General features: G+C 43.5%; 7 protein-coding genes across 16 annotated transcripts; 1 reads left to right on the forward strand and 6 right to left on the reverse strand.

Moving 5' to 3' along the window:
• Positions 1-22,354: 22,354 nt before the first annotated feature.
• Positions 22,355-61,653, reverse strand: arhgap5 (Rho GTPase activating protein 5). The gene is made up of 7 exons (XM_079528835.1): positions 61,387-61,653; positions 50,541-54,530; positions 48,982-49,135; positions 30,771-30,848; positions 28,978-29,109; positions 27,972-28,077; positions 22,355-27,361 (listed from the first exon to the last, which is right to left on the reverse strand). Exons 2-7 carry the CDS (start codon positions 54,297-54,299, stop codon positions 27,043-27,045), a joined length of 4,548 nt encoding a protein of 1,515 aa, XP_079384961.1. The 5' UTR covers positions 54,300-54,530; positions 61,387-61,653; the 3' UTR covers positions 22,355-27,042.
• A 23,512-nt stretch (positions 61,654-85,165) lies between these two features.
• Positions 85,166-92,450, reverse strand: LOC306941706 (iron-sulfur cluster transfer protein NUBPL-like). Of its 2 annotated transcripts, XM_079527319.1 has the most exons (11): positions 92,079-92,450; positions 90,984-91,128; positions 90,098-90,132; positions 89,792-89,882; positions 89,422-89,461; positions 89,029-89,119; positions 88,046-88,139; positions 87,846-87,931; positions 85,892-86,012; positions 85,671-85,753; positions 85,166-85,510 (listed from the first exon to the last, which is right to left on the reverse strand). In XM_079527319.1, the coding sequence occupies exons 1-11, from the start codon at positions 92,217-92,219 to the stop codon at positions 85,448-85,450; spliced, it is 990 nt and encodes a 329-aa protein (XP_079383445.1). In that variant the 5' UTR covers positions 92,220-92,450; the 3' UTR covers positions 85,166-85,447. The 2 variants fall into 2 exon arrangements, with proteins under 2 accessions (XP_079383445.1, XP_079383446.1); XM_079527320.1 differs by lacking the exon at positions 92,079-92,450 and having other exon boundaries at positions 91,036-91,128.
• Positions 92,451-98,487: 6,037 nt separating this feature from the next.
• dtd2 (D-aminoacyl-tRNA deacylase 2) lies at positions 98,488-101,417 on the forward strand. Of its 2 annotated transcripts, none has more exons than XM_079527305.1 (3): positions 98,488-98,837; positions 99,688-99,757; positions 100,861-101,417. In XM_079527305.1, exons 1-3 carry the CDS (start codon positions 98,721-98,723, stop codon positions 101,208-101,210), a joined length of 537 nt encoding a protein of 178 aa, XP_079383431.1. In that variant the 5' UTR covers positions 98,488-98,720; the 3' UTR covers positions 101,211-101,417. The 2 variants fall into 2 exon arrangements, with proteins under 2 accessions (XP_079383431.1, XP_079383432.1); XM_079527306.1 differs by having other exon boundaries at positions 98,488-98,795.
• A 477-nt stretch (positions 101,418-101,894) lies between these two features.
• Positions 101,895-117,577, reverse strand: LOC306941693 (uncharacterized protein). Of its 4 annotated transcripts, none has more exons than XM_079527297.1 (4): positions 117,252-117,577; positions 116,376-116,627; positions 106,655-106,903; positions 101,895-105,318 (listed from the first exon to the last, which is right to left on the reverse strand). In XM_079527297.1, exons 1-4 carry the CDS (start codon positions 117,436-117,438, stop codon positions 103,901-103,903), a joined length of 2,106 nt encoding a protein of 701 aa, XP_079383423.1. In that variant the 5' UTR covers positions 117,439-117,577; the 3' UTR covers positions 101,895-103,900. The 4 variants fall into 4 exon arrangements, with proteins under 4 accessions (XP_079383423.1, XP_079383425.1, XP_079383422.1 ...); XM_079527296.1 differs by lacking the exons at positions 101,895-105,318; positions 106,655-106,903 and adding exons at positions 109,470-112,052; positions 115,005-115,223; XM_079527299.1 differs by lacking the exons at positions 116,376-116,627; positions 117,252-117,577 and adding an exon at positions 107,878-108,221 and having other exon boundaries at positions 101,950-105,318.
• A 1,157-nt stretch (positions 117,578-118,734) lies between these two features.
• On the reverse strand, positions 118,735-124,539 carry LOC306941694 (uncharacterized protein). 3 transcript variants are annotated; one of them, XM_079527301.1, is made up of 3 exons: positions 124,214-124,539; positions 122,283-122,531; positions 118,735-121,147 (listed from the first exon to the last, which is right to left on the reverse strand). In XM_079527301.1, exons 1-3 carry the CDS (start codon positions 124,398-124,400, stop codon positions 119,682-119,684), a joined length of 1,902 nt encoding a protein of 633 aa, XP_079383427.1. In that variant the 5' UTR covers positions 124,401-124,539; the 3' UTR covers positions 118,735-119,681. The 3 variants fall into 3 exon arrangements, with proteins under 3 accessions (XP_079383427.1, XP_079383426.1, XP_079383428.1); XM_079527300.1 differs by having other exon boundaries at positions 122,277-122,531; XM_079527302.1 differs by lacking the exon at positions 118,735-121,147 and adding an exon at positions 121,815-121,846 and having other exon boundaries at positions 122,277-122,531.
• Positions 118,735-132,209, reverse strand: LOC306941695 (uncharacterized protein). Of its 2 annotated transcripts, XM_079527304.1 has the most exons (4): positions 131,860-132,209; positions 128,582-128,836; positions 126,009-127,255; positions 118,735-119,678 (listed from the first exon to the last, which is right to left on the reverse strand). In XM_079527304.1, exons 1-3 carry the CDS (start codon positions 132,053-132,055, stop codon positions 126,024-126,026), a joined length of 1,683 nt encoding a protein of 560 aa, XP_079383430.1. In that variant the 5' UTR covers positions 132,056-132,209; the 3' UTR covers positions 118,735-119,678; positions 126,009-126,023. The 2 variants fall into 2 exon arrangements, with proteins under 2 accessions (XP_079383430.1, XP_079383429.1); XM_079527303.1 differs by lacking the exon at positions 118,735-119,678 and having other exon boundaries at positions 125,692-127,255.
• Positions 132,210-133,812: 1,603 nt separating this feature from the next.
• LOC306942264 (uncharacterized protein) lies at positions 133,813-140,580 on the reverse strand. Of its 2 annotated transcripts, none has more exons than XM_079528069.1 (3): positions 140,439-140,580; positions 137,832-138,080; positions 133,813-135,327 (listed from the first exon to the last, which is right to left on the reverse strand). In XM_079528069.1, exons 1-3 carry the CDS (start codon positions 140,458-140,460, stop codon positions 134,069-134,071), a joined length of 1,530 nt encoding a protein of 509 aa, XP_079384195.1. In that variant the 5' UTR covers positions 140,461-140,580; the 3' UTR covers positions 133,813-134,068. The 2 variants fall into 2 exon arrangements, with proteins under 2 accessions (XP_079384195.1, XP_079384194.1); XM_079528068.1 differs by lacking the exon at positions 140,439-140,580 and adding an exon at positions 138,812-138,908.
• Positions 140,581-142,704: the final 2,124 nt, after the last annotated feature.

Raw genomic sequence — 142,704 nt, forward strand, 5'->3', positions numbered from 1 at the left:
CAACCTATCAAAATGGCCAGGGGTGAGGTGAGTTCTGGGAGTTAGGCCAAGCAGTGGCCTGACATTTGTTTTGGGATGTCTGGAGCCTTGTTTTAGGCCCTTTGAGGTGCTGTGGTACCATGAGGTGCATGCATTTTTGCTGACCAGTGAGGAGATCCTGTATACAGGAAGGAATCTTGGTCTTGTGTTGACCTTTTTGATCCCAGCCATTTTATCACAGGAAGGATTTGCCTCCAGGATGGAAGGAACATATAGGTAAGTAATTTCTCTTTTCTTGAGATAATATTGTCACCCACTGTTGGCCTTGTTGAGATTACTATTCGATCCAAATTAAGAGAATGGATTCCGTTTTTCCCATGTGTAGGCAGGCATGAAAGTTTGTTATCAGCGAGCCAGGTACCAGGTTCTAAAGTCAATAAATAGGGTACCCTTAAAGTAGGCCTAATATTGCTGTTTGTCTATTTATTGCGTTAGATATGTTCAACTAAATCCATGTGACTGCACTGCAGCCATTGAGGTGGAGTATTCGATCTGAACCAATATTGATAGTTGCTTTTTCAAGTGAGTTGTCAAGCAAGGCCACACTGTTTCTAGTATCGTTGAAAATTGTGAGAGCAGGGAGATTGATCTGAAATGATATTTGTCCCCTCTTTTGAAAATAGGAATTACTTCATGTTGTTAGGAAGATGCCGGTTTGTTCATTTAAAAAGATACATGTATAGATACAAAATAATAGATAAATATAGAACATTGGTATGATGTGAAATATATTGCATAGGCCTATACTATAATATTTTACTATGACATAAAATATAGGCTACTTAATTGACTGATATTATAGGCTAGATCAGTGGTTCACAAACCTTTTCATGTCAAGGACCCCCAAATTGTCACTAATTAGCCTGCGGGCCCCCATTTGAAAACATATGCCAGGGACCCCCATAAGAGAAGACTTTTACGGCTCTAGCAGAGATTCTCAACCCGTTTAAACTAAAGCCAAGGACCTAAAAGGATTTAATGGCATTTCTATCTCTGGGAGTCGGACCCCCAATTTATATTGTAAAATCAATGTTAATTTAACTCTGAGAGTGTACAAATGGAACCAAATGTCAATTTGGTTCCATTTGTCCACTCTCAGAGTTACAGACTCATATGGGTCTATTTGGTTCCAAACTATCATTTAGCTGGGGACTCCCTCAAGGACCCCTGGGGGTCCCCGGACCCCACTTTGGGAACCATACACTGGGCTACTAAATACAGAGGTTATATTTCTAGTGCTTGCTTTTTTATTTGTTTTGTAAATCCGAGTGATTTGTTTTATTGTGCTCCGTTTGACGTTATTGTGTTGTAGTGTTTATATTATTATATTGTTATATTATGTTGACAAAAAACAAAACAAAAAACTGAAGGTGGCGCTATCTGTCCATTGTATAGCCTACGCAAAACAAGAACCGCTCATTTAGCTACAGGGATTCGTTTACGCTCGCGCTTCCCGCTTCGTAGGCTATAGGCTCGTCACTCGTGCAATTTCGAAAGTCGATAAATCTGAGAATATTAAGGTGGGTATGTTGTTAAGTTCAGTGAGCCAGTGACCGATCATTGTGTATTAATGAATGATTTGAATTGATTTTAAATAGTAGGCCTATAAAGTGAAATCTGTCTGATTGAAAGTTTGATTGAAAAAGTTAGTTTAATGTTGAAACTGCTGATGCTACATAAGTTTTAGCTAGTTTCAATCAATCAGCATGCAGATTATGCTTAGCTTGTATATTGTCGTGTATTTAAAGTTGTTTTAAACACACAACAGCAAGAGTTCTACATTAAACTAAAACCCAAAGGAATGGAGTTTTTAAAAATAAACAAATACATCAGTCGTTCCATTTGTACACTCTGAGTGAAATCTTCTCTTATGGGGCTCCCTGGCATAATGGGGGTCCGCGGGCTAATGTTAGTGTCAACTTGGGGGTCCTTGACATGAAAAGGTTTGGGAACCACTGGGTTACATGAAATACAAATCAAAGGCAGGAATATTTGGGTGGGGTTGTAGCTACGCAGACTGATTGAATTGATTTTACATACAGGTAGACACACGAAACCTCTGCTATAGCATAGGTATACATGCAGGAAAAGAGAGATGCTGTCCTCTCTCTCTCTCCTGTCTCCACAGGACAATAGATATTCAATTAATCCCAACACCTATAAAGGATAGACGTTACTATAGAATGTAACTCTCCCTGCATGGGAACTCCTTACGTGTCACATTCTCATTGCAAACCTCAGAGATATTATATAGCAGACATATGGTTTTGGAACAGGACATAGCACATGGATTATGATGACACAACAGCTGCTAACAAATATGCTAATTTCTCATTTTTTCCATTCGTGAGATTGGAATAAGTATTTATTAACATTTTGCAGAATGGTTACATTTCAAATGAGACTGTGGACGACACACTGGTAAAGCATTATACTTGTTTACAACAGGGTCCACATTTTCAATTCATCAGAACATAGACGTACAAATAAACACTTCTATATAAACAGGAAATCATCATATACTGTATACAGTGAAAGTAAAAAAACATGTACAGTATGGAAAAAGGGGAGGGGGACTTTGACTTTATGAATACTAAATTAATAATATGTAAAGTAAATAAATAAAAATCACACCCATGTGAAGTGAGGGGCACTGGGGCACTAATATATTAAAGTCTAACTCATGTTGATTAGGTAATGTAATGGTGATGTAAAACAAACGGTGCCAACACAAACATTAAATGCAATAAAGAGACAATGACATAATGAGGGACAATATGACGTACATTTTCCCTTCATTGCCAATGGCGTTGAACTAAAGACAAACATTGAACTAAAGACAAACATTAAAAATATCAATAGCCTATGGCCTATGAAGAAAATGACACATTGAAGAAATTAGTAGTTGTTAAGGCAACACATAATTGTAATCGGACCTACACAATTACATTGTGATTGTTAATGTAATCCAAATATCCATGTAGATTCAATTGAATTGCAGTAGCAATGACATTCCACTTGCATTGTTTGAGTTGTATTGTTGGTATAAAGGCCTGTTCAGTGTTATTCGACAATACTAAATGTAGTAAATTTGTTCAATTTGTCTCCCCTTAGAAATAAACATGTCAGAAACGGTCTCAGATCCGACTCCTCTGCTTCCAGAGACAATTCAGGTAAGACAGTCTTTTAAATATTTATTCCCTTTTGAATGATATAATCATCGAACCATTGTAACCTTGATGTCCTATTTGGGCACTAGCCCTCCTATGTCCAGCTTTGAGGGTTTTTGTAAACACAAACATCCTAACACAAACATTGAAGGCCATTGACAATGAAAGGCCAGCTTTCAGTGTTTGTGTAAACACAAACATTGAATGCCATTGACAATGAATGGCCAGCTTTGAATGTTTGTGTTGAAAACATTGAAGACGAAGGTGCAGGCGCAAATTGTGATTGGCCGGAATGAGATGTACATACAGCAGGGCTACTCAAATTAAGATGGCTCAGGGGCCACTAAGAAAAATTCCATGGTCTGCAAGCTAAACATGTCAGTATTATTTTAAAACATGTACACATTTATTTTGTAACAGACTACACAACTAGGAAACAGAGTAAAAAGCCACATTCCCATCCATTTCCAAGGCCAAACCTCAATGAACAAAAACGTTGTGATCAATGATCCATCCATCCATCCATCCATCTTCAACCGCTTATCCGTAGTCGGGCTCCAGACATTCCTCTCCATCAGCGCGACGACTATGGGGGTGCCTGAAGCACCCCTGAACAAATTAGGAACACAAATTAGCACCCCTGAGCTTCCCTCCCCTATGACCTTTGTCACGTACAGTAGTCACACCTTTACTGACACAGGCATTCAAATGCTAATATGGTGGCTTTTGTTTTAACCTGCCAGGTAGAGTATAAAAGTTGCAGTACAGCCTTTCTTTATCGCTTTATACAATGAAGTACCCAACAGTTTGTTCCCCACTGCGGCGGGGCAGGGGCGGGGGGCACCCCTGACAGTTATAAGAAGTATTCGCTCCTGCTCTTCATAGCAACATTAGTAACTTCCTCCTGGGGGATCCCGAGCTAGGCGTTCCAAGGCCAGTGAGTCAATGTAATCCAGTGGTGTCATGCTCGTAGAACGCAGTACCACTCACTCGTGAACAAGACCCCGAGATAAACTCACCTGGGGTTAATGAAGTTACAAAATGAGGTTTCATTCACAAAATGTGAAGAGAACATACAGTATAATTGTAACCTGGGCACTAAGGCCCGGACACAGAACCACCAGACTATATTCTGCCACACAGAATGAATATATATATATATATATATATATATATATATATATATATATATATATATATATATATATATATGATATTTAATACATAATATATACACTTGAATACCCAACAGGTTTCCATGAAAAGAAGCAGAGACGTCTGTTTCCAGTACAAAAATGTAATAATTTATTTAGGCTCAAACAGAAATCACTTAAAACTACAAGGATTAGAAATAGAATTATTTATTTGAACAACCCATTTAAAATAGACTACAAAATGTATCAGAAACCAGGTTAAAATGTCAGTTATGCTAACTATTACCACAATACCAGTACGGGGAACCAGAGTGTAGAGTAGCGACACTTTGATCTCGCCGCAAAACGGGTGCCTAGGGACTATAGTTCCAAACATTGGGCCTCATGCGCCAACCAGTCTTAAGAAGTTCTTAAGAGGAAATTTGTTCTTAGACCCACTTAGGAAGTTTTTAAGAAGGTTTTGGGATCCCTCAATCTTTTCTTAGCTGTGATTTGTTCGTAGGTAAGAACAGAATCTACGCACACTGTGGAGCACTCTTAGGGTGCCTTTTTCGTTCTTAAGTGCAATCTGAAAACATAAAGGAAAAACAGCGCCATCTGCATGATGCTCAAAGTTTGGTCTGAGGACCTCAAGGGGTCCTTGAGGAAGTTCCAGGCAGTCCACAGCAAAATATGGAACATTTACCACTTTAATCCCATTTTATACTTTGAAAATAGCCAATCTACAAGCTCACAAACGCGTCCCATTACTGCCCATTTTGAGCTTGTAGATCGGCTATTTTCGAAACATTTTGATAAATCTTCAAAACATTTCCCTAGCAGAAAATATTTTCATATGGGGGTCTGCAGAATGCATGTCAATTTGGGGGTCCTTGACATGAAAATGTTTGAGAACCACTGGTTTAGAGTTCACAACCCAACCCAACGCACCATACCCACCACATAACCCCCACCCCATGCACCCACCATCATCCCCCCCCCCCCCCAAGTTGACTATTGTGAGATAAATAATGAAATACATTCATGATTATTGAAAATATTGAAATATTGAAATTTTCTGTTCACTTCAGTACCTCCACAGTATTATTGGAGTCTGGTGTTCCACCATATTTAGACTTTAGTTTAGGTATTCTTGACTTCACTCAACTTTATTTCTATGTGTGAGGTCCTGTGATTTCTGTGTGCTGCAATCACACACAGGTGTGACTGCAGGCAAGGCCATGGAGTCATGCAAAACCACACCCACCTGGGTGAACACAGGTAGAAAAGTGAATTCCCAATGCCTTATATGGGATTGGTGGGGCGGTTCCCTATGGTAATTAGGATGTTAATTAGGATATGTGGGGCGTCTACCTATGATTATTTGAATGAACTGGCACACCCCCTTTCAAGTTACGAGGATTTGGATTCATCATCATAAGAACATGCTTACGAACAATTCTGCCTACTTAAGAACGTTTCATGAATCTGACTGGACTTCTCTTAGGAATTCACTTAGGAAGAAATGTAAGAGGAAAAGTTAGGAACTTATTGGCGCATGAGGCCCATTGCTCCTATGGCTGGAACTACCCCATTGAGATAGAATGAGCACTTCCGCATTCCATTGTTACAATGGGAGCCAACGCTAGTGTCGCCACTCTCTTACTATATTACTCTGGGGGGGAACTAAAGGTGTCCTTGCTGACAGGGGGAAGGCAGGGAGTGAGGGGGTGAGGAGAGAGGTTTGCAAGTTACATACACACAAAACTGATTTCACAAGCCATGCACTATACTAGTTAAAACCCCAAGACAGCCTATACCACGACACCACGTGTCCCACCACCCGTACGGGACTACAAGTCTAGCCCACCCGCTACTGCTGGCACAGTCAGAGCCAAATATACTTTATATTCAAATTCAAAACCCATTATTTTGCATAAACGTCAATACAAAATGTTAAAGGCAGCCCTTTACCTCAGATTTAAGAATGCCACACTAGGCAATGAGAGGCCATGCCGTCATCAGCACTCGGTCCCTGGAGCATGCCACCAAACTAACTGGAGCTGGAAAAGCACCGCATGAGTTCATACGAGGCCATGGCATGGAGAGGCCACGCAGTCAGTAGGCCTACTCCTAGCTGGTCCATGGGAACCACAGGTGGGAGGAACAAATCAGCCTATCCCAGGGTGGGATTCCCACTGTCAGATGCCTGCAAGATAAGAAACACTCAGATTTTGCTCATAACTTTACAATTACAAAAACACATGGAGACATGCCGTCAATGACATTCTCTTGCACCTACAACCCCAACACACCACCAGGCAAACACAACAAGTCAGCCAGCTACTCTGATGGCTTCTCTTCTTCTTCTTCGTGGGGTTTTATGGCGGTTGGCATCCAAATAGTTGCATTACCGCCCCCTTCTGTTACTCTCACTTTTCTTACTTACAGTCTATCCCATAAACCAGTTTCTTTAATAAATCTGATCACCGTGCCTCTCCCCGTGTTATCCTCTGCTGCACCAATTAACTTATTAAAAGTGATTTCTTCAACTCCCACCCCCCTCAGCTCTTCCACCATACTCTCTCTCTCTTTCTCCACCGACTCCTCCTCCTGGCAGTGTTCACATAGACCTGTAGGGTGTTTGCCCATCACCTTCAATGTTTTATTTAACGCACTGTATCCCAACTTTAGCTGTGTTATTATTACTTCCTCTCTTCTACATCATTACTGTTCTTTCTACTTCCACCCACTTTACTTTGACTATTGTAATAATGCCTTCCTTTTCCTTCTCCATCCCATCTTTGCTGCCATTCTTCCATCACCTTCTTCCATATCACTGATTTAGCCTCTGCTTTACTTATATAAATCTCCACCTCTATTTCCTCATTTAGCAGTGCTTCCTTGGCTAACACATCCAAGTTTTCATTTCCCTCAATCCCCACATGCGCTGGTACCCACATGAATTGTATTTCCACTCCCTTTTGGATCAGGTTATATAGTGCACGTGAAGCACTCGATGCATTAAGTCTTCTCTGCACTTTGATCTGAATGACATCAAGCTTTTTAGTACCGAGCTCGAATCTGAGCACACCACCACCTTTTCTGGTCTTGCCTCCTCCACCCACTGTAAAGCCATTAGTATTGCATACATTTCTACTGTGTATACCCCCAGTTTATCTGGTGCCCGTCTATATATTGCACAGTTTAACCTAGGAACTACAAAGGCTGTCCCTGTTCTACCCGTCTCTGGATCTACTGATCCATCTGTGTAGATCTGTATATGATCATTATACTCTCTTTCCACATAATTGTTAAACACACCAACCAAATCTACTTCACCCCTTTCCCTCCTTGTAGCTTATAATATATACAAATCCACTTTTGGTGTCGCATACGCCCATGGTGCTACTTCAGGGATCACTACTGTTGGACTGTACTTGTCTACATTCACACCCATTGCTTGAGCTAGCTCATTCGCCACCCACCCAAAGCTACTATTCTGGGCCCTTCCATATTCCCAGCATGGCTGCAGAACTCCCTTCACTGGGTGAATATTCTCGTGCCCCTTAATGTGTGTCCAATCATTTGCCATAAGGTGTCTTCTCCTAATCTCTAATGGCATTTCCCTTGTCTCCACCTGCAACGCACATGTGGGAGATGTCCTGACAGCCCCACAGCATATTGGAAGTGCTTGTGCTTGAACTACAATAACCTTTCCTAAGTGTGTTTTGGCTGCTGACCCATAAGCAATGCATCCATAAACACTGATCGAATCAACCCAACATATAGACATAGAGTTTTAACTGACAGCCTATCAGCTCCCCACCTAGTCCCAGTGATACACCTCATCACATTTATTATTATTTTACACTTCCCAATGACCTTCTTAATATGCCCAGCCCATGTCAGTCTGGCATCATGTACCCCCAAAAAACGAAATTCTTCCACTCTTTCTAGATTGTCACAGTTGAATGGGGTGCAATTTTCTTCCTAGTAAAAAATACTGTTATTGTTTTCTCTATAGAGAATTTAAACCCCCACTTATGTCCCCACTGCTCTACTTCATTTATTTCATCTTGAACCTTTCTGACTAGATACGGTACATCCCTCCCTCTTTTCCACAGAGCCCCATCATCTGCATATAGCGATTTCCCTATACCAGGTCCTATTCTAGCAAATACCTCATTTATCATAATTATAAAAAGCAGTGGACTTATTACACTCCCTTGTGGAGTTCCGTTCTCTACTACATGCCGACTAGACATTTCTGAATGGCCTAACCTGAATGGCCCTCCAAAAAACAGAAAATCTTTAACCCAGTTAAACACTCTCCCTCCCACCCCAGCCTTATGTAACCTTATTAAAAGGCCTTCTTTCCACATCATATCGTATGCCTTCTCGACATCAAAAAACACCGCCACAACAGATTCCGTATTTCCCAATGCCTTCCTCACATCTGCCTCCAGGCACACAACAGGGTCCATAGTACCTCGCCCTTTTCTGAAACCACTTTGGTATTTTGCAATTAGGCCCTTGCTCTCAAGGTAATATGTTAGTCTCTCCGTTATCATTCGTTCCATGATTTTGCACATATGCGACGTAATTGCTATAGGACGGTAACTCGTAGGCTTTGTTGGGTCTTTACCTGGCTTTCCTATCGGTATGATCACTGCCTCTTTCCACCTTGCTGGCAACTTCCCCTCCTGCCATACTGCGTTATACAATTTCAGGAGTTTATTTGACCCAATATCCCCCAGTTGTTTCATCATACTGTAACATATTTGATCTTTCCCTGGTCATGTGTTTCCAGACTTTTCAATAGCTCTCTTCATCTCCTGCAACGTAAATGGGGCATCTAATATCTCCAGTGCTCTCCTTCCTTCCTAGTACCCCACTATACTCTCTCAGGGTCTGTTCCCTTCCTCTCTTTCCTTCCTCTGACAAGTTGTCCAAGCTGTGAACTTTCACAAACGCCTTCACCATCATTTCTGCCTTGTCTTTGTCAGCTACTGCCATCACATCATTTTCTTTCAAAACAGGATAACCCCACTACTCTGATGGCTGGGTGTGACTCCCTTTTTATGCCAGGTGTCTCAGCTGTCCTGAATATGGGTGATTGGAGTGTCACATGACTAGGAAAGCTCAACCCACTACAAAGGCCCAATCCCAATTGCCTCCCTCAAGCCCTGAGCCCTGAACCCTCATTGACTTTAGTGACGTCAGCTGCAAGGGCTCCAAATTGTTGTGAAAGAAATGTGACAGCACTTTGAAGATGAGTCCGACATTCACGACACTTTGCATCACTTTATAAAAACTGTCCTTATTCACAGTCAGTGCCTACCTACATGCTTGGCCTATTTATACATGTCTATCACGTCTATTTTAGTATTTAAGCTGATCGTTTTATTATTAGTTTCATAAATACACTTTCCTGTGTGATAGGGGTTGTAATATTCATAATAATATTCATTATAAATTACATTTCCATATTATTTTACTTTGCTCATTATTCATTTCTCATCGATGCTGACTTTGGCAAAGGGCACATAAAGGGGCGAGGCTGAGCCCTCACTGACTTAGCAATTTCAAATGGGACATCCCTCAAGCCCTCGCAGACTTCACATGAACGTGCAGCTAAATCAGTGAGGGCTCATTGAGTCAGCAAGGGAGTGGATTGGGATTGGGCCATAATGGGCCTCACTTATGATCCATTCCTTAACTCCATGGTCACTGAACTAAATACTGGACCCAATCATCAAAAGGCATACAATATTTCCAAGATATTCATACTAATATGGCTTCTTTTAGCGAGACAAATCAGGAGAAAATCTACTTTGTAATCGACCTTTCTTTATCCCAGCAACAAACTTTCGCGAGATTTGAGAGGAGTCAGGAAGCCTCTCTCTAACCATCTGCAATTTGACGGACAACACATAGGGGGCTCTGGCCCCATATTTAAGATGACAATATGTGATATATGAATATTATAACGTGGAATGAATGGACATATTAAAAGTGAAATAAAATGTGTGTTCCAATGCTTAATAATATATTTTTCCATAACTGTCTTAGGAGACCATTGCTTTGTGTACCATTTCGCCTGTAGTGGCTCCAATGGAAATGTCACCCATTTCACATTGCCCTGGTGGAGACCTGTGCACTTTATCTAGTTCCTGTCTGAGACCAGCAGTGCCGAGTCATCGGTGAATAGGAGCAAGTTGCAGTCACAAGCTGATGTCATGTCACTGTCATACGATAATATTATAAATGTCTCTTCTCTGTCACAGTTCATGCAGAGGCTGAATTACTTTGGTACTAACTATTTTGGCCCCACAATCAGTAAGGAAGGACACACACACACACACACACACACACACACACACACACACACACACACACACACACACACACACACACACACACACACACACACACACACACACACACACACACACACACACACACACACACACACACACACACACACACACACACACACACACACACACACACACACACACGACAGAATCGTAACACAGCTCAGACATAATAAATCCCTTCACAGTTCACATGAAATTAGATAATAGAAAACAAATCTTTTCTTCTGTATATCCCCAGCTCCTATGATCAGTGAGGATGTTCATGTTGTGGACCGTCTGGATGATGAGGTAGGCTACTGTAAGACAGCAACCTTATATGTCAAAAAATACATTTTGAATATATTGGATATCTCTGCTGTCAGGAAGAATCCACTTAACTCCAAAATGTTCATTTCTTTTTAGAAAATGAAAAATATATATTTATTTTCTTCAAGAAATGAAGAAAACCTTATATTTAAAAAGCAATACTGCCTGATCAAAGTTGGTGGTAGTAGATAGTTAACAGTATTATACTTTATACTTATATCTGTCCTGTCTGTCACAGGTCAACCTACCCGAAGAAGAGGTAAGAATAGTCATTTACTTATAGTACTTAAATGTTTTACTTAAGTAAATGTATCAATACTGCAATATATAAATACAGATAGTAAAAATCCAGAATTCAAAATGTACTTGAGTTAAAAGTACAATAATATACTTAAAGTACCAAAAATCATTATGCAGAATGTCTCATTTCAAGTTTTGAAAATAGCATATAAGCTCACAATGTGTCACATTACATGTTTTGTAATTACAATCAAAATCTACAAAGTAACTATAGTAACTAAAGTTTTCAAATAAATGTAGTAGAGTAAAAGTATAATATTTGCCTCTGAGATGTAGTGGAGTAGAAGTAAGAGTATACATTGGAAATACTCAAGTAATGTACAAATAACTCAAAAAAGTACAGTACTTAAGTAAATGTACTTAGTTACTTTCCAGCACTGGCTGTAACCATGAGGCACAGACTGAGACAGTGTAATTGTTTACACAATTTTAGTTGACAGAAAAAAAGAAAAGAAAAAAAAGTATCTTTGCACTGCTGACGTCACAACATACACAGCTTGCTTGGAATTGTAATTGCTTGATTTACAACATCGCTGTGTAGATAGACAGTATGAATGTTTTTTTTCTCTGTCACAACAGGTGGAGGAAGGGGAAATTCCCCTTTGGGACGCTCCCATTTATGTAAGGAAACATCTTTTACTTATTTTGCAGATCTACAAGCTCATAGCACTGCACCGAGTGCCGCGGTACGAGCTTGTAGATCTGCTATTTTTTTTTTTTAATCCCACGATTTTGTAACCCATTTTTCACCCCTGTGTCAATTATCTAATGTGATCCTGGGCTCTACACACCCTCCGCCAACCTAGTCCCCATATATGGGGGACATGGGGAGAGCAACGGACTTGAACTCATGCTTCCTTCATGCCTGAGTGTCCAAGTTGCTCCTTTACACCTGACAGGGGGAGTTTCCCTGGTTGGACGTAGCGCGTGGAAGGAACACGTTATTCCAACCAGTTCCTTTCCCCTTCATCAGGCGACCCGGCTGGCCAGGGGGAGGCAGTTTAGAGACCAGGATTACTGCATGTTTTTTGTGAGGGTACCTACCCTAGGGGACACGGGGAGAACATGCAAACTCCACACAGAAAGGCCCTTTCGCCAACCCCGCCTCGGTCTGCTATTTTTGAAAAATTGTGAAAGTTTTTAACTCATATCTTTGCTCCTGGGGGGGTCCCTGGAACAACATATTTTGATATGGGGGTCTGGTTGACATGAAAACATTTGAGGATCACTGGCATAGAAACATAAGGTTTTTCAGAAAACTGTTAGGATTTAGAAGACATTTGTAGAATCTGGTCTCAGGTCTTAATGTGTTATTCTTTGCCTCTAACATGGCCAATGATATAAATACAATGTAGCGTCCAGGATTACATTAGATAATTGACACTGGGTGTCAATTATATGGGTGAAGAAAAAAAAAGGGTTGCAAAATCGTGGGATAAAAGTTTAGAGGAAAAAAATGAATACAATGTAAACAGTGTTCTCTGTCACTGTTTCAGGAGAATGAATATTATGAGACGGGGATAAGTAAGTACACACACAAGTACACACACAACCAACAGTTCTGCAAGACACAATTTAAAGCCCGTCATGAAACAACATTAGATGAAAGAAAGCAAATCTCTTCCTTCTATACCCTGCAGCTACCCCTCCCAGGGCTCAGGCACCGGCTCAGGTACAGTAAAACTGCAACCGTAAACCTCAAAATTACTAAAGACAAAGGTGCGATTCATACTCCTATTTTAGAGCCGAGGGGGGGGGGGGGGGGGGGGTACCGTCCTAAAGTCGGCTCTTCGGTGCTACTGAAAATTTCTGAGTATGAATCGGCCCTTTTTTAATACTGCTGTTGTTCCTCTATCTATGCAGAGCTGCGAGTGTTTTTTTTAATGATTGTTTACATCATTGGAAAGGCTTTTCATGGCCATGTTGAGATTATAGTTTAAAATATTGAGATTGTGTCTCTTGAGCTGAATTTTAGAAAATGAAAAATATATATTTATTTTCTTCAGGAAATGAAGAAAACCTTATATTTAAAAAACAAAGCAATACTGCCTGATCAAAGTTGGTGGTAGTAGATAGTTAACAGTATTATACTTTATACTTATATCTGTCCTGTCTGTCACAGGTCAACCTACCCGAAGAAGAGGAGGTAAGAATAGTAATTTACTTATATTACTTAAATGTTTTACTTTGTAAATGTATGAATACAAGTAGTCATTATGCAGAATGTCTCATTTCAAGTTTTGAAAATAGCATAAGCTCACAATGTGTCACATTACATGTTTTGTAATTACAATCAAAATCTACAAAGTAACTATAGTAACTAAAGTTTTCAAATAAATGTAGTAGAGTAAAAGTATAATATTTGCCTCTGAGATGTAGTGGAGTAGAAGTAAGAGTATACATTGGAAATACTCAAGTAACGTACAAATAACTAAAAAGTACAGTACTTAAGTAAATGTACTTAGTTACTTTCCAGCACTGGCTGTAACCATGAGGCACAGACTGAGACAGTGTAATTGTTTACACTATTTTAGTTGAAAGAAAAGAAAAGAAAAAAAAGTATCTTTGCACTGCTGACGTCACAACATACACAGCTTGCTTGGAATTGTAATTGCTTGATTTACGCTCCACGACTACGGCACAGCATCGCTGTGTAGATAGACAGTATGAATGTTGTTTTTCTCTGTCACAACAGGTGGAGGAAGGGGCAATTCCACTTTGGGACGCTCCCATTTACGTAAGGAAACATCTTTTACTTATTTTGCGGATCTACAAGCTCATAGCACTGCACAGAGTGCCGCGGTACGAGCTTGTAGATCTGCTATTTTTGAAAAATTGTGAAATTGTCTCGGCCCCCCCTGGACTAATAATTTAAATGACTATAACATTTTTGTATTTTTGTATTCCTACATAAAATTCATCCATTTTTGTATTCCTAGACTCCTTGAGCTAAAAACGGCCATAGCCGTCATCACAAATGTTATGAGTGGCTATGGCCGAATTTAGGCCAAGGAGTGTTTTTCGCGCAAAACTAATGCTTGGAATGGATTAAGAATCATGAAAACCCCCTAGTTTGACACATCACATGCTACTTAAAGCAGTGGTTCCCAAACTTTTTTGTGTCAAGGACCCCCAAATCAACATGTATTTGGGGCGGCGGTGGCTCAGGGGTAGAGTGCCTGGATGGGAACCGCAAGGTTGCCAGTTCGAACCCGGGCTCCCCCAGAGTTACTGTCGAAGTGTCCTTGAGCAAGACACTGAACCCCTAATTGCTCCCGATGTGCTAGTTGGTACCTTGCATGGTTTCCGCTGCCATCGGTGTATGAATGTGTGTGTGAATGGGTGAATGTAATGCACAATCTATGTAAAGCGCCTTGGATAAAGGCGCTATATAAATGCACCATTTACCATTTATTTATTAGGCCACGGACCCCCCCCATTTGAAAACATATGCCAGTGACCCCGATAAGGGAGGATTTTTACAGCTCTAGCAGTGATTCCGAAACATATTAATTTCATGGACCCCCAGTTTCACACGCATTATGCTACGGACCCCTGATTTAATGGCATTCTCTGGTACCCCAATTTATATTGTAAAACCACTGTTAATTTAACTCTGAGAGTGTAGCCTACAAATGGAACCAAATGGACCCGTTACATGGCCCTAAACAATATAGGCTATAATTAAAAAAGGAAAAAAGTATCTGCCACTTGATTGACATCAAATACGACCTAATAAGCCCCTTCAGGTAAATCTTTTAAACTATTTTCAGCAATGGGATAATATATTTTGTGGGTGGGTAGATCTTGTTGAGCTGGTCATTTTGAAAGTATAGCTCTCAAGTCAAAAAAGTGCCTTAGGTGGTACCAATTTGTGAAAATATCAGTGTTGGCCCCTGCACTCTATCAGCTGTAACCATGATTGATTGAAAATTGTATACATTTTTGTAAACAGTGGGGGAGGGGGGGTTCAGAACAATGGAGTTCAGACAGTCTGTGTTTGTGTTTTATTCTTTGCCTCTGTGATGTAGGTGCCGCCACCCCACCACTACCGCCCTCCCTTTGAGTGGCACAGAGCGGAGGAGACAACTTCCTAAACATGCATTAATATTAGTATTATAGTGGCCAGTCGATTGTGACATTATTCGTATTGACTTTGGCATGTAATTCTGAGTGCTCACTGCTCATCCCAGTAGTTTTCCACCAGCACCGAGCTGAAACATTGGTTTCTCCTCTGTGTCCACAATTAATGTCTGGCATTGGCAGCTACGTGTGTGCGGCTATAGATTTTTTCATTTATAGTATATCTTTCCCGTTGGCTGGCACCTCACAAGGACCGGTGTGCTGTGCTCCTTTTGCTTGTAGATGCCATTCATACAACATGAGGAGTAGTGCCGCGGCCAAACCCTGACCCTCACAGCCCCCCTGCACCGGTAAGACAACTTCCTGCGGTGGCACGACTCTGTTCACGAACTATAGACTGTTTTATTCCGCTTTTACTTTACTTAGGCCAAATAATATGCGTTTCATTCCACAGTTATCTTTATGTTTTGCATTTGGAATCACACCGGTTTGTTTATACAATTCTTTGTTGACAGAAATAAATACATTTATTAAAAATGTATGTCTTTGCACTGCTGACATCACAGCATGTTATTTAGTGGATGTTCTCTGAATGTTGGAGCTAGACAGGTTTAATAACGGTGACTGTGAGCATTGGTCTGGGAATTGGGTTAAATATTCTGGAAGGTTTTGGAAAAGTTTTGGAAATGTATTGGTAAAAATGAACTGTGAACTGAAATGTGGGAGAGGGTTCCCACAGTCATGAAATTCTTGGTCATATCCCAGACCTATAGAAGTAGCAAGCTTGTAGCACAATTAAAGACTATTTCACATGAAACAAAACAGTTCCTGATAAGATTTTGCTTGTGACTTTTTAGATGTTCGAGGTGGAAGATTTATTTATGGAAGATTTATTTATGGAAGATTGAAGATTTATTTATTTTATTTATCTATTTATTGTTCTATATTGTTGTATATATGTTGTATATATATGAAAATAAAATTTGTTATTGTTGTTAAATATGTGTCTATGTATATTTACTCAGTTGACCTGGATGTTAAGCATGTTATCATTTTCTTGTTAGTTGTTATTCATATTTATCATTATATTGTTTGGTTCATGTAGCCTACTCCTGCGTTTAATTCTCACTGCTGCTGCTATGACACCTGGATGAAATATAAATTATCTTTCCACTGAGGTTGAGAAAGTATTGAGCGAGGGCTTGGAGCGCAATAGTAGGCTTGATATTTTCAGAATTTTAAGGAGAGCAAAAACAAACTTCATTTCTTACTAAATCATATTAAAGCAATCTATACTGATGTGCATGTGTTCATATACTGACACCAGTGACATGATATACTTACCATAAAGTATACGATACTGACCATTTATTAATTAAATAAGATTATTGGAGCACAAAGGGTGTATGTGACATTTATATATAAAACTGAAATGTATACATCATTTGAAAGGTCTATGAACTCTAGCAAAAATATATATATATATATATATATATATATATATTATTTTATTTTTTTGCTAGAGCTCATAGACCTTTCAAATGATGTATACTACTGTATATTTCAGTTTTATATATAAAAATTGTCACATACGCCCTTTGTGCTCCAAGATATTCTATGTGGTTCTTATCATGTCCTCAGACATCAAGGGCTTCATTGAATTCCCTGGCCTGTACACTTGCATTTTCAATAGCAAATAGATGTGAATAGGTTTGATTCCAGGTTGTAGGGAAATGCATCTGGGAGGATCTGGTAACTGGTTTTAAACAAGCATTGTTGAAAGACAAACATTAAAGCTGTATATAGGAGGGGCTAGCGCCCCTCAAAAATGTACCTCAGTTTCTATGCCAAACACCTACACAGTACACACAGTAGCTATGAATGACTATGGGACTCCACCTGCCCCAAAGTTTTATTTACCTGCCAGGGGCAGGTGGGCAACCCTTAGTGTCAACGCCTGGTGGACTATCAAACACTGGTCTGTTATAGCGCCACCATGGCCGCTTTTTGAAGCCGTTGAGGGTTGATTTCACCAAACACCTTCAAGCAACAGGTCTTTCAGATTTTTCAGACTCCATCCTGATTGGCTAAGATTGGCTATAGGGAGAGAGAGTACAAATGGAACCGTCCCCGAGGGTCCATTTGGTTCCATTTGTACACTCTGAGTTACAGACCCATGGTCCATTTGGTTCCTAATTATCATTTACCTGGGGACCCCCTGGAACTCTCTCAAGGACCCCATGGGGGTCCCCGGACCCCACTTTGGGAACCACTGCTGTAGGCCCTATAGGAGACTATTATTTTGTATCAGCTCCAGTGTGAGTGAGTGAACATGCAAACAATAATAACCATTATATTAACTAGGAACAAAATCGCTGCAAGCAGCGATAAGGCCGGACCAAGCAGGAAGGCAATAAGCAATAAGAATAATATGCACAATAAGCCAAAGAAACATGAAAGACTAAACTTGAGAAAAAGAAGACCATGAAATTGTGACAGGGTTGTTTTTTTTATAATGGGGGGCAGGGTTCTTGAAGACTCATACACTTGAGTTGGCGGTGCCCGAATTTGAACCCATGACCTTGTGTTCCAAAGGCAAGAGCTCTACCTACCGAGCTAACTGGACACAATTAGTTCTTCCATTGTTAACTGCAAAATCATTCAGTGTTTTTGTAGCAAGTTGCGCAAGGATAACTAATGATAAAGGTTGGTATAAAGATAAATGAATTGACTGCGTATGAACCAGAAAATGTACCAGATTCGGATGAGGAGCTTGAGTGAGTGAAAACCAATGAAATGAGTCGGAAACAGGGATTAAAGGTCAACTGAAAAATTATTATTAAACTTCACACAGAAAATAAACAGCTTTGAACATTCATGAAAAACAAATGGGCGGCCCCTTTAAGTTGGTGACTTGAAAAGTCCCAGTTCAGTTCCTATTCAGTTCTAAAGGGAAATCAGTCTCTTTCTCCAATTTGGATAACCAGATTACCACATTTGTGGGGGGAAGGGGGGTTCAGAGTTCCGGTTCGGCTTGCCAGGTGTACCATCCGGTACCAGAACCATCCATGGAAGGGAATCCTTTCAGGACACAAAAAACCTGACCGGAACAACTTGTGTGAAACGTTCTACACACAATCTATGGACCATTAACTGAAAGGTTGAAGAGAAGTTTGTACGTGAAAACATGATCGAACACACTGTAGAAATGGATAATGACATGCCCAAAATGAGGACACACATACTTGTTACCAAAACACTGAATGATGTTACTGTTTAAAATATAGAAACTGATTCTCTGTGTAGTCAGTAGAGCTCTTGCCTTTGGACCACAAGGTTGTGTTCAAATCCGGGTACAGACAACTCAGCACATGATTCTTATTTGTGCATATTGTTTTTATTGCATATTGTTTGGTTCATGGTACCTCTCCTGTGTTTTATTCTCACTGCTGCTGCTGCTGCTATGACACCTGGATTTGCTTCCCAGGATCAATAGATGTAACTGAGGTTGAGAAAACATTGAGGGCTTGGAGTGTAAAGGCCAAAGGATGTAGGCTAATTGATATTTTCTGAATTTTACAGGAGAGCAAAAACAAACTTTTCATTGATTGTAATTTATTTTAATCAAAAACAATAATTTAAGCAACCCAATTTAAGCAATCTATATACTTTTAAACAGTGGTGCAAAAAGCCTGCATCCTTAGACTCACTAAATTGAGAACGGACGAGAGAGAGAGAGAGAGAGAGAGAGATCCTACTCCTCCCCGATGTTTTTTTTTTTACTAACCTTTTTCTCAAATTGACCAGCAAACTGCCAAACTATTATCCACATAGTGTGTCCTTGGTCCAAATGTGCATATTGCCAGCAGCCAGAACCTATGTAAGATGACAAGGCCATCAAGACCATTCATTAATGACAGCTGTTTATTGGGGAAACTGTGCTTTTATACTGATGTGGTCATACTGACATGATAGGCTATATTACCATGATAAATATAATACTGACCATGCCTTTATTTTAAAAACAAAAAATATATATGACCCTTTACCCTATGCTAGAGCTCATAGAGACCTTTAAAATAATATATAAAATTCAGTTTTATATATCAAAAATAGCATATAATACGCCCCTTGTGCTCGGGTCATTCCTCATAGACATCAAGGGATTCATTGAATTTATTTTTCCTGTACACTTGCAGCCAGGGCATTTCCAATGATTCCCATTTGTAGGGAAATGCATCTGGGAGGATCTGGTGGGTTTTATTTTGTTGGGACTGGAGACCTCTGGTGTTTGCACTATAAACTGGTAGAAGCTTTTAAAGGTTCCGGTCCACCGGATCAACGCTGTGGTGGATAACGAGCACTTCATTTCAGAGTAGTGTAACCATAGAGTATATATATAATAGAGACTGAACTGGCGCGAAGCTCCGCCCCCCCAGCTATTCATGTCAGTGGAAGCATAGAGTATATATATAATAGAGACTGAACTGGCGCGAAGCTCCGCCCCCCCAGCTATTCATGTCAGTGGAAGTTGCTCAGTGGCGTTTTGAAGCACCCGGAAGACTGCCGGAAGTACCGTCTGAGAACGTCTACTTCCGCATTTGACCACCAAATTTTGGTGGTCAAATGCGGAAGTGCAACCGAGCGCTCAATGTTAAAGCCCAGCTGCACGGGGTTTCCCGGTCATGAATCCACGGGTCCGCCTGTAGTCCCTCCTCCTACCACTAGGGAGGAGAGCTTCAACGTTGGAAAGCCTGCCTGCCCCCTTGAGTGGAAGTTGCTCAGTGGCGTTTTGAAGCACCCGGAAGACTGCCGGAAGTCCCTCCCAGGACCTCAACTTTGAGGTCCTGAGTGACGTAGGGCAACCGAGCGCTCAACGTTAAAGCCCAGCTGCACGGGGTTTCCCGGTCATGAATCCACGGGTCCGCCTGTAGTCCCTCCTCCTACCACTAGGACCCAGAGCTTCAACGTTGGAAAGTCTGCCTGCCCCCTGATTTCCTCTCAAAATTGACTTGTTTATGTTAGTTTGAGACCACTAGATGGCGCCGCTTGCCTTCTAAACTTTGCGGGAGTGGACTATCAAAAGGGGTGTAGCTGTATAGGTTCAAGAATGTCCACGCATCATACAGATGTCTGATATTGGTTTTATTTGTCATTCAAATTTCAACTCCTCCAGTCACCAAGACACCGTGAAAACTATAATAAAGAAACAAAGACATTTGTTCAGGTTTTTGAGTCCATACACAAGGAAGCAGAGTCCTCTAGTAACTGAGTTGGACTCACATGTGTGGACTCTCACTAACTAGACGGTCTAGTTAGTGAGAGTCCACACATGTGAGTCCAACTTATCAACAAAGTCTGCAGTTCCACATTTACAGCAATATACAACACACCACAATAAAAAATAACACATAATAAAGAATATATGTACCGTGTGCGCCTTTGAACCATGTGCAGATGCACTATAATATTGTCTCTCTCTGACGTTCCCAAAACATACAACTTCTCTCCAGGAACTCAGTTCAACCTCTGACCCTTACTGACAGGTGACGTCATGTGAGTGACGTGACACTCTGATCATGTGACTCCCTTCCAAAGGGTGCATTTTTACCTTGGGATATAACCTTTTAACATATTTATTGCCATTTTAAAATTCCATTTATTCATAATGAAATCAACCTTTTTATCCAAGTATGATCATAAATGTTGACCAGGTCAGCACAGGAAAACCAGTGCCTTGTTAAGTCCTGTACAGCTAAAGGGTAGTTTCTCTATTGATTGTAGCACTGTTGGTCAAATGTTTTTTAGAGTGGCTATTTTGTTGGCTCCAAATAAACCTACAAACTCCATTGCTGCACCCAATTGAGACATAAGCTGTACGCAGGCGAAAGAACACGTCCACAGTTTGACGTTCATTTTGATTTACTGATCCATTAAAGTGCATTATACAAACAACTTCTTCCTTGGCATTGTTCTCTCTGGCAATGTGGCTCTTGCACTGGTAAAAAACAAAATCACACCCGTGTGAAGTGAGTGGTGCAACTCCGTGTGGGGGTCCCCGGGGGGTCCCTGGGGGTCACCGGAACATCCAGGCCACCAGGAACGTGACCAGGGGGCTGGCCCGGTTCTGGCGAGCCGCCCCGCGTCCGAAACGGACGAGAAATGACAGTTACTGTGTGGGGGTCCCCGGGGGTCCCTCGAACATCCAGACCCCCAGAAACGCGGCCAGGGGGCCAGGCCGTTTCCGGCAAGCTGCCCCGCATCCTAAACGGTCGAGAAATGACAGTTACCATGTGGGGGTCCCCGGGGGGTCCCCGGAACATCCAGTCCACGAGGTACGTGCCCAGGTGGCTGGCCCGGTTCCGGTCGAGAAATGACAGAGTTACCATGTGGGGGTCCCTGGAACATCTAGACCCCCAGGAATGCGGCAAGGGGGCTGGCCCGGTTCCGACGAGCCGCCCCGCGTCAGAAACGGTCGAGAAATGACAGTTACCAATCAAGCTATTTTCGTGCTTGGACAGACAGACCAAGGGACACACATAGTTGTGTAATGTGGTTGCACCACTCAAAAATCAATCAATTAGGCCTGGGGGAGGCGTGCAAGCCGTGCATACCCTTGCTGACAATAAATAATCCAATAAATGGATAAAGTAATCAAACTAATACCAAATAACAACAGTCATGATAATACTAATATACAAACAAAACAGTGAGAATGGCTTCTACATTTTCAGTAAATATTGTGAATATTTGTGAGTAAATATTTTAATGAAGGAATAGTAGATAGTGATACATCACTTGACACCAGGAGTTTAGGAATCCACTAGTTTGTAGACATTTTAATATGGGTCGCAAAAAACTCAGCATTAGTCTCAGAGTCAGGGTTTTGTAAAAGACAGTGACATTCCGATTTGACAAGAAGTAACAAACCCAAACACAGTAGTTTTGGAAAAAAAGAAACTTTATTTGGAAACATTATGGAGAAGAAAAAAGTTGAGTTTTTTTTTCCATTTCTCAAAATTTCATGTTTTTATTTACTATGATACAGAGAGGATGACGGAGCTCTGGAGGAACTAGTTTGTACACCGGTTTGAAACGAGCATGGATCTTATGAACAAAAGTATTAATAAAATAAAAAATATGATTGCTTTGTGGACAACTACAGAATAACTGGTTAATCTTTTATCTTAACTAGCAGCTGCTGAGTTTACCCCACACCCACCCACTTTGTCCACCCCACAACAAAGAGGGGGAGAAAGTCTTCAAGAACTATATTGGCATAATTCCAATTCCTCCATACGTTCCCTACTTCCCTTCCATGTGCCCCTGTCCTCAGAGTCTAGAACCGAGTGTCCTATAGAGGGGTGGACTGCTAGCTTCATTCCATTCATGATATCTACATATTTATCCCCTTTATAATGTGCTTATATAACACTGATGGTCAACAAATGAGCTGTCAGCTCCATTCTATTCCAGACATCTGACACCTAAAATGTGCCCGTGTCATTGTGTTGGAGAATGGGCTATTGGCTCCGTTCCATTCCAGATATTTGTCCCCTAGAATGAGCCCATGTCATCATAATCTAGGATAGGCTGTATGGGCTCCAATCATTCCAGAAACGCATCCCTTACAATGTGCCCTTGTCCTTATGCATGCACGTCTATAACATATAACCTAGAATGGACTATTGGCTCGGTTCCATTCCAAATATAAATCCCCCACAGTGCTCTTATCCACTCATCTTTTCTTGTTCACTTCTTTACACATACATGTGAAAGTTACCCTCTCTCACTCTCTCTCTCTCTCTCTCTCTCTCTCACACACACACACACGTACGCACGCACACACACAGTAACAAAGCAAGTTGGGTAATGGGTTTGAGAGCCCAGAACCACTAAGCACCCACAATTAAATAACTACTAGGGGTTAAACTCTCTCCAGACACATTTTACAAAGCTGTGATTTGTTCCCTGCAGGCCCTCTCGGGTTCCAATCACCTAGTCCTACATACACACACAGCATGCAAAGGGTTAATTTCCAACTGGTCATAAACACACGAAGGGCTACTAAATGAATGGATAAAAGCATCCACTTAATTGGGGGAAAAAGAGTGAACAAGGAGGCAGGAGACGAGACAAGTTTCTGAAATGGGACAGAGCCAGAGGATTAGATTTTTTTTTATCTCAACACCACCAACTCAAAATAACCATCACTTTGTGTTTGTCATTCCGTGGCTGAATTTACACAGGAACAAATGAAAAACTAACACCTTATTTTTAGCCCCATTTGACTCAGTCGTTACGCCAAAACTAAGTCTAACAGGGTTAGAAGAAGGGTGACACTTTATAATGGAATTATCCTTGTGTATTAATATGAATTTGAGGTATTTTTGCGCAATATATATTTTTCTTTTTTATTCTAATAATTAATTATTGTGTACACATTATACTTAATGTGTTGGTACTGTACACAACTAAGTAATATTTCCAGCCAGTACTTTTCCATTGGTTAATACAGATTGTAATGAAGAATAAAATAATTCATTTAAAATGTCAGTTTTTCAGTTCCAGTGTAAATCAGTTTCCCCTCATTCTCAAACATCCATCTACACAAAAACAGTTTTTCCATTCTCGAAAAGGCAATAGGGGGAATCGGACCCACCTTCCCTCTAACCTTCCTGTCTCTCCATCAGAACAGAAAGAAAACACCAACAGTGGGTTTTAGTTTACAATGTAAACTTTACATCATCATAACTGCTGCGGAATGGGATTAGAGCCTCTTGTGTTTTTAAACTGGATTACAGAGAAAGTTCAGTACCCCATGCTGGTTCATAATATCAGCTAAATCAGCCACTGATAATATATATACTGTATATATATATACTGTATATATACTTATACTTTCTTTCCTCTAATTAGGGAAACTATTAGACATATAATCCAACATACGATATTAAAGAGTTGGCATCTTGCATGACAGAAATGAAAAAAGAAAGAAAAGAAACCAATTACAAATCGATAAAAAACAGTTGAAAATCTTCATCACGCATTCCCTCAACCCAACAAACAATCAATGCAATGAAAATGACAGCGCTTGGCATTCAGCTCAGCATGTATTTAATGTGTTTTGAAGTCTTTTTTTTGTTTGTTTTTTTTACTCCGTAAATTTATTTCAGAAAAACAGACATGCAAAGTTTGTTCCAACAAACCCAATGGAACGACGACCGAAAAAACAAGAGGAACAAAGGAGAAGAGGATTCTTCTGGAAAACAGACAAACGAGTTGGCCCATCCATCAGACATCAAACGCTCCCCCCCAAAAAACAACTAACGAAGAAGAATAAGACAAAAGGAAACAGAACCGAGACCCAGAATGCTTTGCGACAGAGGTATTTCCTCTCGGATGTGCCATCATTGGGGGGCCGGGGTGGGAGTGGGGGAGGTGTTCATAGTGGGATCCTCCCTTCAGAGAAAAACATAGAACTAGAGAAATATTATCTTATTGGAGTTGGGAGTGCTGAGAGTCAAACAGGCAGGCTGAAAGAGGGGTGAGGTTTTTTTTATCCACCTGCTCCTACATCCAGTTTGCTTCTCACTGCTTGTTGCAAACCAACTTGTCTCTACTCTCTCTTTGTGAATCCCTTCCTCGTGTTCCTCTCCTCCGACAAACGGACAGTGTGAGGTGTTGGGAAGAGGTTGTAGTAGGACCACAGATCAATTCACACAGATACACAGACCTACGGACACACACACACACACACACACCGACACACACATCCCCGGTAAAAATCACACTTGTAAAAAAAAATGTTTTAAAGAGTCAGTTTTTGAGAAAAAGTATAACAAAAAAACAAACATAACATAAAAAAAAAATAATCTCAGTCAGTGGGACTTAAAAAAAATCTATTGTGCATGTGCTGTCCTTTTGGATCACAGTTCAAAGTTTGATGTGATGGGCAAAGGGAGCGGGGGATGGTTGCAGTTTATTTTTATTTTTTAAACAATAGCAAATCCACCAACGCAAAAATAACTTGTTTGTATAAATATATTTATTTCCTTATATTTTTGTAAGTCATCCTCCTGTGTACGTGCAACCGTTTTATGTGTCCAGATTGCTATTCTATTGTTAAGAGTCCACACTTCTCAGAGAAGTCCCTGGAAGGTGAACGAGAGGTTTGGGAAGAAACCTGGACACAATTGTATGCACTGATGTATGGAGAAAGTCAGGTCGGCTGATTGTTAAGAAAACCCACTCAGTCAGTCAAATAACCAGCCAGTCAGTTAATTAGTTAGTGATGACTGTGCTAATCAATCAGTAAGTCAACCACCCACCCACCCACGCAAATCAGCTAAAGCGAGCCTGATAGGACAGTCAGTGAACCAGTCTGTCATTTGACCCATCAGTTAACCAGTCAGCTAATTATGCAACCATCCAGTCAGTGAATCAATTTTTCCGTCAATCAGTCAGTCCGTTGTTGAATCAGTGGCCTTTGGGGGAGAACCAGGGACTGTTCTGGTCATCTTTACCCAGTTGAGATGCAGTCTCGGAGGACTCTACTTTTGAAAGCTTCTCATCTCCTGGATCTAGCCTGGCCTGGGATCTAGACCTTAAGCCTGGGTCTAGAGAGTATCTGGGGAAGCAAAGGGGCCTGAACTTGGCCAATCGGTGAACTTGGTGTTGAGGGAAAGGACATCTATGTGCTATGTTATTATGAGAGGTGAGGCGAGGAGAGGCAACTCTTTAGCCAGTGGGCCTTCCATGTATCCGAGCACAAGATGTCTAAATATCAGACCTGTCTTTACTCTGTGGTTCAAGGTCCAAAATCAAATGTGGCGTTACCTGAATCCGATTGGTTTGTACAGTGTCAGGCACAATCAATTCAATCTAGATAAAGTATGCGAGAGCCCAAATTTGATGTAGTTTAGGCTCCAATTCTTCTAATTTCTCACAATCCCAATGAGAAACGTTAGCATAATATAACATTGATAAAAGGTAAGATAAAAGTAATTCACTTATAGGCCCAACTAAGATACAAAATTTAACAGCCTACTAGCACAAATGCCGATGGCCCCGTTAAACAGACCATGATTGTTTTCAGATTTTCATCCTAGGCCAGGCAAGATCAAGTCATCCCAGATATAGTCATTAAATCCAGATAATGATCATAATTCCACATGGTGTTGTGTCCATATAAGGAAGTGGGTGTTGCATTCCAATTGGCTTCGATTGGTCAATCAAAAAACTAACCAACTCCACAGGCATTCTGTACTGGTAGGTCTCAATCTGGGATTTAATCTCACTCAACTGGCACATTTCACATGGATGAGATAATCCACGAGAGAGAGATAGAGAGAGAGAGAGGGGGGGGGGGTCTATTCTCCACCCAGTGTTGGCGGTAAGGGGCATGTAGTGGTTATTGAGAAAGAGAGAGAGAGAGACATCGTCCTGGACAGAGAACCATGCCTGTTCGATCCCAGCACCCAACAGGTCAATATGTGTGTCCATATCCCTGTAGCCATCCATTGAATGTCACCAAGCGGGGACTGTTGAATTCGTTAAGACGCAGGAGCTCCCTACACGTTACCCGTTAGCCATGTTAAATAACAGTGCCTCTGGCCTGTCTCTCTCCTATATGAGGGCGTCCGGCTGCAGGGTGTGCTGTATCTGCTGGGGCTGGAGGGGCGGCGGCAGCTGCAGGGGCAGCAGGGCCTCCACCATGTTGTGGCAGTGGGGGGGCGGCGTCCCCTCGCTGCTGGAGCTCTCCGCCATGTCGGCGCCGTAGAAGAAGTAGTCGCTCTGCAGGATGAAGGACTCGATGACGGCCTGGTTCAGCTTGGTGGTGGACAGGGTGTCCTTGTTCTCAAAGTCAGGACGCATCAGCGTGGGCCAGAAGCAGATGGAGAGGTTGTCCGCTGTCATCAGGGTCGTCTTGCTCTGCTGACTCACCCTGGAACGGCACAGATATAAAACCACGTTATCCGTTACAGAAGGGCACGGTCAAAGTGAGATAGACACAAGTTTGATAGGAATACAACCACTGCTGCCAAAGTGCCTTTCAGCAAGGCAGATAAACATCTACGCTGGACAAGAACTGCTACTCAAAGTGTCCAAGCAGAAGTAGGGGAAGTACGTTTATGCTTTGCAGATCTGTTCACATTCCCAGGGCATGAAAACTACATACAACGGACCTATTAGTCCTATAGTCTTGCTCAAGGACACTTTGACACTAACTCTGGGGGAGCCGGGTTCGAACTGGCAACCTTGCGGTTACCATCTGGCCACTCTAGCCCTGAGCCACTTTCTTCTGTAGCTTTTCCAGACTTTTCTCCTCATGAGAGTGTGCATGTGTGTGTTATCCCAGTCTCTGGTCTGCAGATGGACCCAATGACCTCTCTAATTTATGATATCATTGCAAACGATGTCATTGTGTCTCTCCCTTTCTTTCTTTCTCTCACTTTACTGTGCAGAAATGACAACATTTTGTGTGATATCCCTCTTGTACATCTCACGCGTGCGTGAGATGTAGCATGTGTAAGTGTGTGTGTGTTGTCTCTTACCTGTTGAGGTGTGCGATGATGTATTTGAAGACCAGGTAGTTGACAGGAGGAAACTTATTGACGATCTCCCTCAACACCTGCAGGCGCTCAATATGGTCCACGATTTCTGTTACACACACGCGCACACACAGGGAGAGAAAAATATATACATTTTACACGCTGTGCCTCTTGGGAAGGGAAATTATACACTCTGGAAGACAAAGGACAAGATTCTGCCAAAACTACTCCCACACTGTCATCTCACACACATACACATATAATATATGCAGACACAGAGAAATACACATGGCACAAACGCAAATTGCACACAGACAGAAATACATGCACAAACGCAAACACCAACCAAAGCCTGGAGGACAAAAAGCAACACTGATGTGTGTGTGTGTGTGTGTGTGTGTGTGTGTGTGTGTGTGTGTGTGTGTGTGTGTGTGTGTGTGTGTGTGTGTGTGTGTGTGTGTGCGCGCGCACGCATGCACACAAGAGACAAATGCGTAAATGCAGTAACACACAAACAGATAGAAATAAGCACACTTTATATGCACACTACACAGTAAAATCCTCAGTATTCATCTAACTGAGTGAGTGTATAAATCTAATGACATCGGGTTACATTCGTACATTCAGTTAAATGAATACTGTTTATATATACACGGGCTTGAGGCATAAACAAATACATTTATGATAGCACGCATATGCCTAACCCTAACCCTACATAGACACACACACATTGGGTCCATTTATATCCCATCAATCATCTTAACGAGGAGGCTCTAATGGACATAAAAGGTCATAGGTCACTAGTTCATGATCCGAGAAGAGAAATGGAGATCAGCATGGAGACGTTTAATAGCTGGGAATATATATATATATATATATGACCCAGTATAATTATCTGGTGTCTGGATGGGTGTGTACTAAATGCTCAGATCAGAGATTGATGCGTGTGTGTGGCTGTGTGCACAGGATGACTGCATCTGTTTGTTCATACGTGTGTGTGTGTACTTACTTGCGGCCTCAACCAGTTCAGGGTGGAGGTTGTAGGGTATGAGGGGGTCAGGCAGGTCAGCAAAGAAAGCTTTGAGAGCTCCAGCTACAGCGTTCACAGCTATGTCCATCACCACAAAGTCTACACCGTGATCTGCACGCACACACGCGCGCACACACACACACACACACACACACACACACACACACACACACACACACACACACACACACACACACACACACACACACACACACACACACACACACACACACACACACACACACACACACACACACACACACACACACACACACACACACACACACACACACACACACACACAAACACACACACACACAGGAAACCGTTAGTGATTCAAGTATCATTAGCATTGTACTTGGCTAGTACTGTATTGTAAACTGATTTGGTAATATTCTGGCATTTCTTCATTTCTGTGAGTGTGTGTGAGAATGTAAGTGTGAGTGAGAGACACAAAAACAGAGACAGGGGGGGGATTCTGGACCCCCTCCAAAACGCAATGATACAACTCAAGGGGATATCCTTTTCTCAATAAAGGTTCATATAAGGAGAGGGTGGTGGTGTATGGAGGAAAAGAGGAGAGAGTGAGGGGGCAGAGGATAAAAGCAGGAGAAGAGAGAGGAGGGCACAGGAGGAGAAAAGAGGAGCAGAGTTGTGATTCAGAACTGCTCCTCTGCTGTGGAAGTGAAGCTTATTGTCCTCGTTTTCCCGAGGGAAACACTGCAGCGATGCACCGACCTACATACTGATGGGATAAATACCGAAGATGATCATGAATCGCACAACTTGAGACCCTGACTGCTACAGTACTGTGCATTCACTATGCAGACAGTATATTATTAGAGGAAGACAGGAGGAAATTGGAGAGGGTCAAAATTGTGACTGCTTTGCTCCTGACATTTAATGTATGCGACCTCAAAATATAGCATGGAGCATTCGTGCAAGTGCAGATAATTCTTCTGGGGCGGACCGAAACAAGCCGTCGATTGAGCCAAAACGAGCGCTCCTCTTGGCCTGCGGCCCAGAAAAACAGACGTGCTTTGTGAACTGCGACAGTAGAGATCACCTGTCAGGACAGTCCGGAAAATGTGATGTTTGTCCCATGTCACGCATTAACAGAAAAATGTCCCGCATTTCGATGATCATGGTAACAAGAAGTTCCTTTTAACGCTGCAATTATCCCCTCTTAAAAAGGGGGGAAGAGAAATGCTGTTCTTGGGGAAATGTCATTGGTTTATGTTGCTGTAAAATGTCACTATTAAAAGAGAGAGAGCAATGTGTCATAAATCAATGCGTCGTCAGCCAGGTGTGGTGATGTTTGCAGGGCCAGCAAACCGGTCTGTACATGGACCGACATTATGATGAGTTTTGTGTTCTGTTGTCGCGGGTGAGAGAGAGAGAGCTCAGCGACAACACAGATTGTGAGATTCCCGTCACAACAAAGTGGATAGCACTGCGCAAGCACGCAATTACACCGAATGAATGCTTTAGTATCCTTCACTCCAGTCACCAACACTTTGTAGAGAGACTGTTTCCATTGACGGACTGATCAAAGGAACCGAATCTGAACAAGCCTCCTACAAGAGAAGAGAAGCACACCGAAGGCTGAGATGTCGCTGCTGCGCTAACTTTCCAGCACTTTCTTTCTGTGTGATCTCACATGTGTCAGCAGAGAACATTTTTTCAAGTATGTTGAAGTTGAGAAGTGAGAAGAGTTGATTGTTCACTACAATCGCTACCAGTGTGTGTGAGTGTGAGTGTGTGTGCGTTACCTTGATCAAACTGTTTCTGGATGTTGTCCTGGTCGGTTTTGTTTCCACTGACTCTGTACAGACCTTCTGTTGTCAGACCTATGGGCACATAAAAAACAAACCAGTCAATATGCATACATTACATTAGTCAATATGTTATGTCAAAGGGCCAAAAAATGGCCATTGTGGGAATTTGGTCACTAGCAGGTTAACCCATTCCTCCATTGATTTGTGACCATCTTGCAACAGAAAGGTCACCGGCTCCACCTCCATAACCAACAACCAATGCTGCATTCCCCTAAAACTGAGTGAATAGTTCATCCAGTTTGTGTTGATTTGCGGCGACATTGTACATATTTGGGCAGAATTGTCATCCCGCCTCTCGTTGCCAGGGTTATTGCATTGAAAATGCAATCGCAAATGTCAAGTCCAATATGGGTATCTGCACGGCCGGCACACACTTGAACACAGAACACAGAACTTGAACTTGAGAGAGAGAGAGCTGTACTGCAGCAGGTCCCTACACAACAATACCAAACAGCTGATCTAAGAACAGTGGTCACAGAAACGAGCATCTAATTAACACAGGGTGCTGTCCTCTGAGAGCATGTACGCGCACACACATACACACACACTGCAGTATGAGTGACCTTGCAGCAACACATGCTGCAGGATGCAGGTCTTTGTACGTGTGTGTGTGTGTGTGTGTGTGTGTGTGTGTGTGTGTGTGTGTGTGTGTGTGTGTGTGTGTGTGTGTGTGTATTCAGTGCAGGAAAAGTGAACTAGGCCACGTGCCAGAGGCATGCCATTTCAAACTCTCAAAAATTCAACATATGGATACATTATTATATTATGTACGTTTAATACGTCCACATATTTAAGTGTATGTGTGTGTACATGAGTGTAGGTATGTGTATGCATGTTCCAACGTGCATGTACAATACAATGTGTGTGTGTGTGTAGTGTACACACTACAGTATGCCTGTATGCAGCAGAACCCCACCCATAATACAGTGTACTCAGACACACTGCCTACCCAGCATTCCTAGCAGGTTGTGACGAGTCAGGACACGTCCTCCTGACACAGTGGGACAGAGAGACTCCTTACTGTAACTACAGGACACTTTCACACACATTTGTGTGTGTGTGTGTGTGTGTGTGTGTGTGTGTCCGTGCACGAATGAGAGAGAGAGTGAAGTCTATTTTAAACAGTGCAATGCAAAATTAGGCTTGAGATTGAAGAGGCGAGTGTGAGAGAGAGAGAGAGAGAGAGAGAGAGAGAGACTGTGTCTTTGCAAGTGTGTGGGAGGAGCATCTGTGCCCCAAAGGCTTTGCACATCAGTGAAAGGCAGTGTGGGTGTTTCTATGTGACAACACAGTCTGTTGGTGTTTATGCGTGAGTGTGTTTGTCTGTGAGGATTTATGTGTGTGTGTGTGTGTGTGTGTGTGTGTGTGTGTGTGTGTGTGTGTGTGTGTGCGTGTGTGTGCGCAGAGTGTGCGGGAGAGCAGGTGTGTGTTTGTCTGCGTTGTGATATAGCATCTGTGTATTTTAGCCGTTAAATCAACACACATTATCTCAGTCGAATGAAGAACCTGCTTCCAATGAAACACAGTGTGTGTGTGTGTGTGCGCGCACAAACTTGTTTGTCACCGACTTTGTCAGCAAAATGTGAGTTGACACAATCACAGTCTCACAGATACACAAACACGCATGCACTGACTCAACACACACTTAATCTGGCCTGAATGTGTTGTGTATGAGGTTGTTGCCGCATTTTATTCAAAACTGTCCGTTGTCTGCACACACACACAAACTTGTGCGCGGCGCGCCACACACACACACACACACACACACACACACACACACACACACACACACACACACACACACACACACACACACACACACACACACACACACACACACACACACACACACACACACACACACACACACACACACACACACACACACACACACACACACACACACACACACACACCCTGGCAGAAGGAAATAACAGTTGAGTTAATGTTTGCATGGTAGAATCCGATAAGACCTCCAACTGAGATATGATCTATATCCTGACTCACAATAACACACTCACACACTTTCCTCTTCGTGTCCATTTCTCTCTTTCTCCGTCCATCTGTCCATCTTAGTTAGTCTTGAGTTACCGTCTCTCCTTCTCTATGTTCTCTCCCTGTTTATCTTTAACTTTCTGTCATCATTCACTTTGTTTCTCTTTCCAGCTCTCTCTGTCACACACACACACGGAGCCACTGGCCCGTTGCCACGGTTATTTTATTGCCGTGACAACCATCTGCTGTGAGTAGGAACAGGAAGGAACCTTCAATAAATGAAAGTCAATCATTGGTCTAATTTTAATCTTTGTTTAACCACACACACACACACACACACACACACACACACACACACACACACACACACACACACACACACACACACACACACACACACACACACACACACACACACACACACACACACACACACACACACACACACACACACACACACACACACACACACACACACACACACACACACACACACACACACACACCATATTTTGTCATCAGAGTCAATGGTTAAAGACATCATTCTTCATTGAACATACTGTACACATTAACTCCCCCACTAAATTATATTTGAGAATATATGGAGAGAGATTATTTTGACATATCATATTGTAAGAAAAGAAAAAAACGAAAGATGCCATATCGCTGCTGACAATTCCTGGCCTGGGCTGTGTGTGAGTGGCTGAATGTAATACACATGCATAGTACACACGCTCACAGACAAACCCCTACTGTGAGCACTGGAAGTGTGTGTGTGTGTGCGCATGCATGCACCTGGAGGATATGCATATGATTGCGCACTACACTGCAGCCTTACACACACACACGTACAGTGATTGTGTCTGGCCAAGTCATCAGTTTGCGAGCTAGTGTGTTAATTTAACGACTGTCCTCCACTGCAACCCTGGGTCAATGGAATAAATCAATACAAACCTGTGTGTGGTAGGTGAATGCTGAAAAGTGTGTGTGTGTGTGCGTGCATGTAGTTACTTTAGCTGCCAGGACATTAAATCATGCTCACACAACACGCACGCGCACGCACACGCACACGCACACACACGCACACACACACACACACACACACACACACACACACGTTGGAGTAAAGCAGCATCTGCTTCCAATCAGGTCCACATCAACTAGGTATCCCACAATCCTTTGCTAAAGGTAGCACCAGAAACATTGTGAGCTTGTAGATCGGCCATTTTCAAAAAGCTAATGTCTACTCTCTACAGAATGGTTATAGTGGCTATAGTGATTTTGATGGGGACCCCTGAGGGCCGCTGAGCTAGACGGTTGGTACACTGTTGAAAAAAGCAGCATGAACAGAGAGCAGAGAGAGAGAGAGGAAACGGAAAAATAAGAAAGAAATTGCATTTAGACCCCCAAATTGACATAAATTAGCCTGCGGACCGCCATTTGAAAACAATATGCCAGGGACCCCCATAAGAGAAGATTTTTACGGCTCTAGCAGTGATTCTCAACCTGTTCAATTTCAAGGACTCCCAGTTTGACATGCATTATAGGCTACGGACCCCCATTGAATGGTATTTCCATCTCTGGGACCCCCAATTTATATTGTAAAATCAATGTTAATTTAACTCTTAGAGTGTACAACTGGAACCAAATGGACCCGTTAGGGTCCCTGGAACTGCCTCAGGGACCCCTGGGGGTCCGGACTGGACCCCACTTTGGGAATCACTGATTTAGACTGCACTAACATGCTAGAGGGTGGAGGGAGAGGGGACAGAGAATGAGAAGTGGAGATGAATTGGAGATCACACACACACACACACACACACACACACACACAGAAGAGGAGAAATGAGGAGAGAAGAATAGAAGGAGAATGATCAAAGGTCTAGCGGGAAAGAAGAGAAGAGAGGTGAGGAAAGGAGTTGGAGATGATGGTGAAGAGAGCAGAGGAGAGAAGTCTCTCTCTGCATGCATGGGTTCTAGTTTCTCCATAACCCAAACTTCACCTCAGAGGCGTATCTACAATAAGGCGAGGGCAGGCGGCCGCCTGTCCAAATCCATTTCTGGCCTGGCCAAAATCCATACAATGAGGGAAAAAAAGAGGACAAAAACAAGACATGAGAACTATTAAAATGGACAGCTGATTGGCCGTTGCGGTAGAGCGCGACCCTCAATCCCCCATTGGAATGTAAATGCATGCCTTTCAGCCTTTGTATCCCACTCGTCTGGCAGGTATATCTCTTTGAAAACCTACGATTGTGCGCGGGGAGACGAAAATTAACATATCTTGCCTGGCCAAAACGTAATTCCTGGATACGCCACTGCTTCACCTCTGTGTAGGGTGACCAGAAGTCCCCCGTTATGTGGGACAGTTCCAAGACTTTTCAGGTGTCCCACAAATTGAGGCCCTGTCCCACATTGTGACTGGCAGGCATCAGTGTTCAAATGCCCTAATTGTTAGTTGGCTTTGTGTCTCTCATCGTCTCTTTTCCTGCAAGATGTGAACATGAGAAATATCCCCTATAGGCTACGTACAGTACCAAGTTGGCCATGCCCATACCAACCATGACCAAAAGGAGCATTTTAAAACAAAATGTGAGACCACAGAGGGGTTTAATAACAAAATCATAGGCATCATATGGCCGAATATGACATCAAGGCATTTAATAGAAACTTAATTAATAAGTTGCTAACCCAGTCCTTTCCCACTTGTCCCACACAAGTGATACTTCTGTCCCTAAAATTGGCCTGGTAACAAGTAACATCACAAACTGGAGCTAGAGAAGATTTTTCGATCAGAGCTGTTGATGTGCTAAATGGAGCTTAGATAACGTGAGGTGATGTAGTGTGCGCGTATATGTGTGTGCGCGTGTGAGAGACAGATGGGCTGTCTTTATAAATAGAGTAATCGGTCTGCAGTTACCTACATACTGGTCGCACACTTCATCACCATTATGCGTCCCAGCCCTGCTAGCAGAGGGGCTCTCCGGACGGACGGCCGTCTCTCCAACACTTTGGTCCCAGACGATATGTCTCCTGAAGCTACTGGCTGGATGGCTACGCACCTTCGTGCTCCCCCCGCAGGCTGAAGCTAAATGATTGGCTAGCAGAGATCAGTCATTCAGAGGCCTTTAGTTTGAAGCGGGTAAGGAATTGGGATGTGCCGATACTCGTTATTATTGTCTTTATCGCGATAAAGACATGCTCACAATAATCATATTGCAGAGATTTAAATTTATTGTGGAATTGTCCATCATACACCGGACCCAATTTGGCTCCGTTTCCATCTACACCAAATCTCTTCAACAAAAACATCTGCCATTTTTGTCTCCACCAGGCCGAAGGCATGGGGAGAGAGGGAGAGAGTATGTTTTGCACTCCGTCCGTGTGTGTGTGTGTCCGTCCGTGTGTGTGTCCGTCCGTGTGTCCTTCCGTCCGTCCGTTACCAGCTAATCTCCGGCACCGTTAACCCGGTCGATGCCAAACTTTGCACACACACTCCCTGGATGCCAACGATGAACCTCTGCCCCACATTTTCCAGAACGGCCTGTTATAGCGCCACCATGAGGCAGCTTTTCACATGTTTTACCTAAAACTGCACCGATCTGCATGAAACGTTGCATGCACACTCCCTAGAGGCCAAGGACAAACCGTTGACCTGCATTTTCCGCATCTGCCTTTTATAGCGCCACCAGGAGGCCGACTTTTGTAAAACACATTTTTTGATATTACTCCTCCAGATTCTGTCCAAAAATCTCACAAATCGTTACACACTATCTCTATGGCCATGTGCTCAAGTCGGATCTGTCCGATATTTCATATTCCATCCTAATTGGCTATAATTAGCTTTCACAGTTTGCAAGATTGCCCCGTTTTGAACAAAAGCCTCAAATGATGAACGCAGCATGCAATTTACGTGAAATCTTTCACACATTTTCTTACTAGGCTGAGGAATATATCCCACCCTTTTCACATTGGCCTGTTATAGCGCCACCAACAGGTTGATTTTTGCAAAACACATTTTTGGAACAAAATGCCTCAAAAACATGTTTATATTAATCCTAAACATTTTGCCAAACATCTCACACAGTCCTATCCTCCTGGTGGAGACCTGTGCCCAGAAGGGCACTTTTTCTAGTTTGCTAATGATCCCCCCCAGTACCGGTATATGGAGTCTGGGATGCAAGTGGTTAACAAAAGTGGCGTTTTAAGAGTTTTAACTTAAGCATACTTTGATTATCGCGATATTGTTAATCACACTTATTTTGGACACAATAATCGTTCATGACATTTTCATGTAGTCTCATCCAAGGGGGGTAAACGTTTATTATTTAACTATTAAGAACTTAGGCCCCTATAGATAGGATGCTGCAGCCTGCATGCAGTGCTCCAACTCTTGGCACAACGCCAGGGATGTCAGGAAGACAGTTATCATAGTCAGGGTTTAAGGTTTGTTGCTACTGTAGAGGTTTTCAAAGTGACACAGAACACACTCTCCATTTAATCCTTTACTTAAAGGTTAGAAAAAATGCAACAAACATGCTTTCAAAAAACATGCCTATTGATTATTCGTTGCCTAAACCCAATATCGCTGCTAAAGCCAGATTGTTACAGTTGCCCGCTGGTGTTGCATGCAGTAAATACCAGATGTACAATATATGGGGCAGCAGTGGCTCAGGGGTAGAGTGGTCGGTAGAGAGGCTGGATGGATGGCAACCGTGAGGTTCCCGGTTCGATCCCGAGCTCCCCCAGAGTTAGTGTCGAAGTGTCCTTGAGCAAGACTCTGAACCCCTAATTGCTCCCGATGTGCACATTGGTGCCTTGCATGGTTTCCTCCACCATCTGTGTATGAATGTGTGTGTGAATGTAATGCACAGTCTATGTAAAGCGCTTTGGATAAAAGCGCTATATAAATGCACCATTTACCATTTACAAGCTCACATTCGTTGAGTTGGAAAGCTGTTTCCATGAGTGAGCCTTCCACCTCAAAGACATATGAAATCACACTCTACAAAAATGGGTTTATCGTGCGTGCATTTTTATCACATTTCTCTCTTGTTGAGTTTCCTAGTGGACGGGCTGGGGTTTTGGCCCAACATACAGTAGCACTGCTGCACTGGACGCTTAGCACCATCTATAACAATTGCTGTGTCAAATTTGCAGTCAGCACTGCGACTGCTCAATTTCAGCCATCAAACTAGACTTAGTCTAGTTCTGTATGCGTGTATCACGATGTATGTATGTATGTATGCCTTTTGCTTTCTTAACCATCTATCTTAAACACAGACTCTGAATTGCGTGTGCATGTAGTTGAATTCCTGTCCAATCATACAATTTTACACACACGATAATGGCCTTGGGACGTTAAAAGCTTAACACTGATCCCTTCATTCAGACACTCTGAGCTGCCAGGAATTAATACCTGGAGAGAGAGATCGAGAGACTGACATACTGTACAGAGATAGAGAGAATGCGTGCTCTCTCTCTCTCTGTGTGTGTGTGTGTGTGTGTGTGTGTGTGTGTGTGTGTGTGTGTGTGTATATATATATATATATGTATGTATGTATGTATGTATGTATGTATGTATGTATGTATGTATGTATGTGTGTGTGTGTGTGTGTGTGTGTGTGTGTGTGTGCGACCGTGCATGCGTGCAACGTGTCAAGATGATATGCTATTGACCATCAGGAAGAAAAAGTGAGAGGAGAGTGAGTGAGAAAGAGAGAGCAAAGTATGGGTAGATAAATGGAGTTCTCCACCAACCTAGAAAGCTCAACACATTTCACAACATCACAGGATGGTGAGAGAAGGAGAGGAGGGCATAAAGGGCATAAAGAGAGCAGCAGGAGAAAGAAAAATCAAGAGGGAGGGAGGGAGGGATAGGGAGAGAGAGGGAGGGATAGGGAGAGAGAGGGAGGGAGGGAGGGATAGGGAGAGGGAGGGAGGGATAGGGAGAGAGAGGGAGGGGGAGAGAGAGAGAGAGGGAGGGGGAGAGAGAGGGAGAGAGAAGGGCAACAGAAGGGCTTTCTAAAGGCAGTGTAATGGAAGAGTAGAATGGATACCGTACACACATACACGCAGATACAGTACATATGCCCTGGACACAAACACACGCACACGTACAGAAAGGCCAGTCAGGAGGAAGTGACTCATAGCCTGAGCAAAACCCCTGACTGACACACACACACACACACACAATTAGACCAGCTGACTGCCTTGGTGCCAGGTGGCTCTGGCTACAGTCAACACAGCATGGCCCCTAGTGACATGTGCGTGTACACACACATTTTGGTGCAGGACAGTATTTCTTATCAAGACGTAACATACACACACCTGACCTAACCACCACCACAGCATGGGCCCTATATGCGCACGCACGCACACACACACACATACTCTGCCTTAAGGGTATTCACTATGGGAAAGGACGTGACTAATACCGTTCCAACAACTAGCACACACTCACTCTATATGACACACACACACACACACACACACACACACACACACACGGGCCGTAACCAATCCACTAACAATCTAATCCCTCTATTGGCCCTCTGCTCTTGCTCTCTTTGCTATCAAAATAACAGAGAGGGAGAACGAATGACAAAGAGAAAGGCAGTGAAAGACAGGGAGATATCAGAGAGAAGTGACATGGTACAGAGAGATGGATAGATAGAGAGGGAAGGATGGAGAGAGAGAGAGAGAGAGAGAGATATAGAGGACAGAAGACACTCACCAAACCTGCAACACATAAACCTCTCTTCATACGGTCTTCTCTCCCCTTTCTCTCTTTCAGTCTCTCTTTATCCAAGGCTTAAGGGCAAAGAAAAGAAAGAACCGAGAGAGAGAGATAGGATACTCTCCAAGACAGGCTAATGGAAGGTGGACAGATGCTCATGTGCAGCCATAGGCGGCAAGCGTTTCTGACACGGACGGACGGACGGACGGACGGACGGACGCACTCACACATACACACACACACGATTTAGATCGTTGCTGTCGGGCAGAAACCTCCCATCTCCGTATTCTATTTTTTTTCATAAATGAATGCCCTACTACTTGAATCATAATACAGTGTCACACAGAAGTCACAACAGGGACGATATGTTGGTGTGGGTGTGCTCAGAGTCAGTGAACAGGAAACGACAACAACAGTAAACAAGTAAGTGATCTGGACAACACAGTAAACTACAGGACATGGAAACAAACACAGGAAAAAGTTAATTATTTAAAAAGCCATGTGTACTGTGTATGTTTGAACACAGCCATGAAAATGTCAATCATATAGGGTTCATAATTCATATAAAATAACACTCCGGATTCCATGTAGACAGATTTTCCTACATTCCTACTATTATTTATGAGAAAAAGGTTATGATGTACCGAATGATGTATGTCAAGTGTGTGTTCAAGCGTTTGGAGAAGAGAAATATCTCATTCTTCATATATTTCAACTTTTTATGTTTTCTTATTAAATGAATGTCCTGAAACATCATATGAGAGTGTCGTACCACCAAAGTAGTGAAAAGAGCTAACTACAACAAAAATTAGCACTTTGTGCTAACACACTGTAAGCAATGCATCTACTAAATGTAAAATTGATTGTGATTGTGATATAATATAATATCAAATAAATAGAAATAGAATAGAACACTTTTTTTTTATCATAATGACAAGTAACGCTTTTGGACATATGAGGGTTCCACTCGGCAGCCACGATAAGGATAAGTAAAGTTAGCAATAATCATTACGAATATTAACCCATTCTGGGCGGGAACCCCTTTTGGTGTTTTAAGCATTATGTTATACTTTAGCTATTGAAAAGCTCATAGCGCGCCACTGAGTGGCGCGCTACGAGCTTGTAGGTCTGCTATCTTTGAAAAATCGTAAAAATGCGGCACAAATCTTTGAATATATATTCTTTGAGAAGATTTTTTATTTTTTTTATGTCAAAATGGGTTAATTGCCAACACCAACCCATATGGCTATTAACTAACCTATACATATATAACTACCAATACATATTGCAAGTTAATTTTATTTAGCAATGCGCAAGTTTTGTAAATAAATCAGTGAAAGTCCAATCAATCATACCTTGACTTGCTGTCTGTCTCACACGTTTGTCACACAGACAGTCACACACACTCTCGCTCTTCTCTCACACTTTCACATTCTCACTTCTCTTTCACACAGTACTATAACTAAACGAACCACCAGACATGTGCGTGGTCAAAGAGGGAAACCACCAGAGTAATGTAAGATGGGATGTTGAAGTCTTGAGTCAGTAGTCATGCTGCTGTTTATGGCAAAACATGATGATGGGAGGTAGTAAGTGAGAGATAATGTGGTACGTGTGGTTATATTATGTTATGTAAATGCATCATGATAAACACATGTATGTCATACATTGATACGTGATCAATATTGCTTCAGAACTATGCAATAACACATACGCAATATATACATGCATGTATATGAATTATACATGGATATAACCATCCATCCATCCACACTGTATGAATTATACATACACTACATGGATTATAAACAGAACTACATCAGTGAGGATTTGGTCCGCTCCAGTACAAAGTGGAGACTGATCCAACTTCAAAGTGAAGAGCAAATAATCAGCTTTGTATGGACACACACACACACACACACACACACACACACACACACACACACACACACACACACACACACACACACACACACACACACACACACACACACACACACACACACACACACACACACACACACACACACACACACACACACACACACACACACACACAGAGAGAGAGAGCAGTATCAACCAGAATAAAAGAGAGAGGGGAGGTTACTGGACCTTTCCTTGGCTTTTACGCAGACCCAGGTGGAGGAGGGGTTTTACTAATACAGTATTGTGTACTACTGTATATATCGTTCATACATGTGTATGAATGTAATGTCAGATTCCTTCAGATTGACTATAATGCTCACATTCAGCAGCAGAGTGAGTGAATAAACACCCATGGATCAAACAAATGACAAAGAACTTTGTTCCCAGAATCATATTATATTCACAACATTTAGATGAAATTATCATTTAACCTTAAAGGACCACTTCACCACTTTCACCATCTTCATATAATAGGTCCTCACTAATCATGATAAAATGGCACGATTCTTTTCTACTCAGTCTGTGTCTCATAGGAGGGCCGTGGGCAGTTTAGAAACCGTCTTCCAGTGACCTCATCATTAGGCTGATTATTTTTTAAACAAGATTCTTTTACAACATTTTTTAGATTTTCATTATCGTGAGAACGATGGCTTCCATTTTCGCATTACAACTTTTCAGGACTAGAAAGCCTGCAGTTTTTATTAGCTTGTATTCCCCATCGATGATGTCACTGGAAGACGGTTTCTGAACTGCCCACAGCCCTCCTATGAGACACAGACCGAGTAGAAAGAAATTGCGCCATTTTTTCAAGATTATTAGTGAGGACCTATTATATGAAGATAGGTTGAAAAGTGGTGAAGTGGTCCTTTAAAACCTTTAAACAGCCACAATATGGCCATGGGTAGCCTTTTCAAAAGTCGACGGGATGCACCAGATCAAAACTCAGCTGTGTCGCACATGTACAGTACGTATATGCACACATGTATTTGTGTTTGGATTTATGATCGGATGTCAAGTTCCTCCAAAACACTTCCAGAAAAATGTCAGTTGGTGCAAGAGAGATCCGTACAAACTACTCGTTATATTTCAATTACCGAAGCTAGACCCCATAACAGACACTTTGTTGATTGAGTAGAGTTTACATACAACAACCTAATCTGGGTCTACATGAATAAAACACTAATCTACACAAGTGGGAGAGGAATTTGCATGTGGTTGGAAGATGTCACAAGGATTACGGTAAAAGAAAAATGATCTGGATTGTGTCCACATAGCTATGCACACTGACCTCAATGCAAGCTGTCTTGGCTTGTGGTCTGGCTCACCTGTTTGGTCTGAGGAAGAGCTAAAACGCTCAAAATATCACCCACCTTGGGGGTAATTTATTAAATCAACTACAGGAGCATGATCCATTGGGCAGACTCCGTTTTTTCAATTTTCCTCAGTACCGGCGAGATCCGATCTCGTAGAGTACAGAGTACAGACTGGCACTGAATAGTGTAACCATGGCCCTCATGTCTCTCTTTCCATCTATCTCTCCATCTCCCGCTCCTCACATTACTGTAAGTGGGCAATAGGTAACTGCCAGTGGGAGCTCTCAACACATCCACATCAAATGACCATTTAATCACTCCTCTGGCATATCTCCCTCCTCCTCTCTCTCTGCCTCTCTTCTCGTCTCCCATCCTTCATTGACCTCTCTAGGGAGCAGAAATCATTTAATAAAAGCCTCTCCAACAGAGAGACTGTTAATAACAGTCAGTCATCATGCCGCTGTTAGTTTTCTGCCAGACTGAAGGACGTCTGAAGGAAGTCGACGTCTTCTTCTTCTCCACGGTGTATTCATGATAGAGCAGCATGTAATGTTATTTAGTTGAGCCTCTCATACAGAGCAACTTAAAAATAAACACAATTAGCATAAGCTTCAGTTCCTAGATCCCTGTTACAAGTACAACTGAACCAAACCGCAAATAGAGTAAAATAAGTTAAAGGAGCATTCAGTGATTTGGGTGATTTGGAAAACCACCCAGTCCGCCCCGGTAACAAAATGTGCACATGCACACGCTCTACAGTGGGGGGAAGTGCAACAGCATGTGCACCATGGCCCGCCCCCACACATGATTGGAGGAAGGCCCCTCTCATCCTGATTGGATGAAGGCTTTGCCACCCGCCACCAAAACTGAAACTAGGGTTTTTTGACCCCAGGGGCTCACTGGGGACAGGGAGGAACTCCTTATATGGTCAGCATACTCTATAGTAGGGAGGATTATCCAAATACAAATAAAAAAGAAGTGATATTTGAATGAAGCGAAATCACTGAATATACCTTTAAGAACCAGAGAGACAGTGGACACTCAATACTCCTGAGATCCTAGAGAGGTTGTGAAAAGGAGAATGCCAATGCAAGAAAAGGCATTTCCCACCGTCGTCCGTCTCATTAAAAGACAAATATACAAAAGAAGATTGCACTGCCTACTCTCCTTTGAAATAATAACATCCAAACTAATGACCCCTATGCCGTGTTTGAGACAGTATACTGAGGTGAGCAATTAGAGGATGGGAGAACACTTCATAATTGATTGGTGGTCGTGACTCTCTGGACAAACGGGAGGAAGGTCAGGATCTATCGCTGCGCATCAAAGGGTAGACACGACACGCAGACTGGGTCACATGTTTTGCACACATGCAGAGATAAACACATATTCTCACATTCAGACATACACGCACACAGACAGAGCAGTGTTTGGCCCCTGTGTTGGTGCCCTGAGGCCAAGAACATGCTGTGTATGTCACGGAGTCGGAGTAAAAGTCCTATGTACAGACACAGACATAAGATACTACACCACACAATGCGTTTATATAACATCACCAGCTTCTAATTCTAACAGTACCACAAACACTACCAATAGTACTAGTAACACACTACTGACAGTAACAGCACTGTTAACACTAACAGTACTACTATAGCCATGGTCCTTTTATATAAACGGTACCAGTGGGACAGGACACATCTGTAGAATAGAGAAGGAGTGATTAACTGTTAAACTAAGGATTTTCCACCACTGCAATGCCTTTCTTAATACTTTACTTACACAGACGCAAACAGTAACACACAGCTCTCGTTGATTTGGTCGGTTCGGTCCAAATTGAGAAAACGACAGCACACACAGAGATGAATTTGAGACTGAAGACTTGACTATAAGACTTGACTCCAATTCAAAAACAGAGCCTTGTTTCTCCCCTTGCCAAACTTTTACTTTTTTTTGTAATGATATAGTTTTCTTCAGCTAGACACCACACACTTAAGGTACACACACACATCCTAATTATCAGCTACTTCCAAATGCCACATTGAGACTGCAGCCTTCACAACAACAGAGGAAGAGGAGGGAGGGGAGCCACATTAAATAGCTGCGGGGGGAAGGCTATCTGAAGTCCTTAAAAAGAATAAGTCTGCACACCATTTTGAAAGCTCCCCAAAAACTGTATTTACCAAGGCGGGGTAAAGTTAAAAAACACAACGTTTCGGCCCCTGTGGCCATCGTCAGGTATACCTGACGGCAGGTATACCTGACGAAGGCCACAGGGGCCGAAACAGACTTATGTGCGCAGACTTATTCTTTCTTTTGCAGTCTGTTCTTTTTTGTTCGAGCACCCGTTGAATTAACCCGGGATGTGCGTGTAGCTCCTGACCACTTTAGCTGAAGTCCTTACAACTATTACGTAGATCACAACTATTGTGCTCATACACATTCAGCTCACAATACTCTACTGTACCAGTAGCAACGCAACCCTAAACGACACACATCTAGGTTACATTTAAGCTCCTCTCCAGCTGACAAAGAGAAAAGTGTTTGTTTAGAATGACAAGAAAAGAGAACCAGGTTTGTCATAAAGCCAGTCTCTTTCGGATAAGTCGGCTCATTCGGGCTTGCTCTATGAATGGAGTCTTCTAAATATAATGTTCTCACATAATACTTTCATTCAGTCCACAAGGCTGCTCCTAGTTTTAATGTGTAATGTAACATTATCGTTATTGGTGTTATATGTTGGAATAAACATCCCATTGGATGCATCTGGATCCATTGGCAAGATTCCATGCGATGCTGATGAAAGCTGCCATAACACACGGTCACCTAAACATTTGCACTACCAGAATAAGGACCACCACCCCCTGGGTTCGTTTTGTGTTCAGTATCTTAGTTTTCATGACAGTCCAAGAGCACACATTAGTCAGCAAAGCAAGCAGGCTGATATTCCCTCGGCTGCTTACAAACCGGGTTTCTGACAAAAGTAGGAAGGTATTGGAGAGTTAAATCCAACAAACACAGTACAGGGACTTAAAACAGGCTTCCACAGCACAGAGTGAAATCTCCAACACAACAATGTCATATGGCTGGCACACACGCACACAAGTGAGTGTGCATGCATGCGCACAGGCACACACATACACACAAACGTACACAGCAACACATCCGTGCACACACGCAGTCAGACATACAGTAATGTATTGACTTAGAAAATACACCCCCCCCCCCCCACACACACACACACACACACACACACACACACACATAGCCTCAAGAGAAGTTCTGAATTTTGTTCATGGCCACAAAGAGGCTCATGGAGATCCAGTAGTAGGGTATCAAAGCCAATGGAGAGAGGATTTAAACAGGATTTAACTGACTGAACATTTACTAGTCAACACTTCCCTGACTGAACATACTGGAGACAAACAGTACTCTGACTGAACACTAGTAGTCAACGTCCACAGTCCACACTTCATTATGTTTGAGAAGATCTTCGCCTATAATGATTGGGACGCATCGTTTGCATACTTGCAGATTGTCAAAAAGATCAAGTAATGGACGCTCCACACCATTCCGATATATCCAGGGAAGGGTTTGGGTCGATCAATGTCGATATTGTCATGTTGTCTATACATTTCCAATGCAACAACAGTGTGAGAACAATCCCATGTTCTCACACCAACACACTGTGTTTCTGGACACGCTGTCCATGATGACATCAGTGGTAAATCGCTCTAACTATGAGAGAAGCATTCTTTGGTGTCAGTCAGGCGAGAGGCCAGATACACTGACTGCAAAGCCTGTCCTGGCCTTCAGACTCTTAAGGCGGTCTTATCAACAGTTTGGCTTCCGTTTCATCACACAGCCACCTTAAATGTTTAGTTTCACTGACCATATCATTTAAAACAATTATAGGGCTTATATTATAGGCTACTGTATATTATACTTACTAAAAAAAAGTGTGCAATATTAATATTTCCTGAGCTGTACGGGCGTACAAATTTAAACTTTTAGGCAATAGAGCACCGAAGTCTGACGTCAATATCGCTAGAGAGCACTAGGTCCACGGGCTTGTGAACTTTTTAAATTGTATTTATAATCCCTATAGGGGGACGTTAGGTCGCCTCATATAAGAACTGTGTTTGAAAAATAAACAAATTAAATCATCCCGGCCATTTCACTGATATGGATATTAAGAAGAGAAAGCGCTAATGTTACTGCTGCCGAATTACTTACATTTTCGCTAGAGACAGACTGTATCAAATATGATTGACTGACTGTCGGGATAGTTATTCTTATGAGACGACTTTATGGAGAATCCTCCATAGAGAAAAAATTCCGTGAATCAAGTGGTGAGTGAGTGACGTCAGGACTTTAGTTTTTGTTTTTCTTACTTTAAAAACAGCAGAAATGTACAAGCTCACAGCTCATCACTTGAGCCTATACATCTACTATTTTTCATATTTTTAAGTGATTTAGAACACAGGTTCCCAAACTTTTTCATGTCAAGGACCCCCAAATTGACACTTATCAGCCCACGGACCCCCATTTGAAAAGATATGCCAGGGACTCTTATGCCATAAGAGAAGGTTTTTACGGCTCTAGCAGTGATTCTCAACCCGTTTAATTTCAAGGACCCCCAGTTTGACATGCAATAGTCTACGGACCCCCATTTAATGGCATTTCTATCTCTGGGACCCCCAATATATATTGTAAAATCACTGTTAGTTTAACTCTGAGAGTGTACAAAGTTCCATTTGTACACTCTGAGTTACAGACCCATAAGGGTCCATTTGGTTCCTAACTATCATTTAGCTGGGGACCCCATGGAACTGCCTCAGGGAACCACCTTTGGGTGTTCTAACCCTTCTGGACGGGAACCCCTCTTGGGGTTCTATAAAGTATGTTTTTCGGAAAACTTAGGTCAGGATTTAGAAGCGTTTTTAGAATCAGCCTCAGTTCAAAATGGGTTAATGGCATTTCTATCTCGGAGACCCCAATTTATATTGTAAAATCAATGTTAATTTAACTCAGAGTATACAAATGTACACATTTGTACACTCTCAGAGTCACAGACCCATAAGGGTCCATTTGGTTCCAAACTATCATTTAGCTGGGGACCCCCTGGAACTTTCTCAAGGACCCCTGGGGGTCCCCGGACCCCACTTTGGGAACCACTGATTTAGAAGTCATTTGTAGAATGGGCCTCAGGTCTTAATGGATTTAAAAGATGAAATATGGACTGGTACATTTGGTACAAGGTCTCTGCCCAACAGCGGCGATATGCACTCTAGATAGCGTTAAGGTAGGATAGTGTACCAGCTGCCAAGTGTCAGCCAGAGCCATGACATCAGTGGGGAACTCCTCAGACTGTGGCAGAGACATTCCTCAGTGACAGCTGGGCAGGAGGCCAACCGCATTTCCAGTCTGCCTCGCATATTACACACATAAACATTGCGCACGCACGCACGCACGCACGCACGCACGCACACCCCCCCCGACATGACACTGAATGACTGACTGAAATGCTAAAAGGTTGGCTGGCTGACTGACTACCGGTAACTGACTGGATGGATGGAAGAAAGGTTTGCTAAGGGAACGGCTTGCTGTGACTGACTATTTGACATCGCTGACGGACTAGCCATCCGGTTGGTCTGCGTGCAAGTAAGACTGCTTGACAAATAATATGATTGTTTCAGTGACAGACCAGAGTTTGTAAATTTAATGAACGAGTGACCAACTGGTAGACTGAATGAGTGGCTGACCACAGCAGCATTTACGTTAAGTTAATTCATCCAACCTCCATCCATTCCACTCCCTCATTCACTCAGATCAAGTACTCCTGCGGAACACGATGCCCCATTTTCACACACTGACTGCATAACCTCAAACACCAGTACCTTTAAATCACACACACACACACACACACACTTTACCCATAGAACGAACACACGCACGCACGCACACACACACACACAGCACCAATACAAAGTCACCTGGGATCAGAGCATTAGCAGACCTGTACCTGCCAAGAACACAAAACCGCAAAATACAATTGTGACTAACCTAGCAGAAAAACAATCGAAGCAAATCAGACTAAGGAACACTTTGAGGGAAGCAAACAAAACAGGAATAGCTAATAAAATAACACAAACAATTTTTTTGAATGACTCACCGGTGCGTTCAATATAGTCAACACATTTCTCGATGAAGAGGGGAACGGGTCGTTCGTGCGTTACCAGGTTCTGCAGGGGGACCCCAAAATAGTGACTCTCCCAGTTCCTCCTGGTGGGAGGGTACAGTGGCTTGGGGGGTTTTCCTGATTTTGACTGGGGGAGAGAGAGACACAGAGAGAGAGAGAGAGAGAGAGAGAGAGAGAGAGAGAGAGAGAGAGAGAGAGAGAGAGAGAGAGACATGCGGGAGGGTAGATAAGGTAGACAGTAGAAGCAGGAAAAATGTGTCAAACAGAAAAACAGACAGACAACAAAGAAAAGTAATAAGGACAGCAAATTGAACAGGGGAGTGATAAAGGGAGGGGGAGCCAGTGGGAGGAAGAGAGAAAGAGTGAGAGAGAGAGGGAGGTGGAGAGGAGAAACAAGAGAACACAGGCGACGTTATTCAAAGTGAAGCAAGCAAACAAGGTGGCTGCTTTGATTCTCCCACAGTTCTCAGTTCTTCAAAGTATCCGAGGAGCCCACAGCGGTTTGGGCTCTCTAATTGGCCAAGACACAGGATAAATAACTTCCATTTTGTAGCGGAGCCTCTCTCTGCATTTCTTTCCTTCCATTATCAAAGACTGTTTTTAAATGTTACAACAATGCCCATATTCATGGCAGCTCTGTAGCTCCAGGGGCTGTTTTTTCACAGATTTGCACACTAGCTCTATCTGATTTGTGCCACTCTGCGTGTAAATGCATGAGTGTGTTCAAGATTCTTCACGGTAGCTTCCAAGCTGGGTGTTGAGGGAGAAAAGTCTCTCATGACATGCACGCACAAAACGTACACACAACAAACATGTCGTGTCGTGTTTTTGATCTTGTGACCAATCAGCATATTTAAATTAAATGAATTTGGTCTAGACAAGGGTCCCAGGCTTGTTTAACAAAATGTCGCACACACACACGCCTATTTGTTACAAAACACTCTTTGATATTGTGCATCTAGTTCTTAATGTGCATCTATAGCCAATTGTGTGTTTGTGAAAACCGCCACATAGAGATACCTGACCTAATTTGAACTGAATCTAATTTGCAAGACAGGCAGGCTCCACCTCTGGTCCAGGGTTTCTACTAAGCATTCTTTTGGCCGGCCAAATAATACACACCATGTGTGTTTACAGTTATATTGGAGTGTGCAGCACCCAACTGATAGCTGCAACATGTTCCTGTAGTGCTTCTTTCCACCACTTTATCATAGATGGTGTTTATAGCCAATGTTGTGCTATTAGCACAAAAATAAAACTTAAGTACCGTAGATTCATCAAGGTCATCAATTCAATTGTGTTGTTCTTTTAATAAGCAGTATTTCAGAGGATTGGATACACATTAGAAACTAGATGCCCAGTAACAGTGTTTTGTAACAAATAGTTTGTCACAAATAGCACAATGTGAATATTGAACCCCATTTCTTATTAATGTATTCATTCATTCATGAAGCCATTGTGCCTAAACCGTCGTTTAAACGTATTCTTTTGTTGCCGTCATCGGTTAGTGTGCATGTGTCAGAGAGACTCACCTTCTTCGGTTCCTTTGTCTTCTTCTTCTTCTTCATCTTCTTGTCGTCCTGCTCGGGGTCGGAGGTTATGGCGGGGTTGTCTATCCCTCCCTTCCAGGGGTCTGCCGGGGACAGCAAAGGGTCCTCCTCGCTGCCACGGTGGGCTCTCCCCTTCTTCTTCTTATTCTGGGTGGCGGGTCCGGTCTCCTCCCCATCGCTGTCCGAGTGGAAGCGTCTCTGGTAGGCCTTGGTCTTCATGAACAGGATCTTGGAGCGGTGTTTGTATTTCGACGGCCGCCGCCCGGCCTGCATCCTCCGCTCGTAACCGTTCTCCTCCTCTCCTCCTCCCAGAGGTCCTCCTCCTCCGTGCAGGACGTGCCGTCCGCCGAAGGAGTTCCTCATCTTGAGGATGCGGCTGTGTGCATCGTCGGGCACGGCGTAGATGTCATCCGTGTAGCCCGTGGATTTCAGCAGCGTGTCCACAGGGTCAGCATAGTTGTCCGATGTCTCCAGATCGTCGACGGAATGAGTCAGGGTTCCCCGCGGCGCCCTGCGGTTGCTCCTCATTCCGGCCTCGATGGTCTTCAGCAGGTTGGGGTCCAGCTTCTTCACGTCTCCACGCTTGGGCACCGCAGGTTTGGGTCGTACGGGCGGAGGCACTTTGTGGTTGCGCTCGTGTTCACCAACAGGCGTGCTATGCACTGGGTACTCATTCCCTTCCAGGTCAATCCGGTATGACTTGGCGCGCTCACTCGGTGTCGGCAGCAACTGGACGTCGTCTCCAATGGGGCTGTAGGGGGGTGGAGCCTCCGTGTCGTCCTCCGAGTCAGGGTAGTAGGTGTACGCCGGGGAATGGCTCCCACCATGTGGAGAGGTGGGAAACACATCCTCTCCCGCGCCCCCCATGGTGGCACAACTGTTGGGGCTGTCGAACATGAAGGCGCTCTCAATACTGGTCTTCTTCTCCAGCACCTCATTGAAGAAGGGCGTGAAGACCTCCGTCTGCCGGTGGTATTGCGACAGTGAGTACAGCGCTGTGAACTTGGCGGCGATCTCTGTGGCGATGTGCTCACCCTCCGTCATCAGCTCCTTGATTGCGTCGTTCTCAAAGAAGTCAGCCTGGCTGTCCGTGATTGCCACCATTTGGACGGGTATCACATCTTGTACCTCAGCCAGGAATGCCCTCAATGTTGCCATGGACGCCTTGCGCTTGGCTGAATAAACGAGGATGTAACCATGGACCAGCTCATCTTTGCGAATGCCGATGGAGGTGTGGTAGGAGAGTACAGTGACCTGGATCCTCCGCCGGCTGTCACCGATGATCTTGTCCAGAATGAGCGTGTTGCTCTGGCCAGGCTGACCCGCACTGCAGCAGTGTGAGTCCAGGAATGGTGAGAGGATAAGGTCGACGCTGAAGGGGTCCCAGCACATGGCACACATCACTATCCTGAGGTCAGTCTCTGACATGTCCTTGATGGAGGGCAACGGACTCATCACATCGAAGTTGTGCTTCAGTCCCTCCAGGACAGCCCGCAGGGCCTGCTTGACCTGGAACTCATTGAACTTCCGCGGGAAGGCGGCTGAGGGTATGTCAACAAAGGTGCACTGCAGCTTGTTGGCCAACTGCTGGCCCTGGTGCCTCAGAATGGGCATGTTCTTACACACACTGTCCCTCTGATTGGCTAGAATTAGGATGAAGGGCAGTGGCTGAGCGAACCGATCTCTCCTGTGCTGTGATATCTCAGCCCTGATCCGACCTATGCAGTCGCCGATGCAGTTAAGCGATTCAATAGAGTTGAACACGCAGAAGCAGCCATGTGGCTTGAAAGTTGAGACCCAGGTGTGGCTGAAGAGCAGTGTGGAGTTCACATCCACCGGCAGAAGCTCCAGCTCATAGATTTTCCCATCCAGGGTGTACTCGTCATCTGTGGACTGAGCACGGATCTCGTTGGCCAGCTCCTGCGCAAGCCCCTCCCTCCCCAGCAGACAGAGATTTATCTTATCGATGTTGGCACTGTTGTAATAGAGGTTGGAGCGGCCATGGTCTAGCTGAACCAGTCTGTTGGCCAGAACCTGCTCCACTTTCAGATCCACGCAGGTCTGACCGCTCAGGCACGTCTCCTTTGTGGGGTGATAGACAAAGCCGATGTGTTTGAGGAGGAGTGACTCCCGGTCGGGAGCAAGTTTCTGCAGTGCCCTGTATCTGGGTTCCTCGTTCAGCACGCAGTGGATCTCGCTCATCTTGTCACAGCTCGGCGTGGCGTTCAAATCCAGGTCATAGAATAGTTCTGCGTGCTCGAAAAGCATTTCCTGAAACTCTTCCTTGGCCCTTTCGACTATGTCATGTTGGTGCCTGCTGTAAACGTCTCTCCTATCAGATTCTGTGATATACTTGTAGGCCTCGTCCTCCATGACGAAGCACTGGACCTCCTCCCAGGGCTGTCCAGCGCTGATGAAGTGAACCCTTTCCAGCGTCTTCTTGAACCTGTCCTTCATCTCCACCCTCCGCTTCTCGGACAGCAGGTGCTGGACGTGGTTGTGGTAGATTTGCTCGCCATCGGGAGTGTTCAAGAGGTCAAAGGGCACGCGCCGGTCACTATTGTTGATGTGGTCCGTCTCGTCCCACGGCGTGTTCTCCAGAATCACGAACCAGTACTGGAAGTCGGGCCGGTTGCGGATGAGTTCCTGTGCCTCAGGCCATGTCAGGTGCTCAATCTCATCCAGGTTGTTTAGGAGGTTGTTGAGGGTTTTGGGCAGTGTGGTGAGGTACTCCTCCCTCCTTCTCTTGATGTGCTCCTGCTTCAGCTGAGTGATGTGCTTGGTGTAAGTGTTGCGGGCCTTCCGGGAGCCCTCCAGCGTGATGAACTCCTCAAAGTCCGGGTGGCCCTTCAACGAGTTTGTCACCTTGTTCCACGTGGTGTGGTAGTCCCTCACCGTTTGCACTACCAGCTTCTCATACTTGTCCGTCACAGCAGCCACCTGATGCCGCAGGGTCTTGTAGGCATCCAGAAAAGAAATGGTCTTGGGCTTCCCACGTGTCTTGTCAATTTGCTGGAGCAGTGCGTTGAAGCAAAGCTCCACATTGATATTGTAGCGCGACGCCGTCTCCACGACCAGGAGGTTCTTCTTGCTGGCAGCGAATGCCTGCAGGTCCCTTAGGTGCTGGTCGACGCCCTCGTCGCACTTGGTGGCGGCGACCACAATGGGCTTCTTGGACTTGGCCATTTGAGAATACAGGCTGCTCACAAACTTCAGCTGGTCGTCAAACCTCCTGTTGCAGCCCTTACTGATGTCGATGCACAGTAAAAAGCCGTCCATGTTTAGCTTCCCGTCGGGCATCTGCTTCTGGTCGAAGTCCTGCTCCAGGCCCAGTTGGTCAGTGCAGATGTACATCAGCTTCTCCGCCGACTGTAGCTTAGAGGCCGCAGCACGTTTGGTGTATGGCTGTAAGTTGGTGCTCCGATGTGGAAGGAACGTTTGGTCGTCAATAAACTCTGTCTGCTCGATGATCTGAATCCGGCAATCCAATCCATCGTCGCCCCGGTGGACCACTTCCCCCCAATACAGGAAATGATCATTGTTGACCACGCGGCCCCCAAAGTCTATGGTGCTCAGCACCGAGGTGTGCTCCTGGTAATAGCTATCCGCATCAGGGCGCACATATCTGTTGCACAGGCAGGACTTGCCCACGCCACAGTTCCCCTTCTCCTTCTCCGTCCCCGAGAGGCCAACCACGCTGATTGCGAACGCCGGGGGGCGAGCATCCTTGTTCTTGGCCATTATATCGCCCCGCTCATCGCTACTTGGTCAACCCCAGGAGAAACGTTCCAAGAGATCATTCCAGTTCCATTGGTCAGTGTGGCTGCTGCAGGGTCAAGTGCATCATGGCTCTTCCCTTTTGTAATGGTGAATCCTCCTTTCCTTTCAGCTTTATTTACTTTTTTTTCCTCGCTATCCTAGGTCTTCTTCAAGCTGGGATAGGGCAGCTGGGTAACTCCTCATATCACCTGCCTGCAAGAGAAAAGAAATCTGAATTAGAAAAACTTAAGAGAAAAAAATCATAACCTCTTATAAATATATCATGTCACCATGACTCAGCCGTAACCATATAAGAGTTCCCAATGCAGCTACGCCCAAATATGGAGTGAGTCAGTCCCCTCCATATATGGGCACAAAATGTGGAATACCCATATATTGGCCTAGCCCTATAATGATGACATCAGGGATCTCCATATATGGGCATAAAGGGCAAGGACTGACAGATAGAGATTTCCATATATGGGCATATCAGCCGGATCTAGAGTCTAGATGAAACCCCCTAGTAATATATACAGTATTTACATAATACATAAATCAAAGGGTCCGCACACAAACACACACACAAAAACGTTTTTTTTTAAATTAAACTACTGTACAAAAATCTAAGTATGACAGTAAAACTTATATAAGTGCAAGGGACCAGTAATTCAATCAAGGCTGTGCAGTGTCATTTTTCCCCTGGCGGAGAAAAAGTGCTTTCAACCAATTTGTGCCGAGGCAGGATAAAAATGGCATGCAACTCCGGCCCTTTGACAGTCACTGACCTAGAAATGATTTGCTTCACTTGTGTGAGAATGAAACGGAGAAAATAAAACAGTTCATAGTTTTGTCTTTTATCAACGCCGTTGGCACAAGTGTGACACCAAGGTAGCTCTGGTTCACTGAAAGCAGCTCAGATAAATGGTAATAACTGCCAAGTGAATTGTGGCCCTTGTTTTTATATTGAAGAATGATGGCAAAAGGCCAGCGATTGTGCCTGAATGAGTTGGAACAGCTAGTTGCAGCAAGATAACATTGTTATCAGGCGTCATGCCTGATATATACTTGGTTGAGTTCCATGTCGTGCACTGAAAATAGTAGATATACAAGCTCATGACACATCACGCTGTGATGCGTAGTTTGCTTGTAGATTGGCTATTTCTCCAAGTTCACAATCCATTGCAGATCGGTGGTGCTAGACACAAGAATGCAAGGTATAAATCACCCTTCAGGTCTGAGAGCTGCAGCTGAGATTAAGAATGCTATTTGTTTCCAGAGTTAGAGCATCAGTGGATTTTCTCTGGCTTTTATAAGGGCTTAGGTGATGATAATGTCACCAGTGTTTTAGTTTTGGCACCGGGATAAGGACCTTGAAGACTTTCTAAAGTGCACACAAAAGCCTTTAGGGACTACCTGAAAGCTGCTGCAACTGATTCACAAGCTATGAGCAAGGAAAAAGGCAGGCAGTAGAACTCATTAAATGTATCTTCGCTAGGAAATTATGCAAAACTCACTTTGACTGAAGTGATTGCAATCGGGTGAGATAAGTGAGGGAATGGGGTACAAAGAAAGCTTGTTTGATAATAATGATCAGCTATTTTGCCTAATATTAAAACCACAATGTATGATCACAAATCACAATTTTTAGATTATGATTATTAGTTTTAATGACTTGAGGAATACAAAATATAAATGTATCCTCCAGGCATTGCAAATGCAAGGTAGTCAAATGCAGCAATATTTTTTCTTAGTTAAGTTATGTAGCAATGCTTTGCAGAATTGCACACATTTGACTGGGAAGGCCATTGGTCTATTTTCAACAGGGAATATTTCCTGGATGGATCAGTACCTGATGATGGTAAGGTTACAGGTCTTGTGACATGATGACATCATGATGTCACAGAGCAAACACACCAACAGGTCAGTCAAGTTTATGGGCCTAACCATAGACATATATACATAGACGCCTCATTTGCCGCTGCAGTTCATTGGAGCGACGTGTATCCCAATGAAGGCGGAAGTGCAGTGCTGAAGGCTTTTTTTTTTTTAACAAATCTTTATAACAGTCATGACAATATACATTACAAAACAAGACAAACAAACAAACACAAACAACAAAGTTATTAACAATACAACATCAGAGCCAGGGGGGATTAGATTACTAACAGAAAACATTAAAGAGTGAACACAAAGCAACAGTTCTCCGCAGCTTTCTTATTTAGAAGTGCTGAAGGCATTTGCTGAAGGCGACTGCGTCGCTGCCCGAGTGACGTCACTCACGTGACTCCTCCATGTCTCTCGCTGTCACTCAAGTGACTACTGGCCAATCACAGCGCGTCTTTTCCGGGACTTATGTTACGCACGCGGAAGCTTGACAAGCTTCCGCTTTGCTTCCGCTATTCTTCGCAAGGAATGTCGGGAAAATAGTGCCTTCAATTTTGACACACGCCTCAGAGCCGGAAAGGGCGTCTATGTATATATGTCTATGGGCCTAACCACCAACTACTACAATGGCTACAGAGTTCTTGCAATCGCCACACCTGAGCAAAATAGACAGGGTGTATCGTTTCCATGATATGCTTACAGACACTAAAGTAATCAAGGTAGTTAGTATGCATTATAGTAGTAGACCTGAACAATATTTATATACACAGTGAGGCAGCAGAACTGAGTGGCTTACACACATCAGATTGTAAGTGAACCAAACATGAGCATGTCATTTGTATTCTCTCTCAGACTGTCATAACTGGAGGGGGGGGGGGATTGCATCACAAGGCTGTGAACGCCATAATAAAATCAAGCAAGATGTGTTAGGATCAAATTTAAGGTGGCTGGTGCACATTATACATTATAAAGTCAGTTAAGGGAAAGTACACCCAAGAGCAGCAGTGAAAGCAACTACCGCTACCACCAAGCCTGATGTTAAGTTAACCAAATGCTGAGGCTGATAGGCTATATCTGTCCATCAACCACTTTGGAAGACAACCAACAATCATTTACAAAGCAATTCAATTCTATAAATCTGGTAAATACTCAAAAGCCACAGTGAAAGCAACTACCACCAGCCTGATGTTAAACCAAATGCTGAGGCTGAAAGGCTGTATCTGTCCATCACCCATTTTGGCAGGGAACCAACAATAATTTAGAAGCCTTATTCAATTCTATAAATCTGGTAAATTAATGAAAGCAGCTGATGAAATTTAGCCTTTAACAAGTACAGCATGTAGACATAAAGTGTATTGTTTATTGTCAGCAGATTGTCCTGCATATACTTTGGTGGAGCGGCTGTCTAGAAATAGGCTAGTATACACACTAGACAGTGAACTAAGCCTCAGCATTAATAGGCTATATTATGAAGTTCTGTCAAACGGATTGGGGTCAGTAGCATGTGCTCTTTAAGTCGATGCTAATATTGGTTTATTGTTGGTGATGTAGAAACTGAAGATTATAAAGTCAGTTACTAGTCCTAAATCCTAACTAGCTAATGTTGGAGATCAAGAGGCTGATGCTTATTCTACCATTATACTTACTAATAGCCTTTCTATTTCTCTCCCCCGACACGGTCGAGGCAGATGGTCGCCCAGCCTAGAGTCGGGTTCTGCTTGACGTTTCTTCCTAAGCCAAGGGGGAGTTTTTCGTTACCACCACTGTCGCAATATTGCTTGCTCTGGGTGGGATATCTGCCTTTGCTCTACATGTACATGTCTGTACATGTGTCTTGAGAAACCTTGTTGTGATTTGACACTTTAATCAAATCGAATTGAACTGAATACATACTAGTCTTAACTAATAGCAGGTCTGATGTCACAATAAATACACCAGTCACATATATATAGTTTTGTACCGATTCTCCCATCCTAAACTGTAAGGATGAAGTCTAGACAGTGTTGTTGGGGAAGTGGTCTTCTTAGGTTTGTAGACCTTGACCACATCCTCAATGACCCTACTGTACGCAGCAAAGACCTCACCTCCTCCTATCCTAGATCACACTACTATGACACCAGTAGCTAAAAGCGGCATTTTACGTCCCTGCTAAGCTAGTATTCATTCGGAGCCTGTGATCGGGATTAAGGTATCATTTGGCAAGCTGGATATAGGTTTTACAAAGGATTGGATGCTAGGACACACTCATACACAGTGTGGCAACACTACTCAGAATGGCAACCCTGCACAGTATTATCCTTAAGGTTGATTTAACTCTATGGTGTATAAATGGAACCCCCCAAAAATGAACACCTATTTGTACACTTTAATTTAAAACCGAGAGCTGTGTACCAGTCACCTTAATTACTTAGGAAATAACTGTGCAATTAGAGTGTAACAAAATATATGTGGACAAATGTGAGTTATTACAGAGAAAGGGGAGATCTTTCCTTTCTATTCTCAGAAGCTTTTCTATTTGTAAACAAAGCTCTGAATATCTCAACATGTCTGTCAACCTACCCTGTAACTATAGTCACTCAATGTCAGGTGCATGCTGTCCTAGTTGGCAACATTACAAACACTTTTGTCAAACGGTGTAGTCTATCTTGTTGTCTCTGAGGAGGGGGGGGGGGGGGGGTCAAGAACATAGTTTCTTCCGTTTCGTGTTAAACTGCTCGTCAGTGGATCCCTGGTGAAATTAAACTAAGATGTTTGCTTGCACAAACATGTAGTTTTTTTCAGAACAGATGTGAGATACACAGAAAAAACTACGCTCCTTAAAGATATTCCAAGAATTCTTGAAAATACTCAAACATTCAAGTAAAGCTTGGTCCAGACAAGATCTTCATTCATAAACAACTGTAACAGATACCCGTGTCCCGACTCCCAATACACTTAAAAGTACTGCCATAGAAGTGTTGAGCCGTGTGCTCAGACAATGTGTTGTCCTCATCACGACAGCATCACTAAGGTAAGGACACAGACAGAGCTAAAAGATGACACAGTCGGCTATATAAACTAAAGGCTTTATTTCTTTCTTCTTGATCAAGAAAGATTAGATATATTACAGAGGTGAGTGCTATAGTCAAAACAAGGACTGTCAATCAGTATATCAAGTAGACAATAAACTGTACTACAAACTACAAAGTAACAAAGTACTGGAAAGGTTAAGCTAACTGAGACATGTTTACTACACAATCTAGTAGAGTGGCAGGGTGATGTGCTGGGCAAGTAACAGTATTGTAGATATTCTAAAGCACGATTGCATTTAATTTATTAACAGTTATATTGATTATACTGAAATTCAGCCCTTATGGATATTAGCCAAACCAGACAACTACAACTAGTCAATTGTGGGGAAATTGGCCTAACAATACTTCAAAATGATGATGTAGCCCACATTATCATAAGTGTGACATATAGTCACCTTATTGGAGAAGTTTCTCAAAGGGATTTGTTTACATCTGTAGTGTGAATTGTGAAAGATGCAGTTTAAGGTGATTTACTATGGACAGGAAATGGAGTCTATGAATGTTCCAAAAAATACTTCATAATGAAAAAGGTTAACTGTAACATGCCACTGGAGACAGTTGTGAAGACGGGTCACCAACACTGTTATCAGAAAAGTCTGGTGGCAGTAGCCTAGAAGATAAAGTCCAATACAAATCGTGACAGTCTATGGACAGAACACTGTCACATTTTGGTAATGAAGCAAGGTGAGGTTGGTAAAACCTGTCAATATCAACACATGCAGGCTTAACTCTGAAAGCTAGATTCCAAACAAACGATGTTAATTATAGTCATTTATAAACATTATTTATGCCCGTGCACACACCCAGATTGATGGTGTAAATGTTATGTGCCTTTCTTCATGGACACTAGTGGACAGGCTTATATCTTGACCATCGACTTATATTTTGACCCATTGTGCTAAAGATACCGGCGGCAGCTACCAAATACCAAGAACCCCTTCTACATCCTATTATTAAAAACACAAGCCAAATATGTTTTGAACTGCTAAAGTTAAACAATCACATGTGATAATGTAACGCTAATGTGGAAAACGACGAGGAGGGGAGAAAAGTCCATTTGGACGCATTATAATTCCGTTAATGTTGGAAGCCTTTTTAGGCAAAAGGATGGCAGTTGTGCTAACATGTAACTGAATAAGGCACAAATATTCCAAAAAGGAAACGAGGCTCATTGAGATGACATTATTCAAAGGGGAAAGGGGAGACTTCAGTAGGGGACATAATGGGAGTTTTTGGCAGCAAAAGGCACTTAACTGAGCTAACGTTAACGGCGTTGGTTAAACCTGCGTCAATGCACCATGTTACAGTTTGGCGAAGACGTCATTTCTCATGGCAGTTTGGTAATTTTAATAATGTTATCATTTCTCCTGGACGGGGAGTGGACCCACACCGACCGACGGCTCTCATTACTCGGCCAAAAAAAGCGTTCACACAGCGATTAGCCGTTAGCACTGGCTAGCCCATAGCATGCCAAGAGGAGAGCTAGCAGTGTAATACAGAACAATGCATTGTATACGCTGTGAAATTCACAAACCCAGTCCCACAACGAGTTATAACACATATGCATCTGTCTTTTCAAGGATGCGGTACGTTGATGACCCACGGGCTGGTTTGGCAAAGGCACATTTTAACCCAGAGAGTGTTGGGCTAATGTAAAAAAGTCGATGCAGTCCCGTCCAGTTGTTACACCGAGATTTGAGACCCCCCGAATTGTGTGACTCAAGAGTATCTTTGCTGTGAAATATATTCGAGTTTGTTGTTCTAGGGTGCAGCCAGGTGTCAAATTCTTGGTCGAGCTAATCGTGTTACGAAAGCCTGAAAAGGCTGTTTTTATTAGTGCCATTTGATTGTTTTCTAACTCGCCAGTTGCGCAGAGATGAGATTTGTTTAGACATTTCTCATAGGATGCCGATAAAAGGTAATTAAGCCCCATCGAGTGTTACCATTTTCTCCTTATAGACTAGAGTGCATTTTGCTATGATGAAAAAAGTTACACTTAAATGTAATAATAATAATAATGCCGAGACAGCACATGAACCTCTGAAGTCACAGAATTCGGACGAGACACCAATTTCGACGTAACACGGCTCCAAATGCATTCCCCTACAACCCACCTAACATGGTCGCTCCCAGCTCCAGATACCACGGAGAAAAGAAGGCATTCCCAACAAAATTGTTTCTTTTACAATCCACCCAGTGCGATCACGTCTCCACAAGTAGTCCGGGTCAATATGAGGCTAAAGTGTAGCCTTTCGGTAGTCCAAAAAACGGGTCCCTTCCCTATATTTCGTGTTATTAGTGGTATGCGTTTGTAACCCGAATCCTGCTGCTGCTTCTTGCTGCTCCCTCCCCTCGCATCCCAGCCAGGCAGTAATGGCGACTGATAGGCTACACCTCTCTCTCCCTCCCCTCCCTCTCCAGCAACTTTTCCAGCAGGGCTCGAGGGCACACAGCAGTGTGATGTAATTATGTCAGTGATTTATTTATTTATTATTTAACAGAAATTGCCATTATGTATCATGCATGGAGGCGTCAGATTTCTCAGGCTTAGGTGTGGCATTATTGTGACATTTCCGCCTCGGTTCTAATCTCATTATCATTATCACCTTCATAAAAATGAACTCACTGAAGTGAATATCATCCTTAAAATACATTTAAATAACTCATAACGACTGTGCTGAATACAACATCGTCATTGTTTGTGACCTCAGGACTTATATTGAAGCATCTTGGAAGTTGGCCTGTGATTTGGACGTTTATATGCAGAGCCTTGTTCAACAATACATATGGTTATTATTAGCCTGTATAGGTTACCCCTGGGGCCTGGGCCATGGCATGCGTTGTTAATGATACTGTCTTTGTAAATTGTAAGTAGGCCTACGTCTTGTATTGTATTTGTCATTATCACCTTCATTGTTATCATTAAATCTCCTAACGTTCTCCTAATTTAGTCCTTATGCAAATTCCCAGTTTTTCGCCTCACGTGTAGTCCCTGTCACTAATGCGTAAGTAAGTACTGTAGGTTGGAGAGGCGGTATTATATTGTCAGTATCAGCCGAGAATGTGAGAGTATCTCCTGTCAATGTGCTAGACAGGATCCCTGGGAAATTGATTGCTGAGGTGGAGCGCAACACCCAAGCCGTGCTACTCATACGATGAGTTGGCAGTGCCCAGGATCAACCCCATGACTTTGTGGTCATGTTGTGTAGAGTGTAGACAAGCAAGCGTGTCTTCTCTGGTACACAATGAAGTCACCATGCAGGTGCTTCTTTTTACACAATCTTTCCCTGGGAGGAGGTGACGTATGTAGAGGAACACGCTATTCAGTTCTGAAGAATCCACACCTCCAGATGCTTCTTTTTACACAATCTTTTCTAGGAAGTGAGGAGTTTCCCTGGGAGGAGGTAACGTATGTAGAGGAACACGCTATTAAGTTCTGAAGAATCCACACCTCCGCCCAGGTAATTGTGTTCATCGGAGTAGCTGACAGAGCCCGGTGCACCGTGGACTCGTGGAGTATTGAAACCCCCAACCTCTGGCGGTGGGCAGAGGTTTACCCCTAAACGATCTATGACATACTTTCCACATAGCCCATAAGATAACATTTTAAAAAATAGTTACAAATGGTGAACTAACATATACTAGAATGGATATTTTATTTAGTTGTCCTAATGTGAAATTGTCTTGCACTTCAAGAGCTACTTCTATTTTAATATTCAAAAGTGATGCAATTTTTCTGCATCAATTTACTTAACACACATGGTCAGCTGAGAGTTGACTGATATACATGTAAGGCACTCATGTTCTTTGAAAACTTGAGTGCTGGCTATCATGCCTTACTTACATGATATACTTTTAGAGTCTTTATATTGACTGGAGTTTGTGTTTGCATTCCTTATCAGTACTAACATAGTCCTCTCTTCCACTGCTGACCGCTGAGCAGCGCTGCTTTCTTGAGCAGTTGGGTGTAAAGTCTGGGTCCAGGGAGAAAAAAAGTGCCTCTAGCCTTTAAATTCCTAGAAAAGATGTGGAAATACCTAATATGTGTACTGTCAGCTACATTACTGCTGCAAAGTGGTCTTAAATAATTCTCTGTATCATGTTTGAGGTGTTTGAGAAAGCTGCCATTGGCAAGAAGTGACTGCTAACGGCCAATACCTTCTCCTGCAAGCAAGCAGTGCACCATCAGCAGCTCAGTGTGGAATCTGCACATTTTTCATTTTCTGTCAGACTTTCATGTGCCATGCCTTTCTTGTTTGTAAAATACTGACATTGCATTCCCCCCCAGCGTGAATCAAGTTGTCAGTGGGTCTAAAACTTCTGGTGTCACGAGTCATGACACAGCTTAGTGAGACTCCACATAAAGGGCAGAGATGTCTTTATTATCGACTTACAAAGTGCAACAGATTATTTTTGCATGTATAATCCGCTCTGCAGACACACACACACACACACACGTATACTGTATACATTTGATGAGACAGAAGACAACTCCTTGGATTCAGCGTTATAGCCAAGTGGCACTTTTTTGTGCTGTTTCGAACCTTTGGTGTCATGGCACGATTCAGTGAGACTCAACATCAGGGGCAGTGGCCTCAAAGTCGCTTTGTTAGTTCGCAGTGCAAGTAAAACTGTGTTTTACCTATGCTCATTCATCCCAGTCCCTACTTTACATGTATGGATTTAACCAAAGTGATCAGAACACAGGTTTGCCTGCACTGAGCAGTGATGTGATTCAGTGACTTCCTCAAGGAAAATCTAGCTGCTTTTGATATTGCATTTCTATTGATGTATTAGGCTAATAGGGGATATGTTTTATCCCTGCTTATGAACAGATTTAATTAAATACTTGCATTTTCTTTTGGGAAATGTAGACTGACATACTTTATATATACACCTACTTATGTTTGATAATATCACAATCTAACTAAAAATGTATGAATTGTCCCATCCTCGTTAAAGCCTGTCTATTCTGATTGGACACGTTTAAGCAAGGTCTTTGCCCTTCTCTACTCCAGTCCAGGATCCCAACTGGTGTCACACTGGGACGTGGAGTCCCACACAATAATCCTTCAATGAGAATTGTTCTTGGTCCACAATCCTGTGAGATCCTCTCATCCCACTTGTTGGTCACAACTCAAGTGGTTAAGAAACACTGGTATAATTTAGGGATCTCTAAACCTCCAATCGCCTGAGGACAGCACTGCACATCCTTGGTTGTTGTCAGGACAGGGTGTCCTCTGAGCTAAGGCTCATTCCTTTAAGGGGCTTTACTTGGTGTGTGGGGTTTTAAGGAGATTTGTCAAAGGAAAGTTTTTTAAGCTGCCTGTGTATTCATCTTTACTGTTAGTCTCTCTGTCATTGGCCTGGTCTATAGTCATCATATTGCACCAATGCAGAGTTTTCTGAACCCTTACCCTTCAGGGTCTCTTACCCCTCCTCCTGCTATTGGGTTATTTATTTCCAGGACAGAGAACTACACTTACTGTAGCAATGTTTTATAAAGTACACATTTATAGAACGTTACAGGTTTAGTTGTACTGCAACCCTGACCCTCACACCTACATACATGGCACTGTTGATCCAACCAATATGTCTGAGTAGTGTCAGTAGTGTCAGGGGCCCTGAGTACCCGTTGTACACGCCTGTGTCCCTTTTATGCCCGTATATGGAGATACCTGATGCAGGGGTCATCGCCATGTTGGCTTGTGGTGGACATTGTTGCCACGGACAAACAAAATGAGTACACAAACACATAAGAGCCCTAAATGACCATTACAGGTCTGTAACTCAATTGGTCCCATTTGTACACTCTCAGAGTATTATAATCAAAACTAGAAAAAGTGCCCTTCTGGGCACAGGTCTCCACCAGGAGGATATGACTGTGTGTTTGGCAAAATGTTTAGGAGTAATATAAACATGTTTTTTTGTTTGTTAGTTTTTTGCAACAATTATCTTCATTTTGTTGAGGAAATGCAGCATTGTATGGCAATTGGATGATTTGAGGCATTGTGTTCCAAAAATGTGTTTTGCAAAAATCAACCTGTTGGTGGCGCTATAACAGGCCAATGTGAAAAGGGTGGGATATATTCCTCAGCCTAGTAAGAAAATGTGTGAAAGATTTCAAGGAAATTGCATGCTGCGTTCATGATTTGAGGCTTTTGTTCAAAACGGGGCAATCTTGCAAACTGTGAAAGCCAATTATAGCCAATTAGGATGGAATATGAAATATCGGACAGGTCCGACTTGAGCACATGACCATAGAGATACTGTGTAACGATTTGTGAGATTTTTGGACAGAATCTGGAGGAGTAATATCAAAAAATGTGTTTTACAAAAGTCGGCCTCCTGGTGGCGCTATAAAAGGCAGATGCGGAAAATGCAGGTCAAAGGTTTGTCCTTGGCCTCTAGGGAGTGTGCATGCAACGTTTCACGCAGATCGGTGCAGTTTTAGGTAAAAAATGTGAAAAGCTGCCTCATGGTGGCGCTATAACAGGCCGTTCTGGAACATGTGGGGCAGAGGTTCATCGTTGGCATCCAGGGAGTGTGTGTGCAAAGTTTGGCATCGACCGGGTTAACGGTGCCGGAGATTAGCTGGTAACGGACGGAAGGAAGGACGGACGGACGGACGGACACACACACACACACACACACGGACGGAGTGCAAAACATACTCTCTCCCCATGCCTTCGGCCTGGTGGAGACAATAAGGACATTATAATGATATGGAATGCCACGGACACGTTTGTCTGTGTACGGACATATTGATAACCCTGGCCTGATGTCATTAGTGTATGCCATACAATGTATGTTCATGCTCAGGGTGCAGAGAGTGTTAGAGAGGCAGCGGCTGAAATCCCGTAAGAGGGCACTTTTGGACAAAAATAGCAAGAATAGCTGATCAAAATAGCTCTCAACGCGTCGCAGCATGACAAGCTTGTAGATCAGCTATTTTCCGGGCGCAACCCAGCACTCTTTAGCTAGTGGAGATATGATGAAAATTGCATTTTCAGGTCAGGATATACATTTAATCAAATCATCAGAGAGAACTCATACAGGATAAAAAGGTGAAATTGATGAAACAAAAACAAAACATAAGCAGATTCATATTGGAACTGGAATTTGCTGATGAATTGGACAATGGACCACAATTGAGTAAAATGTTTGTGTTATGCTTTTAGCATAACACAAAATTAAAATACATTATAAAAGTATAGCTTAGTATGAACAAAACAAATCACTTACAGCACATTTCAAGAGTATTGCTCCTAAAACTATAAGCACAGAGACATATACGGAAAGTGCTGAAAATGACACATGGTTTGGTAGTCCATATCCCACTCTGAATATGAATACGCTTGTCCAGTCTGTTAGCCTACATGATAATCCTCCATGCAGGGCCCCTTAGTCTGAGCAGAATTCATCAAGTCCCACAGGTCAGGGTGTATTGTGTGAGTCCGTGCTCTGTTCTCTGGGTGTGTGCTCAGCTGTCCACCCAGCTCTGATTGTTACACTGAGAGCCGCCAGGGAGAAGCAGGAAACTGGCCTCTCTCACAAGCCAGATTCTGTGTATTTATATCTCCTCTCTCTCTGTGTGTGTGTGCGTGCCTGCGTGCGTGCCTGCGTGCGTGCGTGGGTGTGTGCGTCAGTCTGTCTTGCCTTGTCCTATGGTAAATCCATAATAAATACAGAAGCTGTGAACTTGTGAAGTGAGGACAGTGGAGTGAGGCCTCACTCACTGCACACACAGCAGTGTTTAAGTCAGTGTAAAATGGTCCTCACTTGTATTTCTCAAGGAAGGTGGGGTAGCCCCCAAACCCCCCAGTTAAATAATGTCATGTATATCAAGACATTATTCACTGGTATGACTACCAATGTACTGTACTTAAGTTCCCACTGAGCAGGCTTTCTCAGCTGGTCTGGGCATTTGAACCAATGACTGACTGGGGACCTCTGGCTTCTCTGCCCTCTCTTTCACAGTCTCTCTCCCATATACTCCACAGTGAAAAGGAGAGATTCCATGAAGATGTAACCTTTAAAATGAAATAGTCTTTCAGGGAGTTGTTATACTGTCTATAATGGTGTTTTTTCTGCATGTTAAAGCAGCTGTGTATCGCTCAGTTTCACTTAAAACCATATACTTTGTTGACCGAGGTCCGCCATACTTGGCCCCCTCCTTTTTAACCCACTACACAAAATCTCTTGCAACACGTTGAGCTTACAGATCGTCTATTTTCGGTGAATATCTTTGCCAAATGTTGCCCAATTATGAGATGCCCAGAATAGGGATGGTAAGGTTCAAGTGGTAAATGTGAATACAGTCGACCTATTGTGTGTAGGGAAAGTCAGGAGAGAAAGGGAGGGAGGGAAAGGGTGAAGGGACGGTCAATCTCTAATTCTTTTCCATTCTTCACCACTCTTTCATTCCATTTGCTGGGCAGGTGACAAAGTGTGTGAGTGTTGGGGGACAGAAGACCATGAAAGTTAGACAAAGGCAGTAAAATACCTCTCTCTCCTCCTCTCTCTGTCGGTCAGTCTTTACTGTGTGTGGAACTGGGAAGAGCCAGTGGGCGGGCCCAGAAATCATTCCACCGTTCTATTCCTGTACCGCTGCCAGCTGTCAATCACATCATAACCAGGAAGTGGAATTGTTGCCTCAGGCTGTTGTTGGTGCAAACTGTAAGTTACTGACAGTCACCTCTGGGAGAACGGAGAAGTCTGTAAAACATATACACGTGCATTCACGCTCGCACACACACACGCTTTCAGGCCAGAGCCTATATGTGGCATGCGCCTGGACCACTTGGCCAGCGGGCGCCCTAGTTCAGACAATTCTAAACTATTAAACCATAACCTCTAAATAACGAGTTCACAAAATAACATAACAGTTAACTAATTATTATTGTGTTACTGTATGTTAGAACTCTTTTAAATTGTCAAGTACTAGCTGACCATATAAAATACAACTGGAACTAGTGTTAATAGCCTATGCAGACACCAACTGACCAATACCAGATTCTGCAAGAAAACGAACGAGACAAGCAAAAAACAAAGCAAAAGAGGTCATACTAGATATGCAATAATCTTTTTAATATTATTATTATTATCTTCTCTAGAACTGTTTCACACAATATTGACAGTTTCTTTTTTCCATTTTCCTGAAAAGTAACGACTTTTGGACATACATTTCCACCCAACAGCTATATCGAAAGACATGCATGTTAGATACATTCTCCTGCCGGTGCCCTTGAGCAAAGGCATTGTCCTTATAGATCTGGGGCTGCTGGTCCCTGGGAACCAGAGAATGGCAGCCCACTGGCCACTGCTCCTAAGCATCGAGATGGAATAAATGCAGAGGACAAATTATGGGCATGTGTGAATGCACACATGTTAAATGTTTCATGTGATGCTTATTAAGCATAGAACCGTTTGTTGTTAGCTTGTAGATCACTGCTATTTTCACTATTGACGTACAACAAAGTATTTATTGCTTAACCACTTAAATCCATATACTTGAAAATAGTGGTGATCTACAAGCTCACAACACATCACAATGCGACATTCTGTGAGTTCAGTAAATCGTTATTTTGAGCTAATGTTAACCTAATTTTACAATTTATGCCAACCCTTCACCTATTTTTGCAAAATGTTCCCCAATTCGTTGCAGAATGTTCACCAATTGTGATATGCCAAGAATAGGAACGCTAGGGTTCATGTACTTGAATACATTTGGACTTACTTGGTTCAACAGTGCTCTAGAATTAAGGATGTTTGATCAATTGCACCTCTCAGTATGTACCACTACCTTCAGTAAAAGGAGTAAATCACTGTGACAAGATTAATATTGACCTTTGACTAGTATACCATGTGCTGGAAAAATAGTCAATAATAGCTATTGTGCCCTCAATTCTATCTGATCTATTGATCTACACTACAGTATGCTACATGTAGTCTCGGTTACAGATATTATAAACGCAGTGTGTCTTCTGTGTGCGTGTGTGTGTGTGTGTGTGTGTGTGTGTGTGTGTGCATGTATAATCTATTGGGTAATTCTAGTCAACCAAAGTATGCATCTGGTTGTTGCTGCTGAGTTGGATGCACGCACACACATCCCTCAGGACCTTTCTCAGCCTGAAATAGAATGACCCTGAATCATTATAGTTGTGTGTGTGTGTGCACTGCACATGTACACATGTCTGTGCACATACTCTCATGTACACACATGCTGTATAAGGAACCTTTACATTCAGATTATTTCAATTAACTTCAGAGTTCTGCATAATGTTCTCATACATGATTGAATCAGCTCACACACATACATGTAATGTAATAATATTGTAGAACTTATTCATCCAATGGCAGAAATTCAGTTTTGGCTCCACCCAGCTGATAGCTGCTCAGGTGGTCATATTGATCGCTTGGGGGGAGAGCAGTTAGGATTGAACCTGGGACACGTTCAGCTCTGGCCACACTAATACATGCACGTACTGTACTGTACTGTACTGTACTGTACTGTATGCAGCCTACGGTATGACTTTGAGAGACTGCACAGACAGAGGAAGCAGGCAAGCAGCAGTGTATATCCAGAGGCTTTCATGAGCAAATGATGAACGAAAGAGTGTGAATGTAAAATGTGAATACTACATTATAGTTAAAAATCACCCACAGACACTGTTACTCCTGATAGTATGAGGCAGCATTTCGGCATTTCATCAGAAACCAGGCTTGCCGCTGCCTGCTTCATAGGTTCCCTCCTTTGATCCTTGTCCCCGGAGCGATATGCAAAACAGGCCAGCTAGCTACAGTGTAGCTACCTCCGTGCCGGGAGCGATTTCATAATAGAGCACACAGTTTCACAAACACAGACTGGGAAGTAACTACACCCGTAACATTAGTGGTACAGTATGGCTTATTTGCTGATGTACTTGAAGAAGACAGGAAGGATCGAGCTTGCTACCTCCTCACCGGGAGGGATTATATACAGTGCTGAGAGTAGGCCTATACAACAGATTGTATTTTAAATCTATAGTCTGGGACTCACTGTATATAAAAGCTTGCTCTATGCTGGGAGGGATTTTATACTGAGATAAGACAGCAGACAATGTTTAAATACATTGTTGACTTGATGTACAACCATATTACAGCTACTGTAAGATATGGCAGACATGCATAGCTTGTATAAACTAATGGCAATGCTGACATGCTATGAATTATGCTCAGCTACTCTAGCACCAGCGGAACCCAGTGGGAGAAACAGCTTAAGTTTTCTCTAATGATGACTGACTTCAGATTAAAAAGCATGTGTTTTGTGGTTGATTTACTTTAGTTTTGTTTTCAATACATTAATAATGGAATGCCAACAGCAGCCACTGTCACTTCTGACACATTAAGCCGGGTGCTTCAGTTTGCTAGCTGTCACCATAAAAAGCTCCAAGTGACATTTTCAAAGGACACAGATACAAGCGTGCAGAATGCACTCATCATGGTAATAGAACAGGACAGCATACTGTACAAAATACACTGTTGTTTTATATGACCTATGGCCTTTTCTATTAGTACATTACTCCACCCTGGCTAGTACTATGGCCAGGGCATGTACGCACGCACGCATGTGCGCATGCACGCACGCATGTGCGCACACACACACGCACTCGCACGCACAGAAAGGAACGTTTTTTGTTTCACACATTTGAATACAGTTAAAATACTTTTAAAAAGTTAAAAGTTAAGAGAATAGAAAATAAGAATAAGCTCAAATAAAATGGATGCATATACCACAGGGATATGCATATACCCGTGTGTGTGTGTGTGTGTGTGCGCGCGCTGTAGTTAGTTTTGCACGTGTACGTGCATACATTATCTACTACAGAGACATTGGCACAGCACTCTATACCATTACCCTCGCTGGGTAAGAGTAAATGGATCACGAAGTGAATAAGGGAATTTATTCACACTGGATATGACAGAGAAAAACAGAGAGAGATGAAGAGAGGGAAAGAGAGAGGAGATAAAGAAGAAGATGAAGCTAGAGAAAGAAATCACACTCGTGTGAAGTGAGTGGTGCAACTCTGTGTGGGGGTCCCCGGGGGGTCCGCGGAAGTTCCAGACCTACAGGAACGCGCCCAGGGTGCTGGCCCGGTTCCGGCGAGCTGCCCCGCGTCCGAAACTGTCGAGAGTTACCGTGTGGGGTCCCCGGAACATGCAGACCCCCAGGATCGTGCCCAGGGGGTCGGCCCGAAATGGTTGAGAAATGACAGTTACCGTGTGGGGGTCCCTCTACTGCACTGTACTGTAACACCCCAAATCATCATATATACAGTTAATATGTGTGTGTGTATTAGGCTGCTCAACAGTGACAGTTGATTGTGAAAACCAACCAAACACTATTTCGTGCTCGGACACAGCCAGCCAGGCAGCCAGAGACACACATAGGAGTGGTTGCACCACTCAAAAAAGAGAGAAAAGGAAGATTTCATGAGGTGTGGGAACTGGGAAGTTGGAGAGAGAGAATAGTTTGCCTGCTTACATCAGTGAGAAGCCATTTCTGCAGCACATCTCACTGGCACAAGTCCGATTTTATACTTTCAAAAGTTTTCAAAAATAGCACTAAAACTATTTTCATCTACAAACTCACAATGAGTCACATGGACAGGTTGAGAGTGGTTAACTTGTTTTCTTTCACTTTTGGTAATTTTTCCCCAGCTCTTAACCTCAACATCACACTAAGCAGTTAAGCACTCAAGCCTCCATGAATACCTTCCTGCTATCGTTTAGAAACACAATTCTATACTGGTCAAGTTTTCTACCACAATAATACAAGCAAGATACAATGTTCTCCTTTGGGCTCTGGGTGAAATTTTGAATAATGATTTTGACCCCCAAAACATTGAACCATAGTAGCGATAAGACTCTGACCCAATTCTCCCGACACTTTAATCAGGTAATCTAGGGAAAATTGCCCATCTTACCTGAAAGCTTTATGTAATTCGGTTCAGCCGTTTTCCCATAGCATTGCTAACAATCAGTTAAACGAATGGATGAAAACAATACCCCTCCCTGAGGGGATAGGGTAATAATCTGAACATTACAGTATGTCTATAGAGACATTCATTCATTCATGCTCTGCTTTTCTTTTTGAGAATGGGCTTTCAACACCCTTGGGTATTCTTTCTATATTGGAAGAGATGGTAGGAAAGCCGAGAAGACGATATGAGACAGACTAGGAGATACAGACAGTGGGAAAGCTGAGAGGGAGACAGTCTAGGAGGGACAGACAGTAGGAAAGCTGAGAGGGAGATAGTCTAGGAGGGACAGACAGTAGGAAAGCTGAGAGGAATACAGTCTAGAAGAGACAGACAGTAGGGAAGCTCAGAGTAAAACACACACACTTATATTCAGACACATGCTTATTTGTTTTATACAAAAACACACTTTCAAAGACACCAAAATACATAAACAGTATTCCTCTTTCTGTCACCATGCCAACAGGCCAAGGTGTGTTTATTTATATGCATTTTATTATATTTATTCATGTAGTGAGCAGCTGTTGCACGGAGGTGCAAAGGAACAGTAAACTGGTTGGATTTGTTTGTTGACAGGAACAGCTTTACCTCATTGCCAAGTCTCTATGCAGCGTGCGTGCGTGCGTGTACACACACACACACACACACACACACACACACACACACACACACACACACACACACACACACACACACACACACACACACACACACACACACACACACACACACACACACACACACACACACACACACACACACACACACACACACACACACACAGAAGAATGATGGGCTGGACCGATGGCCTAGCGGTCTGGGCACCTGCAGCCTGACAATGTGTCACGGAATCGAGTCCCGATCCCGGCAACCACTAATACACCGCGCACACAACACCCACAGACATATACAGGAAAAAAGGAAAGAAAAACACATGCAAGTGGATACACAAACAAAGTGTGTGTGTGTATGTGTGTGTGCCCCCAGCAGAGTGGTGGGCCAGTGAAGGAAGCAGGCTGACAGTGTGGACAAAGCATCCGTGATGAATCACCTCAGAGCCACAGTCAGAACACTGCAGCTACAGGCCACTGGTTCACACTACCAGGAAATAGACACCTCATTCAGACGAGCAGCTGATTCATCAACAAACGCACACACGCACACAAAGAACGCATGCAGATATCCAAGCACAGAGAAACAGATACTGTAACCATACGTGCATGGCATGCCCAATGTCCACATAATGGAATGTGCACGTATGCTCTTGCATGTGCGCGCGCACACACACACACACACACACACACTGTGCAGATTTCCTGTAACTGGCTGAGGGCTAGGGCTTGATGAGAATATATGCCGCATTCAAAATAGCAGCTGGAAATCAGTGATTACACACACACACTTTTGTATTCTCCTGTCACAAGTTGCTGAAGTCGAGTGAGTGGTCACAGCATCAGGAAATAGATACCTCATTCAAAGCAGTAGTTGACTCGCGCTTTTTAAAAGGACTGTGAAACGCACGCACACACACACACACACACACACACACACACACACACACACACACACACACACACACACACACACACACACACACACACACACACACTCTTGTCAAGGTACTAAAGAGATACCTTGTTCAGAATAGCATCCTATTCTCAAAGGGCATTCTGAATAGATAAATACGCACGCACAGACAGACAGACACATTTTATTCACTACTACCAACAGTAAGTTGCAACTATATCCCTTTTCTTCCTTTATCTTTTACATTTTCATTTTTAATATTATTATATTATCAACATAGTGCTTTGCAAATAATTTGGTGTCCCACTTGCAATATGCTCATGGCCCAGCAGCAGTGGGTCCCGGTCCACACGTAAGGCTATTGGCTGTTAATGAAACATTAGCCTGAGGAGACATCAGTCATTCAGTCATCTAAACGGTCAGTCACCCAGTCATTTAGCCGGTCAGTCACCCAGTCATTTAGCCGGTCAGTCACCCAGTCATTTAGCCGGTCAGTCATCTATCTGGTCAGTCACCCAGTCATTCAGTCGTCTAACCGGTCAGTCATCTAACGGTTAGATGACTGAATGACTGACCGGTTAGATGACTGAATGAATGACAGAAATTATTTTTATAGTTGCTACTGCAGTTCACCTATATCGCCATAGCAACCTCAGCCTGTTTTTAATTGGTGCCTTAGGCCAGTCTGCATCACTGAACCCTTTTATCTTCACACACACACACACACACACACACACACACACACACACACACACACACACACACACACACACACACACACACACACACACACACACACACACACACACACACTCTCATCCCATACACACAACGTTCTTATATTCGCTCACACCCTTTTGTGTGCAAACACACACGTACACTGCACACACAAATTACATGTTTTAAAACACAATCATGTGCGCTCATGTGTGCGCATGCAGGCACACACACACACACACACACACACACACACACACACAAAACACCTGCATTAACATACAATGTCCCATAGCAACATTTAAGAACGTATTAAGAAGTTATTGCACACACTGAGACAACGTGATGTGCCAGGACTTCAAACAGACTCAGTGGCACAGAGGGATATGGCGTCTACTGTACTACTATGGTGCCAGAGGTTCAATCCCAGTTCATGTGGCTGCTGATCTGATGTCAAACCTTTGGTTAACACCCCGCTTCACACTCAGGGTAAGCAGGGTGTTGATGTTAATCACTTTCAACCTGGCGACTTAAAAAAACAGCACATCATTAAGCTCCCATAACACATCGTGGTGCAAGCATTGTGGCCTTGTGGATATATATCCGGCTTACGACAAAGTGTTTTAGCCTGGCTAATAAGCCAGACCGAATCAGCCGTTGGCAAAAAAAATTGCCTGCCGGCGGATTACGGTCTGGAAAGGCTCAATTGTACGCCCATTTCCTACACCAGAGAACTGGTGTGGCCAATCGGGACACGGTATGCAATATGGGCGGGCTTTGGTACAGTGACGTTCAATGCTTGAGACCTTTGACTGACAGTAGCTCTGACCAATTGCGTCGAAGAGAAAATGTTTGAACCCGCCCCCCGGGAAACAAGATCCCTACACAGCATCTCCAGACTCAAATACCACACGACAGTGTGATTTGAGTCTGGCTTATTAGCCAGGCTAAAAGTGTATATGGCTTAGGCTATTATATGTGGTTAAAGAGCATGGACAGGACACACACACATGTGGGAACTGACCAGTACAACCACAACTTCTATGTTGGTCACTGGGAGTTGACCAGTACAACCACAACTTCTATGTTGGTCACTGGGAGTTGACCAGTACAACCACAACCACAGCCACAACTTCTATATTGGTCACTGGGAGTTGACCAGTACAACCACAACTTCTATGTTGGTCACTGGGAGTTGACCAGTACAACCACAACTTCTATGTTGGTCACTGGGAGTTGACCAGTACAACCACAACTTCTATGTTGGTCACTGGGAGTTGACCAGTACAACCACAACTTCTATGTTGGTCACTGGGAGTTGACCAGTACAACCACAACTTCTATGTTGGTCACTGGGAGTTGACCAGTTCAACCACAACTTCTATGTTGGTCACTGGGAGTTGACCAGTTCAACCACAACTTCTATGTTGGTCACTGGGAGTTGACCAGTACAACCACAACTTCTATATTGGTCACTGGGAGTTGACCAGTACAACCACAACTTCTATGTTGGTCACTGGGAGTTGACCAGTACAACCACAACCACAACCACAACTTCTATATTGGTCACTGGGAGTTGACCAGTACAACCACAACTTCTATGTTGGTCACTGGGAGTTGACCAGTACAACCACAACTTCTATGTTGGTCACTGGGAGTTGACCAGTACAACCACAACTTCTATGTTGGTCACTGGGAGTTGACCAGTTCAACCACAACTTCTATGTTGGTCACTGGGAGTTGACCAGTACAACCACAACTTCTATGTTGGTCACTGGGAGTTGACCAGTACAACCACAACTTCTATGTTGGTCACTGGGAGTTGACCAGTACAACCACAACTTCTATGTTGGTCACTGGGAGTTGACCAGTTCAACCACAACCACAACCACAACTTCTATATTGGTCACTGGGAGTTGACCAGTACAACCACAACTTCTATGTTGGTCACTGGGAGTTGACCAGTACAACCACAACTTCTATGTTGGTCACTGGGAGTTGACCAGTACAACCACAACTTCTATGTTGGTCACTGGGAGTTGACCAGTACAACCACAACTTCTATGTTGGTCACTGGGAGTTGACCAGTTCAACCACAACTTCTATGTTGGTCACTGGGAGTTGACCAGTTCAACCACAACTTCTATGTTGGTCACTGGGAGTTGACCAGTACAACCACAACTTCTATATTGGTCACTGGGAGTTGACCAGTACAACCACAACTTCTATGTTGGTCACTGGGAGTTGACCAGTACAACCACAACCACAACCACAACTTCTATATTGGTCACTGGGAGTTGACCAGTACAACCACAACTTCTATGTTGGTCACTGGGAGTTGACCAGTACAACCACAACTTCTATGTTGGTCACTGGGAGTTGACCAGTACAACCACAACTTCTATGTTGGTCACTGGGAGTTGACCAGTTCAACCACAACTTCTATGTTGGTCACTGGGAGTTGACCAGTACAACCACAACTTCTATGTTGGTCACTGGGAGTTGACCAGTACAACCACAACTTCTATGTTGGTCACTGGGAGTTGACCAGTACAACCACAACTTCTATGTTGGTCACTGGGAGTTGACCAGTTCAACCACAACTTCTATGTTGGTCACTGGGAGTTGACCAGTTCAACCACAACTTCTACTGTTGGTCACTGGGAGTTGACCAGTTCAACCACAACTTCTATGTTGGTCACTGGGAGTTGACCAGTTCAACCACAACTTCTATGTTGGTCACTGGGAGTTGACCAGTTCAACCACAACTTCTATGTTGGTCACTGGGAGTTGACCAGTTCAACCACAACTTCTATGTTGGTCACTGGGAGTTGACCAGTTCAACCACAACTTCTATGTTGGTCACTGAAAGTTGACCAGTACAACCACAACTTCTATGTTGGTCACTGGGAGTTGACCAGTTCAACCACAACTTCTATGTTGGTCACTGGGAGTTGACCAGTTCAACCACAACTTCTATGTTGGTCACTGGGAGTTGACCAGTACAACCACAACTTCTATGTTGGTCACTGGGAGTTGACCAGTACAACCACAACTTCTATGTTGGTCACTGGGAGTTGACCAGTACAACCACAACTTCTATGTTGGTCACTGGGTGTTGACCAGTACAACCACAACTTCTATGTTGGTCACTGGGAGTTGACCAGTTCAACCACAAACTTCTATGTTGGTCACTGGGAGTTGACCAGTACAACCACAACTTCTATGTTGGTCACTGGGAGTTGACCAGTACAACCACAACTTCTATGTTGGTCACTGGGAGTTGACCAGTACAACCACAACTTCTATGTTGGTCACTGGGAGTTGACCAGTACAACCACAACTTCTATGTTGGTCACTGGGAGTTGACCAGTTCAACCACAAACTTCTATGTTGGTCACTGGGAGTTGACCAGTTCAACCACAAACTTCTATGTTGGTCACTGGGAGTTGACCAGTACAACCACAACTTCTATGTTGGTCACTGGGAGTTGACCAGTTCAACCACAACTTCTATATTGGTCACTGGGAGTTGACCAGTTCAACCACAAACTTCTATGTTGGTCACTGGGAGTTGACCAGTTCAACCACAACTTCTATGTTGGTCACTGGGAGTTGACCAGTTCAACCACAAACTTCTACTGTTGGTCACTGGGAGTTGACCAGTACAACCGCAACTTCTATGTTGGTCACTGGGAGTTGACCAGTACAACCACAACTTCTATGTTGGTCACTGGGAGTTGACCAGTTCAACCACAAACTTCTACTGTTGGTCACTGGGAGTTGACCAGTTCAACCACAAACTTCTACTGTTGGTCACTGGGAGTTGACCAGTTCAACCACAAACTTCTACTGTTGGTCACTGGGAGTTGACCAGTTCAACCACAAACTTCTACTGTTGGTCACTGGGAGTTGACCAGTACAACCACGAACTTCTACTGTTGGTCACTGGGAGTTGACCAGTTCAACCACAAACTTCTATGTTGGTCACTGGGAGTTGACCAGTTCAACCACAACTTCTATATTGGTCACTGGGAGTTGACCAGTTCAACCACAAACTTCTATGTTGGTCACTGGGAGTTGACCAGTTCAACCACAACTTCTATGTTGGTCACTGGGAGTTGACCAGTTCAACCACAAACTTCTACTGTTGGTCACTGGGAGTTGACCAGTACAACCACAACTTCTATGTTGGTCACTGGGAGTTGACCAGTTCAACCACAAACTTCTACTGTTGGTCACTGGGAGTTGACCAGTTCAACCACAAACTTCTACTGTTGGTCACTGGGAGTTGACCAGTTCAACCACAAACTTCTACTGTTGGTCACTGGGAGTTGACCAGTTCAACCACAAACTTCTACTGTTGGTCACTGGGAGTTGACCAGTACAACCACGAACTTCTACTGTTGGTCACTGGGAGTTGACCAGTACAACCACAAACTTCTACTGTTGGTCACTGGGAGTTGACCAGTACACAGTATTCTACCGTTAGCCACTGGCCAAAATTGCATATTAGGCAAACAAGTGCATATAAAAATTAAGAATTGAAACTGAAGATAATGATACAAATAAAAATGTGATAGTTTATGATATTAGTGCCACGTCTGTGCCTGGGAGCTCCGATGAATCAGTTACAAGGTAGTACCTTGCACTTGCACACTGATGGATGCTATAGAAATAAATGAAGCCTGTTGTCCTAAATTATTCACGCACACACACACACACACACCTTTGATGTGTGACTGCAGTGATTGTTGAACTCCCAGTGAGACTGTCTGTCTGTTGTCTGTCTGTCCCCAGGCTCAGGTGAAACGCACAGAAACATAATAAGCCTTTACGCACGCACGCACGCACGCACGCACGCACGCACGCACGCACGCACGCACGCACGCACACACGCACACACGCACACACACACACACACACACAGTAGAGAGAGAGAGGGGGAAAGGTTTTAATATACATTTATAACTATTGATATTTTACAAAATAGTCAAATGGGACATTTTATTCCCTCAGCTTTTTTACAAGCCTTAAAAACCACTTCACCACTTTTCAACCTATGTTCATATAATTGGTCCTCAGTCCTCACTAATGTTCATGATAAAATAGCACACTTTTTTTCTACTCGGTCTGTGTTTCATAGGAGGGCTGTGGGCAGTTCAGAAGCCCATCCACCATTGACATCGTCTGCAGTTTCTATTAGCTTGCCAGTGGCATCGACGATGCCTGGTGTACGGGTTTCTGAACTGCCAACAGCCCTCATATGAGACACAGACTGAGTAGAAAAGAATGGTGCTATTTTATCATTAGTGAGGACTGATTATATGAAGATAGGTTGAAAAGTGGTGAAGTGGTCCTGTCCTGTGAAGTGGAGAATATAATGGAGAACCAACAGATGATGTAAATAAAACCTCCATCCCAAACTGCTTTACATAAACACTACTAATTAAACCAGTCAGTCAGAGAGTTAAGCAATTAGCTAAATGCTTCATTAGCAATGTATCAATCAAGGAGAGGAGAGAAGAGAAGATCTCACCTGATTTCCTTTCAGCAGCTCAGAACAGGAAGACAGATGACTAGAATTGCATGACTCTAGTAGTCAGACACTCATTCATTCACTCATTCATTCATTCACTCACTCACTCACTCACTCACTCACTGAGTGAGTGATGCAGCACAATTGGAACCAGCTGCTGTTTATTCAGCCACCAGCACTACAGCTGTGTCGTCATAGCAACGCAGCAACGCTGAGGTCTGTGGCTGGGAGAGGAGTTCCCAAGGTCAAGGAAGAAAGGGTGTGTGTATGTGTGTGTATGCTGGATGGGTTGTCTGGACATTGGAGGTGTGTGTCTGTAAATGTTGTATAATAGTGTCTGTATGTCTGTCTTTGAACGTTGGGGTGATTGTCGTGTGTGTGTGCACACACGCGTATGGGATTCAAACCCTGCTGAAGTGAAAGTGTCTCTCTTTTCCGAGTTGCCTTGGTTCTAAATTAGGAATGCAGGATGTGGGTTTTTCATAACAATGCAGAGTTATATTTCATTTGGACGCAGACACCAAACCACACCAGCACACACACCCGCAGGCACACGTTCTGTACTGTATGTGCGCACACACTTGAACGTTGACAATTGACACGTGCACTCTGTCATTTACGTAGTCACACAAGCACACACAAATGTGTTCTGTACACAAAGTCACTCTCTCTCATTTACATACACAGGCAGACGTATTGCGTAACACGCGCGCGTGCCGAATGATGGGTAATCAGCAATCACACATCATTCTCTCACCCTTCTCTTGTGCTCTCTGCCTCTCCCCACCTTGAAGTAAAACTTAGAGGAAAAAATCACACCCGTGTGAACTGAGTGGTGTAAGGTAGCCTGTCTGACGTAATGAAATCATGTCTGACGTAATGAAATCACACCCGGGTGAACAGGGTGAACATAGCAACCATGCTCATTTTTTCTGCACAGACTAACAAAGCCAGTTGTAGGAGTGGTTTACACCACTCAAAAATCACACCCGGGTGAACAGGGTGAACATAGCAACCATGCTCATTTTTTCTGCACAGACTAACAAAGCCAGTTGTAGGAGTGGTTTACACCACTCAAAAATACTTTTTAATATCATTCATATGCACATTATCTAAAAAAGAAAGAAAGAAAATGTATCCTGTTTAACCAGCAACCATGTCTATTAGCTGTTCATCAGCTGCACACACGCATATGTGCACATGCACACACACACACACACACACACACGCACACGCCCTTGAGCTATGCACTTAACTGCTGGTTGTTCACTTATTGCAAGTTGCTGTACATAGAGCATCAGCTGAAAGGCACAAATGTACATCAACAGCTGGCTAGAGCTGGAGAGAAAGGTCACTGGCACAACCCCCACAACAGCCAACCTGCCCTGGAGGTCCTGAACCTTTAAAAGCTAACGTCTTATTCTTTTCTAACTAAGTATAACTGCAGTAGGATGGTCAGATTTATGTCCATTATATAAATACACTGAAAAATGCAATAACTTGATGCACTGACCACATGATTGCAACACAAAGGTTGTTCCAATCCCCTTTGCATCACTGTTACAGAGAGAGGGAGAGGAGTGAAATGATGAAAGTGGGAGAAAAGAAAGGAAACGATACAGAAAAATGCTAATACAGCTCTGATAAAAACGTAAAGTTAGGACCGACGGAGAGAGGGAGGTATTGGGAAGAAGACAAGAGGGAGAGAAAGATTAGGTGAAGTCATGCCAATAAAACATTAAAAAAGGCGTACATGAGTCATGACAGAGACAAAAGAAAGAGACACGAGAGAATAGAGCCTGAGAAAGAGAGTGGTAACTAATTAATTTAAAATGGATAGACAGAGATGAGGAGAGGAGAGGAGAGGGAGGAAAAAGTAAGCGACAAAAAGACAGAAATAAATGTGTGAGGAAAGAAGAGATTGATAACAGTAAAACGCTGACTGTTAGTTTGACATCATTATGAATGAAGTTTGTTAATAAGACCTCCCTAGGCTGAACAGAACCCAGAGAGGAACATATGTGTGTGTGTGTGTGTGTGTGTGCGTGCGTGCGTGCGCGCGCATGCGCTTTGTGTGCATTTTGATCGTTCATTTGAGGTCAAAAGTCCAAATGAATGAAATTGCTTCATCTGGGAAACTCTCTGTGGGTGTTGTTTGGTCTGATATCTGGGTGGGTGGGTCGGGTGGTGGTATGTGGGAGGGAAAAAGAGTGGGAGGGAGAAAGAGTACTCTATGCTCATAAGGAGAAGTGATAAAAAGAATAGCAGCAATATTAAGAAAAAGAACAGAACAAGAACAGTTTGGCCGTTGGTTTTGGTGCTTGAAGGTGCTGTAGGCCTATGCAAATGTCATATTCCTAGATTATGACATCACGATCATGGTTAAGGGTTAGGGTTAAGTTTGGGCATGCAGTGTGTGTGTTTCTGGTTGCTGGTGATATTATTGTAAGTGAGAGACAGTCAGTGTGGGCTGACGCATCGCTCTTGGTTTTCTCTTCCTCTCTCTTTTCCCTGGGTGTATAAATACACCCAGTAAAATTGGTGGTGGTGATTATACATTTATTTCAACCCACCTCCCTGTGTAGTGTGTATGTGGTAATATGTGTTGGGCTGCAGGGGGACACGTGTTGTACCTGAGACATTTCACAGCTGCTCTTAACATTCTCTGGAACATATTGGGAGGGGGGGGGGGGGGGGGGGGGGGAGACACCGCGATCAACTCCACATCTCAGTCTGATGACATCACCAAACTCTCCCTTCAGGATTCTTCCAGAGAAAACGCTGGTGGTGAAGCAAATGTCCATGTGGTGGACAGTTACAACTTCAACTTGTGTAACTTTTTCAGATCGAGCTGTTTGAATAAACGAAAATGTAAAGAGGCACTCACAATGGAGTGAGGCCGTGAGGGAGACGATAGGTGATAGAAAGATCATATTAGAAACCTTACATTTCTCAAAAAAGTGAGAGAAGAGAAGAATGGAGCTTTACTGTCATCAATGGGCATTTTTAAGTACACAACTCTGCCTTCTGCTGGATATTTGTGGAAGTGCAGTAAAGTCAGAAGTGCAACATGGCATGTTGTGGCTGATTTAACTCCCAATAAAATGATCAGCCGGGAGATAGAATCTGTAATGACATAAAGGACTCGGGTCCAAATAAAAGCTTTAAAAATGCTTGACTCCAGTGTCTCCAAATATTTACAATACGATTCCAATAAATATATGTAATATGCACAAAGAAATAAGTTAACAGCGAGCAAAATATGAAATGTGGTCAACAAAAAGTATCTCACCCTACCCCCCACGGTCAAACCAGCCTTAAAGGACCACTTCACCACTTTTCAAAGTATTTTCATAAAATTGGTCCTCACTAATGTTCATGATAAAATACCACAATTCTATTCATCGTCTCATAGGGAAGGCTGTGGGCAGTTCAGAAACCCGTCCACCAGTGACATCGTTAGGCAGATTCTTTTTAGGAGATAATTTGCTTTTTATTATCGTGAGAATGATGGCTTCCATTAGCCTGGTATCCAGCCTGCTTCGCTACGTTCGGCGGATTTTTTTTTCTCTCTTCGCTTATCAGTCTGGAAAGCCTCCCATTGGGAGGTTTTGCAGAACTACACTAGAACTACATATGTTACGTAGTCAACGTCGTTGCTGATTGGATGTTGTTCCAACGAATGAGAGTAGCGTTAGGCAACCTACGTCATCAGCCAGCGCCACCCTCCATGCTTTAGTATAGCAGTAGCTGCGCTTTGCTATGACGTCTCACTGGTGCTTTGTCCCGCCCCGCACCACAGACCAATCAGAAGCCACGTTAGGTTTCGAAGCTTTTGGCATGTCCCGCCTCCCTTGGAGATAGGAGGCTTTCCAGACTGATAAGCGAAGAGAGAAAAAAAAATCCGCCGAACGTAGCGAAGCAGGCTGGATACCAGGCTAGGCTTCCATTACCGCATTGCAACTTTTCAGGAATAGAAAGCCTGCAGTTTCTATTAGCTTGGATTCCCCATTGATGATGTGTTTGATGATGTCACTGGTGGACAGGTTTCTGAACTGCCCACAGCCCTCCTATGAGACACAGACTGAGTAGGGAAAAACAACGGTGCCATTTTATCATGAACATCAGTGAGGACCAATTATATGAAGGCAGGTTGAAAAGTGAAGTGGTCCTTTAAGGTGAGCAGGTGAGGACCATCATTTGTAACCTGCTGGAGGCCACCCACATAAGACACTCCCATCGAGGCGAGGAAGTGCCAATGCTGTGCCTATAGCTGTCGCCAATCAATCAGTGCACAAATACAAATAAACACCATTTGGCTCCTACATGGCAGAATGTGTTGTCCACAAATCTTTCTACAATAAGAACTTTTAGAATTTCTGTCAGCCTTTTCTGATCTACGTATATATGATGGACTCTTTCATAAATATTGACCAACTTATTATTTTCTCACTGGCCTGATTTGCCAGAATATTTTTTTTATAATCATGGTGCAATAGAGGTGCGGGTCTGAAGCACGTGGAGGGGGCATGACAAATCATAACATGAAACATGAACGTCCAAAGATTTCATACATTCACTTAATTCATTCAACTCAACGTTGATAAGCATGAAAAACATCAAGCAACTCAACACTTCCTCATGATAGCTTTCTATTTTTTTTATTCAAATGAGTTTCTACCCGTTTGAGCGAAAGCCCCGAATTTCTGCAAAGACTCTAGGCATCCAGCTCTAGAAGATAATATAATCACCACAGAAATGTACCACCATGGGTTTGAATCTGGCTCACACAGTGTGCCAAGTCTCTCTCTCCACACACACACACACACACACACACACACACACACACACACACACACACACACACACACACACACACACACACACACACACACACACACACACACACACACACACACACACACACACACACACACACACACACACACACACACACACACACACACACACACACACACACACACACACACACACACACCTTCCGATTCCAAGATGGTCACTCTACCTCCTGAGCCAATGCCACCAGCATCACCATAAAAACAATCTTCCAAAAAGGATAATACAAACACCGGAAAAAACATTATTTTATTCCAGTCTTCTCTCATGTAAAAATCAGATGGAGTAAACATGCAGGGATGCAATGTCTTTGTCCATCTTTCAGGGATTTCAGAGAGTCGGCGCAAACAGGAAACTCCTCAGTCGATTTGGTTCCATTTGTACACTCTCAGAGTTAAACAAACTCTCAGAATTTGCAGTCAAGCAATGTCTTGTGCCTTTCTATGTGTATGCATGTTTTCCTCATCACATCCCTGAACATGACCTGTTGTCCACTTCCTGTTGAAGCCGTCAATCAAGCGTATACTTCTTGTAGTCTCTGGACAACTGCAGACGCCAACTTCCGGTAAGCCTCAGCCTGGAAAACGCACGTGCACACACACACACACACACACACACACTTGAGAGGAGAGGAGAGGAGAGGAGAGGAGAGGAGAAGAGAAGAGAAGAGAAGAGAAGAGAAGAGAAGAGAAGAGAAGAGAAGAGAAGAGAAGAGAAGAGAAGAGAAGAGAACCAACCTCAGGGCTGTTCGGAAAGGAAACGACCACAGGCTTGCCTTTGTCCGACATCTCTCTGATGTTCAGATGGAGAGGAATGTCTCCTGGAGACAGAAACAGAGAGAGAGAATGTAAGCGACTGAACCACGGAGAGATACGGGATGGGGGCAGATTTTATTTATTTCGGTCATGATTTAACTAAACAGTTGAACATAGAGAATTAAGTATAAGGTTCTTCTTACCCAGGAACGGTACTCCCAGTGTATCTGCCAGTTGTCTGGCTCCGTCAGAACCAAAGATGTGGGTCTGATGGTTACAGTTTGGACACTGGAACACACTCATATTCTGAACCAGGCCCAAGACCTACATTAGAGTGGAGACAGTATATAAAAAAAACCCATTATGTGCTGTTTGTTCATTAATATTGTTACAATATACTGTAGAGGGATCCATCTGTGATTTTAAAAAAATCTCTCTCTCTCTGTGTATATATATACACCATGGCCCTCATTTATCAATCGAGTGTAAAATCTGCCCCAAATTCGAGTGTAGGATTCGTAGTACACCCACGTCGGGTCGGCATTTACAAAGTGATCGCAGACAGCTGTTTCTTCCTTAATTTCGTTCCGACGTTAATAAATGTGACGGCTGAAATCTATCTGGCACGCCCTATGAAATCAAGCCTCGCCCTCGTTTTTGCGACATGAACAACTGCAATACGACCTGGAAACCATGGTTACAGGGGAAAAAAAGTTTCACCTGCCACACGAAGTGCACTTTCTGACAATGCGCAGGATTCGTTTGAATCGCAGCAAAGCTTTCTGGTGTGAATGTCACCTAAGTTGCCTTGCTGCCCCCTCCCATACACACACACAGACGCACGCAACTTGTTGTATCTTAAATAAATAAACCTGCATGAATTAAATAAAGCTGTAGGACTACCCTGTCTGTTTCTCCTCTCGCTTCGCTTCCCTTGCCCGCCTCACCCCCCGCACGCACGCATGCACGCACATATCGCAATTTTCAAGCAACTGTCACTGTGTTGTTAGTTGTATATTCAATTATTAAAGTCTTTATTCATTTAATATACAACAAGATTAGTGAACGAAAACCTGAACCTGTGAACCATGAATTATATAACAAATAGGCACACACACGCAGCTGTTTTGCAAGGTGCATCTCCTGTCCTGTCTGTCTCTCTCTATCACTGTGGTCCGTCCGTGACACCGTGACCAATTGACCATGCACGTTCGACAATTTAAATTGCCTCGCTGTCAACTGTCAATTATATGAATATTGCAGGCAAAACCGTAGCCTCATGTGGCACTGCATGGACAGTGGTGGTGGTGGTGGTGGGCTGCAGGCTGGCTTAGCCTATATACTATCTCCGATGCGTTCCCACTTGCGCTGGCACGGCACATTTGGCATTCGAGCGACGCGTCGGGTTTATTAAACGAGGAGGAGATTGCACATAGGCTACTGTAACTCCAGAAAGACATCGGCCTGCTGTAGATTAGGCTACAGTAGGTTACCCAAGTTGGGACTCTCCGCAGCTGCAGCGCTGCACTATACTATCCAACGTCCCGTCATGGAAATATTTCAGCACAGACAGCCCAAATCCTCGCATGTATGCGCTCATCATGCAAAACACTGTTTAAATGGCTTATGCATCTAACTTGCAACATTGTTTTTAAATGCGCGATTTTAATTGCTTGCTTGTAAAGTTGGAAAGCTCCTACTAATTTCATATGACAAAAAGACACATCGTTGATGTATTCCTTAACTTTTTTTTACTTTTTTACATTTAACCCATATACATACCTAGTTTTATATAAACATTTTAGGAGTGAATACATATGTTTCGATGCCTGTGACAGCCTCTCAGCTGGTCAAACAATGCTGCTCCGCTGTTCTACGACAAAAAACAGGTGAGGACAAAGCGTACGACAGCTCCCGACCAGACGTGAGTTTTGTCTTGGCTCAAGTTCAAAATCAAACGTTGGCGCAAATGGTAAATGTCGAAAATTGCGGTAATTTCGGCGTACACCCATATTTTGGCGTACGCACGGTTGATAAATGAGGGCCCATGTGTGTGTGTGTGTGTGTGTGTCAAACGCTATTCATTTTTTTTTTTTACATTTGACTTTTGCAGGAGATCTCCAGTGAACACACATCATAGTAGGGATATCACCTTACCGGCACATTTACTTTTTTGAACATCTCAATACCTCTGCGTGCGTCTAACAGAGCAATGTCCTGAGGTGTGGACACTATGACCGCCCCTGGAGGACAGACACATGGAGGACACTCAATGAAAAGGCTGAAATAGAGACGTCTGTTTGTTCCCCTTGATGTATACTGGGAGTGATATGACCTAGTGTGCGTGCGTGTCTGACCTGCTATAGGGATGTTCTGTGAGATTGACAGATGTACGTCTCCAGTACCAGGGGGCATGTCTACCACCAGATAGTCCAATGACTCCCAGTCTACCTACAGGCAGGCACACACACATACAATTCAAAGGGCTTAACTGGTATGAGAATTGCCAAAGAAAAATATGCACAGCCGCACACGTGTGCGCACGCACGCACGCACGCACGCACGCACGCACGCACGCACGCACGCACGCACGCACGCACGCACGCACGCACGCACGCACGCACGCACGCACGCACGCACGCACGCACGCACGCACGCACGCACGCACGCACGCACGCACGCACGCACGCACGCACGCACGCACGCACGCACGCACGCACACACGCACACACACACACACACACACACACACACACACACACACACACACACACACACACACACACACACAGTCGAACTACAAAGATCATGAGGCCAATATTGTCTACTCTACACCAACTAAAATTAAATTAGGTATCTGAATTATACACACAAAATACAGATGACCTAAACTGAATATAGATGCCGTTTTAAGGATAAAGCCCAATTTATACTTTGTTGCACAATGGTGTCATGTACTGAAAATAGCCAATCTATAAGCTCAACGCGTGTTGCACATGCAACCCCTTGTGAGCTTATAGATCTGTTATTTTAGGTCTGCGTCTCTGCGACACTGTCTTACGATGTAGCATAAATCAGGCATAAATGGTTGCTAGCTGTCCAAAGCAACTGACCAATAACTTGTAGCCAACTTCCCCTCAACAACAAAGAGGAAGTGAACCTGACTCTGACTGCAGCTAATGTTTTTAACATTGTCCCGAGGACAAAAGGGACAATTCTTAGCAAGCTTGGTTGTCATGGAAAATAAACTATTGGAACTTGGATTTCCTTGATCATACAGTTGTTGTACACTACAGTGTAGTAATTCAGTGCTATAATGACGTTAGTGTTGGTGTCCCACCTGTCTGAGTAGTTTCTCTATGGCTGACATCACCATCAGACCCCTCCATACAATAGGAGCTGCATCATCTACTAGGAAACCCATGGACATGCTGCAAGTAGACAACACATGCAAAAAAGCATTGTGATTATTATAATGTAGACAGTCGACAGCTGTGTTGGGTTCGTTACTTTAAAAAAAGTAATACATTACTCATTTCAATAGTATAATATTATTACTTTACTTATTACTCCCTATCAAAAGTAACAGTACTGTAGTTACCAAAGGAACTTTGGTAAATGTGTACCCTAATCGGAGTGTGTGCGTATATAGTTTTAAAAATGCAAATGATGCCATATTATTTTCTATGTATCACACATGATGTGAAAACACCAGAGGAATTGGGCGACTAACCATGGAATCCCAAAGTTGGTGAGAGGTATCATCAGGTTTTCTGAAAGGATAAAAACCATGACACAAATTCAACAGGCTGGTCTATCCATTCCATTTCAACAGCTCAAGATGATCATGGCCATAATTACCATTTACACTCAGTTTGTACTATACTGTGCATGTCTGTTTTTATTGAGTGGTGTAAACCACTCCTACAACTGGCTTTGTTAGTGCAGAAAAAATGAGCATGGTTGCTATGTTCACCCGGGTGTGATTTCATTACGTCAGACATGATTTCATTACGTCAGACAGGCTATATAAGACCTTACACCACTCAGTTCACACGGGTGTGATTTTTTAGTCAATGAATCATAAATGATATAGGACATACTGTCAGAGAGCTCTGGGTTTCCCTTCAGATTCATCAACTTAGGAACAGATGGACCGTATATATCAGCATCTAACAGACCAACTGACTTAGACTTTTCAGGACAGAAAGAAGGGAAAATGTGAAAGGAATAGAGTAGTGAAAAAGGAGGGGAGGAGAAGGGAGGAGAGGCATGTAGATATATGAGTTACAGCATGCTATTGTTTAGAATGTTTTTCATCAGGCTACATATTTTTGTATTTTGAATTGCCACGCAATTAACTAAAAAACATAAATATCAGGGAGTAATGAATAACATGGTGACCTTACCGGATCATTGGCCATTAGTCCAAGGGCCAAATTCACTGTTGTAAAAATGTAGACAGAATAACAATAATACCATGAATAAAAAGAACATTCAGCCTTTTTTTTTTTACAATTTTATTTATAACATTCAGCCTTTTTGTTCATAATAATAATAATAATAATAATAAACAATTAGTTGTGTATCAGCTTGAATATGCAGAACGCATTTAAAATCAAATGCTGAAAATGTCACAATGTCGTATTCTGTTTGACATACATGGAATATATAAAACAAGAATAAGATTATTATGTCAAAGAAGGAAAAACACACCACACCTCCAGTTAAATTAGGTGATGGAGCTTAGAAATGCAAGACGTTCATTTGTGAATGCAAGCTTTTAAAATGTCTAGAAATGGGTTTTTTTCACAGTTCTGTCAATGAAGGGTCTTCTCTCCATTACAGCTACTATGAACAGAAGATGAATGAATGGTCAAAGTGACAAGGAGTACTTTTGGGGAGTAGTTTGGAGATCGAGGGGGTTCCCAGCAAAAAATGCATAAAAATCTGTCTAACCACTTTAACCCTACAGCTATTTGAAAATAGCCGATATACAATCTCACAAATTGTGAGCATGTATCGGCAATTTAAAAAAATGAAGTGAGGGGCGCTCTTATCATCGTACATCATCATGGCGTAAAATAGACACTATGCCTATTTGCTCAGACACTACTTCATTGTCAATGGAAATTTAATGTTTGTGTAGGACGAAAATCTACACTCATAGCTGAATATAGGAGGGGCTAGCGCCCCTCAAAAATGAAATCTTGAAGAATTGTGGTAAAATATGGAAATCTTGGTGTCCGCAGACAGCCAAACACACACACTGTTTGAGAACGAGTAGCAGCTTACCTGCTGTGGTGGACTTGCCCACGCCACCCTTCCCAGAGGCCACTACAATCACCTGTTTGACCCCAGAAATGGGCTTCTGTTTGGGCAGTCCCCTGGCCATCTGCTGCCTCTGTCTCTCTTGGAGGGAGTTTGCACCTCCTGAACTCTGAGAGACAGAAACAAGGAAGGACAATGAACGTAAAAAAAAGAAAACTGAGGCCTGGGCCAGACTAGCGGTCCAGGCACCTAGACTGGTTCGAGTCCTGATCCCGACGACCTTTCCTGTGTGTACAAATTAGGCATTTAGCATACACTGTTAATCCAGATCCATGCATTAGACTAGGATAAACCTCAGATGTTGGCCAAATAGTTGAATACAAAAATGAATCAATCGACTTCAAGTCTGTATTTGTACAACACATTCCTTCTAAAATTTCACAGCAAAAATCTAATCTGGTGATAATATAAGCCAATTTACTATCATTTCGCTGTGTCCCCTGTCTCTGCTGCCTAAATTAAATGCAGTCTAGCGTTTCGCCAGGAGATGTCACTATCACTGAAGCTTTAACCATTTTTGAACCAGTCGGTTCAAGTGCTTCAGTGGTTCATAAAAGCTTAATTTGCCCATCACTACTGTCAATCAATCAAGGCAAAAAAGACCAAATAACACATTGCAGTAGCAGCCTTGCTTAAGGTCCAACATTCATTGATTGATTGAAATTTATATTCACAGTTTGTAGAATGTGTACACTAAGTTCAAACGAAAGTACAGGTCAATATAGCTCTGGACTATAGCTCTAATAATTTTGCATAATGCAAAGGCATTAGAGCTATGGACCAGAGCAGAGCTACGAGGATAAAACCAGAAAAAGACTCAATTCAATTCATCAGAGAACAGAACAGTATTCCAACATGAGACACAATGTGTAAGATGAAGCACTACTGTATACAGAAGACAGTATGGGAGTCCAAATCGGAATGAAATGGAAAAGATCAACTTATCCAACATGATACACAGGAGGTGGGTCCACATGTAATGTGATGCCATAATGGCAAAAGCTGTTATGCTAAATGCTAAGCTAGGATCCCTTATTCCCTTCCCAAAGAACATCTTACCTTACAACGTGTAAAATAAGCACAGTACCAGGGGGCATGTTTTATTTCTCTCCCTGCCTGTAGCACACACGCTTTGTCAACAACACGAACGCTAGATAATCTTAGTAAACATGAAAGTTTGATGTATGTGCAGTGAGCCATGTTTGGCAGCCCTGGCTTGTGTTATTGTTAGCGAGTTGCGAAACCGTCAAACTTGCGCAAAGTCGCGCAGCACATCAGAGCCGTGGGCTCCGAATGCAAACAATACACGCAGCCTTGAGCGTCCAACGACTGTGAATAACACGCGGAACACGTCAGTCGGACTCGGTCAGTAGCACCGGGTTTTGCTTTCACAGTTTCACCCATACAGTGGAGTTCTTTGTTTTACACTTGCTTTTATAGCGTGTGAGAACGTGTACGTCACCAAGAGGGGGGCGGTGTCTGAAAAGCTTGGGACGGCCCTCTCGTGGGCATTAAATTCTAGCCCACATCACTCAGAATAGAGTGACGGTGGTATGCATTTGTAAATATTAAGCTCGTTCTTGGCGACAACATAGTGAACCAACACCAGGGTGGATAGAAAGAACGTCGGGCCCAAATACATTACAAGGACAAGGAAAATGTTGTGAACAAACACGGCTGTGCTTAGATACTTTGTTGAACATTATGTCTCTGCGCCCGTGCGCCGATCCAAGCCATTCTACGTCTTTTTGTAAACTTGTCAATCTGGGTTCCTTGATGCTGTCTCCATGCTGGAAAACTGAACATCTAATTCCGTTTTCTGGCTCATTTCCTCAACGTGACCTGCTGTGGCACTTATTTACTGAGTGAAGGGTTCTCTGCCATCCACTGGGGGCAGTAGCTCTTTAGCTTACCTGTTATGTAGAGTGAAGAAGAGAGCCATTTTGTTTGTTGTCTGTTTCATGTTCACCTTGAGAGATGCATGATGTGTTGGTTGGACATTCTTCACTTACTAACTGTAAGTTTGTTTATGTTATGCTTATGTATGGAACTATGGTGTAGTTTTTGCCTCTTTATTTTGTTTACACTCTTATGTGAGTAATTGTTTGCTTCTATACATTTTCATGTGATAATTAGCCTGCTTATTTTAGTTAATGTTTTATATGATTGTTTGTTTGTACTGCAGGGCTTCTTCATCTTTGTCATTAAAGAAACTATTTGACATTGAGGAGTGTATTTCTTCATGAAGAAGCCATGGTTGTCGTTGGATGCTCTGTCCCTGGCTGCACTTTCAGGACTGACGACGTGTCTGAAGCTCTCGCCATCGCTCTGTTGAATAATCATGGACTTGCCCATCAGAACGCACCACCTGCCGCTCCGGCCCATGCCCCGACCCCTCAGGGCCCAAAACTGGATCGGCCTAAGGTTGACGTTGGTGTGTCTATTGAGGAATGGAACGTATTCATCCGTCGTTGGGACGTCTTCTGCACCGGCTCGGGCATAGGAGCTGCCCAGGCCCCGTTCCAGCTCTTTCAGTGCGCTGGGCCTGAACTTGGTGACAGCCTGTTGAAAGCCATTCCCAACGTCGCTTCAGGGACTTTGCCAGATCTCATCACCGCTATGCGTTCACTAGCAGTCATTCCAGTCGCCACATGTGTACTGCGCACCGAGCTGCTTCAGTTACGCCAGCAACGCGACGAGACCTTCCGTGCCTTCACTGCCAGGGTGCGGGGCAAAGCAGAGACATGTGCCTATGTTACAGTATGTGTGTGTGGCGGGCATGTGGACTATACCGACCACATTATCCGCGATGTTCTGATAAATGGAATTTATGACTTAGACATACGGCGCGAGGCGCTGGGGGCACCTGACATCCTGAAGACGCCGGTTAACGACGTGGTTGCACTTGTCGAGAACAAAGAGATGGCTCGTAACGCTCTCCCATCCTCGGCCCTCTCGGCTGTGTCGTCATTCCAGCGCTTGAAGAGGGGCCCGCAGGCGAGCCCCGCCCCGACCCCAGGCCCAGCGGACAAGGCGAGAGTAGCCTCGTGCTCGGAGTGTAGGGGCACCTTTAATGTCTTTACGGAGGGGCTTCGCGGATGGAATACCAAGCCTCACCAACTTTGTATTGACTGTTATAGGACCCACCGACGCAGGAGGCGACCGCAGCCGTCCACCGGCAGTCAACAGGCCGCCATGGAGTTAGAGCCGATCTCCCAGAATGCATCTATTCAGTCCAGTGCCCGCCCTGGCCGACGTCGCAGGGGCCGTGTCAACGAACCCGTCAGGCTCGAGCACCACATTTTCTCAAGGGGCGAATGGAGGCGAGCCCGGACGAGGGACCATCCCCGTGCGCTGATCACCATCTCTGTTGACAGGCCAGTCAGGCTGAGTGGCAGCCCTAATGGCCGAGGCTTGGCCAACACGGCCAGGGTATCTGCCATTGCGGACACTGGTGCGCAGTCGGACCTTTGGTCCTTGGAGGAGTTCCTTGCCTGCGGATTCTCGCGTGATGACCTGCGTCCTGTCCGCCTCAGCATGTCAGCTGCCAATCGCTCCCCCATAGCTGTCGAGGGCGCATTCTTCGCTAGGCTCTCGACAGCCTCCGGCAGCGGTGGGGTGTCGTCCTGCCGTTCCATGGTTTACGTGAGCAGCTCAGTCCAGGCCATGTACCTCTCCTATGAGTCGTTGCTCAACCTCGGCCTCCTGCCTACGGACTTCCCGTCGGGTGACATCGGCGGGGGACACGGAGAAGAGAATGGGCCCGACACCCTTTGCACGCCGAGCCGTCCTTTATCCATCTATGCTATAAGGGCCACCAACGGTGGCTGCGCAGGCCCCCATGGCGCCCGGTGCTCATGTCCCCAGCGTACGGTCCCTCCGACACGTCCTGCAGCCCTACCATTCCCTTGCACACCGGAGAACAACAGCCGGATGAAGGATTGGCTGCTACAGACATACGCCTCGTCCACATTCAACACTTGCCCTCATCGAGCATTGCCGTGCATGGAGGGGCCACCCATCGAGATGCATGTGGACCCTGCGGCCACGCCGAGAGCATGCCACACCGCAGCCGTGGTGCCTCTGCACTGGCAGCAGAGAGTCCACGATGACCTTCTCCGTGACGAGGCCCTTGGTGTCATTGAACGTGTGCCATACGGCGAACCTGTGACGTGGTGCCATCGTATGGTGGTCGTTCGGAAGCACGATGGTTCCCCCCGCAGGGTCGTGGACCTCTCACCTCTCAACAAGTTCTGCCTACGTGAGACTTTCGCCTCCGAGTCTCCATTTCACCTTGCTCGTCGTATCCCGAAGGGCACCTGGAAGACTGTCACAGACGCCTGGAATGGCTACCACAGTGTGCCCCTGCGTGAGTCAGATCGTCATCTGACCACCTTTATCACACCCTTTGGCCGCTGGCGCTACACAAGGGCGCCACAGGGTTTCCTGTCATCAGGGGATGGCTACAACCGCCGTTTTGATGCTGTCCTCTCAGACTATGAGCGCAAAGAACGTTGTGTGGATGACACTGTCCACTACGACACCGACCTGGAGCAGCACTGGTGGAGGACCATTGACTTTCTGACACGTGTCGGCCGCTCTGGCATTGTGTTGAACCCAGATAAGTTCCAGTTTGCGTTGAGGGACGTTGATTTTGCTGGCTTCAGGGTGTCGGACGCTACCATCGAACCACTCCCCAAGTACTTGGATGCTATCCGGGACTTCCCTGCCCCAGAATCTACGACGGATATAAGGAGCTGGTTCGGACTTGTCAACCAGGTGGGTAACTATGCCCAGTTGCGCGACACGATGGCTCCATTCAAGCCGTTCCTCAGCCCACGTTGTAAGTTCTCGTGGACGCCTGAACTGGAGGAAGCATTCCAGTCGTCCAAACGTGCCATTGTTGAGGCAATCCGTGAGGGTGTGGAGATCTACGACATGCAGAAGCGCACCTGCCTCCGTCCCGACTGGTCCAGGCGTGGTGTCGGTTACTTCCTGCTCCAACAGCATTGCAGCTGCGCCTCAGGCGTACCAGACTGTTGCCCTGGAGGATGGAGGATCACCCTCGCCGGTTCACGCTTCCTGTCCCCAGCGGAGCAACGCTATGCGGCCATTGAGGGAGAGGCCCTGGCCGTGGCCTGGGGTCTGGAGCAAACACGATACTTTACGCAGGGGTGTGACAACCTTGTTGTTGTTACCGACCATAAGCCCCTGGTGAAGATTTTCGGCGACCGCACACTGGATGAGATAACGAACTCACGCCTGTTCAGGCTCAAGCAGCGTACCCTCCCGTGGCGCTTCGACATTGTGCACTTGCCAGGCAAGAGCAACCATGCTGCTGATGCGACCTCCAGACATCCTTCCCCTTCGGGTTCAGCAGACGGCCTCTCACTGGGGTTGCCGGGCATGCCTGACGACGTGGAGTCCGCACATATGGCTTCTATCCGCAACGATGCACAAGAGCTCGGGGCCATCTCCTGGTCCCTCCTTGCACGAGAAACAGCGGCTGATGCGTGCCTCGGCCGCCTTCTGTACTTGATCGAGCGTGAGGATGGAGTCGACGTGGACGACCCCGCACTGGCGAGTCTGTCACCGGTCTGTGAGTCTGTCTACGCACAGGATGGCGTCCTACTATATTGTGACCGCGTCGTGGTCCCTCCGTCTCTTCGTGACAGGGTCCTTCGGAATCTCCATGCCGCCCACCAGGGGATCTCGGCGATGGAACAGTACGCCCGTGCCATAGTCTACTGGCCTGGAATGTCGGAGGACATCCGTGCTACCAGGTACGGGTGTGCGGACTGTAACCGCAATGCACCGTCGCAAGCGGCCACGCCCCCTGTGCCGTCCTCACCGCCGTCCACCCCATTCGAGGCGGTGTTTGCTGACTTTTTTGACTATGGAGGCCGCCATTATCTGGTTGTCGGGGATCGACTTTCAGGCTGGGTGGAGGTCCTGTGCTCTACAGCAGGCACTGATTTGGGTGGCTCAGCCGGCCTAGTTCGCCACCTCCGTGCATTCTTCGGCACCTTTGGTGTACCGGTGGAACTTTCTAGCGATGGTGGCCCGGAGTTCGTAGCTGGCCAGACACAGGAATTCCTCCGCTTGTGGGACGTCCGCCATCGTGTGTCCTCTGTTGCTTTCCCGCAGTCGAACGGGAGAGCGGAAGTTGCGGTGAAGACTGCGAAGCGCCTCCTGATGTCCAACACTGGCCCGACTGGCAGTCTCGATCATGACCGCTTTCTGCGCGCCATGATACAGCTGCGCAACGCACCTGACCCGGACTGCAACCTCTCACCGGCGCAGATTGTTTATGGTCACCCCCTTCGTGGCTCGCTTGCCTTCGTCGACAGGCTTGAGAAGTTCTCGGACCCTCGTATCCGGCCGCTCTGGCGCCAGGCGTGGGCAGCGAAGGAGGATGCCCTTCGGACCCGGATGTCCCGTACCACTGAGTCTCTGAGGACTCACTCGAGATCACTCCGCCCGCTGGCGCTTGGTGAGAGGGTGTTCCTTCAGAATCAGCAAGGCCCGAGCCCTAACAAGTGGGACAGGTCGGGGGTGGTGGTGGAGTTGCTTGAGCACGATCAGTATCGGGTTAAGGTGGATGGATCAGGGCGGTTGACTTTGCGCAACCGGCGCTTCCTCCGTGGCTACACCCCAGCCACCCCTTGTGCCCTACAGCAGCCTGCGGCGCAGTTGCCGCCGCCCGTGGCCTTGGATCGCCAGCATCTGCCTGTCCGCCCGGTCCCGGTGACGCCGCAGGGGGTCGTTCAGCAGTCAGGGGATGGACCCTGTGACGTGGGTTTGGGCTCCTCCCTTCCGGCACCGTCTGATGAGGCAGCCTCTGACCTTGGGTCCCAGGGCGACCCCGTTCCCTCTGCCCTTGGGTCCCAGGGCGACACCGTTCCCTCTGGCATAGTCCCGGGCACGTATCTTCCGGTGTCACGGTCGCCGCCGTCTCCGCCCCTGTCTGTGCGGCCATGCCGCACTAGGAAGCCACCTAGGCACTACGTGCCGGAGACTGGCCGTTGGACGCTTTACTGAGTCCTTTAACCTATTTCAGTTCATAGCTTTCCGGACTGGGGGGATGAAGGGTTCTCTGCCATCCACTGGGGGCAGTAGCTCTTTAGCTTACCTGTTATGTAGAGTGAAGAAGAGAGCCATTTTGTTTGTTGTCTGTTTCATGTTCACCTTGAGAGATGCATGATGTGTTGGTTGGACATTCTTCACTTACTAACTGTAAGTTTGTTTATGTTATGCTTATGTATGGAACTATGGTGTAGTTTTTGCCTCTTTATTTTGTTTACACTCTTATGTGAGTAATTGTTTGCTTCTATACATTTTCATGTGATAATTAGCCTGCTTATTTTAGTTAATGTTTTATATGATTGTTTGTTTGTACTGCAGGGCTTCTTCATCTTTGTCATTAAAGAAACTATTTGACATTGAGGAGTGTATTTCTTCACTGAGCAAGTCTGCACCATTGTGAGGTCAGTTTAAAAAAAGAACGTATACAAGCACACGGATAGTCGCTCAATGTAAACAAACCAGACAAGCCAGCAAGTATGGCGGCCGCTACCACGTGACACATATGTTGACGCCCCCTCCAGGAGATTTTGGTACACCCAGTATAAACAGCAGTTCAGTTGAATGTCAGTCTACTCTGCTGCCTTTTAACAACTGACGTCTGACAAACGTTCAGAAATGACAGAGAAGGCTCCTGCAGCTACGGTACTTGCCAGGACGGTCCTGCAACAGTGTCTGCATGGCAGACTGCAGGTGAGACCTGCAGATGAACACTCTGAAGCAGAGTGGGTTGAGGTAAGCGACCACATGGGAGATGAGACTCCAGTGCAATTCAATGCTGCCCTCAGAGTAGCCCAAACATTTAGACTCTCGTAGAGGTTTTTTTCGATTCTGACGAATCTCTCAACGAGAGTCTAAACGACGAGGTCCCCTTTAAGAGGGCACGGGTTTACGTGTCTGCCTCAAAATCACTCTTACCTTGTACAAATGCAAAATCTAAAAATAGAAAAAGATTGCCCCACATGTCCGGTGGGTGTGCGGGAAACAATTACTTCCGTAGCGACCGTAGTTTTCAATAAAAAAAATATTGTAATCCACTCCGTCCATACTAAGGTCCATACTCTGTCTCGGAATCTGGCGGCCATCTTGGTTTTCTCTCCATTGTAAATGCGCAACAGAACCCTGGCCACTAGGGGCGCGGCCAATGTTCTGTTGCGCATTTACAATGGAGGAGTATGGACAGAGTGGATTAAAATATGTTTTTTATTGAAAACTACGGTCGCTACGGAAGTAATTGTTTCCCGCACACCCACCGGACATGTGGGGCAATCTTTTTCTATTTTTAGATTTTGCATTTGTACAAGGTAAGAGTGATTTTGAGGCAGACACGTAAACCCGTGCCCTCTTAAAGGGGACCTCGTCGTTTAGACTCTCGTTGAGAGATTCGTCAGAATCGAAAAAAACCTCTACGAGAGTTTAAATGTTTGGGCTACCCTCAGAGTTTAACGTGCGATCAGATGACGTTACACAGAATAGTAGAATGCACTGAAACTTGAAGCTGGCACAATGATATGCTAAAATCAGTGGTTCAACGTATCTATGTCAAGGTTCTTTAATTAATTAATCACATCATTTTTGCTCCCAGATTGGCAGAGGCATGGTCATCTATGTCTGTTTTTTTAAAGGAGCCACAGACGACATCCTGCCTAAAATGGGTGAGTAGTCTCTGTATAGCCGCAATTTGCAACTCTAGATTTTTTTATAATGGGATGAATCTAGAGTTGCAATACCCTCCATTGACTCCCCACTCATCCAATAGAGAGTATGCGCATGCTTAAAGTGAATGGCACATCGAGTGGCAAAGCAACAGGCAAAGTGAGTTTAACATTGTTTAATGTTGATTAATGCAATCAGATAAGACTTTTCTGTGTGGATGTATGGGCTGTCAAGGCCAGAAAGTAGTGTTTTGCCACTCAGTAGGCGTTCCTGCATAACTTTCTGGTTTGATGATGATGTCACACGCATACCCTCTATTTGGTTTGTGATCTGCTTGTCTTAAACAACGTTAAACTCACAAACATTGCAGCTGTAGTCCAAGCTTGAATTATCCTCTTTCAATCTGCCGAGCTTGTTTTTCATAAAAATCCCCCATAGACATGTTATGAGCTACTTTCTGTCAAGACATCCTCTGCAAGTGTTGCAGTTTGGAAGCACTCGTTTTTGTTAACGGGTCGCGCTGCTGCCTCCTGCATTGTGCAAATTCGAAACAGGTGGTACGCAGGGCCGTTCGAGTGCTTCCAAACTCCAGCACTTAGAAAAAGAATCACCTGCACAGAATTTCTTGACAGAAAGTAGCTCATAACATGTCTACGGGGGATTTTTATGAAAAACAAGCTCGGCAGATTGAAAGAGGATAATTCAAGCTACAGCTGCAATGTTGGTTGGTGAGTTTAACGTTGTTTAAGACAAGCAAATCACAAACCTAATTGGATGAGTGGCAACTCTAGATTCATCCCATTGTAAAAAAATCTAGAGTTGCGAATTGTGGCTAGTCTCTGTATAGCTCACTGGCCCTTCCTTTGTGTGCCTCTCTCTGTCATTCTTATATATTCCCCCTGGCTGTGTGAGTGGAATACATATTTATGTACTGTAATATCACAGCCATTTTATGGCTACATTCCGCCCAAGTCTCGTAGTGTACTGTATGTACTCATACTTGTTGCAGATGGTCATCTGACATTCTCTCACCTAAACTATTGATTCATATAATCGTACCTTGTTTTCTGCTGTTTTGCCCTCTACTCCCCATCTCCTCCAGTCTCCACCCTGTTGAACCTGAGGCTGTGTGAGTCTGACTCTGGGAAGTATGTCTCTGTGCTGGAGCTTCCCGGCAGCCTGCTCATCGTTCCCCAGGCAACGTTGGGAGGAAAGGCCAAAGGCAGGACCATGCAGTACCACGCCAACATTGGCAAAGAGGATGGACAGAGACTCTACCATGAATTTGTGTCTCTGTGTGAGAAGGAACTGATGCAGGCTGGAGGGGAAACAGGGAGTGGAGTGACAGAGCTCCAATCTGGAGCAGTGGTGCTGAAACACGGGACGTATGGAAACAGACAGGTTCTGAAACTCGACACGAACGGACCCTACACTCATCTGATGGAGTTCTAACCTGCACAAGACGAAAACAAGACCAGGGGACTTCAAATGGTTTCACAGACAACACTCTGTTAAGCATCTGCAACTGAATACAACTTAAGTTTACTACTTTCTCACCAAACAGCCTACAAAGTTGTAGTTCTCCTTAAAATCTAAACATTACAAGAAGTAAAGACTATGTTGCAACAACAAAAACTGAATTTAAATGACTTAAACTCATTTTGTGACTTAATGGTTCCTAAAAGATGCAGTGAAACAGACAAACTATGTACAGTACCACTTTGGAAAACAATATTTATGGTTGATGTGGTGTATTTACCTGCCAAACAAATTAATGGTGAATGTGGTACACCACATAATATATAGGCCTATACTCACAACCTTCTGGGAGAACTTCAGTTCCTCCTTCAACACAGCATATCCTCCTTCACATCCATATTATCCGATATGTACACTTGAATTAACCTCTGTTATTAACTAACATGGAAAAGAAAGGTCATGTTTTATTGCCAGTGAGTTTACATTTTGTCCCCGGCTTCAGAGTGAATTCAACGCATTATTTTCTTTTGGGAAATCTAGAATGTCTAATGTTTATCACAATTTGATACAAACATTAACCCAAGCATCTCTCTACTTAAATAGCAAAAGGTAACCTTTTAGAGCTTTATTAGGATCCACATTAGCTGGTGCATAGCAGCAGCTAATCTTCCTGGGGTCGGCAGGAAGTGTTGGGTGGGAGGAGTAGGACAAAGGCTCCCATCCTCCCGGTGAGGGCTCCTCGCTTGCAGGCCGATACAACAGCAGTGACAACTGTGGGGAGGAATCAATTGGCTTAACTAAATAGAGAAGAAAAGGGGGTTTAAAAAGCCCAGCTTTAATGATCTTAAATTCCTTTATTTTTTAGTAATAGTACAACATAAACATTACAGACTTTAGTTGTACAATACTTTAAACAGTTGTCATGTTGCACACATGCCTACAATTACATTGGCTATTACAAAATCACACCTGTATGAAGTGAGGGGCGCTAATATATTAAATGTTGATTAGGTGATGTAATGGTTATGTAAAACAAACGGTGCCAACACAAACATTAAATTCTCTTTATTGTTAATGGCATTTAATGTTTGTTAGGGACACGTAGATTTTCCCTTACGTCAATGGCGTTTTAAAAAACAAACATTAAACCTGTACATAGGAGGGGCCCCTCAAAAATAGCCAGTCTAAAAGCAGCATATTGGAAAAATATAGAAAATGTGGTGCTGCCAAATAAATATCAATTTGGGGGTCCTTGGCATGAAAAAGTTGCTCTACACCAGCCATTGGATAACAAGAAGTTGAAGGGTGCATTTAGGTCATTGCCTTCCACCTTCTATGTAGCATTAAAGCCTCCAACTATCAAAGACTCCCTTGACCAGACAGTGGCCTTGTGGTTAGAGTGTCCGCCCTGAAACTGGGAGGTCGGGGGTTCGATCCCCGGACGGATCATACCAAAGACTGTAAAAATGGGACCCAATGCCTCCCTGCTTGGCACTCGGCATCAAAGGGTTGGATTGGGGGGTCAAATCTACTAATCAAATGATTCCCGAGCGCGGCACAGCTGCAGCTCACCGCTCCTTGGCTGCGGCTCACTGCTCCAAGAGATGGGTCAAATGCGGAGAACAAATGTCACTGCGGTAACGTGTGTGACAAATCGTATGACTTTGACTTTGAAGTTCTTCAGAAACCCCACCTTTCACCCCCTGGCCCCTATCACAAATAGGAAGATAGTATTTTATATTCTGAGCACTGTAGACTAGAGCAGGGGTTCTCAACCTGGGGACCCCCGGAAATGCTTTGGCCATGTCTCGTGACCCCCCACTTGACAGAAAACGTTATAACGTACCATGAAGGGCCATCCACACCAAGCACTAACTATGAAGATATTGTTTCAAGTGTATGGAAGAGTGCACACCACGACTACAAAGATGACAGAGTTCAATGATATATATCGTAATGCTTGCTGTGGACAGCCCTTAACAGAACACAAAAAACAACATTAGTGAAACATTGTTAACCCATTATGGACGCAAACCCCTTTTGGTGTTTTAAGTGTTATGTTGTACTTTAGCTATTGAAAAATATTGAGCTTGTAGATCTGCTATTTTTGAAAAATCCTGAAAATGTGGCGCAAATCTTTGAATATATATTCGTTCACGTTTTTAACTCAAATATTTGCTTCTGGGAGAGGGGGGGGACATCTACTTTCACATTCTTGTGAGTTTTCAGGTGAAGTATAAAATCATCCTCTGTCTTGAAGTGCATCCCACACAGCCCAGTCATCTTTACGGTGAATTCCCAGATGATTCAATAAATGAGACTTGAGTGAAAATCCTTCCCGCACACTTTACATATGATTCACTGCTCTTTTATCATCAGCACTATATACCGTCTTCCACCTCTCCATTCACATGTATGGACCACTCAGATACAGGAGTGGTTACAGTGATTTTTGTCTTTGAGTGCAGGTGTTTTTCTGTGTGTAGAGTATACCGTACCTAATGAACAGTTTGCTGAGTCCTGAGGTGTCTTGTCAAAGTGTTGCGTACACTCAAGTCTTTACCACACACCTTGCATGCGAGTGGCTGCTCTTTTGACATCTGTGCCATGTCTTCCACCTCTGCATTAACCTCCGCCTTGTCAAATACAGGAGTGGTCATCTTTTAAATGATTCTACATCTCTGCCTATGTTGATTTAAATTAGTTTTGGTTCTGAAGCATTTACTGCAGGTGGTGCATGAGAATGGCTTCTCCCCAGTGTGGATCCTGCTGTGATCTGTCAGTGAGGAACGTTGTCTGAAGGATTTTTCACACACATTGCATTTGAACAGCTTCTCTCCCGTGTGGCTCCTCATGTGTATCTCCAAATAGAAAGGTTTGCCAAAGCATTTCCCACAAACATCACAAACCTTTGCAATCTCATTCTCGTGAGTTTTGAGGTGATGTTCAAAATCCTCCTCAGTATTAAAGTGCATCCCACACAGCCCACAGTCATCTTTAGGGTGACTTTCCAGATGATTCATCAATGAGACTTTGGAGTGAAAATCCTTCCCACACACTTTACATATGATTTGCACCAGCTGCTCTTTTGTGACCACCTCTGCATCAACATCGTCATATACAGGAGTGGTACTGGTTACAGTGTATTTTTTGCGTTTTAAATGAGTCCACATGTGTTTTCTTAATGTAGAGTACCTGATGAAATGTTCGCTGCAGATGGTGCATGCATATGGCTTCTCCCCAGTGTGGACTAGGTGGTGTCTTCTCAAACTGGAGTCACGGCTGAATGATTTACCACACAACTCACATCTGAAAGGCTTCTCTCCAGTGTGGGTCCTGAGGTGAACTGTCATATTGTGGAGAACGTTGAAGGATTTACCACACACCTCACATGTGAACGGCTTCTCTCCCGTGTGGCTCCTCATGTGAATCTCAAAAAAGCTACTATTGGCAAACCATTTTCCACAAACATCACACACTACTTTCGCATTCTTGTGAGTTTTCAGGTGAAGTTCAAAATCCTCCTCTGTCTTGAAGTGCATCCCACACAGCCCACAGTCATCTTTAGGGTGACTTTTCAAATGTTTCAGAAATGAGCTTTCATAATGAAAAGATTTCCCACATACTTTGCAGATACAGGATTTCTTCTTTTTCTGTGGTGTCTTATCAGTCAGTGTGCGATGTTCTTTGTTCATCTCATTCTTGTGAGATTTCAGGTGAAGTTCAAAATCCTCCTCTGTCTTGAAAGGCATCCCACACAGCCCACAGTCATCTTTAGGGTGACTTTTCAAATGTTTCAGAAATGGGCCTTCATAATGAAAAGATTTCCCACATACTTTGCAGATACAGGATTTTTTCTTCTTCTGTGGTGTATTACCAGTCAGTGTGCGATGTCGTTTGCGTCGCTTTGGAGACCACTGTTCACTTCCGTCACTGTCTCCATCTTGAGTAGCATTCCAGTCATCGTCATCTTCGTTTTCAGGCTCAGAGAATCCTGGAGATGGGACTTCTTCATCAGCCTCTATGATCATCTGCTCAGCTGAAGTGACAGGTAGAGGTTCTTCTACTTTGTCTATTTCATCTGAGGAGCAGAAAAGGAGAAGTGAACATTCAGCAATGATTAAACATCAGTATATCACACATGGATGGCTGCAATTCGAAACTGGCCCCCGTAAAATCTGAATCCCCCCCCACCGCCCCCCCTTTTTTCCCCTCACTGTATATGTTTCTTTTCCCTTTTTACCTCCATTATGATGAATTCCTGTACTGTTCTTTGTCTATATAGAAGTGTCTATTTGTACGTCTCTAAATGTTTTGATGAATTGAACATGGTGGACCCTGTTGTAAACAAGTGTAATGCTTAATTGGGTCGTCCACTCACAGTTAACAGCCTTTGTATTGAGTTTGTGCTTGAAATGTACTGTAATTCTGCAAACTGTTAATAAAATGTTCAATCAATCAATCAAACATCTCAAGGTTATTGCTTCAAAATGTTAAGTGTCCTGTGGACATTTCTCTGTAACCGTAGTGCCAATTTAAGAAACCGTTTTCATCGAGCACACACATCAAAGAACCTTTGGATCCGATGTGAGATATTAAATCCAAAGTTTAAAAAAACTGAACTATCCCTTTAATTACAGCATCTCTACGGATACCATGATGGTAACTAATGCAGCTGTGACTTAATTGGTTAAACAGCTGTGCAGTAAACATGGTAGTCTCACAGTAGCTAGCTAGATGATTAGCTCGAACAGGCACAACTATTGAAACATGTTTACTTTGAAGACTAGCCCCATGTGTGGCGTCTCCTTCACTGTAGCTCCAGGACTCAGTCTCATCGTATTGCCATCCAGAACTGGGAGTGCCAGGCATTTATGACTAATTTCACAATGTTCTCAGAAATTGTAAAAATAGTATGGCTGGATAGTGAATGTACGGTATGTATAAAGTCACCAGTTTTACCCCCAGCCCACCCATTCTACATGTGTGTCAATATATAATCCCCGAGTAAGACGCTTAACCCATAACTGCTCCCAGTGCCCACTGTAATAATCACACTCTAAATTGTGCGCCCCATACGTTTTGTGCTCCCCAAAGGAAGTTTCAGTCCAGCAATCCTGTCAGGCCCATCACAGGCAGGAAAAATTGTCAGTGTGCAGGTCATGTAAAAGTGGAGATATTAAAAACACGTTTACTGCTAGTCTTGCTAGAACTTTCAAATGGATGGAAACTAGAGGACAATATCTGAATCCCAAGTCACGGCCATTAATTAATTATTGGGTGAGTACACACGCTCACGCAGTGATACAAGTTTAAATAGCGCCACGATCAGTCTGCTACCTGGGCGTGCATATCTATGGATCTATGGCTGTGTATCTATCAATTCAATTCAAATATCACATCCATTCTAGGGCTACCTGGTATTCTAGTTAACCTGATGTCAGGTTGTAGAAGCGCATTGAGCATCTTGCATTGTCGACTGATCTCTCGTTTGGACTGGTGCATTTCTCCCTTGTAGCCTGAGATTGTCTTCTCAACAGCTTCCACGATTCTATCAGCAGCTACAGACAGAAAATGCTTCACAGGGACTTCACAGGAATTCCACTCCTGCTGCTGCTCAGTGAGGAGATCCTCCTCCCACAAAGAGAGGTTGAGTTGTGCTTCCTCTGAGGAGCAGAAAAGAGGAGAACATTCAGCAATAATTACATCATCTCTCTTCAATGGAACCCCCCCTCCCCACGCACACACCACCTTTTTCCCCATAATGTAGTTTGTTTTTAGCTATTTGATGTGATGATTTCTGTTTTTGTATTGACTCATTTGAAATGTACATTATGTACCCACTCTGCATACCGTGAAATAAAAAATGCAATCAATTCTGCAGGCTAGATTGAGGCAATCATCTCTCTAACGGTATGTGTAGGAGTAACACATACCTGGTATTTATTTGATCTGCGTTTTATAAACACACCAATCACACATTGTATCACATAGTCTGGCAGCCGGGGTTATGGGGTGGGAAATGTGGTATATAGTCTTTTTTTATTGGCCTAAAATATTGTCCATATACTATACATACATTCATGAATCCACTTGCTGACTGGCTGTCACTATTGGGCAATTATTTTATTCATTAACATCCTATGGCAGGCACAAATTTTCTTTTGCTTTAAGTACTATAGTAGCATGTCAAACTAGGGGGTTTTCATGATTCTGAATCCATTCCAAGCATTAGTTTTGCACAAAATGCAGTCATTGGGCTAAAAACGGCCATAGACGTCATGACAAATGTGATGAGGTTTGAGGTCAGCACATTTTGGGAACATTTGGGTAAGTGGCTATGGCTGCTTTTATCCCAGGAGTGTTTTTTGTGCAAAACTAATGCTTGGAAGTTGGAATGGATTCAGAATCATGAAAAACCCCTAGTTTGACATGTAACATGGTACTTAAAGCAAAAGGAAAGTTTGACATTTTGGCCTGCCATAGGATGTTAATGGTAGTGTCACAAGAAATTGCCCAATAGTTACATCCGGTCAGCAAGTATGTATATTATATAGACAATATTTTAGGCCAATAAAAAAAGACTATACCAAATTTCCCACTTAACAAAAGAAGCCTGTCAGCTGGCGGACTAACATACCAGATATTCCATTTAACCCGATCTCAGGTTGTAGAAGCACATCGAGCAGCTTGCGTCGTCGACAGATCTTTCGTTTAGACTGGAACATTTCTTCCTCGTAGCCTGAGATCATCTTTTCAACAGCTTCCACGACCTGATCAGCAGTCGCAGACAGAAACTGCTTCACAAGGACCCGAAGACGTTGAGTTTTACTCATCTTGGTATCTAGTTAGGCGGCTATTTTTTTTTAAACAACACAACTGAATGTTGCCTTCCGGCTTCCGCGGCACTGGGGTTGCACTTCCAGGTAAACTATCTTTTTCTAAACCCATTTATCAGAAGCTCTTATCCAGAGCGGTGCCGCCTGGTGGTAGAATAATAGCTTTCTGACTAATAAAAGTTGCTTTGCAAGCATTCCAAAGGCTAAAGGGGGAGTATATCGCCTAAACTAAAGCACCAAATGTAAAAGAAGATACAGAATGCTTAACTTCACAATCATAATTGGATTTTGCTTCAAAGGCTAAATACTGGATAAGTGGTAGCCTGGCTAATAAGTCAGACTCATATCACACTAGGCCTACAGCACTCTGCAAAGCAGTTGCACTTGCAACTGAATACAACTTAATCTTTCTCACTGAACGCCAAACAGCCTACAAAGTTCTCTTTAAACTAAACAGGATAGGCTAGACACAGTGGTAATGTTGCAACTATAAAAACTGGTGATTATTTAAACCCAAAATCATTCATAAAAGGTGAACATGCATTTGAGTACATTTACAACAGATGCATTTTGCACTCTATAATGGTTCCTAAAAGATGCAGTGAAAGACACAGCTGGAAAAAAAATATTTGATTGATGTGACGCATTTACCTGCCAAGCAAATTAATAATGGATGAATGAATGTGTTACACCACATACTGTTACTGTATGGAGGAACTGAAGTTCTCCCAGAAGGTATGGCTAATCAGGGAATATTATCAGAAGAACGTCCAATCTGGGAATAAATTCCATAGCAATACATTTCTTCACCAATGAAGAAATGTATTGAACACACCTCACAAAGACTGAAATTCAGTTTCCTCTGAGAATATGTCATATGTGACAGCTGCTGAAAGTTGGGGTACCATTATCAACCTATAGTATAAGACAACAAAACAATCTAATTTTAATTTAGCTCTGTAACATGTGAGGGGTCAAACTAACTTTTCATGATTCTAAAAAAACACTCCTTGGCTAAAACAGCCATAGGCACTTGCCCAAATGTGATGACGGCTATGGCCGGTTTTAGCCCAAGGAGTGTTTTTCGTGCAAAACAAATGCTTGGAATGGATTTAGAATCATTAAAAAACCCTAGTTTGACCCCTCACATGCTAATTAAACCACAATGAAAAATTTAGAAAAATGCCTAGGCCTATAGGTCGTTAATGGTACCCCAACTGTCTGAGCTTCACTCATCCTCCCAACGGTAAACGGAAGGGTGGGCATCTCAATGTTACATTGGCATGTTTTTATTTTATATTTGGAAAAAGATTTTTTGTAATGTACACATTGATCAAAGAGCATGCTTGAACATTTGAAAATGAAGGCAATTGTGAGGCAATTGCTAACAAACTCTACCTGTGGTACTGTCTGTAACTGTAGCTCCACTGCACCAGTCATTTGTCAGATAATGATGTACTGTGCATGTTTATGTTCATGTAAATGACGTAATAGTGTTCATTGCCTTCCACCTTCTATGTAGCATTAAAGCCATTAACTATCAAAGACTCAACAATTCCCTTCTAGTTCTTCACCTCGACCTCAAGAGAAAATATAAGGCGGGACCAAGCAGGAAGGCAATAAGAACAATATCCACAAATTAGCCATGGAAGACTTAACTTGAGAAAAAGAAGACCATGTAATTGTCCGACGTGCCCGAAACGGTTGAGAAATGACAGTGTTACTGTGTGCCGGTCCCTCTACTGTACTGTCACTGTACTGTACTGGCACACCCGAAATAATCATATATACAGTTAATATGTGCGTGTGTTGGTGAAAAACAACATGCTGTTTTCGTGCTCATACCCAGCCATCCAGGCAGGCAGGCACCCACACACAAGTCCGTAAGGGAGTGGTTGCACCACTCAAAAACGTCTGTATTATTTATTTATTTCCCAAATTCCCACCACGGAGTAACCTCGCAGCAGACTATCCAGCATGTATCTTCCACCTCGGAGGAAACTCTGGTAAGGCCGGCAGTGTCGGTAGGCCAATCAATCAGAGGCAGGCAGGGTTCCATGTCTATGCTCGGACGTAGAAAAGATATACGTGATGTGGACAGCTCTTGACAGAATACAATAAAATCACACTTGTGTGAAGTGAGGGGCGCTCAAAACCATCATACATCACATTCAATGCTCAGCCAATCAAATCATCACTATGGGGTAAGCACATAAACACAAAGCTGGGCATAGGAGTTCCCCTCAAAAAACAATGAGTGAAACATTGTTAATTGTCTGAGCTACAGATAACTGATATACAATAAACTGTGGTATGGGAATAAACTAGAGATCGTACTGCAGATGTTCCACGAGTATGTCTTCTCCCCAGTGTGGTGTCTTGTCAGTTTACCACACACCTTGCATGTGAACGGCTGCTCTATTGATATAATGATATATCTATGCTATAATGTCTTCCACCTCTGCTTTAACATCACCCTTGTTAAATACAGGAGTGGTCATCTTTTAAATGATTCTGCATCTCTGCCTGTGTTGTTTTAAATTAGTTTTGGTTCTGAAGCATTTACTGCAGGTGGTGCATGAGAATGGCTTCTCCCCAGTGTGGATCCTGCTGTGATCTGTCAGTGAGGCGCGTTGTCTGAAGGATTTTTCACACACATTGCATTTGAACGGCTTCTCTCCTGTGTGGCTCCTCATGTGTATCTCCAAATAGAAAGGTTTGCCAAAGCATTTCCCACAAACATCACAAACCTTTGCAATCTCATTCTCGTGAGTTTTCAGGTGAAGTTCAAAATCCTCCTCTGTATTAAAGTGCATCCCACACAGCCCGCAGTCATCTTTAGGGTGACTTTCCAGATGATTCATCAATGAGACTTTGGAGTGAAAATCCTTCCCACACACTTTACATATGATTCGCACCAGCTGCTCTTTTGTGACCACCTCTGCATCAACATCTCCATCGTCATATACAGGAGTGGTACTGGTTACAGTGATTTGTTTGCGTTTTAAATGAGTCCGCATGTGTTTTCTTAATGTAGAGTACCTGATGAAATGTTCGCTGCAGATGGTGCATGCGTATGGCTTCTCCCCAGTGTGGATCAGGTGGTGTCTTGTCAATTTCCCTTGAGTGCTGAATGATTTACCACACAACTCACATCTGAAAGGCTTCTCTCCAGTGTGGGTTCTGAGGTGAGCTTTCATATTTTGGGTAAACTGGAAGGATTTACCACACACCTCACATGTGAACGGCTTCTCTCCTGTGTGGCTCTTCATGTGAATATTTAAACACCACACTGCGGCAAAGCATTTTCCACAAACATCACAAACTGCTTTCGCATTCTTGCGAGTTGCAAACTCATTCTCATGAGTTTTCAGGTGAAGTTCAAAATCTTCCTCTGTCTTGAAGTGCATCCCACACAGCCCACAGTCATCTTTAGGGTGACTTTTCAAATGTTTGAGAAATGGGCCTTCATAACCAAAAGATTTCCCACATACTCTGCAGATACAGGATTTTATATTTTTATTTGTCTGTGGTGTCTTAACAGTCAGTGTGTGATGTTTTTTCTTCATCTCATTCTTGTGAGATTTCAGGTGAAGTTCAAAATCCTCCTCTGTCTTGAAGTGCATCCCACACAGCCCGCAGTCATCTTTAGGGTGACTTTTCAAATGTTTCAGAAATGAGCCTTCATAATGAAAAGATTTCCCACATACTTTGCAGATATAGGATTTAGTATTTCTCTTCATCTGTGGTATATTACCAGTTAGTGTGTGATGTTTGCTTGGCGACCACTCTTCACTTCCGTCACTGTGTGCATCTTGAATCGCTTCATTTATGTCACTGTCTCCATCTTGAGTAGCATTCCAGACATCGTTTCCAGGCTCAGAGAATCCTGGAGATAGGACTTCTTCATCATACTCTATGGGCATTTGCTCAGCATAAGTGACAGGTAGAGGTTCTTCTACTTTGCCTATTTCATCTGAGGAGCAGAAAAGGAGAAGTGAACATTCAGCAATGATTAAACAACATCAGTATATCACACATCTCAAGGTTCTTGCTTCAAAATGTTAAGTTTCCTGTGGACTCTGTAACCGTAGTGCCAATTTAAGAAACAGTTTTTTTATCAAGCACACTAACACATTCAAGAACCTTTGGATGTGCGATATTAAATCCAAAGTTTAAAAAAACAGAACTATCCCTTTAATTACATCATCTCTACTGACACCATGATGGTAACCAATGCAGCTGTGACTTAATTGGTTAAAACAGCTGTGCAGTAAACATGGTAGTCTCACCATAGATGCCTCATTGGCCGCTGCAGTTCATTGGAGCGACGTGTCTCCATTGAAGGCAGGAAGTCAAGCGTAAGTGCTGAAGCCGAAGGCATCTCAATGTTACATTGGCATGTTTTTATTTTATATTTGAATCAAAGAGCATGCTTGAACATTTGAAAATTAAGGCCCGATATCTCTTCTGCAATTGCTAACAAACTCTACCTGGTACTGTAACTGTACCTCCACTGCACCAGTCATTTGTCAGATAATGTACTGTGCATGTTTATGTTCATGTAAATTACATAATAGTGTTCATTGCCTTCCACCTTCTATGTAGCATTAAAGCCATTAACTATCAAAGACTCCAACAATTCCCTTCTAGTTCTTCACCTCGACCTCAAGAAGGAAGGCAATAAGAACAATATGCATAAATTAGCCATGGAAGACTTAACTTGAGAAAAAGAAGACCATGTAATTGTGACAGGGTTGGTTTTAAGCATGGGAGGGGGGGGTTCTTGAAGACTCATAGTTGTCGGTACCCGGATTTGAACCCATGACCCTGTGGTCCAAAGGCAAGAGCTCTACTGACTGAGCTACACGGACACAATCAGTTGTTCCATTGTAAACAGCAAAATCATTCAGTGTTTTTAATGACAATTATGTGTGTCCTGGTTTTGGGCATGTCATCCTATAATAATACTATTATACAAAAAAAAGATAAAGATCAAAGGAAGATACCTTATTACAGTACAATAATGTTTCAAGTTTACACATGTATACAAAAAAAACAGGCCAACGGCATGAACAATATTAGTTTGCCTCTTCTGTATTATTTATTTATTTCCCAAATTCCCACCACAGAGTAACCTCGCAGCAGACTATCCAGCATGTATCTTCCACCTCGGAGGAAACTCTGGTAAGGCCGGCAGTGTCGGTAGGCCAATCAGAGGCAGGCGGGGCGTTCCATGTCTATGCTTGGACGTAGAAAAGATATATGCGCTGTGTGGACAGCTCTTGACAGAATACAATAAAATCACACTTGTGTGAAGTGAAGGGCGCTCAAAACCATCATACATCCATTCCATGCTCAGCCAATCAAATCATCACTATGGGGTACACACAAACACAAAGCTGGGCATAGGAGTGCCCCTCAAAAAACAATGATTGAAACATTGTTAATTGTCTGAGCTACAGATAACTGATATACAATAAACTGTGGTATGGGAATAAACTAGAGATCGTACTGCAGATGTTGCACGAGTATGTCTTCTCCCCAGTGTGGTGTCTTGTCAAAGTGTTTACCACACACCTTGCATGTGAACGGCTGCTCTATTGACGTCTGTGCTATAATGTCTTCCACCTCTGCTTTAACATCCCTCTGGTTGCTGCAGGAGTGGTCATCTTTTAAATGATTCTGCATCTCTGCCTGTGTTGTTTTAAATTAGTTTTGGTTCTGAAGCATTTACTGCAGGTGGTGCATGAGAATGGCTTCTCCCCAGTGTGGATCCTGCTGTGATCTGTCAGTGCGGCGCGTTGTCTGAAGGATTTTTCACACACATTGCATTTGAACTGCTTCTCTCCCGTGTGACTCCTCATGTGTTTCTCCAAATAGAAAGGTTTGCCAAAGCATTTCCCACAAACATCACAAACCTTTGCAATCTCATTCTCGTGAGTTTTCAGGTGAAGTTCAAAATCCTCCTCTGTATTAAAGTGCATCCCACACAGCCCGCAGTCATCTTTAGGGTGACTTTCCAGATGATTCATCAATGAGACTTTGGAGTGAAAATCCTTCCCACACACTTTACATATGATTCGCACCAGCTGCTCTTTTGTGACCACCTCTGCATCAACATCTCCATCGTCATATACAGGAGTGGTACTGGTTACAGTGATTTGTTTGCGTTTTAAATGAGTCCGCATGTGTTTTCTTAATGTAGAGTACCTGATGAAATGTTCGCTGCAGATGGTGCATGCGTATGGCTTCTCCCCAGTGTGGATCAGGTGGTGTCTTGTCAATTGCCCTTGAGTGCTGAATGATTTAACACACAACTCACATCTGAAAGGCTTCTCTCCAGTGTGGGTTTTGAGGTGAGCTTTCATATTTTGGGTAAACTGGAAGGATTTACCACACACCTCACATGTGAACGGCTTCTCTCCTGTGTGGCTCTTCATGTGAACATTTAAACACCACACTGCGGCAAAGCATTTTCCACAAACATCACAAACTGCTTTCGCATTCTTGCGAGTTGCAAACTCATTCTCATGAGTTTTCAGGTGAAGTTCAAAATCTTCCTCTGTCTTGAAGTGCTTCCCACACAGCCCACAGTCATCTTTAGGGTGACTTTTCAAATGTTTGAGAAATGGGCCTTCATAACCAAAAGATTTCCCACATACTCTGCAGATACAGGATTTTATATTTGTATTTGTCTGTGGTGTCTTAACAGTCAGTGTGTGATGTTTTTTCTTCATCTCATTCTTGTGAGATTTCAGGTGAAGTTCAAAATCCTCCTCTGTCTTGAAGTGCATCCCACACAGCCCGCAGTCATCTTTAGGGTGACTTTTCAAATGTTTCAGAAATGAGCCTTCATAATGAAAAGATTTCCCACATACTTTGCAGATACAGGATTTAGTATTTATCTTCATCTGTGGTATATTACCAGTTAGTGTGTGATGTTTGCTTGGCGACCACTCTTCACTTCCGTCACTGTGTGCATGTTGAATAGCTTCATTTATGTCACTGTCTCCATCTTCAGTAGCATTCCAGACATCGTTTTCAGGCTCAGAGAATCCTGGAGATGGGACTTCTTCATCAGCCTCTATGGGCATCTGCTCAGCATAAGTGACAGGTAGAGGTTCTTCTACTTTGCCTATTTCATCTGAGGAGCAGAAAAGGAGAAGTGAACATTCAGCAATGATTAAACATCAGTATATCACACATCTCAAGGTCCTTGCTTCAAAATGTTAAGTGTCCTGTGGACTCTGTAACCGTAGTGCCAATTTAAGAAACCGTTTTTATCAATCACACTAACACATCCAATAACCTTTGGATGTGCGCGATATTAAATCCAAAGTTTAAAAAACGGAACTATCCATTTAATTACATCATCTCTACTGATACCATGATGGTAACCAATGCAGCTGTGACTTAATTGGTTAAAACAGCTGTGCAGTAAACATGGTAGTCTCACCATAGATGCCTCATTGGCCGCTGCAGTTCATTGGAGTGACGTGTCTCCATTGAAGGCAGGAAGTCAAGTGGAAGTGCTGAAGGCACGCTGCATCGCTGCCCAAGTGGCGTCACTCATGAGACTCCTCCAGTCTCTAGCTGTCACTCAAGTGATTACTGGCCAATCACAGCACGTCTTTTCTGGGACTTATGTTACGCACGCATGCTTCAGCTATGCTTCGCAAGGAATCTCGGGAAAATTGTGCCTTCAATTTTGACGCGTGCCCCAGAGCCGGAAGTCATTAATGCACTTATGCGATACCTTTCGGAACGAGTTACTACGGCACCGCAGGCGTTGCATTAATGACGTTAAAGAACACCCTCTCGTGTAATATTGCTTAATTAAACTCTGTCCATTGTCAATGGTGTTTTTAATGTTTGTCTAGAAGAGACAAACATTAAACCTGTACTGTATATAGTAGGGGCTAGCGCCCCTCAAAAATAGTATGGCTGGATAGTGAACATATGTAAATCATAAACTCCCCAGTTTTACCCCCAGCCCACCCATTCTACATGTGTCAATGTATAATCCCTGAGTAAGACGCTTAACCCATAATTGCTCCCAGGGCCCACTGTATTAATCACACTGTAAATTGTGTGCCCCATACGTTTTGTGTTCCCCAAAGGAAGTTTTAATTTCTTCAGTCCAGCAATTCTGTCAGGCTTTGTTTAAATACCGCCACGATCAGTTTGCTACCCGGGCATTCATATCTATGGCTGTGTATCTGGAATATCACAGCCATTCTAGGGCTAATGTCACCACGTCAATCAGATACAGTACATTTGAACACAATACCGTTACCTGGTATTTTAGTTAACCTGGTCTCAGGTTGTAGAAGCGCATTGAGCATCTTGCATTGTCGACTGATCTCTCGTTTGGACTGGTGCATTTCTGCCTTGTAGCCTGAGATCGTCTTCTCAACAGCTTCCACGATCCTATCAGCAGCTACAGACAGAAAATGCTTCACAGGGACTTCACAGGAATTCCACTCCTGCTGCTGCTGCTCAGTGAGGAGATCCTCCTCCCACACAGAGAGGTTGAGTTGTGCTTCCTCTGAGGAGCAGAAAAGGAGAAGAGAACATTCAGCAATAATTGGTGTCTCCCATTTCAACATACTGGTTCATTCTATTAAGCCCACGCAAAACTGCCCAAAAATCACTTTCACCTAGAAAATCCATTCACATTTTTTATAATTCAGCTGACTGTGGAGACACATGCTGGAACTTTTTACTTTGTGTGACCACTCCTTCACTGTAGCTCCAGGACTCAGTCAGTTATGTCTATCAGTTCAGTGATTGATGAAAAAACTCATTATACATTTCTAAACCAATCATACTGAATTTCACCAGAATAAACATTTGATTTGAAGTGGGCGTTTTACATTAGAGGCTGGTTGAGATGTAGCCCCAATATGTTCCCTCAGTCCCTACGCAGCGGCTACGCTCATTCTGTAGCTCCGAACTGCGTAGGGACTGAGGGAACACATTGGGGCTAGTTGAGATGATTCTGCAGGCTAGATTGAGGCAATCATCTCTCTGTCTAAAACACATACCAGGTGTTCTTAGCCCCAGTATGTTCCCTCAATGAGCGTAGGGAGAGGGCACATATGGGGCTAGGGTGTTCTATGTTATTTTGATCTGTGTCTTACTCTTACCAATCAATCAGTGTGTCACATACCAGATATTCTGATCTCGGGCTGTAGAAGCACATCGAGCACCTTGCGTCGTCGACTGATCTTTCGTTTAGACTGGAACATTTCTTCCTCGTAGCCTGAGATCATCTTTTCAACAGCTTCCACGATCTGATCAGCAGTCGCAGACAGAAACTGCTTCACAAGGACCCGAAGACCTTGAGTTTTACTCATCTTGGTATCTAGTTAGGCGGCTATTATCACATCGATAGACTGTTATGGAAAACAATGGTCTTTATGATCACAAACAGTTCTGAATGATTCTCTATTTAAAAAAACAAGCCACAACTCAATGTTTACTTCCGCTGCACTGGGGTTGCACTTCCAGGTAAACTATCCTTTTCTAAAGGCATTTATCAGAAGCTCTTATCCAGAGCGGCGCCGCCTGGTGGTAGAAGAACTTTGTTTCTGACTGTAATAAAAGTTGCTTTGCTAATAAAGCAAAATAAAATTAAATAAATTGAATTCAAGTGTTTAAACCCCCTTCATAAAAGGTGAATTTGAGTACATCGATGCGTTTGCACCCTATTAGCATAATGGTTCCTAAAAGGTCGATGCACAGCTCGAACAGTGTACATATAGCCTATTTGGAAAATAATAATTTGATTGATGTGTTGCATTTTGCAGAATGCCTTAGGTGGTTAATGGTACCACAACTTTCAGCATCAGTCACAGATTGTCCTATTAAACTGAATTCAGTCTTTGGGAGATGTGTTACTAGACCAACACATTGGTGAAGAAATGGTAAGTTATTTATTCCAAGATTTTATGATTATCACCCGACTACTAGTGAGTATTTCATTTTTTTTTTTACAGAGGCTGTAAAGTGAGTAGGCCTATAACACAGGATATTCTCCTCTCACATCTATATTATCCAATACATTGTATGCCTAAACTCCATCATTAACCAACATGGAAAAGACAGTGAGGCTATGTTTTGTCCCTGTTTCAGGGGAAATTAAATGCATGTTTTTCTTCTGGGAATCTAGAATGTCATGTTTGAGAATATCAAAATATAGTAAAAAGAAAATGAACCTATAAGCATCACTACTTTGGGAAAATTCTCTAAACCTATAGGCCTATGAACATTTATTTTTGAGTGGTGTAAACCACTCCTACAACTGGCTTTTGTGTGCAGAAAAAAATGAGCATGGTTGCTATGTTCAAAATAATTTCTGACGTAATTAAATCACACCCGGGTGAACTGGATGACCGTAGCAACCATGGTCATTTTCTCTGCACAGAAAAAGCCAGTTGTGAAATCACATCCGGGTGTGATTTCATTACGTCAGATCAGAGCTGATCAGGCTACATAATACCTTACCTTATTTCATTACGTCAGACATTGCGTCAGACCACAGCTGATCATGCTATATAAAACCTTACACCACTCAGTTCACACGGGTGTGATTTTTTAGTTAAACAATAGCAAAAGTAGCAACTTTTACTGATTGGGAACAACTCGTGTGATGTTCTCTATTATACAACCTTCCTAGCTTTATTTCAATCCTCTTTTCTTAAAAAGACATTATAGTTTGTGTCATGACATCAACTCCGTCCCTCCTCAAACCGCACACACATGGGTCACATCCGGCTGTCGAACGTCTATACCTAGCAAACACAGTTCAGAGTTGGCCTGTCTTCAACAGAGGGAAGAAGTGAGGGTGATAATTGTCATTGCACATATTCCTACGGGCTGGGAATTGTTGAGTGGGAGTAGTAGTACGAAGGCTCGTCCTCCCAGTGGGGGCTCCTCGCTGGCAGGAGGATACATCAGCAGTGACAGACAACTGTGTGGGGAGGAATCAATTCGAGACAAAGACACATTCTTCTGAGCTTCACTCATCCTCCCGACGGTAAACAGAAGAGTCGGCATCTCAATGTTACATTGGCACTTTTTTATTTAATATTTGGAAAAATGTTTTTTTTGTCATGTAAAGCAGCAGTGGTTCCCAAAGTGGTGTCCGGGGACCCCTAGGGGTCATTGAGGGAGTTCCAGGGGGTCCCCAACTAAATTATAGTTTGGAACCAAATGGACCGTTATGGGTCTATAACTCTATTTGTACACTCTCAGAGTTAAATTACCATTGATTTTACAATATAAATTGGGGCCTCAGAGATAGAAATGTCATTAAATGGGGGTCCGTAGCCGGTGTCTTTTCAAAGTGTTGCGTACTCTTTAAACTAAGTCTTTACCACATCTTGCATGTGAACAGCTGCTCTTTTGACATCTGTGCTATACTGTCTTCCAGGGTGCAGTATAGCCCAAGATTTAGACCCCGTATTTTTCGATTCTGACGTTACAATATACGCTACAAGAGTCTAAATCTTGGGTTAGGTGCAGTCTGTTGGCGGGTCTAATCTTAGTATGCATCCCGTCTAACATCCCCCTTGTCAAATACAGGAGTGGTCATCTCTTAAATGATTCTGCATCTCTGCCTGTGTTGTCTTAAATTAGAGCTGGTTTTGAAGCATTTACTGCAGGTGGTGCACGAGAATGGCTTCTCCCCAGTGTGGATCCTGCTGTGATCTGTCAGTGAGGCACGTTGTCTGAAGGATTTATTACACACATTGCATTTGAACCGCTTCTCTCCCGTGTGGCTCCTCATGTGTATCTCCAAATAGAAATGTTTGGCAAAGCATTTCCCACAAACATCACAAACCTTTGCAAACTCACTCTTGTGAGTTTTTAGGTGAAGTTCAAAATCCTCCTCTGTATTAAAGTGCATCCCACACAGCCCGCAGTCATCTTTAGGGTGACTTTCCAGATGATTCACCAATGAGACTTTGGAGTGAAAATCCTTCCCACACACTTTACATATGATTCGCACCAGCTGCTCTTTTGTGACCACTTCTGCATCAACATCCCCATCACCATATACAGGAGTGGTACTGGTTACAGCAATTTGTTTGCGTTTTAAATGAGTCCACATGTGTTTTCTTAATGTAGAGTACCTGATGAAATGTTCGCTGCAGATGGTGCATGCGTATGGCTTCTCTCCAGTGTGGCTCAGGTGGTGTCTTGTCAAACTCTGTTGACCTCTGAATGATTTACCACACAACTCGCATCTGAAAGACTTCCCCTCAGTGTGGATTCTGAGGTGACTCATCATACTTTGGGGAAACTTGAAGGATTTACCACACACCTCACATGTGAACGGCTTCTCCCCAGTGTGGGACCTGAGGTGCATCTCCAAACTAGTTCTACTGCGAAAGCATTTTCCACAAACATCACAAACTGCTTTCATCTTCTCGTGAGTTTCCAGGTGAAGTTCAAAATCCTCCTCTGTCTTGAAGTGAATCCCACACAGCCCACAGTCATCTTTAGGGTGACTTTTCAAATGTTTCAGAAGTGGGCCTTCATAATGAAAGGATACTCCACATACTTTGCAGGTAGGCCTACAGGATATTTTATTCATCTTTCTTCGTCTTTGTTTGTTTATCTCATTCTTGTGAGTTGCAATCTCATTCTTGTGAGTTTTCAGGTGAAGTTCAAAATCCTCCTCCGTCTTGAAGTGCATCCCACACAGCCCACAGTCATCTTTAGGGTGACTTTTCAAATGTTTCAGAAAGTAGCCTTTATAATGAAAAGATTTCCCACATACTTTGCAGATACAGGTTTTTTTCTTTTTCTTGGTCTGTGGTGTATTACCAGTCAGTGTGCAATGTTGTTTGTTTGGCATTGGCGACCACTCTTCGCTTCCGTCATTGTGTGCATCTAGAATAGCTTCATTTCTGTCACTGTCTCCATCTCGAGTAACATTCCAGTCATCGTCATCATCGTTTTCAGGCTCAGTGAATCCTGGAGATGGGACCTCTTCATCAGCCTCTATGGGCATCTGCTCAGCTGAAGTGACAGGTTCTTCTACATTGCCTATTTCATCTGAGGAGCAGAAAAGGAGAAGTGAACATTCAGCAATGAATGCCAATGATTAAACATAATCAGTATATCACACATCTCAAGGTTCTTGCTTCAATATTTTAAGTGTCCTGACTCCTGTAACATTGGACATTTCTCTGTAACTGTAGTGCTAATTTAAGAAACCAGTTATATCGAGCAACGAGCATAAACATCCAAGAACCTTTGGATGTGCGATATTAAATCCAAAGTTAAAAAAACTGAACTATCCCTTTAATTACGGCATCTCTAATGAAACCATGGTAACCAATGTGGTACCATGTTTACAGCTGTGCAGTAAACATGGTAGTCTCACAGTAACTAGCTATATGATTAGTGATTACATATCGAACATGGGAGGCACAACTATTGAAAATTTGAAACATGTTTACTTTGAACACTAGCCCCATGTGTGACCTCTCCTTCACTGTAGCTCCAGGACTCAGTCACATAGCATTGCCATCCAGAACTGGAGTGCCAGTAATTTATGACTTATTTAATTTCACAATGTCCTCAATTTTTTTTAAATAGTATGGCTGGATAGTGAACCTATGTAAATCATAAAGTCACCAGTTTTACCCCGAGCCCACACTCTCTCTACGTCGTCCTCAGACGAGCCCTCCATCGGCGTCTCCAGTCATCTCGGTTCTCCATACATCTGGCCAGCTCATTTGGCCACCCAGTCTACATATTGACAATGTATAATCCCTGAGTAAGACACTTAACCCATAACTGCTCCCAGGGCCCACTGTAAATTGTGTGCGCCATACATTTTGTGCTCCCCAAATAAAGTCCAGAAATCCTGTCAGGCCCTGTCACAGGCAGGGAACGTTGTCCGTGTGCAGGTAGTGTAAAAGTGGAGATATTAAAAACATTTTCACTGCCAGAACTTTCAAATGCATATGAAACTACAGGACAATATCCGACTCCAAGTCGCAGCAATTAATTAGAGGCTATTGGGAGATAGAGAAGTTTAAATACTGCCACTAATGACTATCAGTCTGCTACCAGGCATGCATATCTATGGATCTATGGCTGTGTATCTGCAATATCACAGCCATTCTAGGGCTAATCGTCTCACCACGTCAATCAGATACATTTTTACAACACATACCTTTACCTGTTATTCTAGTTAACCTGATGTCAGGTTGTAGAAGCGCATTGAGCATCTTGCATTGTCGACTGATCTCTCGTTTGGACTGGTGCATTTCTCCCTTGTAGCCTGAGATCGTCTTCTCAACAGCTTCCACAATCCTATCAGCAGCTACAGACAGAAAATGCTTCACAGGGACTTCACAGGAATTCCACTCCTGCTGCTGCTCAGTGAGGAGATCCTCCTCCCACACAGAGAGGTTGAGTTGTGCTTCCTCTGAGGAGCAGAAAAGGAGAACATTCAGCAATAATTACAACATGTGACTAAATTTGACTGAGGGACTGCCATTGGATTTTTTTTAGAATTTTCGTTTTTTCATATCATATGAAAGCAGGGAATCTTCAAATTGACATATTGGTTGTTCAGTTTGACCCACCAGTTTTGGAGATATGGCTTATAGAGTAATGTCTTGCAGAAAACAGCGAGTTGAGAAAACAGGCTTGAAAAGTTCACTTCTGTGGTCTCTAACATTACACCTAGCTACATGTTTAAGCATTTATTTCATATTTACATGTCGATATCAGCTCACACTTATTTCAGACATGCTCTAGTATGTGAAGAGTCTGCCTGTGCTATTAACTCATTTTTGAAAAAAAGAAAAAAAAACGTTTTCTCCTCTGGTGAAAAGCTGGAATGTGCACAATGGCAGTCTCTCAGTTTCCACCTTTTAATTTGACATCACACATCTCAGGCAGGATGATTGCACAGGGTGTATATACAGTATGTCTGTATACTTTTATTAGGGGTCAAGCCCGAAGGGAAAAAGACCCCTTAATCGCTGAAGCTCACAGTCATTCGTCAAAGGACCTCTGACATTTAGGTCTCCCAATGAATCTGATCTGCTCTATCCACTTTTTTCACGTCAAAAAAGTGACGTCAAAGGTTTTTGCAGCCTTGTTAGGCAGAGTCTCGAGTCGACCCTGCTAATGCACGGTTGGCTGTGGGAGCCGGATGGCGTTCCGCGGGCTCAACTCCCGAACCCGACAGCCTTTGCCACGTGTGACTCCCCATCTCTCTCCCCCTTTCCTGTCTGTCTACTGTTCACTATCAATAAAGGCATAAAAGCAACAAAAACAAATCTTTAACCTTTAAAAAAAGATATATATATAGCCGATTTGCTCAAACACGTGACGTAAATTCTCCATTCATTGTCAATGGCATTTAATGTTTGTGTTAGGACAAAAATCTACACTATAGCTGAATATAGGAGGGGCTAGTGCCCCTCAAAATTCAAAAATGACACCATAGTCATAGTGTGAATTGAGCGGTGGCTTTGGGGAGGTTTACTTGTAATGACCCCTCCTTCCTGGCCTGCATGTATGTGTGTGTGTGTGTGTTGCAGTGATCAATGAGTGTTTGTTAGGCAACAGTGACACTTTAGATCACCCAGCAGTATTGCTGTACTCAAGTGGACATACACAGAGTAGACACATGCAATTGCATGCATGGGAATTTGGGAGCAGGCATGTGGGCTCACTGAGCTGTGACTTAATAGGTTAAACAGCTGTGCAGGCAGTCGCACAGTAGACAATATTCTATATCTAACATAGGAGATTTATAATGTTGTGTTGATGTATTGTTTTGATTGTATTTGTGAATAATTGTAACCTCGGCTACATTGAAAATGAGGGCTTGCCCTCAACTGTATTTCAGAGTATAAATAAAGGTGATGAGCTACAACTATTGGAACATGGTTGAACAACAAGACCCATGTGTGACCTCTCCTTCACTGTAGCTCACAAAAATAAACATTTTGATTTGAAGTGTACGTTTTACATTAGAGGCTGGTTGAGTGGATGCTGCAGGCTAGATTGAGGCAATCATCTCTAACAGTCTGGTATTATTTCTAATGATAATTCTGTTGATCTGTTTTATAAACGCAAGTGTCACGTACATACCAGATATTTTGATCTCGGATTGTAGAAGCAGATCGAGCAGCTTGCGTCGTCGACTGATCTTTCGTTTAGACTGGAACATTTCTTCCTCGTAGCCTGAGATCATCTTTTCAACAACTTCCACGATCTGATCAGCAGTCGCAGACAGAAACTGCTTCACAAGGACCCGAAGACCTTGAGTTTTACTCATCTTGGTATCTAGTTATGCGGCTTTTATCAAATCGATACTGTTATGGAGAACAATGGTTCTCTTTATGATCACAAACGGTTCTGAATGATTATATAAAAAAAACACTGGACAAGTCAATGTTTACTTCCGCTTCACTGGGGTTGCACTTCCAGGTGAACTATCTTTTTCTAAACCCAATTATCAGACACTGTTATCCAGAGCGGCGCCGCCTGGTGGTATAGAAGAATAACTTTCTGAAGCACCAAATGTCAAAGAAAACACAAAATGTTCACAATCATAATTGGATTATATGCCTCAAGAACTAGACTGGATGGATAGGTCGACCAGCATTGCACGCACCCATGTGGATAAGTTGTCAACTGCAAAGCAGCTTCAACAAATACAAATTAATCTTTCTTACAAAATTCTCTTTAACCTCTAAACATTACAAGATAAAAGTAAAGACTAGACATATTGGTCTAATGTTGCAATGTTAACTAACATGGAAAATAAATGTATTTTTTTTAATTGCCAGTGAGGCTATGCTTTCTCTTAATTATTGCATCTCTGAATTAAATGCATCCTTTTCTTCTGGGAATCTAGAATGTCATGTTTGTTTGATAATATCAAAATGTAGTAACAACATTAACCTAAGCATCACTTAGATGACCAGAGAGAAAGCTGTCCAGGTGCAGCTCGTGAAAAAGTGGAGATGGTTTTATGCCAGAACTTTCACATGGATATGAAAGTTGAGGACCATATCTGACTCCCAAGTCTTTGGAATTATTTATTGAGCGAGTACACACGGAGTGCCAACCACATTTATGCCACCGTTCTGCCGCCGCAACCGTAAGTCTATGGAAGTGTTCTATGGCTCTGATATGTGAAATACTTGCAATGTATGTAACAACAGAGACATTCTAGGGCTACAAAAGTAGCAACTGTTACTGATTGGGAACAATTTTTGTCATCCAACCTTCCTAGCTGCTTTCACATATTAAGTTGAATTCACTTTATTTCAATCCTCTTCTTAAAAAGACATTACATAGTTTGCTTCATGACTCAACTAATCTCCCTCCTCAAACAGCACACGTCACCCCCTGGCCCCTAAAATAAAGAGAAAAAACAGCATTTTGAGCACTGTAGACTAGGGCACTGATGATCCACTGTCAATTAATCTTAAAGAAAACGTGACAGAAAACATTATGTTAACAATAACATACCATAAAGGGCTATACACACCAAGCACACTAATTATAAAGATATTGTTTAGAAGAGTGCACACCACAACTACAAAGATGACAGATTTCAATGATGTAGATATCGTTGTATTGCTCTGGAAAGCCCTTAAGAGAATACAAAAAACAATATGAGGAAAACATTGTTAATTGCCTGAGCTACAGATAATTGATATACAAGAAACTGTAGTATGGGAATAAACTAGAGATCGTGCTGCAGATTAAGGAACTGGTCGGAATAACGTGTTCCTTCCACGTGCTACAGCCGGCCGGTCCCCAGTGTGGATCCTGAGATATCTTGTCAAAGTGTTGCGCACACTGAAGGCTTTACTACACACCTTGCATGTGAACGGCTGGTCTTTTGACAACTGTGCTATAATGTCTCAAATACAGGAGTGGTCATCTTTTAAATGATTCTGCATCTCCGCATGTGTTGTCTTAAATTAGAGCTGGTTTTGAAGCATTTACTGCAGGTGGTGCACGAGAATGGCTTCTCCCCAGTGTGGACCCTTTTGTGATCTGTCAGTGTGCTGTGTTGTCTGAAGGCTTTATCACACACATTGCATTTGAACCGCTTCTCTCCAGTGTGGCTCCTCATGTGTTTCTCCAAATAGAAAGGTTTGGCAAAGCATCTCCCACAAACATCACAAACCTTTGCAATCTCATTCTCGTGAATTTCCATGTGAAGTTCAAAATCCTCCTCGGCATTAAAGTGCATCCCACACAGCCCGCAGTCATCTTTAGGGTGACTGTCCAGGTGATTCACCAATGAGACTTTGGAGTGAAAATCCTTCCCACACACTTTACATAGGATTTGCACCAGCTGCTCTTTTGTGAACACCTCTGCATCAACATCTCCATCGTCATATACAGGAGTGGTACCGGTTACAGTGATTTGTGTGTATTTTAAATGAGTCCGCCTGTGTTTTCTTAATGTAGAGTACCTAATGAAATGTTCGCTGCAGATGGTGCATGCGTATGGCTTCTCCCCAGTGTGGTTCAGGTGGTGTCTTGTCAATTTCGATTGACATATGAAAGATTTACCACACAACTCACATCTGAAAGGCCTCTCTCCAGTGTGGGTCCTGAGGTGACATCTCATTTCGTGGTGAACTTTGAAGGATTTACCACACACCTCACATGTGAACGGCTTCTCTCCCGTGTGGCTCATCTTGTGCCTCTCCAAACTGCTACTACTGGGAAAGCATTTTCCACAAACATCACAAACCACTACTTTCGCCTTCTTGCGAGTTGCAATCTCATTCTTGTGAGTATTTAGGTGAAGTTCAAAATCCTCCTCTGTCTTGAAGTGCATCCCACACAGTCCGCAGTCATCATTAGGGTGACTTTTCAAATGTTTCAGAAATGGGCCTTCATATTGAAAAGATTTCCCACATACTTTGCAGACACAGGATTTTTTATTTGTCTTTGTCTGTGGTGTCTCTTCACTTCTGTCACTGTGTGCATCTTGAATAGCTTCATTTCTGTCACTGTCTCCATCTTGAGTAGTATTCCAGACATCGTCATCTTCGTTTTCAGGCTCAGAGAATCCTGGAGATGGGACCTCTTCATCAGCCTCTATGATCATCTGCTCAGCTGAAGTGACTGGTAGAGGTTCTTCTACTTTGCCTATTTCATCTGATGAGCAGATAAGGAGAGGTGAACATTCAGCAATGATTAAACAACATCAGTATACAGTATCACCATCTCAAGGTTCTTGCTTCAAAATGTTAAGTGTCCTGTGGACATTTCTCTGTAACCGTAGTGCCAATTTAAGAAACAGTTTTCATCTAGCACACTTAACATTCAAGAAGTTTTGGACGTGCGATTTTAAATCCAAAGATTAATTACAGCATCTCTACTGTACTGATACCATGGTAACCAATGGAGTTAATAAAAGAGCTGTGCAGTAAACGTGGTAGTCTCACAGTAGCTAGCTAGATGATTAGATATCGAACATGGGAGGCACAACTATTGAAACATGTTTACTTTGAACACTTATAGCTATTGTCTTTTTCTAGTGCATTCTATTTACTGATGTAATGTATTTTTTTATGTTCATTTTTTATGTTCATCACGCTCTTTTTATTCTGTACGTATTGCACTGGAGCTGTTGGACAAAACATATTTCCTTCGGGATCAATAAAGTATCTATCCGCCCAGGCGGTGGCGTAACCGTCTGGGCACCCGACTGGTAATCCAGTCGCAGTGTGCCGCGGGTTCGACTCCCGAGCCCGACACGGCCTTTACTGCATGTCTTCCCCCATCTCTCTCCCGTTTCCTGTCAGCCTACTGTCTGTCCCTTCAAAAAAACCAATAAAAAAAATATATCTTAAAAAAAAATAAAGTATCTATCTATCTATCTGGCCCCATGTGTGACCTCTCCTTAACTGTAGCTCCAGGACTCAGTCACATAGCATACAAGTTTAAATAGCACCACGATCAGTCTGATTGATTGATTGAAGTATTTATTAACAGTTTGCAGAATTACAGTACATTTCAAGCAAAATGTACTGGTGGCGCTGCTCAGTGGAGACCCGGCCTCTAGTGCTGCCTGCTGCTGCATCAAGCGCTTTTTAATTGTTTTTACTAAAACGTTTATGTACTACTGCACTTTTGCCCAAGACAAATTTCCCCTTGTGGGACAATAAAGTATATCTCATCTCATCTCAATACAAAAACTGTAAACTGTGAGTGGACGCCCCAAAAAAGCATTACAATTGTTTACAAGAGGGTCCACCTTGTTCAATTCATCAAAACATTTAAAGACGTACAAATATACACTTCTATTTAGCCAAAGAACAGAACAGGAATTCATCATAAAGGAGGTAAAAAGGGAAAAGAAACATATACAGTCTGCTACCCAGGCGTGCATATCTATGGATCTATGGCTGTGTATCTGGAATATCACAGCCATTCTAGGGCTAATGTCACCACGTCAATCAGATACATTTGAACACATACCTTTACTTGGAATTCTAGTTAACCTGATCTCAGGTTGTAGAAGCGCATTGAGCTTCTTGCATTGTCGACTGATCTCTCGTTTGGACTGGTGCATTTCTCCCTTGTAGCCTGAGATCGTCTTCTCAACAGCTTCCACAATCCTATCAGCAGCTACAGACAGAAAATGCTTCACAGGGACTTCACAGGAATTCCACTCCTGCTGCTGCTCAGTGAGGAGATCCTCCTCCCACACAGAGAGGTTGAGTTGTGCTTCCTCTGAGGAGCAGAAAAGGAGAACATTCAGCAATAATTATAACATCTGTGTGTGTGTGTGTGTGTGGTCTCCTTTTTCATTCTATTGAAGGGATAGTACATGCACCTTCATTTGACATCACACGTCAGGCAGAATGATTGGTGCATATACAGTATGTCTATACTATTATTCATATTTTGTTTGAGGGTATATCGACAGTGCTGTTACTCTTCTTCCTCTACTGTACTTATATGCTCTCTCTATCTGTAACTTTTCCTGCTGTGCAGTCTCTGGAGCCTGAATTTCCCCACCAGTAAAGGTGTCTGTCTCAGGGAATGTTGCAAAATGTAGTGTCCAGTGGTCATTTCTCAGTAACTGAAATGCTAATTTAAGAACCATTCTCAACTATTTGACCAGAACCTTTGGATGTGCACTGCAATAAAATCAATAAAAAAAACAGAACAATCCCTGATGACATGGTATTGATAACCATGTGAGCTGTGGCTAAATATGTTATAAAGCTGTGCATTAAACAGGCAGTCGCACAGTAGATTATAGATCGATATCTAACATCGAACAACACTAAAACCATGTGAGAAACAAACCATCTTTCACTGTAGCTCCCCAGAATAAACATTTTGATTTGAAGTGGACGACTGAACGTTTTACATTAGAGGCTGGTTGAGTGGATCCTGCAAGCTGGATTGAGACAATCATCTCTAACGTCTGGTATTCTAATGATAATTTTAAACGCACCGATTGATTGATTGAAAAATGTATTAACAGTTTGCAGAATTACAGTACATTTCAAGCACAAACTCAATACAAAGGCTGTTGACTGTGAGTGGACGACCCAATTAAGCATTACACTTGTTTACAACAGGGTCCACCATGTTCAATTCATCAACATTTAGAGACGTACAAATAGACACTTCTATACAAAGAACAGAACAGGAATTCATCATAATGGAGGTAAAAAGGGAAAAGAAACATATACAGTGAGGGGAAAGGGGGGGGGGATTCAGATTTTACGGGGGCCAGTTACGAATTGCAGCCATCCGTAGGTGCCCTTTGAGAGCGGTTTCGAAGGAGTCAAGGGATTTGCATGTCTTAATGACTGTTGGTAGGGCGTCCCACATTTTGGTGGCATAGGAGCGAAAATAATTTAGTCCCTTGTTTGTGCCGAATCTGGGTTGTACATGGTTCGTTGCACTCCCTCTGCTGCTTGTCTGGCTGACATCTCGGCGTGGATGTCGACAAACCACCTGAAGCTCAACCTGGACAAGACCGAGCTGATGTTCCTCCCGGGGAAGGGCTGTCCGCACCGAGACATGGCCATCACCATGGATAATGCTGTGGTGACCTCAACTCGGACTGCGAAAAATCTGGGTGTGACCCTGGACGATCAACTGACGTTCTCGGCAAACATCGCATCAGTGACAAGGTCCTGCAGATTCCTCCTCTACAACATCAGGAGGATTCGCCCCTTCCTCACGGAGAAGGCAGCCCAGGTGCTCATCCAGGCTCTCGTCATCTCCCGCCTGGACTACTGCAACTCCCTCCTTGCTGGTGCTCCGGCATCTGCCATCAGACCTCTGGAGCTTGTTCAGAAAGCTGCGGCTCGTCTGGTGTTCAACCGCCCCAAGTTCTCCCACACAACCATCCTTCTCCGTTCTCTACACTGGCTCCCCGTAGCGGCCCGCATCCAGTTCAAAACCCTGGTGTTAGCCTATAGGGCAGTGAAAGGAACAGCTCCTTCCTACCTCCGGGCTATGGTCGATGCCTACACCCCGGCCCGACCACTTCGGTCTGCCACCTCGGGGCGACTGATTGCCTCGTCACTCAAGGGTCCTTCTGGCCGATCCACACGGTCACGACTCTTTTCTGTTCTGGCCCCACAGTGGTGGAATGAACTCCCCACTGATGTTAGGACAGCAGAGTCACTGCCCATATTTCGCCGCAGGTTGAAAACCCACCTCTTCAGGAAACACTACCCTTCCTCTCTACCTGACCTACTTGTTGTTAACTAGTTGTACGAACGCTTGTTTTCTATTGTTGTATTGTTTATTGGATCTTGTTTAGTCGATACACTTAATTGTTTTAGCTCATGCTCATTTGATTTAGCTATTTTGTCTCATCTGGTTAAAGAAATAGGTAGCTGATATATTGCACTTTTACCTTAGCGCTAGGTATACTCTTGGTTGCTTGTTTTTGCAGAAAATGCACTAAAGACTTCTGGTGATTAGTAGTTTTTGTTCCCTACCTATGTTGAATACACTTATTGTAAGTCGCTTTGGATAAAAGCGTCTGCTAAATGACTGTAATGTAATGTAATGTTGTGGGTGTGGACTTCGTTAACATTAAGGAAGTATCTAGACAGGTACATGGGTATCTTGGTGGAGTATCGAATCTTGTGGACCAGACCCATTGCAAGATGCTGTACTCTGTCGTCGACCCCAAGCCATGCCAGTCTGTCAAAGTGGGCAGGGGTGAGGTGGGTTCGGGGGGTGAGGCCAAGTAGGAGCCTGACCAGTTAGTTTTGGGAAGTCTGGAGCCTAGTTTTAAGGGCCTTTGAGGTGCTGTGGTACCAGGAGGTGCATGCATAGTCAAAGAAGCCTTGAACGAGGGCTCCTGTTAAGGTCTTCAAGGTGTCGACCAGTGAGGAGATCCTGTAAAGGAATCTTGTTCTTTGGTTGACTTTTTTGATTACGTTGGTGGCCATTTTATCACCGGAAAGATTAGCCTCCAGGATGGAACATAGGTAGGTAATTTCATCTTTACGTGTGATAACATTGTCACCCACTCTAACCAAGAAGCCATTTGCCTTGCTGAGATTACTATTAGATCCAAAGAGAATGGATTCAGTTTTTCCCAGGTGTAAAGATAGTTTGTTATCAGCGAGGCAGGTGCAGATTCTACCGAGTTCAGAGCTGAGGGCATTTTCAACCTGCAGTTTGTCCCTGTCCGAGACCAGCAGTGCCGAGTCATCTGCGAACAGGAACAAGTTGCAGTCACAATCAGTGCAATCACACATTGTATCACATACCAGATATTCCATTTAACCTGATCTCAGGTTGTAGAAGCACATCGAGCAGCTTGTGTCGTCGACTGATCTTTCGTTTAGACTGGAACATTTCTTCCTCGTAGCCTGAGATCATCTTTTCAACAGCTTCCACGATCTGATCAGCAGTCGCAGACAGAAACTGCTTCACAAGGACCCGAAGACCTTGAGTTTTACTCATCTTGGTATCTAGGTAGGCGGCTATTATCACATCGATAGACTGTTATGGAGAACAATGGTTCTCTTTATGATCACAAACAGTTCTGAATGATTATTTAAAAACACTGGACAGACAAGTGAAGTCAATGTTTACTTCCGCTTCACTGGGGTTGCACTTCCAGGTAAACCTTTTTTCTAAACCCATTTATCAGACGCTCTTATCCAGAGCGGCGCCGCCTGGTGGTAGAATAATAACTTTCTGACTGTAATAAAAGTACATTTGCAAGCATCCAAAAGTGTAGTCTGGCAGTCAAAAGAAAATACAGAATGTCAACTTCACAATCATAATTGGGTTAGTTTCAAAAGCTAGACTGGATAAGTGGACCATCTATGAAAGCTACCAACACCCACCCCCGTTTCCCCTCACTGTATATATTTCTTTTCCCTTTTTACCTCCTATGATGATTTATTTTTGACTATATAGTTGTGTATATTCGTACGTCTCTAAATGTTTTGATTAATTGAAAATGGTGGGCCCTATTGTAAACAAGTGTAATGCTTTATGGTGTCGTCCACTCACTGTTAACAGTTTTTGCATTGAGTTGTACTTGAAATGGACTGTAATTCTGCAAACTGTTAATAAAATCAATCAATCAAAGGTAGTACAGCACTCTGCAAAGCAGCTGCAACTGAATACAACTTAAACATTACAGGATATAAGAAAAGACTAGTCAGACACAGTGGTCTAATGTTGCAACTAGGGATGTCCCGATCATGATTTTTTTTGCTCCCGATCAGATTCCAATAATTAGATTTTGAGCATCTGCCGATACCGATTTTTCCCGATCCGATATTTATATTCAATCCAATCCAATCCACCTATTTATAGGCTATAGCACATATTACAACGCAAGGTTAACAAAGTGCTGTACAGGAAAATAAAAACAAAATCCACTAAGACACAGAAAAGCAACAGCAAGAAAAACACATACAAAGACAACATCACTGAAACATCCTAGACGCAGCAGCATCAGCAGACAGTGAAACAAAACAAAACATGGACCATCGAGACACTTGTTAAAAGCCAAGGTGTAAAGGTGGGTTTTGAGACGTGATTTAAAAGTCTCAATGGACGGGGCCAGTTTGACGTGGGAGGGGAGTGCGTTCCATAGTGAGGGGGCTACAATGGAAAAGGCTCGGTCACCTCTGGTCTTTAAGCGGGACTTCTTTTTCACCTTAAGATTTAACTGGCCCGCAGACCGCAGTGACCTTGGGGGATTATACACCTCAATAAGTTCTGACAGATACTGGGGTGCCAAGCCATTCAGTGATTTAAAAACAAAAAATACAAATTTAAAATCAATTCTGAAGCGCACAGGGAGCCAGTGGAGTGACGCCAGAACGGGTGTGATGATCAGATCAGGACAACCTTAGTTGCAACTATAAAAACTGAAATCATTCATAAAGGTGAATTAATTTGCATTAGAGTACATTTACGATGCATTTTGCACTCCATAATGGTTCCTAATAGATGCAATGAAACAGACACACATCTGGAGAAAAAAATTGATTGATGCAATTACCTGCCAAACAGATGATTAATGGTGAATGTGGTACACCAAATACTGTTACTTTATGGAGGAACTGAAGTTACCCCAGAAGGTCCAATCAAGTACAATCAATCATGGGAATAGAAAGCATTAAGAATCACAGAAAACCACGCAATGATAGAACCGCAGAATTTGATTAATTATTAACTGTTCGTTTAATTGGGGCCACAAAGCTGGGCATAGGAGCACCCTTCAAAGAAACAATATGAGTGAAAGATTGTTAATTGCCTGAGCTACAGATTAGCTAATTGATATACAAGATATTGTGGTATGGGAATAAAACTAGATAGTGCTGCAGTCTTGTCAAAGAGTTGCATACACTGAAGTCTTAACCGCACACTTTGCATGTGAACGGCTGCTCTTTTGACGTCTGTGCTATACTGTCTTCCACCTCTGCATTTGTCAAATAGAGGAGTGGTCATCTTTTAAATGATTCTGCATCTCTGCACGTGTTGATGTAAATTAGAGCTGGTTTTGAAGCATTTACTACAGGTGGTGCATGAGAATGGCATCTCCCCAGTGTGGATTCTGGTGTGTTGTATCAGTGAGCCGTGTCGTCTGAAGGATTTATCACACACATTGCATTTGAACCGCTTCTCTCCCGTGTGGCTCCTCATGTGTTTCTCCAAATAGAAAGGTTTGGCAAAGCATTTCCCACAAACATCACAAACCTGTGAAATCTCAATCTCGTGCGTTTTCATGTGAAGTTCAAAATCCTCCTCTGTATTAAAGTGCATCCCACACAGCCCGCAGTCATCTTTAGGGTGACTTTCCAGATGATTCACCAATGAGGCTCTGGAGTGAAAATCCTTCCCACACACTTTACATATGATTCGCACAAGCTTCTCTTTTGTGATCACCTCTGCATCACCATTGTCATATACAGGAGTGGTACTGGTTACAGTGATGTTTTTGCGTTTTAAATGAGTCTGCATGTGTTTTCTTAATGTAGAGTACCTGATGAAATGTTCGCTGCAGATGGTGCATGCGTATGGCTTCTCCCCAGTGTGGATCAGGTGGTGTCTTGACAATGTCCCTTGAAATTTGAATGATTTACCACACAACTCACATCTGAAAGCCTTCTCCCCAGTGTGGGTTCTGAGGTGAGCTTTCATACATTGGTGTAAGGTGAAGGATTTACCACACACCTCACATGTGAACGGCTTCTCTCCCGTGTGGCTCCTCATGTGAATATTTAAACACCACACTGCAGCAAAGCATTTTCCACAAACATCACAAACTACTTTCGCCTTATTGCGAGTTGCAAACTCATTCTTGTGAGTTTTCAGGTGAAGTTCAAAATCCTCCTCTGTCTTGCAGTGCATTCCACACAGCCCACATTCATCTTCAGGGTGTCTTCTCAAATGCTTCAGAAAGTAGCCTTCATGATGATAAGATTTCCCACATACTTTGCAGTTGCAGATACAACTTGTCTGTGGTGTCTTATCAGTCAGTGTGATATATTGTTTGTTTGGCGTTGGCAACCACTCTTCACTTCCGTCACTGTGTGCATCTTGAATAGCTTCATTTCTGTCACTGTCTCCATCTTGAGTAGCATTCCAGACATCGTCGTCTTCGTTTTCAGGCTCAGAGAATCCTGGAGATGGGACTTCTTCATCAGCCTCTATGATCATCTGCTCAGCTGAAGTGACAGGTAGAGGTTCTTCTACTTTGCCTATTTCATCTGAGGAGCAGAAAAGGAGAAGTGAACATTCAGCAATGATTTACCCATTCTGGACAGGAACCCCTTTTGGTGTTACTGTATGTTATACTATTGAAAAATAGCAGATCTCGGTGCCGCGCTATGAGCTTGTAGATCTGCTATTTTTGAAAAATCGTGGCACAAATCTTTGAATGTATATTCTTTCAGAGCGAACGTTTTTAACTCAAATCTTTGCTTCTGGGGGGTCCCTGGAACAACATATTTTCAGATGGGGGTCAGCGGCCAATTACATAGAATTTTTGGGGTCCTTGACATGAAATAGTTTGAGAACCACTGACATAGAAAGATAGGTTTTTCAGAAATCTTCAGATTTAGAAGACTGGGGTTAAACAACAATCAGTACGGTATATCACACATCTCAAGGTTCTTGGTTCAAAGTGTGTAAGTATCCTGTGGACATTTCTCTGTAACCGTAGTGCCAATTTAAGAAACCGTTTTCATCTAGCACACGAACACATCCAATAATCATTAGATGTGCGATATTAAATCTAAAGATTAAAAAACAGAACTATCCCTTTAATTACAGCATCTTTATTGATACCATGGTAACCAATGGAGTTAATTGGTTAAAACAGCTGTGCAGTAAACATGGTAGTCACACATCTCAAGGTTCTTGCTTCAAAATGTTAAGTGTCCTGTGGAGTGTGGACATTTCTCTGTTTGTAAATACATCAAAGATGCGAACATAATCCATTTCTAATGGATGGAGCCTTGGCCTGGAAGAGAGGTCATCAGGCGGTCTCCAACCCTCTTAGAGTGTTTCGACACTTAACCACAACACTCTCCAGTTGGCGTGTCAGCAGTGATTGGCCAAGTCACTGCCCCTCTCCTCCAGGCTTCCAGCTACAGCGGAATCCGCGGAGCGGCGCCCCGGGTGCAGCCATCACCAAGGCGCAACCAGCACTGGGAGGGAAGGCCACACCCGGCCAACAGGGAAGTCCGCATCCTGCCGGCCAGGTGTAGCAAACCAGTGCTGACCATACCCCAGCGACCCCCGGGCACAGGGCACATGCCCGCGGATCTACCCACATGTCCTTTCTCTCCTGCCAGAACCAACAGCACTAGAAAATTGACATGATGTTGCACACTCTTGTACAGTAGGTGGCGGTATGCAACTTTACATTGGTTGAGATCCGCCAAAAAACTCAGAGAAGACTAGAAAAAGTGCCCTTCTGGGCACAGGTCTCCACCAGGAGGATAGGACTGTGTGAGATGTTTGGCAAAATGTTTAGGAGTAATATAAACATGTTTGCCTTTGATGGCAATTGGATGACTTGAGGCATTTTGTTCCAAAAATGTGTTTTGCAAAAATCAACCTGTTGGTGGCGCTATAACAGGCCAATGTGAAAAGGGTGGGATATATTCCTCAGCCTAGTAAGAAAATGTGTGAAAGATTTCACGTAAATTGCATGCTGCGTTCATGATTTGAGGCTTTTGTTCAAAACGGGGCAATCTTGCAAACTGTGAAAGCCAATTATAGCCAATTAGGATGGAATATGAAATATCGGACAGATCCGACTTGAGCACATGACCATAGAGATACTGTGTAACGATTTGTGAGATTTTTGGACAGAATCTGGAGGAGTAATATAAAAAAATGTGTTTTACAAAAGTCGGCCTCCTGGTGGCGCTATAAAAGGCAGATGCGGAAAATGCAGGTCAAAGGTTTGTCCTTGGCCTCTAGGGAGTGTGCATGCAACGTTTCACGCAGATCGGTGCAGTTTTAGGTAAAAAATGTGAAAAGTGCAAAACATACTCTCTCCCCATGCCTTCGGCCTGGTGGAGACAAAGAACCAACAGAAGGCTCTCTCTGCCTTGTGTTCTTGGGGGGCACTGAGGTCTCTAGAACTATGGTTTGCCTCCTGCCTAGGGTCCTCCTACGTCTCACCAGACCATGCGTCTGTGCGGTATGCATGTGTCCATCATTGTCCACACTTGGCATTACTCTGGTGTATTTGAGTCAAGGAAGCCTTCTCTGAGTCTGTGTCACTGTCATTGTCGTTGAATCCGTCATATCGAGTCTGTCTTCCTCCCCTCCTCTCGGGAGACTCTGGGGGTATTGCTCATTTGTACGTTCTGTAGCTTTCTTGGTGCCCTCTTGCGAGTGCTGCAACAGGGGTTGCTGGCCCCTGTTACCCAGCCAGTCCTGGAGGTCAGCTGACTCTCCAGCATCACTGACCTTCCTCGGTTGCCATCCAGACTTTCCTGGAAGTTGCCCAGGGAGTTCAGTTTGTAAATACGTCAAAGATGCGAACGTTTGTAACTGTAGTGCCAATTTAACCACCACCAGTGGTCCGGAGAACAGGGTGAGTACACATACAAGTTTAAATACCGCCACGATCAGTTTGCTACCCGCCGGGCGTGCATATCTATGGATCTATATGGTTGTGTATCTGGGAATATCATATCCCTTCTAAGAGTAATGTCATCACGTCAATCAGATACATTTAAACACAAAACTTTACCTGGTATTCTAGTTAACCTGATATCAGGTTGTAGAAGCGCATTGAGCATCTTGCATTGTCGACTGATCTCTCGTGTGGATTGGTGCATTTCTCCGTTGTAGCCCGAGATCGTCTTCTCAACAGCCTCCACAATCCTGTCAGCAGCTACAGACAGAAAATGCTTCACAGGGACTTCACAGGAATTCCACTCCTGCTGCTGCTCAGTGAGGAGATCCTCCTCCCACACAGAGAGGTTGAGTTGTGCTTCCTCTGAGGAGCAGAAAAGGAGAAGAGAACATTCAGTAATCATTACAACATCTGTGTGTGTGTGGCGTCTCCTTTTTCATTCTATTCAAGGGATAGTACACATTTTTTTCACCTTTTCATTTGACATCACACATCTCAGGCAGAATGATTGGTGTATATACAGTATGTCTGTAAACTATTATTCATATTTTGTTTAAGGGTATATTTTACTGTGGTGTTACTCTTCACCTACTGTACTTATCTCTGTAACTTTCACTGCTGTGCTGTCTCTGAAGCCTGAATTTCCCCACCGGTAAAGGCAGGGAATGTTGCAAAATGTAGTGTCCAGTGGCCATTTCTCAGTAACTGTAATGCTAATTTAAGAACCATTTTCAACTATTTGACCAGAACATTTGGATGTGCACTACAATAAAATCCAAAGATAAAAAAGGGACTACCCGCATCTCTACTGATGCCATGGTATTAGCAACGATGTGAGCTGTGACTTGTTATGTTAAACAGCTGTGCATTAAACAGGCAAATAATTAGATATCCAACATCGGAGCTATTATGGTTGAACAACACTAGACCCATCCCATGTGTGACCTCTCCTTCACTGTAGCTCACCAGAATAAACATTTGAATTTGAAGTTACATTACTGGTTGTGTGGATTCTGCAGGCTAGATTGAGCCAGGCAACCATCTATAACGTCTGGTATTCAACATTCTAAACGCACCAATCACACATCACATACCAGATATTCCATTTAACCTGATCTCGGGTTGTAGAAGCACACCGAGCAGCTTGCGTCGTCGACTGATCTTTCGTTTAGACTGGAACATTTCTTCCTCGTAGCCTGAGATGGTAACAAGACAACTCACCCCTAAAGCCACTTTTGGTGAGTTGTCCAGACAATAGAGATGGGATTTATGGCTCTTTGAAGGGAGCCGGATCTCTGGGATCCGTTCCTTTCAAAGAGTCGTTCAAAAGACTGGCTCTTTTGAACGACGTTCCCGATGGGGGGGGGGGGGGGGTGTGGGGAGGGGTGGGGGGGGAAGGGGGCCAGTGTCCCCCCTCAGTGCCTCCCCAGTACCTCCCCAATATCTGCCCAGGGCCTCCCTAGGGACTCCCTACTCCCCAGTGCCTCCCCAGTGTCTCCCCAGTGCCCCCCCCCCCCCCAGTTGAAACCCCCCTGCCCCCCTCCTCCTCTAAAAAGGAACGGCTCCCTACTGTGAACCGGATCCCATCGTTCCTTTCAAAGAGCCGTTCAAAAGATCCGACTCGTTCACGAACGTCACATCTCTACCAGACAACTCACCCCTAAACGTGAAGACATCTCACCCCTGCTTTTTTAGGGGTGAGATGTCTTCACTTTCCGGGGTGAGATGTCTTCACTTTTGGCCACTTTCGGGGTGAGATGTCTTCACGTTTAGGGGTGAGTTGTCAGGACAACTCACCAAAAGTCTGACTGAATATGTAGCCTTTGAGCTATACTTTACTGAATATTTCACAAGAATATAACACAAGAGTCAAATGTACGGTCAAATGTAATAGTTTATTTAAATATAGAAACATTGTAAACAAAGTTCAAACAGCAGTTTGTACAAAAAATATAAAAAAAAGTAAACATCAAAAGTTTAGAAAAACATCAGTTTGTACAAAAAAATATAGAAAAAAGTTAAGTATAGAAAAAATGTAAACTAAAAAATATAGTAAAAAGTTGTCATAAAAAAAACAAAAAAACATCAGTTTGCTACAAAAACACTTAAAAGTTGTCATATCTACAAAAAGAAAGAAAAAAGTTGTGCTGTGTGCAGTGTGCTGTCCCATTTTGGTCAAAAGTTGTGCACTAAAAAGTTGTCATATCTACAAAAAGAAAGAAAAAAGTTGTGCTGTGTGCAGTGCAGTGTGCAGTGTGCAGTCCCATTTTGGTCAAAAGTTGTGCAGTGCAGTGTGCTCATCTCCACACTGGGGCATTCACTTCAGAAGCGAGAGTTAGCATGTCCATGATGGTCAGATCGTTCCTTTCCAAGTCCTTCCACAACTGGGCCAGATTGCCCTGTGTAGCCTTGGTCTGCTTTCGCTGGTAGCGGCGTAACTTGTTCTCTGACACCATACGCAGCTGGAAGTCTGGTATCAAGGTAGCTTCCTTGTGCAGCAAATCAATGAGCAAATAAATCGGCAAGTTTGCTCGCTGTGCTTTCCGATTTAGGCGGTTATGCCACCCCTCGACATCATTGTGAGAGAGAGAGAGACGCTCTACTCCTTACAAGTGTTTCACCGGATTTTACTGTTAAATAAATAAATAATTAGCCGTGACTGCGCACGTCTGTAGGAACCGATAGTTAGATCCGAATTTGATTATAAAATAATGTGATCACCGTCGTAAAAGGAGATTAACATCACCCCTCGTAGGCCACATCCACAGGTCAACCCCGTAGGCTTTCTTGAGGGAATCCATAGTCTCTTACGCCCGTCTTGGGCATGCGGCTTTCTAGTATGGCCCGAATGTCCAACTCCTCGTCATCGCTGCCCCCACCGATGAACCGCTGCAACAGGGATTCCACCTCCATAGGGTCTTCATCATCAGCGTCAGATTCGTCCGTGAGCTCTAAATCCGAGTCACTGCCACCGTGTATGAAATCTAGAATAAATCCTTCCAGGAGACTTCCTTCTGCATGTCCATTTAAAGCGTTAAGCAAGCGTTTTGATTCAAAGTTACTAGCCATCACAAACAACAAGTCAAGAATGATGTTGTGTTTACTGACAGCGTGAACACATGGTACTTATGGGCGGTGATCGGCTACGTGAAACTGGAGAACAATACATAGGTATGGCCAATCGAAACAACTCTATGTAAATACGTGCAGGAATGTTCACACCCCCAAAATACGCAAATAATCTTTCATTACAGAGACATTTTTGCAATGTAATTACTACGACTTAATGACACTAAAACAACTTTCTGATGGAATAAAAACATTCTTTAACATTCCAACTGTGTTGATGTGGCAAAAACGAAAACCACAAAAATTCTATTCTGGAGTTTCATTAGAGCCGACTTGTGGTTGAAAATACTGTGAGGGGTCACATATGCAAGCACCCCGAGTTATTTCTGTAGCTACTACACAGAAGACAGATACCACAGTGAGACAATAGCAGAACTTGTGACTAAACCAGACCAGATAGATAGAACAAATTATAAATAATTGGGGCAATCCAAAGGCCATACGCAAGCACAAAAGACGAGACTAAGTTCTGGGCACAGGTCTCCACCGTGAGGATAGGAGTGTGTGTGATGTTTGGCAAAATGTTTAGGAGTAATATAAACATGTTTTGTGTGTGTGTGTGTGTGCGTGCGTGCCGCGACTTGGCTTGTTGTAGCGCCACAATGATGCTGGTTTGAAAACGGTCAAGTGGCATTTCTTCCTCAGCCTATAGTGGAAATATGCATGCAGTTTCACCGCAACCGGACGCTGAGTTAAGGAGTTGTGGCGATTTGTACAAAGCGGGCTACTCCTGAAAACTTTAGAAGCCAATCGTAGCCAATCAGGATGGATTATGAGAAATCAAACAAACATGACTATGGAGAGTATGTGTACCGATTTGCGTGAAAAATTCCAGGCAAAGGTTTTTCCTTGGCCTCTAGGGAGTGTGAATACAAAGTTTTACACAGATCCGTGCAGTTAGAGGTAAAAACACTAATCGGCCAGTTATAGCGTGATGAGGCTGAGTTGAAAATGTTCCAGTGGCATTTCTTCGTCGGCCTAGTGGGAATATGCGTGCACAATGTCACGGAAATCACACGATGTGTTCATGATTTGCGGCATTTTGTTTTAAACTGCGCACGCCTGCGAACTTTGGAAGCCAATATTAGCCAATCAAGATGGAGTCTGAAAAATCTGAATGACCAGTTTCGTTTGAATGGCTCTAGAGACTGTATACCAATTTGCGTGATGTTTGGACAAAATCCCAGTCCATAGGGACGTCCCTTTGGTCTAGTGGTTAAGATGTTGGACTTTCACGCGGGAGACCCGAGTTCGAATCCTGGGTGTTACATTGGTGCCGTGACCCGGATCGGGTTTCCCCGTGGGAGGAGGTCAATAGGGGGGTGAGTGTATAGCAGAGTTAGCCTGGCTAATAAGCCAGACCGAATCAGCCGTTGGCAAAAAGAAAATTGCCTGCCGGATACCACACGACTGTGATTTGAGTCTGGCTTATTAGCCAGGCTATAGCAGAGTGGCTCAGAGCCTCAACAGTATAATATCTCCCCCGGTCCATAAGGATATATTAACATGAGATATCATTAATGATCTCAGATTGTAATGTCCAGGTTGTTAAGTAAATGACAGTGTCCTGTTTGATTGAATGCCTCACTGACAACAATGTGAAGAGCCAATGCAAATACCAGTCTGCCTTCTTGGTGGAAGTCTCTGAGAAGATGAAACAAACAGGACATGCTAAATAAAATTAGTAACAATGAAATAATTAAGCGTCCACCTTGTTCATGAATTGAACAAGGTGGACCCTCTTGTAAACAAGAGTAATGCTTTATGGCGTCGTCCACTCAGTTAACAGTTTTTGTATTGAGTTGTGCTTGAATTGTACTGTAATTCTACAAACTGCTAATAAATACTAAATGCAATC

This window comes from Electrona antarctica (assembly GCF_951216825.1).
Source record: "Electrona antarctica genome assembly, chromosome: 18".
NCBI classification, from domain to species: Eukaryota; Metazoa; Chordata; class Actinopteri; order Myctophiformes; family Myctophidae; genus Electrona; species Electrona antarctica.

Coding starts and splice junctions, on each gene's coding strand:
- LOC306941695 (XM_079527304.1), bottom strand. CDS start 132,055: ATGAGTAAAACTCAAGGTCTTCGGGTCCTTGTGAAGCAGTTTCTGTCT. Junction 128,837..131,859: donor CAGGTTAAATGGAATATCTG/GTATGTGATACA, acceptor TCTGCTCCTCAG/AGGAAGCACAACTCAACCTC. Junction 127,256..128,581: donor AACTAGAATTCCAAGTAAAG/GTATGTGTTCAA, acceptor TCTGCTCATCAG/ATGAAATAGGCAAAGTAGAA.
- LOC306941706 (XM_079527319.1), bottom strand. CDS start 92,219: ATGGCTCACTGCACATACATCAAACTTTCATGTTTACTAAGATTATCT. Junction 89,883..90,097: donor GACTAATGGCCAATGATCCG/GTAAGGTCACCA, acceptor TGTCCTGAAAAG/TCTAAGTCAGTTGGTCTGTT. Junction 89,462..89,791: donor AAACCCAGAGCTCTCTGACA/GTATGTCCTATA, acceptor TTATCCTTTCAG/AAAACCTGATGATACCTCTC.
- LOC306941693 (XM_079527296.1), bottom strand. CDS start 117,438: ATGAGTAAAACTCAAGGTCTTCGGGTCCTTGTGAAGCAGTTTCTGTCT. Junction 116,628..117,251: donor GCCCGAGATCAGAATATCTG/GTATGTGACACA, acceptor TCTGCTCCTCAG/AGGAAGCACAACTCAACCTC. Junction 115,224..116,375: donor CAGGTTAACTAAAATACCAG/GTAACGGTATTG, acceptor TCTGCTCCTCAG/ATGAAATAGGCAAAGTAGAA.
- arhgap5 (XM_079528835.1), bottom strand. CDS start 54,299: ATGGCCAAGAACAAGGATGCTCGCCCCCCGGCGTTCGCAATCAGCGTG. Junction 30,849..48,981: donor TGACTATATTGAACGCACCG/GTGAGTCATTCA, acceptor ATGTGCCCATAG/GTCTGACAACAGAAGGTCTG. Junction 29,110..30,770: donor CCAGAAACAGTTTGATCAAG/GTAACGCACACA, acceptor GTGTGCGTGCAG/ATCACGGTGTAGACTTTGTG.
- dtd2 (XM_079527305.1), top strand. CDS start 98,721: ATGACAGAGAAGGCTCCTGCAGCTACGGTACTTGCCAGGACGGTCCTG. Junction 98,838..99,687: donor CTGAAGCAGAGTGGGTTGAG/GTAAGCGACCAC, acceptor TTTTGCTCCCAG/ATTGGCAGAGGCATGGTCAT. Junction 99,758..100,860: donor CGACATCCTGCCTAAAATGG/GTGAGTAGTCTC, acceptor CATCTCCTCCAG/TCTCCACCCTGTTGAACCTG.
- LOC306942264 (XM_079528068.1), bottom strand. CDS start 138,899: ATGTTCCAGTCTAAACGAAAGATCAGTCGACGACGCAAGCTGCTCGGT. Junction 138,081..138,811: donor CAGGTTAAATGGAATATCTG/GTATGTGATGTG, acceptor TCTGCTCCTCAG/AGGAAGCACAACTCAACCTC. Junction 135,328..137,831: donor CAGGTTAACTAGAATACCAG/GTAAAGTTTTGT, acceptor TCTGCTCCTCAG/ATGAAATAGGCAAAGTAGAA.
- LOC306941694 (XM_079527300.1), bottom strand. CDS start 124,400: ATGAGTAAAACTCAAGGTCTTCGGGTCCTTGTGAAGCAGTTTCTGTCT. Junction 122,532..124,213: donor ATCCGAGATCAAAATATCTG/GTATGTACGTGA, acceptor TCTGCTCCTCAG/AGGAAGCACAACTCAACCTC. Junction 121,148..122,276: donor AACTAGAATAACAGGTAAAG/GTATGTGTTGTA, acceptor TCTGCTCCTCAG/ATGAAATAGGCAATGTAGAA.